The following is a 137,528-nucleotide window of genomic DNA, read 5'->3' on the forward strand; positions in this document are numbered from 1 at the left end:
ACAGGCTTCATATGATTGGGGACAGGCTGTGTGGGGTTGGGGACACGTTCCATGGGTTGGGGACAGGCTGTGTGGTGTTGGGGACAGGTTCCATGGATTGGGGACAGGCTGTGAGGGGTTGGGGACAGGCTGTGTGGCATTGAGGACAGGCTCCATATGATTGGGGACAGGCTGTGTGGGGTTGGGGACAGGTCCCATGGTTTGGGGACAGACTGTGTGGGGTTGGGGACATGTTCCATGGGGTTGGGGACAGGCTGTGAGGGGTTGGGGACATGTTCCATGGGGTTGGGGACAGGCTGTGAGGGGTTGGGGACAGGCTGTGTGGGGCTGGGGACAGGCTGTGAGGGGTTGGGGACAGGCTGTGTGGGGCTGGGGACAGGTTCCATGGGTTGGGGACAGGCTGTGTGGGGTTGGGGACAGGCTGTGTGGCATTGAGGACAGGCTCCATATGATTTGGGACAAGATGTATGGGGCTGGGGACAGGCTGTGAGGGGTTGGGGACAGGCTCCATATGATTGAGGACAGGCTCCATATGATTGGGGACAGGCTATGGGGGGCTGGAGACATGTTCCATGTGGTTGAAGACAGGCTGTGTGGGGTTGGGGACAGGTTCCATGGGCTGGGGACAGGCACCACAGTGCTGGAGACACATTCCATATGGTTAAGGCAGGATCTGTGGAGTTAGGGTTGGGCATCATGGGGTTGGGGACATGCTGTGAGGGCTTGGGGACACGTTCCATGGGATTGGGGACAGACTGTGTGGGGCTGGGGACACGTTCCATGGGTTGGGGACAGGTTGTGTGGGGTTGGGGACAGGTTGTGTGGGGTTGGGGACACGTTCCATGGGTTGGGGACAGGTTGTGTGGGGTTGGGGACAGGTTGTGTGGGGTTGGGGACACGTTCCATGGGCTGGGGACAGGCACCACAGTGCTGGAGACACATTCCATGTGGTTAAGGCAGGGTTAGGGTTGGGCATCATGGGGTTGGGGACAGGCTGAGAGGGGTTGGGGACAGGCTCTGTGGGGTCCCAGTGGCCACCTCACCCTCCCACCCAGGGATCCCCAAGGTCACTATCCCCCTTTAGTGGTCCCCATGGCCACTCTCCCACTAGGGTATCCCTACACTCACCCCATGCCCAGGAGGTCCCAGTGGCCACCTCAGCTTCCAACATTGGGGTTCTCATGGCCACCCTCCCACTTGGTGGTCCCTGTGGCCACTCACCCACCCATTGCCACTCCATGCCCAGGAGGTCCCAGTGGCCACCTCACCCTCCAACTTGGTGGTCTCCATGGCCACCCTCCCACTTGAGTGTCCCTACACTCACCCAATGCCCAGGAGATCCCAGGGGCCACCTCACCTTCCAACTTGATGGTCCCCATGCCCACCATGCCCAGGAGACCCCAGTGACCACCAGCCCTCTTGATGTTCCCCATGGCCACCCTTCCACTTGATGGTCCCTGTGGCCACCCACCCACCCATTGCCACCCCATGCCCAGGAGATCCCAGTGGCCACCTCACCTTCCAACTTGGGAGTTCCCATGGCCACCAGCTCTCTTAGTGGTCCTCATGGCCACCCTCCCACATTGAATGTCCCTACAGTCACCCAATGCCCAGGAGATCCCAGTGGCCTCCTCACCTTCCAACTTGGTGGTCCCCATGGCCACCATGCCCAGGAGATCCCAGTGGCCACCAGCTCTCTTGGTGTTCCCCATGGCCACCCTCCCACTTGGGTGTCTCTACAGTCACCCCATGGCCAAGAGATCCCAGTGGCCACCAGCTCTCTTGGTGGTCCCCATGACCACCCTCCCACTTGGGGGTCCCTGTGGCCACCCACCCACCCATTCCACCCCATGCCCAGGAGTTCCCAGTGGACACCTCACCCTCCAACTTGGTGGTCTCCATGGCCACCCTCCCACTTGGGTGTCCCCACAGTCACCCCATGGCCAGGAGTTCCCAGTGGCCACCTCCCCTTCCAACTTGGTGGTCCCCATGGCCACCATGCCCAATAGATCCCAGTGGCCACCTCACCTTCCAACATGGAGGTTCTCATGGCCACCATGCCCAGGAGATCCCAGTGGCCACCAGCTCTCTTCCTGGTCCCCATGGCCACCCTCCCACATTGAGTGTCCCTACAGTCACCCCATGGCCAGGAGATCCCAGTGGCCACCAGCTCTCTTGGTGGTCCCCATGTCCACCCTCCCACTTGGGGGTCCCTGTGGCCACCCACCCACCCATTGCCACCCAATGCCCAGGAGGTCCCAGTGGCCACCTCACCCTCCAACTTGTTGTTCCCCATGGCCACCCTCCCACTTGGGTGTCCCTACAGTCACCCCATTGCCAGGAGGTCCCAGTGGCCACCTCACCTTCCAACTTGGTGGTCCCCATGGCCACCATGCCCAGGAGACCCCAGTGGCCACCAGCTCTCTTGGTGGTCCCACTGGCCACCCTCCCACATTGGTTGTCCCTACAGTCACCCCATGCCCAGGAGGTCCCAGTGGCCACCTCCCCTTCCAACTTGGTGGTCCCCATGCCCAGGAGACCCCAGTGGCCCCCAGCTCTCTTGGTGCTCCCCATGGCCACCCTCCCACTTGGGTGTCCCTACAGTCACCCCATTGCCAGGAGGTCCCAGTGGCCACCTCACCTTCCAACTTGGTGGTCCCCATGGCCACCATGCCCAGGAGACCCCAGTGGCCACCAGCTCTCTTGGTGGTCCCACTGGCCACCCTCCCACTTGGTTGTCCCTACAGTCACCCAATGCCCAGGAGGTCCCAGTGGCCACCTCCCCTTCCAACTTGGTGGTCCCCATGCCCACCATGCCCAGGAGACCCCAGTGGCCACCAGCTCTCTTGTTGTTCCCCATGGCCACCCTCCCACTTGGGGGTCCCTACACTCACCCCATGCCCAGGAGTTCCCAGTGGCCATCTCCCCTTCCAACTTGGTGGTCCCCATGGCCACCATGCCTAGGAGATCCCATGGCCACCAGCTCTCTTGATGTTTCCCATGGCCACCCTCCCACTTGGGTGTCTCTACAGTCACCCCATGGCCAAGAGATCCCAGTGGCCACCAGCTCTCTTGGTGGTCCCCATGACCACCCTCCCACTTGGGGGTCCCTGTGGCCACCCACCCACCCATTCCACCCCATGCCCAGGAGTTCCCAGTGGACACCTCACCCTCCAACTTGGTGGTCTCCATGGCCACCCTCCCACTTGGGTGTCCCCACAGTCACCCCATGGCCAGGAGTTCCCAGTGGCCACCTCCCCTTCCAACTTGGTGGTCCCCATGGCCACCATGCCCAATAGATCCCAGTGGCCACCTCACCTTCCAACATGGAGGTTCTCATGGCCACCATGCCCAGGAGATCCCAGTGGCCACCAGCTCTCTTCCTGGTCCCCATGGCCACCCTCCCACATTGAGTGTCCCTACAGTCACCCCATGGCCAGGAGATCCCAGTGGCCACCAGCTCTCTTGGTGGTCCCCATGTCCACCCTCCCACTTGGGGGTCCCTGTGGCCACCCACCCACCCATTGCCACCCAATGCCCAGGAGGTCCCAGTGGCCACCTCACCCTCCAACTTGTTGTTCCCCATGGCCACCCTCCCACTTGGGTGTCCCTACAGTCACCCCATTGCCAGGAGGTCCCAGTGGCCACCTCACCTTCCAACTTGGTGGTCCCCATGGCCACCATGCCCAGGAGACCCCAGTGGCCACCAGCTCTCTTGGTGGTCCCACTGGCCACCCTCCCACTTGGTTGTCCCTACAGTCACCCAATGCCCAGGAGGTCCCAGTGGCCACCTCCCCTTCCAACTTGGTGGTCCCCATGCCCACCATGCCCAGGAGACCCCAGTGGCCACCAGCTCTCTTGTTGTTCCCCATGGCCACCCTCCCACTTGGGGGTCCCTACACTCACCCCATGCCCAGGAGTTCCCAGTGGCCATCTCCCCTTCCAACTTGGTGGTCCCCATGGCCACCATGCCTAGGAGATCCCATGGCCACCAGCTCTCTTGATGTTTCCCATGGCCACCCTCCCACTTGGGTGTCTCTACAGTCACCCCATGGCCAAGAGATCCCAGTGGCCACCAGCTCTCTTGGTGGTCCCCATGTCCACCCTCCCACTTGGGGGTCCCTGTGGCCACCCACCCACCCATTGCCACCCCATGCCCAGGAGTTCCCAGTGGCCACCTCACCCTCCAACTTGTTGTTCCCCATGGCCACCCTCCCACTTGGGTGTCCCTACAGTCACCCCATGCCCAGGAGATCCCAGTGGCCACCTCACCCTCCAACTTGGTCCCCATGGCCACCATGCCTAGGAGATCCCATGGCCACCAGCTCTCTTGATATTTCCCATGGCCACCCTCCCACTTGGGTGTCCCTACAGTCACCCCATGGCCAAGAGATCCCAGTGGCCACCAGCTCTCTTGGTGGTCCCCATGACCACCCTCCCACTTGGGGTTCCCTGTGGCCACCCACCCACCCATTGCCACCCCATGCCCAGGAGATCCCAGTGGCCACCAGTTCTCTTGGTGTTCTCCATGGCCACCCTCCCACTTGGGGGTCCCTACACTCACCCCATGCCCAGTACTTCCCAGTGGCCACCTCACCTTCCAACTTGATGGTCCCCATGGCCACCATGCCCAATAGGTCCCAGTGGCCACCTCACCTTCCAACATGCAGGTTCTCATGGCCACCATGCCCAGGAGATCCCAGTGGCCTTCTCACCTTCCAACTTGATGGTCCCCATGGCCACCATGCCCAGGAGACCCCAGTGGCCACCAGCTCTCTTGGTGGTCCCCATGACCACCCTCCCACTTGGGGGTCCCTGTGGCCACCCACCCACCCATTGCCACCCCATGCCCAGGAGATCCCAGTGGCCACCTCACCCTCCAACTTGATGGTCCCCATGGCCACCATGCCCAGGAGACCCCAGTTGCCCCCAACTCTCTTGGTGCTCCCCATGTCCACCCTCCCACTGTCTTGTCCCTCCACTCACCCCATGCCCATGAGATCCCCCGGGGCTCCCTGTATCCCCCCTCCATGGCTTTGGGGGGCTGTTGGTGACCCCCCTTGGCCTGCAGTGCAGGATGGAGTGCCAGGACGTGCCAGCTGCCACCCTGTACGACGTGCTGCACGACACCGAGTACCGCAGCAAGTGGGACACCAACGTCATCGAGACCTTCGACATCGGCCGCCTCACCGTCAACTCCGACGTGGGCTACTATGCCTGTGAGAGAGGCAGAGGGAGGGGGCACTGGGAGGGGTTTGGGGGTGCTCCCAGGGTGGGGTGGGATGAGGGGGAGTTCCCAAGGGATGGGTTTGAACCTTGGGGTTCAGCATTTCGAGGTTTGGTGGTGGTTTGGGAGGGGTTTTGGGGAGTAGCTTGGGACCCCCATGGGTTTGGTTGTGCTGGGTGGGGGTCTGAGGGTTGTGTCACCTCACACACACACTGGTGCTGTCCCCAGGGAGGTGTCCCAAGCCCCTGAAGAACAGGGATGTCATCACCCTGCGCTCCTGGCTGCCCATGGGCAGTGACTACATCATCATGAACTACTCTGTCAAGCACCCGGTGAGTGCCCCCAATTCCCCTCCCCACAGTGGCCAATGGGGCTACCACAGCCAAGGTTGGGGTCACAGCAGCTCTGCCTGTGCCAGGGCTTTGCCTGTAGCCCACCATACCCTCAGCACCCTGCTATGTGTGTGTGTTTCACCCACAGAAGTACCCCCCAAGGAAGGACATGGTGAGGGCTGTCTCCATCCAGACCGGGTACCTGATCGAGGGCACGGGGCCCAAGAGCTGCACCATCACCTACCTGGCACAAGTGGACCCCAAAGGTGGGATGAAGGGGTGTCAGGGCTCACCCCCACAACCCCTTTCTCACCCCCTGGGATGGTCACTCTGTGCTCAGGGTCTGTTGTGGCAGCTTGGATTAACTGAGCTGGAGGTTTGGGGGAAGGGGCTTGGAGATGGGCAAAGGGGGCACCTGGGAGCGTGTGGGATGGAGCCAGAAGCAGATCAGGGACAGACATTTTGGGGCCATTTCTCTTGGGATGTTTGTTTCCAGGGAGTGGTTGGGAATGGGGTTAAATGCAGGTGGTGCCCAGTCACACCAGTGTGTTCCCCAGCTGGGTGCTGGGGCTGCTGGACGTGTGTCAGGGAGCTGGGGGAGGGATGGAGGGCACCTCAGTAACTCACAGGTAGCACCCAGCTGGGTGGGTGTGTGGGTGTGTGTGAGGGCAGGAGGGGCTGCAGAGGGCCCTGGGCAGGCTGCAGCCATGGGCACAGGGCAATGGGATGAGGCTGGACAAGGGCAAGGGCCAAATCCTGCCCTTGGGCCACCCCAAGGCCAGGCAGCTCCAGGCTGGGGCAGAGGGGCTGGGAACTGCTGCAGGGAAAGGGCCTGGGGGGGTTGGTGCCAGGGGCTGAGCAGGAGGCAGCAGCGTGCCCAGGGGGGCAAGAAGCAAAGGGCAGATCCAGCTCTGGGGTGGCAGCAGGGTGCAGGGCTGAGGGGAGCCAGGAGCAGCCTCTGCAGCTCCCTGCCAGGAGGGGAGGACTGGGCTCCAGCAGCTCCAGGGGCTTCCCCAACCCAAAGGCCTCTGTGAGTGTCTCTGATGGCTCAGGTGGGTGCCACAGGGCTGTGTGTGGTCACTTGAGTGCAGGCAGCCCCTGTGGCACCCCCACAGCCCCCAGTCAGAGCCCAATCACACACACAGCTCCTTCATCTGATGAGCCCCTCAGCAGCATTGTGCCCACTGCCTGCAGCTGGTGGGCTCTGGTTGGCTCAGGGCAGGGGTGGGATGCAGGGGGTGAGGGATGGGCACATCCCCAGCACAGGGGGCTCAGGGGTGGGATGCAGGGGGTGAGGGATGGGCACATCCCCAGCACAGGGGGCTCAGGGGTGGGATGCAGGGGGTGAGGGATGGGCACATCCCCAGCACAAGTGATAGATGAAGGAGAAGCAGCCTCAAGTCACCCCAGGGGAGGTTGAGGTTGGAGGGTCAGTCTCTGCTCCTGAGCTCCAAAACAAGAGGGAAGGGGCTGGAGTTGGAGCAAGAGGGCTGAAGGAGCAAGAGCCTGGAGACAGAGGCTGCAGGGTGAGGCTGGGGAAGGGGCTGGAGCACAAGGGGCTGAGGGAATGGGGGTGTTGAGGCTGGAGAAGAGGAGCCTGAGGGGACACAGCAGCACTCTCTGACACTCCCTCACAGCAGCCTGTGGCTGGGGGGGTCAGTCTCTGCTCCCAAGTAACAAGGGGAAAGGGGCTGGAGCTGCCCCAGGGGAGGCTGAGGCTGGAGCTGAGGCAGAACTGTGTCCCTGAGAGGGGTGTCAGCCCTGTGCCAGGCTGCCCAGGGAGCTGGGGCAGTGCCCAGCCCTGGAGGGATCCCAAAGCCCTGGGCTGAGGTGCTGAGGCTGTGGCTCAGTGCTGGCTGTGGCAGGGTGAGCTCAGGGCTGGGCTCCAGCAGCTCCAGGGGCTTCTCCAGCCTCACCCATTCCCTGGTTCTGTGTTTTCCCTGGTTCTGTGTTTTCCCTGCAGTTCTCAGTGGCTCATCAGCCCTTTGCTGGCTGTTGTGGCTTCATTCTGCTCAATCACATTGACTCTTGGCTTTAGTCAGTCACTTTTAGCTTCACTCAGCATCTTGTGCTCCTCAACTGAGGGAGCTGGGGGTGTTTAGGCTGGAGGAGGCTGAGAGGAGACAGGAGCACCCTAAAACTACCCAAAAGGAGGCTGTAGCAAGGTAGGAGTTGGTCTCTTCTCTCCAGGGAATGACAGACCAAGAGGAAAGGGGCTGGAGCTGCCCCAGGGGAGGTTGAGGCTGGAGCTGAGGCAGAACTGTTTCCCTGAGAGGGATGTCAGCCCCTGTGCCAGGCTGCCCAGGGAGCTGGGGCAGTGCCCAGCCCTGGAGGGATCCCAAAGCCCTGGGGTGAGGTGCTGAGGGCTGTGGCTCAGTGCTGGCTGTGGCAGGGGGAGCTCAGGGCTGGGCTCCAGCAGCTCCAGGGGCTTCTCCAACCTCAATGATTCCATGGTGGGGACCACACTGCTGTCCCCTGAGGCTCCTGCTCACCTCCCCAGCCAGTGCTGCTGCTCCCAGCCCATCTCTCATCCCTCCCTGCAGGTTCTCTGCCAAAGTGGGTGGTGAACAAATCCTCCCAGTTCCTGGCTCCCAAGGTGAGTCAACACATCAGGGGAGGGCTGCATGGCTGGCAGGAGCCTTTCCCTCCCTCACCCTCCTCCTCACCTTCCTCCCAGGCCATGAAGAAGATGTACAAGGCTTGCCTCAAGTACCCAGAGTGGAAGCTGAAGCACCAGCCCGAGTTCAAGCCGTGGCTGTTCCCGGAGCAGAGCCGGCTGCCCGCGCTGGCCCTGGCGGAGCTGTCGCTGCAGCACGCCGACTCGCTGGAGAACATCGACGAGAGCGCCCTGGCCGAGGCCAAGGAGGAGGCCAGCGATGAGGACAGTGTCAACTGACCCCCCCTGGAACCCCTGACACCCCCCTGACCCCCCCTGAGTGTGCCTGAGCCCCCTGGACCCCCCTGAAGCCCCCTGAGTGTGCCTGACCCCCCTGGACACCCCCTGGACACCCCCTGGACACCCCCTGGCCGAGGCCAAGGAGGAGGCCAGCGATGAGGACAGTGTCAACTGACCCCCCCTGGAACCCCCTGACACCCCCCTGACCCCCCCTGAGTGTGCCTGACCCCCCTGGACACCCCCTGGACACCCCCTGAGTGTGCCTGATGCCCCTGGACACCCCCTGGACACCCCCTGGACACCCCCTGGCTGAGGCTAAAGGGGAGGCCAGTGATGAGGACAGTGTCAACTGACCCCCCCTGGAACCCCCTGACACACCCCTGACCCCCCTGAATGTGCCTGAGCCCTCTGGACCCCCCTGACCCCCCCTGAGTGTGCCTGACTCCCCTGGACACACCTGACCCCCCCTGAAGCCCCCTGAATGTGCCTGATGCCCCTGAACACCCCCTGAACACCCCCTGGCTGAGGCTCAGGAGGATGCCAGTGATGAGGACAGTGTCAACGGACCCCCCTGGACCCCCTGACACCCCCCAAAAGCCCCCTGAATGTGCCTGAGCCCCCTGGACCTCCCTGACCCCCCCTGAATGTGCCTGATGCCCCTGGACACCCCCTGGACACCCCCTGAACACCCCCTGGCTGAGGCTAAAGGGGAGGCCAGCAACGAGAACAGTGTCAACTGACCCCCCCTGGAACCCCTTGACACCCCTCAAAGCCCCCTGAATGTGCCTGACTCCCCTGGACCCCCCTGAAGCCCCCTGAATGTGCCTGATGCCCCTGGACACCCCTTGGACACCCCCTGGCCAAGGCCAATAAGGAGGCCAGTGATGAAGACAGAATCAACTGACCCCCCCTGGAAGCCTCTGACACTCCCCAAAAGCCCCCTGAACCTGCCTGACCCCCCCGGACACCCCATGGACACCCCCTGGCTGAGGCTCAGGAGGAGGCCAGTGATGAGGACAGTGTCAACTGACCCCCCCTGGAACCCCTGACACACCCCAAAAGCCCTCTGAATGTGCCTGACCCTCCTGGACACCCCCTGAACACCCCCTGGCTGAGGCTAAAGGGGAGGCCAGTGATGAGGACAGTGTCAACTGACCCCCCCTGGAACCCCCTGAAGCCCCTTGAACATGCCTGACCCCCCTGGACACCCCTGACCCCCCCTGAAGCCCCCTGAATGTGCCTGACCCCCCCCTGGACCCCCTCTGAACACCCCCTGGCTGAGGCTCAGGAGGAGGCCAGTGATGAGGACAGTGTCAACTGACCCCCCCTGGAACCCCCTGACACCCCCCTGAACCTGCCTGAATGTGCCTGACTCCCCTGGAACCCCCTGAACCTGCCTGACCCCCTTGAACCCCCCCTGACCCCCCCTGAACGTGCCTGACCCCCCTGGACCCCCCTGAACCTGCCTGACTCCCCTGGACACCCCCTGAACACCCGCTGGCTGAGGCTAAAGAGGAGGCCAGCGATGAGGACAGTGTCAACTGACCCCCCCTGGAACCCCCTTACACCCCCCTGAAGCCCCCTCAATGTGCCTGAGCCCCCTGGACCTCCCTGACACCCCCTGAATGTGCCTGATGCCCCTGGACACCCCCTGGCTGAGGCTGAAGAGGAGGCCAGTGATGAGGACAGTGTCAACTGACCCCCCCTGGAACCCCCTGACACCCCCCTGAACCTGCCTGACGCCCCTGGACCCCCCTGACCCCCACTGAATGTGCCTGACCCCCCTGGAACCCCCCCTGAACATCCCCTGCCCGAGGCTCAGGAGGAGGCCAGTGACAAGGACAGCATCATCTGACCCCCCCCTGAGCCCCCCTGACCCCCTCTGATCCCCACTGAACACCCCCAGACCCCCTCAGGACTCTTTTGCCCCTGGACCCACCTCCCCAATCATCCCTCACCCCCCCCACTTATGATTTGGGGAGACTCCCCCCCACAAGACACACGCTGCTGTGACCCCCCCACGGGGGCAGTGGGACCATGGAGGGGTCTCCCCAGGCCAGTAGCTGCCCCCCCAAACCCAGGGGGTCTCAGGGGGCTCCTGGCACCTCCAGATGTACTGAGGGGGGGCTCCTGGCACCTCCAGATGTGCTATGGGGGGGGTCTCAGGGGGCTCTTGGTACCTCCAGATGTGCTGGGGGGGGTCTCAGGGGGCTCCTGACACCTCCAGATGTGCGGAGGGGGTCTCAGGGGGCTTCTTGCACCTTCAGATATGCTGACGGGGGGGTCTCAGGGGGCTCCTGGCACCTCCAGATGTGCTGGGGGGGGTCTCAGGGGGCTCCTGGCACTTCCAGATGTACTGAAGGGGGGGTCTCAGGGGGCTCCTGGCACCTCCAGATATGCTGGAGGGGTCTGAGGGGCCTCCTGGCACTTCCAGATGTGCTGAGGGGGGGTCTCAGGGGGCTCCTGGCACCTCCAGATGTGCTGGGGGAGGTCTCAGGTGGCTCCTGTCACTTCCACATGTGCTGGGGGGGGTCTCAGGGGGCTTCTGGCACCTCCAGATGTGCTGAGGGGGGGTCTCAGGAGGCTCCTGGCACCTCCAGATGTGCTGGGGGGGTCTCAGGGGGCTTCTTGCACCTTCAGATATGCTGACGGGGGGGTCTCAGGGGGCTCCTGGCACCTCCAGATGTGCTGGGGGGGGTCTCAGGGGGCTCCTGGCACTTCCAGATGTACTGAAGGGGGGGGTCTCAGGGGGCTCCTGGCACCTCCAGATATGCTGGAGGGGTCTGAGGGGCCTCCTGGCACTTCCAGATGTGCTGAGGGGGGGTCTCAGGGGGCTCCTGGCACCTCCAGATGTGCTGGGGGAGGTCTCAGGTGGCTCCTGTCACTTCCACATGTGCTGGGGGGGGTCTCAGGGGGCTTCTGGCACCTCCAGATGTGCTGAGGGGGGGTCTCAGGGGGCTCCTGGCACCTCCAGATATGCTGGGGGGGGGTCTCAGGGGACTCCTGGCACATCCAGATGTGCTGGGGGGGGTCTCAGGGGGCTCCTGGCACTTCCAGATGTACTGAAGGGGGGCTCCTGGCACATCCAGATGTGCTGGGGGGGGTCTCAGGGGGCTCCTGGCACCTCCAGATGTGCTGGGGGGCGTCTCAGGTGGCTCCTGTCACTTCCACATGTGCTGGGGGGGGTCTCAGGGGGCTTCTGGCACCTCCAGATGTGCTGAGGGGGGGTCTCAGGGGGCTCCTGGCACCTCCAGATGTACTGGGGGGGGTCTCAGGGTTCTCCTGGCACCTCCACATGTGCTCGGGGGGGGTCTCAGGGGGCTCCTGGCACCTCCAGATGTGCTGGGGGGGGTCTCAGGAGGCTCCTGGCACATCCAGATGTGCTGGGGGGGGGGTCTCAGGGGGCTCCTGGCACCTCCAGATGTGCTGGGGGGGGGTCTCAGGGGGCTTCTGGCACCTCCAGATGTGCTGAGGGGGGGTCTCAGGAGGCTCCTGGCACATCCAGATGTGCTGGGGGGGGGTCTCAGGGGGCTCCTGGCACCTCCACATGTGCTCGGGGGGGGTCTCAGGGGGCTCCTGGCACCTCCAGATGTGCTGGGGGGGGGTCTCAGGAGGCTCCTGGCACATCCAGATGTGCTGGGGGGGGGTCTCAGGGGGCTCCTGGCACATCCAGATGTGCTGGGGGGGGGGTCTCAGGGGGCTCCTGGCACCTCCAGATGTGCTGGGGGGGGGTCTCAGGGGGCTCCTGGCACCTCCAGATGTGCTGGGGGGGGTCTCAGGGGGCTCCTGGCACATCCAGATGTGCTGGGGGGGGGGTCTCAGGGGCATCCTGTCACTTCCAGGCATCTTGGGGGGCCTGGAATATATTTGGGGGTGTCCCTGGGGGGTGCTCCTGACCCTTCCAGATTATTTTGGGGGGGGTTGTCTCTGGGGGGCTTCTCCCCCCACCCCCTTTCCCAGCTGAAGGAGCCTGAGCTCAGTGTTTAACCCTTTCTGTGACAGAACCAGAGGCCTTGAAGGGGGGTTTTGGAGGTGGGGTGGCCCCGACCCCCCCCTTTTGGTTGGTTTTTGGGGGGAGGGGGGGTGTGGGGGGGGGGGAGGGGAGGAGGGAGATTTTGTACCTTGTTCTGGAGCTGATGATTTAGGAATAAAACAAACAAATGCAGCACTGAGGGGGGGGGGGGTTCTGTCCTGGATGGATCCCTGGGGGGTGTCCCCCCCACCCCAAAATGCTTTGGGGTGCTGGTAGGACCCCTCAGAGCTAAGACACCCCCTCCCCAAAACCCCCCTCTGGGAGGGGTGTCCCCAGTTTGGGGGGTGCACCCCCAGCCTTGCAGCTTTGCTCCAGGGCTCTGAGGAGGCTCCAAGGGCTGCACAAAAAGGGGGGGGGTGTAAAATTGGGGGGGTCCCAGAGGTGTGGGGATGAGGATTTGGGGGGGTTATGGGGGGGGGATTCTGCCATGGGTCCCCCCTCCAAGATGCTGCAGAGAAGGGACTTAAAAGGGAGGGGGGGGGACACACCCAGCCCCCACCCCAGAGCCACTGGGGATGAGCCAGGGCGGTGGGAGGATGCACTGGGGAGGAGGATGAGGATGGGGAGGGGGTGTAGCATCCCAGTTCAGCTCCAGTGAATCACAGTTCAGCCCCAGTGCATCCCAGTTCAGCTCCAGTGAATCACAGTTCAGCCCCAGTGCATCCCAGTTCAGCTCCAGTACACCACAGCTCTGTCCCAGTGCATCCCAGTTCAGCTCCAGTACACCACAGCTCTGTCCCAGTGCATCCCAGTTCAGCTCCAGTACATCCCAGTTCAGCCCCAGTGCATTCCAGTTCAGCTCCAGTACACCACAGCTCTGTCGCAGTGCATCCCAGTTCAGCTCCAGTGCATCCCAGTTCAGCTCCAGTACACCACAGCTCTGTCCCAGTGCATCCCAGTTCAGCTCCAGTACATCCCAGTTCAGCTCCAGTGCATCCCAGTTCAGCTCCAGTACACCACAGCTCTGTCCCAGTGCATCCCAGTTCAGCTCCAGTACATCCCAGTTCAGCTCCAGTGCATCCCAGTTCAGCTCCAGTACACCACAGCTCTGTCCCAGTGCATCCCAGTTCAGCTCCAGTACACCACAGCTCTGTCCCAGTACATCCCAGTTCAGCTCCAGTGCATCCCAGTTCAGCTCCAGTACACCACAGCTCTGTCCCAGTACATCCCAGTTCAGCTCCAGTACACCACAGTTCTATCCCAGTACATCCCAGTTCAGCTCCAGTGCATCCCAGTTCAGCTCCAGTACACCACAGTTCTATCCCAGTACATCCCAGTTCAGCTCCAGTGCATCCCAGTTCAGCTCCAGTGCATCCGAGTTAGCTTGGAGGAGTGTTCTAGGGAGGAAGATGAGGATGGGGGTGTACTGGGGGGATAATGGGGTGCAGGGAGCTTGGGGAGGATGCTCTGAGGAAGAGGAGGATGAGGGGGGTCCCCAGAGGAGGTGGGATGAAGGGAGCTTGGAGGGGATGCTGTGGGGAGGAAGATGAGGGGGGGGGGGGGGTGCGTCCTGGGGGGGGGGATGATGGGATGAAGGGAGCTTGAGGGGGATGCTCTGAGGAAGAGGAGGATGAGGGGGGGTCCCAGAGGTGGTGGGATGAAGGGAGCTTGGAGGTGGGGGAGTGCTCTGGGGAGGAAGATGAGGATGGGGAGGGGTTCTGGGGGAGGGAATGGGATGAAGGGAGCTTGGGGGGGATGCTCTGAGGAAGAGGAGGATGAGGGGGGTCCCCAGAGGAGGTGGGATGAAGGGAGCTTGGAGGTGGGGGTGGTGCTCTGGGGAGGAGGATGAGGATGGGGAGTTGGGGTCTGGGGGGAGGGAGGGGGTGTGGGGAGGAAGATGAGGATGGGGAGGGGTCTTGTGGGGGGCAATGGGGTGCAGAGAGCTTGAGGGGGATACTCTGAGGAAGAGGAAGATGAGGGGGTGTCTGGGGGGGGTGGGATGAAGGGAGCTTGGAGGAGTGTTCTAGGGAGGAAGATGAGGATGGGGGTGTACCGGGGGGATAATGGGGTGCAGGGAGCTTGGGGAGGATGCTCTGAGGAAGAGGAGGATGAGGGGGGTCCCCAGGGGTGGTTGGGATGAAGGGAGCCTCAGGGGATGCTCTGAGGAAGAGGAGGATGAGGGGGGTCCCCAGGGGTGGTGGGATGAAGGGAGCCTCAGGGGATGCTCTGAGGAAGAGGAGGATTGGGAGGAGGTTTTAGGGTGTGGGGAGGAAGATGAGGACGAGGGGTGGTCCCAGGGGTGATGGGATGAAGGGAGCTTGGGGAGGATGCTCTGAGGAAGAGGAGGATGAGGGGGGTCGCCAGGGGTGCAGGGATAGGGGGCGATGAGGGGAGGAAGATGAGGATGGGGGTGACCGGGGGGGATAATGGGGTGCAGGGAGCTTGGGGGGGATGCTCTGAGGAAGAGGAGGATGAGGGGGGATGAAGGGAGGAAGATGAGGATGGGGGTGACCAGGGGGGATAATGGGGTGCAGGGAGCTTGGGGGGGATGCTCTGAGGAAGAGGAGGATGAGGGGGGATGAAGGGAGGAAGATGAGGATGGGGGTGACCAGGGGGGATAATGGGGTGCAGGGAGCTTGGGGGGGATGCTCTGAGGAAGAGGAGGATGAGGGGGGATGAAGGGAGGAAGATGAGGATGGGGGTGACTGGGGGGGATAATGGGGTGCAGGGAGCTTGGGGGGGATGCTCTGAGGAAGAGGAGGATGAGGGGGGGTCCCAGGGGTGGTGGGGATGAAGGGAGCCTGAGGAAGAGGAGGGTTGGGAGGAGGATGTGGGGGTGTGGGGAGGAAGATGAGGATGGGGGGGTCCCAGTTGAGGGGGGAGTGGGGAGGAAGATGAGGATGGGGGGGGTCCCGGTAGGGAGTGGGGAGGAAGATGAGGATGAGGGGGGTCCCGGTAGGGGGTGGGGAGGAAGATGAGGATGGGGGGGGGTCCCGGTAGGGGTGGGATGGGGGGGATCCCGGGGGGGGTGGGATGAAGGGCGCGTGGGGAGGAAGATGAGGATGGGGGGGGTCCCGGGGGGGTGGGATGAAGGGCGCGTGGGGAGGAAGATGAGGATGGGGGGGGGTATCCTGGGGGGTCGTTGAGGTGCTCGGTTTGGGGTCCCCGAGGCACTGGGGGGCTGGGGGGGGGCAGGGGGATGCTCTGTATTGAACCCCAAAGGGGGGTGTTGTGGGGGGGCATCAGTGACCCCAAAGTGGGGGTGTTGCAGCCCCCCCTTAGCGGGGATGCTGCGGGGGGGTGACGTCAGTGATCCCCAAAAATGGGGGTGCTGTGGGGGGGGAATCTGTGCCCCCCAAAATGGGGGTGCTGAGAGTGGGGGGACATTGGTGCCCCCTAAATGGGGGTGCTGCAGGGGGGGGAAATCTGTGCCCCCCAAAATGGGGGTGCTGTGAGTGGTGGGACATTGGTGCCCCCCTAAATGTGGGTGCTCCGGAGAGGGGGTGACATTGATGCCCCCCTAAATGGGGGTGCTGAGAGTGAGAGGACATCAGTGCCCCCCCTAAACGGGGGTTCTGTGAGTGGGGGGAAATCTGTGCCCCCCCTAAATGGGGGTGCTGCAGGGGGGGGAAATTTGTGCCCCCCCTAAATGGGGGTGCTGCTGGGGGGAAATCTGTGCCCCCCCTAAATGGGGTATTGCAAACCCCTCCTAAATATGGGGGTGCTGTGGGTGAGGGGACATTGGTGCCCCCCTAAATGGGGATGCTGCAGGGGGGGGAAATCTGTGCCCCCCAAAATGGGAGTGCTGTGAGTGGGGGGACATTGATGCCCCCTAAATGGGGGTGCTGCACGGGGGGGAAATCTGTGCCCCCCAAAATGGGGGTGCTGTGAGTGGTGGGACATTGGTGCCCCCCTAAATGTGGGTGCTCCGGAGAGGGGGTGACATTGATGCCCCCCTAAATGGGGGTGCTGAGAGTGAGAGGACATCAGTGCCCCCCCTAAACGGGGGTTCTGTGAGTGGGGGGAAATCTGTGCCCCCCCTAAATGGGGGTGCTGCAGGGGGGGGAAATTTGTGCCCCCCCTAAATGGGGGTGCTGCTGGGGGGAAATCTGTGCCCCCCCTAAATGGGGTATTGCAAACCCCTCCTAAATATGGGGGTGCTGTGGGTGAGGGGACATCGGTGCCCCCCAAAATGGGGGTGCTGTGAGTGGGGGGACATCGGTGCCCCCCTAAATGTGGGTGCTCCGGGGAGGGGGTGACATCGATGCCCCCCTAAATGGGGGTGCTGAGAGTGAGAGGACATCAGTGCCCCCCCTAAATGGGGGTTCTGTGAGTGGGGGACATCGGTGCCCCCCCTAAATGGGGGTTCTGTGAGTGGGGGGACATCGGTGCCCCCCCTAAATGGGGGTGCTGCAGGGGGGGGGAAATCTGTGCCCCCCCTAAATGGGGTATTGCAAACCCCTCCTAAATATGGGGGTGCTGTGGGTGAGGGGACATCGGTGCCCCCCAAAATGGGGGTGCTGTGAGTGGGGGGACATCGGTGCCCCCCTAAATGTGGGTGCTCCGGGGAGGGGGTGACATTGATGCCCCCCTAAATGGGGGTGCTGTGAGTGGGGGGACATTGGTGCCCCCCTAAATGTGGGTGCTCCGGAGAGGGGGTGACATTGATGCCCCCCTAAATGGGGATGCTGCAGGGGGGGGAAATCTGTGCCCCCCAAAATGGGAGTGCTGTGAGTGGGGGGACATAGGTGCCCCCCTAAATGTGGGTGATGCAGGGGGCGTGTCATTAGTGACCCCCCCGAAATGGGAGTGCTGTAGGGAGGGCACATCGGTGCCCCCCCAAATAGGGGTATTGCAAACCCCCCTAAATATGGGGGTGCTGTGAATGGGGGAACATCGGTGCCCCCCCAAAATGGGGGTGCTGCAGGGGGGTGACATCGATGCCCCCCTAAATGGGGGTGCTGAGAGTGAGAGGACATCAGTGCCCCCCCTAAGTGGGGGTTCTGTGAGTGGGGGGACATCGGTGCCCCCCCTAAATGGGGGTGCTGCTGGGGGGGAAATCTGTGCCCCCCCTAAATGGGGTATTGCAAACCCCTCCTAAATATGGGGGTGCTGTGGGTGAGGGGACATCGGTGCCCCCCTAAATGGGGGTGCTCCGGAGAGGGGGTGACATTGATGCCCCCCTAAATGGGGGTGCTGTGAGTGGGGGGACATTGATGCCCCCTAAATGGGGGTGCTGCAGGGGGGGGAAATCTGTGCCCCCCAAAATGGGGGTGCTGTGAGTGGGGGGACATAGGTGCCCCCCTAAATGTGGGTGATGCAGGGGGCGTGTCATTAGTGACCCCCCCTAAATGGGGGTGCTGTAGGGAGGGCACATTGGTGCCCCCCTAAATGAGGGTATTGCAAGTGCCCCCTAAATATGGGGGTGCTGTGAGTGGGGGGACATCGGTGCCCCCCTAAATGTGGATGCTCTGGGGAGGGGGTGACATTGGTGGCCCCCTAAATGTGGGTGATGCAGGGGGCGTGTCATTAGTGACCCCCCCGAAATGGGGGTGCTGTAGGGAGGGGATATCGGTGCCCCCCCAAATAGGGGTATTGCAAACTCCCCCTAAATATGGGGGTGCTGTGAATGGGGGGTCATCGATGCCCCCCTAAATGTGGGTGCTCCCCATTGAGACGCGAGGGGGGGTGCACCCCCTGCCGCCCCCCCAGCCCCATCCCCCCCTGCCCGTGCCCCCCCCTCCCCCCCCCCAAAGGCCGCGGCCGCGCGTGGGAAAAAGGCCGAGGGGGGTGGGGGAGGGGCGGCCCGTTCCCCCCCCCCCGCAGCCGGCGCCGCTGTCAAAGGCGCTTTGTGCGGCCGGCACGTACCGCAGCTCCGTCCCAGTGCATCCCAGTTCAGCCCCAGTGCATCCCAGTTCAGCTCCAGTACACCACAGCTCTGTCCCAGTGCATCCCAGTTCAGCCCCAGTGCATCCCAGTTCAGCTCCAGTACACCACAGCTCTGTCCCAGTGCATCCCAGTTCAGCTCCAGTGCATCCCAGTTCAGCTCCAGTACACTGCAGCTCTGTCCCAGTGCATCCCAGTTCAGCTCCAGTGCATCCCAGTTCAGCTCCAGTACACCACAGCTCTGTCCCAGTGCATCAGAGTTCAGCTCCAGTACATCCCAGTTCAGCTCCAGTGCATCCCAGTTCAGCTCCAGTACACCACAGCTCTGTCCCAGTGCATCCCAGTTCAGCCCCAGTGCATCCCAGTTCAGCTCCAGTGCATCCCAGTTCAGCTCCAAAACACCACAGCTCTATCCCAGTACATCCCAGTTCAGCCCCAGTGCATCCCAGTTCAGCTCCAGTGCACCACAGCTCTATCCCAGTACATCCCAGTTCAACCCCAGTACCCCACCCCCATCCCCCCTGCCCCTGGTGCCCCCTTTGCTCATCCCCGGTGCCCCCCCACTGCCTCCCCGGTGCCCCCACTTCCCATCCCCCCTATCCCCGGTGCCCCCCTGTGCCCCCATCTCCCATCCCCGGTGCCCCCCAATGCCCCCACCTGCCACCCCCAGTGCCCCCCAGTGCCCCCGGCGCCCCCCTGTGCCCCCATCTCTCATCCCTGGTGCCCCCTCACTGACCCCGGTGCCCCCACCCCCCATCCCCGCTGCTCCCAGTGCCCCCACTGCCCATCCCCGCTGCCCCCCCGCTGCCTCTCCGGTGCCCCCCGTGCACCCACCCGCCAATCTCCGCTGTCCCCCACTGCCCCCTGTGCCCCCATCCCCATCCCCGGTGCCCCTCACTGCCCCCGTTGCACCCACCGCCCAACCCCGGTGCCCCCGGTGCCCCCGGTGCCCCCATCTCCCCACCCCCACTGCCCCCTCTGCCCTGATCTCCCATCCCCGCTGCTCCCGGTGCCCCCATCTCCCACTGTCCCCGTTGCTCCCACTGCCCTCATCTCCCATCCCCCTGCCCCCGGTGCCCCCATCTCCCACCCCTGCTGCCCCCGGTGCCCCCGGTGCCCCCATCTCCCACCCCCACTGTCCCGCGTACCCCCGCTGCCCCCATCTCCCGCTGCCCCCGGTGCCCCCTCTGCCCCAATCTCCCACTCCCGCTGCCCCCGCTGCCCCCACCTCTCATCCCCCCTGCCCCCGGTGCCCCCGATGCCCCCATCTCCGGTCCCCGGTGCCCCCATCTCCCACCGGTACCCCCATCTCCCACCTCCGGTGTCCCCATCTCCCACCCCCACTGCCCCCAGTGCCCCCATCTCCCACCCCCGCTGCCCCCGATGCCCCCGATGACCCCATCTCCCACCCCCACTGCCCCCGGTGCTCCCGGTGCCCCCATCTGCGGCTGTCCCCGGTGCCCCATCTCCCACCCCCACTGCCCCCGGTGCCCCCATCTCCCGCTGTCCCTGGTGCCCCCGTCTCCCACCGGTGCCCCCATCTCCCATCCCCACCGCCCCCGCTGCCTCCGGTGCCCCCATCTCCCGCTGTCCCCGGTGCCCCCGGTGGCCCCATCTCCCCACCCCCACTGCCCCCTCTGCCCCGATCTCCCACCCCCGCTGCCCCCGGTACCCCCACCCCCCCCTGCCCCCGCTGCCCCCGGTGCCCCCATCTCCCCCTGGTACCCCCATCTCCCACCCCCACTGCCCCCGGTGCCCCCATCTCCCACCCCCGCTGCCCCCGGTGCCCCCATCTCCCCCCGGTGCCCCCATCTCCCCCTGGTACCCCCATCTCCCACCCCCGCTGCCCCCGCTGCCCCCGGTGCCCCCATCTCCCGCCGGTGCCCCCTTCTCCCATCCCCACTGCCCCTGCTGCCCCCGGTGCCCCCATCTCCCACCCCCACTGCCCCTGCTGCCCCCGGTGCCCCCGGTGCCCCCATCTCCCACTCCCACTGCCCCTGCTGCCCCCGGTGCCCCCGGTGCCCCCATCTCCCCCCGGTGCCCCCATCTCCCACCCCCACTGCCCCTGCTGCCCCCGGTGCCCCCATCTCCCACCCCCACTGCCCCTGCTGCCCCCGGTGCCCCCGGTGCCCCCATCTCCCCCCGGTGCCCCCATCTCCCACCCCCACTGCCCCTGCTGCCCCCGGTGCCCCCATCTCCCACCCCCACTGCCCCTGCTGCCCCCGGTGCCCCCGGTGCCCCCATCTCCCACGCCCGCTGCCCCCCGCTGCCCCCCGTTGCGGGACTCTCCCGGTGCCACCGTGCGGGGCAGCGGGGCCGGTGGGAGGCTGCGGCCGGGCACTCGCGGGACTCTCCGGTGCCCCGTTCCCAGCTTTGTTTTCCCCGGTTCGCCGCGTCCCGATTCACGACCGAGACAACGGCGGCGGCCGCGGGGCCACCGGGAGCGGTGCCAGGGGAGCCCGGGCACGCGTCCGCCGTGGCCAAACCGATGCCGCCGCCGCCTTCCTCCCCCTCTTCTTCCTCCTCTTCCTCCTCCTCCTCCTCCACGCCTCGGCCCGTTGCGTCCGGAGCGGCTGGAACCGGGACGCGCTCGTCGCTTCGGCCTCCGGTAACCGGTGTCGGGTCCCCCGGGGCCATCGCGAGACGTTCCGGGGGGAGGGGAGGGGGTGAGGTCGCATTATCGGGGTCCCTGGCTCCGGGTAGAGGGCGGAGGGAGGGGGTACAGTGGTTATTTGCAGGGGGCACCCCCTAAAAAAGCCGTGGGAGGGACGGGGTGGGAGCACCGGGACCCCCACACCGGGGATCCCCCCGGGGTAACGGCAGCGGCGGCCACGGTGGAGGTGGGGGGAGCCCCCCAGAGAGCTGCCGGATGGTTTGGGGGTGCTCCCGGCTGTTTTCAGGGTGCTACCGGCTGGTTTGGGGGTGCTAATGACTGGTTTGGGGGTGCTCCTGGCTGTTTTCAGGGTGCTAACGACTGGTTTGGGGGTGCTCTGGTTGGTTTGGGGTGCTTCTGGCTGTTTTCAGGGTGCTACCGGCTGGTTTGGGGGTGCTCTGCTTGGTTTTGGGGTGCTTCTGGCTGTTTTCAGGGTGCTACCGGCTGGTTTGGGGGTGCTAACGACTGGTTTGGGGGTGCTCTCGGCTGTTTTCAGGGTGCTACCGGCTGGTTTGGGGGTGCTAACGACTGGTTTGGGGGTGCTCTCGGTTGTTCTCAGGGTGCTACCGGCTGGTTTGTGGGTGCTCTGGTTGGTTTTGGGGTGCTCCCGGCTGTTTTCAGGGTGCTACCGGCTGGTTTGGGGGTGCTCTGGTTGGTTTGGGGTGCTTCTGGCTGTTTTCAGGGTGCTACCGGCTGGTTTGGGGGTGCTGACGACTGGTTTGGGGGTGCTCCTGGCTGTTTTCAGGGTGCTAACGACTGGTTTGGGGGTGCTCTGGTTGGTTTGGGGTGCTTCTGGCTGTTTTCAGGGTGCTACCGGCTGGTTTGGGGGTGCTACCGACTGATTTGGAGGTGCTCCTGGCTGTTTTCAGGGTGCTACCGGCTGGTTTAGGGGTGCTCTGGTTGGTTTTGGGGTGCTTCTGGTTGTTTTTGGGGTGCTCCCGGATGGTTTGGGGGAGCTTTTGACTGCGTTGGGAGCCTCCCCTGGATGGTTTCGGGGTGCTCCCGGATGGTTTGGGGGTGCTACTGGACTGTTTAAGGGTCCTCTGGCTAATTTAGGGGTGCTCCTGGCTGTTTTCAGGGTGCTACCGGCTGGTTTGGGGGTGCTCTGCTTGGTTTTGGGGTACTTCTGGCTGTTTTTGGGGTGCTCCAGGATGGTTTTGGGGGTTCTGTGGCTGGTTTGGGGTGCTCCCGGATGGTTTGGGGGTGCTCCAGCTGCTTTGGAGTCCCCCCTGGATGGTATTGGGGTGCTACCAGCTGGTTTAGGGGTGCTCCCGGCTGGTTTTGGGCTGATCCCGGCTCTTTTGGGGGTGCTCTGGCTGGTTTTGGGGTGCTCTGGCTGCTTTGGGGGCCTCCCCTGGCTGGTTTTGGGGTGCTCCTGCATGGTTTGGGGGTGCTCCTGGCTGGTTTGAGGGTGCTCCTGGCTTGTTTGGGGGTGCTACCAGTTGTTTTTGGGGTGCTCCCGGTTGGTTTTGGGTTGCTCCAGCTTGTTTGGGGTGCTCTGACTGGTTTTGGGATGCTCTGGCTGGTTTTGGGGTGCTCTGACTGGTTTTGGGGTCCTCCCGGCTGGTTTTGGAGGGCGCTCCTGGCTGGCTTTGGGGGATGCTCCCGACTAGTTTTAGGGGTGCTCTCGATGGGTTTTGGGGGGCTCTCCTGGCTGGTTTTGTGGGGTGCTCCTGGTTGGTTTAGCGGGGTGCACCCGGCTGCTTTTGGGGTGCTCCCCTGGCTGGTTTTGGGGGGCTCCCCTGGCTGGTTTTGGGGGGCTCCCCTGGCTGGTTTGGGGATACTCCCAGAGGGATTTGGGGGTGATCCCGGCTGGTTTCGGGGTGCACCCGGCTGCTTTTGGGGGGCTCTCCCGCGTGTTTTGAGGGGTGCTCTCGGCTACTTTTTGGGGAGCGCTCCCTGCTGAATTTAGGGGTGCTCCTGGCTGGTTTTGGGGTGCTCCTGGCTGGTTTTGGGGTGCTCCTGGTTGGTTTAACAGGATGCACTCGACTGGTTTCGGGGTGCTCTCGGCTGCTTTTGGGGGCTCTCCTGGCTGGTTTGGGGGTGCTCCTGGCTGGTTTTGGGGGTGATCCTGGTTGTTTTTGGGCGATGCTCCCAACTAGTTTCAGGGGTGCTCCCGGCTGGTTTTGGGGGGCTCTTGGTTGCTTTTGGGGTGTTCTCCCTGCTGAATTTGGGGGGTGCTCCTGTATGGTTTTAGGGGGCTCTCCTGGCTGGTTTAGGGGTGCTCTTGGCTGCTTTTGGGGGGCTCTCCCGCGTGTTTTGAGGGGTGCTCTCGGCTACTTTTTGGGGAGCGCTCCCTACTGAATTTAGGGGTGCTCCTGGCTGGTTTTGGGGTGCTCCCGGATGGTTTTGAGGGGTGCTCCTGGTTGGTTTAACAGGATGCACTCGACTGGTTTCAGGGTGCTCTCGGCTGCTTTTGGGGGCTCTCCTGGCTGGTTTGGGGGCTCTCCTGGCTGGTTTGGGGGTGCTCCTGGCTGGTTTAACAGGATGCACTCGACTGGTTTCGGGGTGCTCTCGGCTGCTTTTGGGGGGCTCTTGGTTGCTTTTGGGGTGTTCTCCCTGCTGAATTTGGGGGGTGCTCCTGTCTGGTTTTAGGGGGCTCTCCTGGCTGGTTTAGGGGTGCTCTTTGCTGATTTTGGGGGCTCTCCTGGCTGGTTTGGGGGTGCTCCTGGCTGGTTTTGGGGGTGATCCTGGTTGTTTTTGGGGGATGCTCCCAACTAGTTTCAGGGGTGCTCCTGGCTGGTTTTGGGGGGCTCTTCTGACTGGTTTTGGGGTGCTCTTGGCTGCTTTTGGGGGAACTCTCCTAGCTGGTTTCGGGGTGCTCTCGGCTGCTTTTGGGGTGTTCTCCCTGCTGAATTTGGGGGGTGCTCCTGTCTGGTTTCAGGGGGCTCTCCTGGCTGGTTTTGGGGTGCATCCGGCTGCTTTTGGGGGTGCTCTCCTGGTTGTTTTCGGGGGACGCTCCCAACTAGTTTTAGGGGTGCTCCCGACTGGATTTGGGGGGCTCTCCTGACTGGTTTCGGGGTGCTCTTGGCTGCTTTTGGGGGGTGTTCCCGACTGGATTTGGGGTGTTCTCCCTGCTGAATTTGGGGGGTGCTCCCGGCTCGTTTTGGGGGGCTCCCCTGGCTGGTTTGGGGATACTCCCAGAGGGATTTGGGGGTGATCCCGGCTGGTTTCGGGGTGCACCCGGCTGCTTTTGGGGGGCTCTCCCGCGTGTTTTGAGGGGTGCTCTCGGCTGCTTTTTGGGGAGCGCTCCCTACTGAATTTAGGGGTGCTCCTGGCTGGTTTTGGGGTGCTCCCGGATGGTTTTGGGGTGCTCCTGGTTGGTTTAACAGGATGCACTCGACTGGTTTCGGGGTGCTCTCGGCTGCTTTTGGGGGCTCTCCTGGCTGGTTTGGGGGTGCTCCTGGCTGGTTTTGGGGGTGATCCTGGTTGTTTTTGGGGATGCTCCCAACTAGTTTCAGGGGTGCTCCCGGCTGGTTTTGGGGTGCTATTGGCTGCTTTTGGGGTGTTCTCCCTGCTGAATTTGGGGGGTGCTCCTGTCTGGTTTTAGGGGGCTCTCCTGGCTGGTTTAGGGGTGCTCTTGGCTGATTTTGGGGGGCTCTCCTGCCTGTTATCGGGGGACGCTCCACACTAGTTTTAGGGGTGCTCCCGACTGGATTTGGGGGGCGCATTCTCCTGGTTTTGAGGGATGTTCCCGTTGCTTTTGGGGTGCTCGCGGCTGCTTTTGGGGTGTTCTCCCTGCTGAATTTGGGGGGTGCTCCTGTCTGGTTTTAGGGGGCTCTCCTGGCTGGTTTAGGGGTGCTCTCGGCTACTTTTGGGGGACTCTCCTGCCTGGTATCGGGGGACGCTCCCAACTAGTTTTAGGGGTGCTCCCGACTGGATTTGGGGGGCTCTCCTGACTGGTTTCGGGGTGCTCTTGGCTGCTTTTGGGAGGTGTTCCCGACTGGATTTGGGGGGCACACTCAGCTGTTTTTGAGGGATGTTCCCGTTGCTTTTGGGGGTGCTCCCGGCTGCTTTTGGGGTGTTCTGCCCTCTTCCTCTCTGTATTGCTCTCGAGCTGCTCAGGCACCAGCAGGACATCAGATACCGGGATGGGGAGGGGGTTACATCACTCCATACCCCCCCCCCCCAAAAATCACCTCCAGTACCCGAGGAGCCAAACCCGCTGCATTTTGGGGGTGCTTTGGTGTAACCCCGCCGCATTTTGGGGCTACTTTGGCTTGTTTCGCTGCGGGGAGTTTCGCGGGTGGCCGGGAACCGGGAGCACGAAGCCGCCGGTGCCTGAGGCAGAAGCTGCCGGGGGGAGGTGGGGGTGGTCGGGGAAGGGGGGTGTGGGGTGCCCGGGGAAAGTGGGGTGCCCGGGGAAAGGGGGGGGTCGCAAACGTCACCCTGGAAGGGAAAACCAAACAGGCTTAAAGAGAATTTGGGGCTTTAGGGCGGCTGGGACAGGTTAAAAAGCATCGTCATGTCCCCCTCTGCTCCCCACCTTCCTCCTCCTCCTCTTCCTCCTCCCCCCATCACTTGGGGCACCCAGCGAGCAGCCGAGCTTGGGACACCCCAAATTTACAGCTGGTGGTGGGGGGGGGGGGGGCTGTTTTCTGGATTTAGCCCTTTTTTGGATGGATTTGTCCCTTTTTGGATGGATTTGTCCCTTTTTGGGACGATTTTACCCCTTTTTTGGACGAATTTGACCTTGTTTTAAATAGATTTACCCATTCTTTGCTGGTTTGGCCCCGTTTTTGGATGGATTTGCCCCTTTTCGGATGAATTTGGTCCTTTTTGGATGAATTTGTCCCTTTTTGGATGGATTTGATCCTTTTTGGGGCTGGGTTTGGTCCTTTTTTGCTAGATTTCCCCTCTTTTTGGTTGGATCTGCCCCCTTTTTGCTGGCTTTGACCCTTTTTTTGCCGATTTTGCCCCCTTTTTGCTCATTTTGACCCTTGTTTTCTGGATTTAGCCCATTTTTGGATGGATTTGTCCCTTTTCGGATGAATTTGCCCCCTTTTTGGATGAATTTGACCTTGTTTTAAATAGATTTACCCATTCTTTGCTGGTTTGGCCCCGGTTTTGGATGGAATTGCCCCTTTTTTGATGAATTTGTCCCTTTTTTAGATGGATTTGGCCCTTTTTGGATGAATTTGACCTTGTTTTCAATAGATTTACCCATTCTTTGCTAGTTTGGCCCCGTTTCTGGATGAATTTGGTCCTTTTTGGATGAATTTGGTCCTTTTTTGATGGGTTTGGTCCTTTTTGGGCTGGGTTTGGTCCTTTTTTGCTAGATTTCCCCCCTTTTTTGGTTGGATTTGCCCCCTTTTTGCTTTATTTGATCGTTTTTTTGCTCATTTTGCCCCCTTCTTGCCGATTTTGCCCCTTTTTTGCTCACTTTGACCGTTGTTTTCTGGATTTAGCCCTTTTTTGGATGGATTTGGCCCTTTTTGGGATGATTTTCGCCTATTTTTGGATGACTTTGACCTTGTTTTAAATAGATTTACCCATTCTTTGCTGGTTTGGCCCATTTTTGGATGGATTTGCCCCTTTTTTGGATCAATTTGTCCCTTTTTGGATGGATTTGGTCCTTTTTGGGGCTGGGTTTGGTCCTTTTTTGCTAGATTTTCCCCCCTTTTTCGGTTGGATTTGCCCCCTTTTTCCTGGGTTTGACCCTTTTTTTGCTGATTTTGCCCCTTTTTTGCTCATTTTGACCCTTGTTTTCTGGATTTAGCCCTTTTTTTGGGTGGATTTGCCCCTTTTTGGGATGATTTTGCCCTTTTTTTTGGATGAATTTGACCTTGTTTTAAATAGATTTACCCATTCTTTGCTGGCTTGGCCCCGGTTTTGGATGAATTTGCCCCTTTTTGGATGGATTTGCCCCCTTTTTTAGATCAATTTGTCCCTTTTTGGATGGATTTGTCCCTTTTTGGGATGGTTTTCGCCTATTTTTGCATGAATTTGACCTTGTTTTAAGTTGTTTTCCCCATTTTTTGCTGGTTTGGCCCCGTTTTTGGATGAATTTGCCCCCTTTTTGCTGGATTTGACCCTTTTTTTGCCGATTTTGCCCCTTTTTTCGCCCATTTCGCCCCTTTTTTGCTCATTTTGCCCCCTTCTTGCCCATTTTGCCCCTTTTTTTGCTCACTTTGACCGTTGTTTTCTGGATTTAGCCCTTTTTTGGATGGATTTGGCCCTTTTTGGGATGATTTTCGCCTATTTTTGGATGACTTTGACCTTGTTTTAAATAGATTTACCCATTCTTTGCTGGTTTGGCCCCTTTTTGGATGGATTTGCCCCTTTTTTGGATCAATTTGTCCCTTTTTGGATGGATTTGGTCCTTTTTGGGGCTGGGTTTGGTCCTTTTTTGATGGATTTCCCCCCTTTATTGGTTGGATTTGCCCCCTTTTTCCTGGGTTTGACCCTTTTTTTGCTGATTTTGCCCCTTTTTTGCTCATTTTGACCCTTGTTTTCTGGATTTAGCCCTTTTTTGGATGGATTTGTCCCTTTTTGGGATGATTTTCGCCTATTTTTGGATGACTTTGACCTTGTTTTAAATAGATTCACCCATTCTTTGCTGCTTTGGCCCCGTTTTTGGATGGATTTGTCCCTTTTTTGATGGATTTGATCCTTTTTGGAGCTGGGTTTGGTCATTTTTGCTAGATTCCCCCCTTTTTTGGTTGGATCTGCCCCCTTTTTGCTGGATTTGACCCATTTTTTGCCGATTTTGCCCCTTTTTTGCCCATTTTGACCCTTGTTTTCTGAATTTAGCCCTTTTTTGGGTGGATTTGCCCCTTTTTGGGATGATTTTGCCCCTTTTTTGGATGAATTTGACCTTGTTTTCAATAGATTTACCCATTCTTTGCTGGTTTGGCCCCGTTTTTAGATGAATTTGCCCCTTTTTGGATGGATTTAATCCTTTTATTGCTGGAATTGGTCCCTTTTTGGGAAGGATTTGCCCCTTTTTGCAGGATTTGCCCCCTTTTTTTGCTTCATTTTATCTTTTATTGATGAATTTGCCCCTTTGGAATGCATTTACCCTTCCTTTGCTGCTTTTGCACCTTTATTGGATGGATTTGCCCCTTTTTTTCCTGGGTTTGGCCTTGTTTGGGGTTTCTTTTTCCCTCTGGTCCCTCCATTCCCACCCCACACCTCTGTGCCCACCCAGCCCTCTATTCCTACCCCTCACCCAGCTTTGGGGGGCTCCCCTGGCTGGTTTTGGGGTGCTCCTGGCTGGTTTGGGGGTGCTCTGGCTGCTTTGGGGGCCTCTCCTGGCTGGTTTGGAGGTGCTCTTGGCTGGTTTTGGGTGCTCCTGCATGGTTTGGGGGTGCTCCTGGCTGGTTTGAGGATGCTCCTGGCTGGTTTGAGGATGCTCCTGGCTTGTTTTGGGGTGCTCTTGGCTGGTTTTGGAGTGCTCTGGCTGATTTGGGGATGCTCCATCTGGTTTTGGAGTGCTCTTGGCTGGTTTTGGGGTGCTCCTGCATGGTTTGGGGGTGCTCCTGACTGGTTTTGGGGTGCTCTGGCTGGTTTGGGGATGCTCCATCTGGTTTTGGGGTGCTCTTGGCTGGTTTTGGGGTGCTCCTGCATGGTTTGGGGGTGCTCCTGGCTGTTTTGAGGATGCTCCTGGCTTGTTTTGGGGTGCTCTTGGCTGGTTTTGGGGTGCTCTTGGCTTATTTAGGGTGCTCTTGGCTGGTTTTGGAGTGCTCTGGCTGATTTGGGGATGCTCCATCTGGTTTTGGGGTGCTCTTGGCTGGTTTTGGGGTGCTCCTGCATGATTTTGGGGTGCTCCTGGCTGGTTCGAGGATGCTCCTGGCTTGTTTGGGGGTGCTACCAGTTGGTTTAGGGGTGCTCCAGCTTGTTTGAGGTGATCTGACTGGTTTTGGGGTGCTCTGGTTGGTTTTGGGGTGGTCTGGTTGGTTTGGAGATGCTCCATCTGGTTTTGGGGTGCTCCAGCTGGTTTTGGGGTGCTCCTGCATGGTTTGGGGGTGCTCCTGGCTGGTTTGAGGCTGCTCCTGGCTTGTTTGGGGGTGCTACCAGCTGGTTTTGGGGTGCTCCGGCTGGTTTTGAGGTACTCCCGGCTGCTTTTGTGGGGTGCTCCTGGTTGGTATAGTGGGGTGCACCCGGCTGCTTTTGGGGGGCTCTCCTGGCTGGTTTGGGGGGATGCTCCCAACTAGTTTTAAGGGTGCTCTCAGCTGGTTTTTGGGGGGCTCTGTGCCCACCCCCCACCTCCGTGCCCACCCCTCACCTCCGTGCCCACCCCAGCTCTGTGCCCACCCAGCCCTCTAATCCTACCCCCCACCTCCGTGCCCACCCCTCACCTCCGTGCCCACCCCAGCTCCGTGCCCACCCCAGCTCTGTGCCCACCCAGCCCTCTAATCCTACCCCCCACCTCCGTGCCCACCCCTCACCTCCGTGCCCACCCCCCAGCTTCGTGCCCACCCAGCTCTCTATTCCTACCCCTCGCCTTACTGTGCCCACTCTTCACCTCTGTGCCCACCCCCCATCTCCATCCCCACCCCCCAGCTCCATCCCCACCCCTCACCTCCGTGCCCACCCAGCCCTCTATTCCTACCCCCCAGCTACATGCCCACCCCTCACCTCGGTGCCCGCCCCCCACCGCCATCCCCACCCCACACCTCTGTTCCCACCCAGCCCTCTATTCCTACACCTCACCTCCATTCCCACCTCCCAGCTCCATCCCCACCTCCCACCTCCGTGCCCACCCCTCACCTCTGTGCCCACCCCCCAGCTCCGTGTCCACCCCTCACCTCCGTGCCCACCCAGCCCTCTATTCCTACCCCTCCCCTCCATTCCTACCCCCCAGCTCCCTGCCCACCCCTCACCTCTGTGCCCACCCCCCAGCTCCGTGCCCACCCCCCACCTCCATCCTCACCCCCCAGCTCCATCCCCACCCCACACCTCTGTGCCCACTCAGCCCTCTATTCCTACCCCCCAGCTCCATGCCCACTCCTCACCTCTGTGCCCACCCCCCAGCTCCATCCCCACCCCTCACCTCCGTGCCTACTCAACCTCTATTCCTACCCCCCCAGCTCCGTGCCCACCCCTCACCTCCATTCCCACCCCCCAGCTCCATCCATACCCCTCACCTCTGTGCCCACCTCCCACCTCTGTGCCCACCCTTCACCTCCATTCCCACCCCCCAGCTCCATCCCCACCCCTCACCTCGGTGCCCACCCAACCCTCTATTCCTACTCCCCAGCTCCATGCCCACCCCTCACCTCTGTGCCCACTCCCCAGCTCCGTGCCCACCCCTCACCTCGGTGCCCACTCAACCTCTATTCCTACCCCCAGCTCCATCCCCACCCCACACCTCCGTGCCCATCCCACATCTCTGTGCCCACCCAGCCCTCTATTCCCACCCCTCACCTCGGTGCCCACCCCCCACCTCGGTGCCCACGCCCCAGCTCCGTGCCCACCTCTCACCTCGGTGCCCACCCCTCACCTCTGTGCCCATCCCCCAGCTCCGTGCCCACCCCTCACCTCCGTGCCCACCCCTCACCTCGGTGCCCGCCCCTCACCTCTGTGCCCACCCCCCAGTTCCGTGCCCACCCCTCACCTCGGTGCCCACCCCAGCTCCATGCCCACCTCTCACCTCTGTGCCCACCCCACACCTCTGTGCCCACCCAGCCCTCTATTCCTACCCCTCACCTCCGTGCCCACCCCCCAGCTCCGTGCCCACCTCCCATCTCCATGCCCACCCCTCACCTCGGTGCCCACCCCCCAGCTCCGTGCCCACCCTCCACCTCCATCCCCACCCACCCACCTCGGTGCCCACCCCACACCTCTGTGCCCACCCCCCAGCTCCGTGCCCACCCCTCACCTCGGTGCCCGCCCCTCACCTCTGTGCCCAACCCCCAGCTCCGTGCCCACGCTCCACCTCCATGCCCACCCCTCACCTCCATGCCCACCCCCCAGCTCCGTGCCCACCCCACACCTCTGTGCCCACCCCCCAGCTCCGTGCCCACCCCTCACCTCGGTGCCCACCCCCCAGCTCCGTGCCCACCCCTCACCTCGGTGCCCACCCCCCAGCTCCATGCCCACCCCTCACCTCTGTGCCCACCCCCCAGCTCCGTGCCCACCCCTCACCTCGGTGCCCACCCCTCACCTCTGTGCCCACCCCCCAGCTCCGTGCCCACCCCTCACCTCTGTGCCCAACCCCCAGCTCCGTGCCCACCCCTCACCTCGGTGCCCACCCCCCAGCTCCGTGCCCACCCCTCACCTCGGTGCCCACCCCCCAGCTCCGTGCCCACCCCTCACCTCGGTGCCCACCCCTCACCTCCGTGCCCACCCCACACCTCTGTGCCCACCCCCCAGCTCCGTGCCCACCCCTCACCTCTGTGCCCACCCCCCAGCTCCGTGCCCACCCCTCACCTCTGTGCCCACCCCCCAGCTCGGTGCCCACCCCCCAGCTCCGTGCCCACCCCTCACCTCGGTGCCCACCCCTCACCTCGGTGCCCACCCCCCAGCTCCGTGCCCACCCCTCACCTCGGTGCCCACCCCCCATCTCAGGCAGTTCCCACGCAGGACCGTGGGCGCGTGGGAACCCGCAGCATCCCGAGCGAGCCCCGGGGGAAGCTCCCAAACCCCCGCAGCTTCCAACCCGACCTCTTGGAGCCTTCAACCGCTGGGCACCAGCCAAACACTCCGCGGAAACCCTTTTTTCCCCCCCCCCCCCCCCCCCCCCCCAACCTTTCCATTCTGCTGACTCAGCAAGATCCAGCCCGATTCCCGCCCCGGGGGAAACACGATGGGTTTGAACAGGATTCGCGTGTTGGGCTCTGCTGGGAGATGCTGAAGATGAAAGAGCTTCCAAGGGGGCTGGTTTGGGTGGGAGGTGTGTGGGGTGAGGTGCCGGCTCGGGCTCGTCCCGGCTTCTTGCTTCTGCTGATTTTTGGGGGGGTTGTTTTGTGCTGCCTGAGCGTTCCCATGGGGTAGTTTCGGGTTTGAGGATGCGACGCTTTGGATTCCCGGCTCATTGCTCCAGGCAAGTGGGTGCTGAGCTCTTGGGTCCTGTGTCCCACCCCCCATCCAGGTCCCGGCTGAGGATCCGACCCTTCACTGAGGCACGAAGGGGGGAAAGAGGAGTCGGGGGGGGAGGTTGGATGGTTGATAAAGGGGGGGTGTGGTGGCTGATTTAACCCCCTTCCCACCCAGAGCCATCCCTGGGATGCAGGGGGTGAGGGATGGGCACATCCCCAGCACAGGGGGCTCAGGGTGGGATGCAGGGGGTGAGGGATGGGCACATCCCCAGCACAGGGGGCTCAGGGTGGGATGCAGGGGGTGAGGGATGGGCACATCCCCAGCACAGGGGGCTCAGGGGTGGGATGCAGGGGGTGAGGGATGGGCACATCCCCAGCACAGGGGGCTCAGGGGTGGGATGCAGGGGGTGAGGGATGGGCAAAGATGGGTGCCACAGGGCTGTGTGTGGTCACTTGAGTGCAGGCAGCCCCTGTGGCACCCCCACAGCCCCCAGTCAGAGCCCAATCACACACACAGCTCCTTCATCTGATGAGCCCCTCAGCAGCATTGTGCCCACTGCCTGCAGCTGGTGGCCTCTGGTTGGCTCAGGGCAGGGGTGGGATGCAGGGGGTGAGGGATGGGCACATCCCCAGCACAGGGGGCTCAGGGGTGGGATGCAGGGGGTGAGGGATGGGCACATCCCCAGCACAGGGGGCTCAGGGGTGGGATGCAGGGGGTGAGGGATGGGCACATCCCCAGCACAGGGGGCTCAGGGGTGGGATGCAGGGGGTGAGGGATGGGCACATCTCTCAGCACAGGGGGCTCGGGCTCCTGGTCTGTGCCAGCCAGGGCTGGGTGACCCTGGAGCAGCCCCTCAGGCAGGGCAACCGTAGTGCCAAGTGCTGGGGGAGCCTTAACTGGGGCAACTGGTGTGTGGTGGTGTGTGCCAGGGCTGCTGCTGGGTGATGCACCAGCAAGTAAAACCAGGGCAGAGGCTTTGGGATGAGCTGGGATCCAGTTTGGGACGGGAACTGGAGTGCAGGGTGACTCCTGGGGCTGGAGATGGCCAGAGCCAGGGTCCTGGTGGGGGGTGGTCCATGGGGGTCTCGGGGTGATGGGGACACGGCACCTACCTGCCCCTTCACTCCCTTCTCAGATGCAGCCCGGGCTGAGCTCCCCCGCGGTTTTCCCCTCCCCAGCGAGGCAGCTTTCCGGGGACCACCCTCCCCGCTTCTTCCTTCCTCTCTCTCACCCAAAGCCCTGCCCCATCCCGCCCTCCCCGAGCCATCACGCTCCGGCTTCCTCCTCCTCCTCCTCCTCCTCCTCCGCCGCGGCTGCCGCTGCCCTCGGGTACCCCGAGGCTGGAGGGGGAGGGTTTGGGGGTGTTTGCCCGAGGCTGGGGAAGCTCTTACAGCCGTTATTGCGACACATCCCTTCCCCCAGCTCATGCCCGGCCTCGGCTTTGCAGCAAGTTCCAGGGTGTTTGAGGAAGTTCTTTGGGGCTCTCACAGACCCGTCGGTGAAGCTCCGGGGAATTGGGCATCATCCCCCCCTGGCATCATCCCCCCTGGCATCATCCCCCCTGCATCATCCCTCCTGGCATCATCCCCCCGGGCATCATCCCCCCGGGCACCTCCTGCAGCTCAGCCAAGGTAACGCTGCTTTGCCGGCTTTAATTAGCTCTCCTCCATTAATGAGCCTCAAGGGGAAGGGTGTTGGGAGATTTACCCGGGGGGGGAGGGGGGGTCCCGCTGCTGGTTGCATCCCTCTGACCCTCGGTACCCTCCAAGGGAAGAGCTGGGAGGGCAACGAGGTTCTGCTGCTGGTGCCAAGGGGCAGCTCTGGCAGCAAAACCCAGCAGCTGAGCCCTGGGCAATGGGTTCCAGCTGGGGAAGGGGCTGGGGAGGGGCTGAGGGAATGGGGGATGCTCAGCCTGGAGAAAGGGAGCCTGAGGGGACACAGCAGCACTCTCTGACACTCCCTCACAGCAGCCTGTGCCTGGGGAGCTTGGTCTCTGCTCCTGAGCTCCAAGTGACAGGACAAGAGGGAAGGGGCTGGAGTTGCCCCAGGGGAGGTTGAGGTTGGAGGGTCAGTCTCTGCTCCTGAGCTCCAAAACAAGAGGGAAGGGGCTGGAGTTGGAGCAAGAGGGCTGAAGGAGCAAGAGCCTGGAGACAGAGGCTGCAGGGTGAGGCTGGGGAAGGGGCTGGAGCACAAGGGGCTGAGGGAATGGGGGTGTTGAGGCTGGAGAAGAGGAGCCTGAGGGGACACAGCAGCACTCTCTGACACTCCCTCACAGGGCAGGGTGGGGGAGTCGGTTTCTGCTCCCCAGGACAAGAAGAAATGGGCTCAAGTTGCCCCAGGGGAGGTTGAGGTTGGAGACTGGAGGGGGTCTGTCTCTGCTCCTGAGTTGCAAGACAAGAGGAAAGGGGCTGGAGTTGCCCCAGGGGAGGTTGAGGCTGGAGCTGAGGCAGAACTGTTTCCCTGAGAGGGGTGTCAGCCCTGTGCCAGGCTGCCCAGGGAGCTGGGGCAGTGCCCAGCCCTGCAGGGATCCCAAAGCCCTGGGGTGAGGTGCTGAGGCTGTGGCTCAGTGCTGGCTGTGGCAGGGGGAGCTCAGAGCTGGGCTCCAGCAGCTCCAGGGGCTTCTCCAACCCAAAGGCCTCTGTGAGTGTCTCTGATGGCTCAGGTGGGTGCCACAGGGCTGTGTGTGGTCACTTGAGTGCAGGCAGCCCCTGTGGCACCCCCACAGCCCCCAGTCAGAGCCCAATCACACACACAGCTCCTTCATCTCATGAGCCCCTCAGCAGCATTGTGCCCACTGCCTGCAGCTGGTGGCCTCTGGTTGGCTCAGGGCAGGGGTGGGATGCAGGGGGTGAGGGATGGGCACATCCCCAGCACAGGGGGCTCAGGGGTGGGATGCAGGGGGTGAGGGATGGGCACATCCCCTCAGCACAGGGGGCTCAGGGGCTCCTGGTCTGTGCCAGCCAGGGCTGGGTGACCCTGGAGCAGCCCCTCAGGCAGGGCAACCATGGTGCCAAGTGCTGGGGGAGCCTTAACTGGGGCAACTGGTGTGTGGTGGTTGTGTGCCAGGGCTGCTGCTGGGTGATGCACCAGCAAGTAAAACCAGGGCAGAGGCTTTGGGATGAGCTGGGATCCAGTTTGGGACGGGAACTGGTGTGCAGGGTGACTCCTGGGGCTGGGGCTGGAGCTGTGGGGCTGCAGATGGCCAGGGACAGGGTCCTGGGAGGCTCCTCAGTGCTGGCTGAGCCCTGGGAGCCTGGGGACAAAAAGCACCCAAAGGCCTTTGCAAGTTGGGAGCATCTGAGCTGGTGCTGGGGTGGCTGTGGGAGCCCCCCCAAAAAGCAGCCAACCCCCCTTGTTTGAGAGCTGAACCTCACTGCTGGGGGCAGTGGGGACTGAGCCCCCTCCCCAGCTCCCCTGAGGGCAGGGTGGGTTTGGGAGGGGGCTGCTGGCATGTGTTGGCACCCTGGCTGTGCCCTGCTCCTGGGGGGGTGCTTTTACCCCCTCTCACCTCTCTCCCAGCCTTTAAGGCTCTTACCAGGGGTTGCTTAATCCCAGGGAGGAATGCAGAGGGTCAGCAGGGGGAGGATTTAGGAGCTGAAGGAGATGGGGTGAGGGGAGCAGGGCTGGAGTGACCCTGTGTGTGCCCAGCCCCTGGCACCCCCAAATCCTCTGTGGGTGACCCTTTTGGGGGCTCTGCTGCAGGCTGGGAGCAGGGGGAAGCTCAGGGTGCTGCTCTTGCTGCCATGGTGAGCAACTGGCCCCAGTGGGGACCTGGAGTGCTGGTTGCTCCTTTCATGGCCACAAAGTGTGCCAGGGGAGGGGGCACCATGGGGCAGACCCTGCAGCAGTGCTGGGGGGCCCTGGAGGGGTGTGGGGGTGTCTGTGAGCATGGCAGGGGCTGCAGTGCCCATGTCTGGGGGTCTCTGTGTGCCCATGTCTTGGGATCTCTGTGTGCCCATGGCAGGGGGCTGCAGTGCCCATGTCTGGGAGTCTCTGTGCCCATGTCTGGGGGTCTCTGTGTGCCCATGTCTGGGGGTCTCTGTGTGCCCATGTCTTGGGATCTCTGTGTGCCCATGGCAGGGGGCTGCAGTGCCCATGTCTGGGGATCACTGTGTGAGCATGGCAGGGGGCTCTGTGCCCATGTCTGGGGGTCTCTGTGCCAATGTCTGGGGGTCTCTGTGTGAGCATGGCAGGGGCTGCAGTGCCCATGTCTGGGGGTCTCTGTGCCCATGTCTGGGGGTTTCTGTGTGCCCATGGCAGGGGCTGCAGTGCCCATGTCTGGGGGTTTCTGTGTGCCCATGGCAGGGGTCTCTGTGCCCATGTCTGGGGGTCTCTGTGTGCCCATGTCTGGGGGTGTCTGTGTGAGCATGGCAGGGATCTCTGTGCCCATGTCTGGGGGTCTCTGTGTGCCCATGTCTGGGGGTCTCTTTGTGAGCATGGCAGGGGGCTGCAGTGCCCATGTCTGGGGGTCTCTGTGTGCCCATGGCAGGGGTCTCTGTGCCCATGTCTGGGGGTCTCTGTGCCCATGTCAAGGGGTCTCTGTGTGCCCATGGCAGGGGTCTCTGTGTGCCCATGTCTGGGGTCTCTGTGCCCATGTCAAGGGGTCTCTGTGTGCCCATGTCAAGGGGTCTCTGTGTGCCCATGGCAGGGGTCTGTGTGCCCATGTCTGGGGGTCTCTGTGTGCCCATGGCAGGGGTCTCTGTGTGAGCATGGCAGGGGCTGCAGTGCCCATGTCTGGGAGTCTCTGTGCCCATGTCTGGGGGTCTCTGTGTGCCCATGTCTGGGGGTCTCTGTGTGCCCATGCCTGGGGGTTTCTGTGTGCCCATGGCAGGGGCTGCAGTGCCCATGTCTGGGGGTCTCTGTGTGCCCATGGCAGGGGTCTCTGTGTCCATGTCTGGGGGTCTCTGTGCCCATGTCTGGGGGTCTCTGTGTGCCCATGGCAGGGGTCTCTGTGTCCATGTCTGGGGGTCTCTGTGCCCATGTCTGGGGGTCTCTGTGTGCCCATGGCAGGGGCCTGCAGTGCCCATGTCTGGGGGTTTGCAGTGCCCATGTCTGGGGGTCTCTGTGTGAGCATGGCAGGGGTCTCTGTGCCCATGTCTGGGGGTCTCTGTGTGAGCATGGCAAGGGTCTCTGTGCCCATGTCTGGGGGTCTCTGTGTGCCCATGCCAGGGGTCTCTGTATGCCCATGCCAGGGGTCTCTGTGCCAGCTCAGTGCCAGGCTGAGGACCATCCTTCCTCTGCCACACTCTTTGCCCTTGTGAGAGCTGCCCTGTAACCACAGGCTCCATCCGGGGTGGGGGGGGTTTGGGGGGTGTGGGGAGGTGGCATCTGCCTGACTCACAGCAAGTGTGACTGTGACAGGGCCATTTCACGAGTGGCCTCGTTGGCAGCCCCAGGAAATGCTGCTGTGGGGCTCAGCAAAGCCTCCAGCCACAGCCCACACAAGAGCTGACCTCAGGGTTACCAGCCCTGCCTTGGGGGGTGGGCTTTGGGCAGCCAGGGGTGGCATGGGCAGCATGGCACATGTGCCAGGGTGGGTTAGGGGTGCTCTGCCACCCACTCACCCACCCAGGTGGGCTCTGGTGGAGCCCCAGCTTGGTGTCTGGGAGCTCAGGGTGCTGAGGGGGGCACATGGGCTCTGGGAGCAGGGCTGGGGGTCTGGCTGCCTGGGTCCCTCTGGCTGGCGGTCACTCAGGGAGCAGCCTTGGGGGATCCCCCTCACCCCCAAATGGTGCCCCTTGGCACCATCATTGCTCTGTGCCAGGGGCTTCTGCCAGCTCCTCACCCTGGGCTCCAGCTGGGGGGGATCCAATGTCCTGTCCCACCTCACACATCACCCCCCAACTCGGGGTGATGCCTAAAACAGGACCCTGCAGCACCCCCAAACCCTGCAGCCCCCTGGCTCTGGGGCAGTGCCAGTGCAGCACCCAGCTGCTGGGCACACAGGGGGCAAAGCCCCCTCCCCAAACCCACCCTATTCCATGGGTCAGGAGTAGTGCCAGTGCAGCACCCAGCTGCTGGGCACACAGAGGGCAAAGCCCCCTCCCCAAACCCACCCTGTTCCATTGCTCTGGGGCAGTGCCAGTGCAGCTGGGCACCCAGAGGGCAAAGCCCCCTCCCCAAACCCACCCTATTCCATGGGTCAGGAGTAGTGCCAGTGCAGCACCCAGCAGCTGGGCACCCAGAGGGCAAAGCCCCCTCCCCAAACCCCCCATCTCCCCAGGTCTGGGACAGTGCCAGTGCAGCACCCAGATGCTGGGCACCCAGAGGGCAAAGTCCCCTCCCCAAACCCTGCATCCCCTGTCTCTGGGGTTGTGCCAGTGCAGCACCCAGCTGCTGGGCACATAGAGGGCACAGCCCCCTCCCCAAACCCTGCAGCCCCCTGTCTCTGGGGTTGTGCCAGTGCAGCACCCAGCTGCTGGGCACACAGGGGGCAAAGCCCCCTCCCCAAATCCCCCCATCTCCCCGGGTCTGGGACAGTGCCAGTGCAGCTGGGCACTCAGAGGGCAAAGCCCCCTCCCCACACCCCCTCTCTCCCTGGCTCAGTGGCAATGCCAGTGCAGCACCCAGCTGCTGGGCACCCAGAGGGCAAAGCTCCCTCCCCAAACCCACCCTATTCCATGGGTCAGGAGTAGTACCAATGCAGCACCCAGCTGCTGGGCACATAGAGCGCACAGCCCGCTCCCCAAACCCCCCATCTCCCCGGGTCTGGGACAGTGCCAGTGCAGCACCCAGATGCTGGGCACCCAGAGGGCAAAGCCCCCTCCCCAAATCCCCCATCTTCCCAGGTCTGGGACAGTGCCAGTGCAGCACCCAGCTGCTGGGCACCCAGAGGGGAAAGCCCCCTCCCCAAACCCTGCAGCCCCTGTCCCTGGGGCATTGCCAGCACAGCACCCAGCTGCTGGGCACACAGAGGGCAAAGCCCCCTCCCCACACCCCCTCTCTCCCTGGCTCAGTGGCAATGCCAGTGCACCACCCAGCTGCTGGGCACCCAGAGAGCAAAGCCCCCTCCCCAAATCCCCCATCTCCCCTGGTCTGGGACAGTACCAGTGCAGCACCCAGCTGCTGGGCACCCAGAGGGCAAAGCCCCCTCCCCAAACCCACCCTATTCCATGGGTCAGGAGTAGTGCCAGTGTGGCACCCAGCAGCTGGGCACTCAGAGGGCAAAGCCCCCTCCCCAAACCCCCCATCTCCCCGGGTCTGGGACAGTGCCAGTGCAGCACCCAGATGCTGGGCACCCAGAGGGCAAAGCCCCCTCCCCAAACCCTGCAACCCCCTGTCTCTGGGGTTATGCCAGTGCAGCACCCAGCTGCTGGGCACTCAGAGGGCAAAGCCCCCTCCCCAAACCCACCCTATTCCATGGGTCAGGAGTAGTGCCAGTGCAGCACCCAGCTGCTGGGCACACAGAGGTCAAAGCCCCCTCCCCAAACCCTGCAATCCCCTGGCTCTGGGGTTGTGCCAGTGCAGCACCGAGCTGCTGGGCACCCCGAGGGCAAAGCCCCCTCCCCAAACCCTGCAGCCCCCTGGCTCTGGGGCAGTGCCAGCACAGCATCCAGCTGCTGGGCACACAGAGGGCAAAGCCCCCTCCCCAAACCCTGCAGCCCCCTGGCTCTGGGGTTGTGCCAGCACAGCACCCAGCTGCTGGGCACCCCGAGGGCAAAGCCCCCTCCCCAAACCCTGCAGCCCCCTGGCTCTGGGGCAGTGCCAGCACAGCATCCAGCTGCTGGGCACACAGAGGGCAAAGCCCCCTCCCCAAACCCTGCAGCCCCCTGGCTCTGGGGTTGTGCCAGCACAGCACCCAGCTGCTGGGCACACAGAGGGCAAAGCCCCCTCCCCAAACCCACCCTGTTCCATTGCTCTGGGACAGTGCCAGTGCAGCTGGGCACCCAGAGGGCAAAGCCCCCTCCCCAAACCCTGCAACCCCTGTCCCTAGGGCATTGCCAGCACAGCACCCAGCTTCTGGGCACACAGGGGGCAAAGCCCTCTCCCCAAACCCACCCTATTCCATGGGTCAGGAGTAGTGCCAGTGCAGCACCGAGCTGCTGGGCACGCAGAGGGCAAAGCCCCCTCCCCAAATTCCCCATGTCCCCAGGTCTGGGACAGTGCCAGTGCAGCTGGGCACCCAGAGGGCAAAGCCCCCTCCCCAAACCCTGCAACCCCTGTCCCTGGGACAGTGCCAGTGCAGCACCCAGCTGCTGGGCACCCAGAGGGCAAAGCCCCCTCCCCAAACCCACCCTATTCCATGGGTCAGGAGTAGTGCCAGTGCAGCACCCAGCTGCTGGGCACACAGGGGGCAAAGCCCCCTCCCCAAACCCTGCAACCCCCTGGCTCTGGGGTTGTGCCAGCACAGCACCCAGCTGCTGGGCATACAGAGGGCAAAGCCCCCTCCCCAAATCCCCCCATCTCCCCGGGTTTGGGACAGTGGCAGTGCAGCTGGGTACCCAGAGGGCAAAGCCCCCTCCCCAAACCCACCCTATTCCATGGGTAAGGCGTAGTGCCAGTGCAGCACCGAGCTGCTGGGCACCCAGAGGGCAAAGCCCCCTCCCCAAACCCCCCCCATCTCCCCGAGCACGTTGCTTTGGATGCTGCTGAGCCCAACCTCATCCCTTTTCCTCCCTCCGCAGGTGCTGACGCGGTGCTGAGCCCTTCCCGGGCCGCAGGGGATGCTCTGAGCGCTCCCTGGCGCTGCCAGGGGGGGGTCTCCGCCCTTATCCCCCCCCAGCATGGCAGAGGAGGGCGATGCCCTGCCCGTGAGCTCCTGGCTGGCCTCGCTGCACCTCGAGCAATACTCGGCGAGCTTCCAGCGCAGCGGGCTGCGGGCGGTGGGCGACTGCCGGGGGCTGGCGGAGCCGGGGCTGCGGCGCTTGGGCGTGTTGCTGCCCGGCCACCGGCGGCGCATCCTCCTGGCACTGCACAAAGCCTTCGCTGAGACCCCCCCGCTGCCCCCCTCCTCATCCTCATCCTCCTCCCTTCCTCCTCCTCCTCTTCCCGCAGCTCTAAAACCCATCCCCATGAAACGCCACATCTTCCACCGCAGCCCCCCGTCGGAGCCCCCCGAAGTGCCCGGGGGAGGGTCCCCGCCGCTGCTGGTGGCACAAGGGGGGGTTGGCATCGCTCAGCTGCCCCCTCCCATCCCACCCAGGGTGGGCTGCAGACCCCCCCTTCAGTTCTCCACGTCGTTAAGGGGTGGTAACCCCGAGCCCCTCCCCCTGCCCCAAACGTGCCCCCCCGATGAGCCCCCTGAGACCCCCCCGGCGAGACCCCCGCTGCCAGCCAAGAGGCACCAGCTGGAGGCCAAGTGCCAGTCCCTGAAGACCCCCCCGACGTGCAGCAGCCCCCCGGAGCTGCCCCCCAGGGCTGTGGCACACAGGAGGTAATGGGGGGGGTTGGGGATGGGGTTGGGGGGGGGTTGGGGTGGGGGTTTGGGGGGTGGGGACAAGGCGGTGGGGTCCCCAAGAGGGGCTTCTGGGGTGGGGGTGGGACACACGTGGTACCCACAGCTCCCTCCATCAGCCCCAGCTCATATTTGGGGGTACCCACAGCCCCCCCAGCCCATCTCTGGGGGTACCCCAAGCCCCCCAGTCCCAGCTCATCTCCTGGGACTCTCCAGCCCATATTTGGGGGTACCCCAAGCCCCCCAGGCCCAGCTCATCTCCTGGGACCCCCCAGCCCATCTCTGGGGTACCCACAGCCCCCCAGCCCCAGCTCATCTCCTGGGACACCCCCAGCCCATCTTTGGGGGTACCCATGGCCCCCTCAGCCCATCTCTGGGGGTACCCCAACCCCACCAGCCCCACTTCATCTCCTGTAGCCCCCAGCCCATCTCCTGGGGTACCCACAGCCCCCCAGCCCCAGCCCATCTCCTGGGACCCCCCAGCCCATCTCTGGGGGTAGGCCAACCCCACCAGCCCCAGCTCATCTCCTGGGACCCCCCCAGCCCAACTTTGGGGGTACCCACAGCCCCCCAGCCCCAGCCCATCTCCTGGGACCCCCCAGCCCATCTTTGGGGGTACCCACAGCCCCCCAGCCCCAGCCCATCTCCTGGGACCCCCCAGCCCATCTTCAGGGGTACCCCCAGCCCCCCAGCCCATCTCTGGGGGTAGGCCAACCCCACCAGCCCCAGCTCATCTCCTGGGACCCCCCCAGCCCATCTTTGGGGGTACCCACAGACCCCCAGCCCCAGCTCATCTCCTGGGACCCCCAGCCCATATTTGGGGGTACCCACAGCTCCCCCAGCCCCAGCTCATCTCCTGGGACCCCCCAGCCCATATTTGGGGGTACCCACAGCTCCCCCAGCCCCATCTCATCTCCTGGGACCCCCCAGCCCATATTTGGGGGTACCCACAGCTCCCCCAGCCCCAGCCCATCTCCTGGGACCCCTCAGCCCATATTTGGGGGTACCCACAGCCCCCCAATCCCAGTTCATCTCCTGGGGCCCCCAGCTCATTTCTGGGGGTACCTGTGGCCCCCCCCCTCAGCCCCAGCTCATCTTCAGGGGTACCCCCAGCCCCCCAGCCCATCTCTGGGGGTAGGCCAACCCCACCAGCCCCAGCTCATCTCCTGGGACCCCCCCCAGCCCATCTTTGGGGGTACCCACAGCCCCCCAACCCCAGCTCATCACCTGGGACCCCCCAGCCTATCTTTGGGGTACCCACAGCCCCCCAGCCCCAGCTCATCTCCTGGGACCCCCCCCAGCCTATATTTCGGGGTACCCACAGCCCCCCAGCCCCAGCTCATCTCCTGGGACCCCCCAGCCCATCTTTGGGGTACCCACAGCCCCCCAGCCCCAGCCCATCTCCTGGGACCCCCCAGCCCATCTTTGGGGGTACCCACAGCCCCCCAACCCCAGCTCATCTCCTGGGACCCCCCAGCCCATCTTTGGGGTACCCACAGCCCCCCAGCCCCAGCCCATCTCCTGGGACACCCCCAGCCCATATTTGGGGGTACCCATGGCCCCCTCAGCCCATCTCTGGGGGTACCCCAACCCCACCAGCCCCACTTCATCTCCTGTAGCCCCCCAGCCCATCTTTGGGGGTACCCACAGCTCCCAGCCCCAGCCCATCTCTTGGGGTACCCCCAGCCCCCCAGCTCCTCTCTGGGGGTACCTGTAGCACCCCCCCAGCCCCAGCCCATCTTCTGGGGTACCCCCAGCTCCCCAGCCCATATTTGGGGCACCCACAGCCGCCCAGCCCCAGCCCATCTCCTGGGACCCCCCAGCCCATCTTTGGGGGTAACCACAGCCCCCCAGCACATGTTTGGGGGTACCCACAGCCCCCCAGCCCCAGCCCACTCCTGGGACCCCCAGCCCATCTCCTGGGACCCCCCAGCCCATCTTTGGGGGTAACCACAGCCCCCCAGACCATATGGGGGGGTACCCACAGCTCCCAGCCCCAGCTCATCTCCTGGGACCCCCCCAGCCCATCTTTGGGGGTACCCACAGCTCCCAGCCCCAGCTCATCTCCTGGGACCCCCCCAGCCCATCTTTGGGGGTACCCACAGCTCCCAGCCCCAGCTCATCTCCTGGGGTACCCCCAGCCCCCCAGCTCATTTCTGGGGGTACCTGTAGCCCCCCCCTCAACCCCAGCCCATCTCCTGGGGTACCCCCAGCTCCCCAGCCCATATTTGGGGGTACCCACAGTCCCCCAACCCCAACCCATCTCCTGGGACCCCCCAGCCCATATTTGGGGGTACCCAAAGCCCCCCAGCCCCAGCCCATCTCCTGGGACTCCCCAGCCCATCTTTGGGGTACCCACAGCCCCCCACCCCCAGCTCATCTCCTGGGACCCCCAGCTCATATTTGGGGGTACCCACAGCCCCCCAGCCCCAGCTCATCTCCTGGGACCCCCAGCTCATTTCTGGGGGTACCTGTGGCCCCCCCTCAGCCCCAGCTCATCTTCTGGGGTACCCCCAGCCCCCCAGCCCATCTTTGGGGGCAGGCCAACCCCACCAGCCCCAGCTCATCTCCTGGGACCCCCCAGCCCATCTTTGGGGTACCCACAGCCCCCCAGCCCCAGCTCATCTCCTGGGACCCCCCCCAGCCCATATTTGGGGGTACCCACAGCCCCCCAGCCCCAGCTCATCTCCTGGGGTACCCCCAGCCCCCCAGCCCATCTCTGGGGGTACCCCAAGCCCCCCAGCCCCAGCTCATCTCCTGGGACCCCCAGCTCATATTTGGGGGTACCCACAGCCCCCCAGCCCCAGCTCATCTCCTGGGACCCCCAGCTCATATTTGGGGGTACCCACAGCCCCCCAGCCCCAGCTCATCTCCTGGGACCCCCAGCTCATATTTGGGGGTACCCATAGGCCCCCAGCCCCAGCCCATCTCCTGGGGTACCCCCAGCTCCCCAGCCCATATTTGGGGGTACCCACAGCCCTCCAACCCCAGCCCATCTCCTGGGACCCCCCCAGCCCATCTTTGGGGGACCCATAAGCCCCCAGCCCCCCTTGTGCTTTGCCCCCCACCCTGGCACCGATGGGTGGGTGAAGGGGGGTGGGCTGGCACCCATGGGGTGGGCACCCACTTGCCCCATGTCTCCCATGGGCTGTGGCTCATGGTGGCCACGGGGCAACCCTGGGGGGGGGGGGGAATATGTGTGGGACCCCCTCCCCACTCCCTCGTGCTTTGCCCCCCACCCTGGCACCCATGGGTGGGTGAGGGGGGTGGGCTGGCACCCATGGGGTGGGCACCCGCTTGCCCCATGTCTCCCATGGGCTGTGGCTCATGGTGGCCACGGGGCAACCTCTGGGGGGGGGGATATGTGTGAGAGACCCTCTCCCCCCTCCTCTTTGCTTTGCCCCCCACCCTGGCACCAATGGGTGGGTGAAGGGGGGTGGGCTGGCACCCATAGGGTGGGCACCCCCTTCTCCCATGGGCTGTGGCTCATGGTGGCCAAAGGGCAACCCCGGGGGGGGGGATGTGTGTGAGACCCCCTCCCCCCTCCCCATTTAGGGGGCTGTGCCCTGGGTGAGGTGGGCAACAACGACCCCCCTCCCTCGTGCTTTGCCCCCCACCCTGGCACCCATAAGTGGGCGAGGGGGGGTGGGCTGGCACCCATGGGGTGGGCACCCACTTGCCCCATGTCTCCCATGGGCTGTGGCTCATGGTGGCCACGGGGCAACCCCGGGGGGGGGGGATATGTGTGAGACCCCCTCCCCCCTCCTCCTTGCTTTGCCCCCCACCCTGGCACCCATGGGTGGGTGAAGGGGGGTGGGCTGGCACCCATGGGGTGGGCACCCCGCTTGCCCCATGTCTCCCATGGGCTGTGGCTCATGGTGGCCACGGGGCAACCTCTGGGGGGGGGGATATGTGTGAGAGACCCTCTCCCCCCTCCTCCTTGCTTTGCCCCCCACCCTGGCACCCATGGGTGGGTGAAGGGGGGTGGGCTGGCACCCATGGGGTGGGCACCCGCTTGCCCCATGTCTCCCACGGGCTGTGGCTCATGGTGGCCACGGGGCAACCTCTGGGGGGGGGGATATGTGTGAGAGACCCTCTCCCCCCTCCTCTTTGCTTTGCCCCCCACCCTGGCACCAATGGGTGGGTGAAGGGGGGTGGGCTGGCACCCATGGGGTGGGCACCCCCTTCTCCCATGGGCTGTGGCTCATGGTGGCCAAAGGGCAACCCCGGGGGGGGGATGTGTGTGAGACCCCCTCCCCCCTCCCCATTTAGGGGGCTGTGCCCTGGGTGAGGTGGGCAACAACGACCCCCCTCCCTCGTGCTTTGGCCCCCACCCTGGCACCCATAAGTGGGCGAGGGGGGGTGGGCTGGCACCCATGGGGTGGGCACCCACTTGCCCCATGTCTCCCATGGGCTGTGGCTCATGGTGGCCACGGGGCAACCCCTGGGGGGGGGATATGTGTGGGACCCCCTCCCCACTCCCTCGTGCTTTGCCCCCCACCCTGGCACCCATGGGTGGGTGAAGGGGGGTGGGCTGGCACCCATAGGGTGGGCACCCCCTTCTCCCATGGGCTGTGGCTCATGGTGGCCAAAGGGCAACCCCGGGGGGGGGATGTGTGTGAGACCCCCTCCCCCCTCCCCATTTAGGGGGCTGTGCCCTGGGTGAGGTGGGCAACAACGACCCCCCTCCCTCGTGCTTTGCCCCCCACCCTGGCACCCATAAGTGGGCGAGGGGGGGTGGGCTGGCACCCATGGGGTGGGCACCCACTTGCCCCATGTCTCCCATGGGCTGTGGCTCATGGTGGCCACGGGGCAACCCCGGGGGGGGGGATATGTGTGAGACCCCCTCCCCCCTCCTCCTTGCTTTGCCCCCCACCCTGGCACCCATGGGTGGGTGAAGGGGGGTGGGCTGGCACCCATGGGGTGGGCACCCGCTTGCCCCATGTCTCCCACGGGCTGTGGCTCATGGTGGCCACGGGGCAACCTCTGGGGGGGGGGGATATGTGTGAGAGACCCTCTCCCCCCTCCTCTTTGCTTTGCCCCCCACCCTGGCACCAATGGGTGGGTGAAGGGGGGTGGGCTGGCACCCATAGGGTGGGCACCCCCTTCTCCCATGGGCTGTGGCTCATGGTGGCCAAAGGGCAACCCCGGGGGGGGGATGTGTGTGAGACCCCCTCCCCCCTCCCCATTTAGGGGGCTGTGCCCTGGGTGAGGTGGGCAACAACGACCCCCCTCCCTCGTGCTTTGCCCCCCACCCTGGCACCCATAAGTGGGCGAGGGGGGGGTGGGCTGGCACCCATGGGGTGGGCACCCACTTGCCCCATGTCTCCCATGGGCTGTGGCTCATGGTGGCCACGGGGCAACCCCGGGGGGGGGGGATATGTGTGAGACCCCCTCCCCCCTCCTCCTTGCTTTGCCCCCCACCCTGGCACCCATGGGTGGGTGAAGGGGGGTGGGCTGGCACCCATGGGGTGGGCACCCGCTTGCCCCATGTCTCCCACGGGCTGTGGCTCATGGTGGCCACGGGGCAACCTCTGGGGGGGGGGATATGTGTGAGAGACCCTCTCCCCCCTCCTCTTTGCTTTGCCCCCCACCCTGGCACCAATGGGTGGGTGAAGGGGGGTGGGCTGGCACCCATGGGGTGGGCACCCCCTTCTCCCATGGGCTGTGGCTCATGGTGGCCAAAGGGCAACCCCGGGGGGGGGATGTGTGTGAGACCCCCTCCCCCCTCCCCATTTAGGGGGCTGTGCCCTGGGTGAGGTGGGCAACAACGACCCCCTCCCTCGTGCTTTGCCCCCCACCCTGGCACCCATAAGTGGGCGAGGGGGGGTGGGCTGGCACCCATGGGGTGGGCACCCACTTGCCCCATGTCTCCCATGGGCTGTGGCTCATGGTGGCCACGGGGCAACCCCTGGGGGAGGGATATGTGTGAGACCCCCTCCCCCCTCCTCCTTGCTTTGCCCCCCACCCTGGCACCAATGTGTGGGTGAGGGGGGGTGGGCTGGCACCCATGGGGTGGGCACCCACTTGCCCCATGGGCTCACGGTGGCCACTGGGGGGGGGGGGCTGAGTTGGGTGGGTTTTGGGGGGCATTGGGTGGGTTTTGGGGGGGCATTGGGTGGGTTTTGGGGGGGCGGCTGATACCCCACGGCCGCCCCCAGCCCCGCAGCCCCCGTGCCCAGCCCGGCGTGCCCAGGGCGAGTGGCCAGTGCCCCGGGCAGCGCGGTGGCCGCGGCTCAGGAAGTGTCGCCGGTGCCGGGGCGGTCGCGGCGCAGGAAGTGCCGTGGGGGGGGTGCGGGGACACGCGGACGGAGCCTGAGCACCGCGGCAGGATCGGGCCCCGAGGTAGGGGGTGGCACTCGGGGCACTGCCAACCCCCCCCCAACGCCGAGCCTCAGCACCCTGCTCAGCACCCTGCTCAGCACCCTGTTGCACCCTGCTCTGCACCCTGCTCAGCACCCTGCTGCACCCCCTCAGCACCCTGCTCAGCACCCTGCTCAGCACCCTGCTGCACCCCCTCAGCACCCTGCTCAGCACCCTGCTCAGCACCCTGCTGCACCCCCTCAGCACCCTGCTCTGCACCCTGCTCAGCACCCTGCTGCACCCCCTCAGCACCCTGCTCAGCACCCTGCTGCACCCTGCTCAGCACCCCGCTTGCTCCCACTGCTCCCAGCACCCTGCTCTGCACCCTGCTCAGCACCCTGCTCCACCCCCTCAGCACCCTGCTCAGCACCCTGCTGCAAACTGCTCAGCACCCTGCTTGCTCCCACTCCTCCCAGCACCCATGGGTGGCCTCAGCACCCTGCTCAGCACCCTGCTCAGCACCCCGCTTGCTCCCACTGGTCCCAGCACCCATGGGTGGCCTCAGCACCCTGCTCAGCACCCCACTCAGCACCCTGCTTGCTCCCACTTCTCTCAGGACCCATGGGTGGCCTCAGCACCCCCAGGGGTGGCCTCAGCACCCCGCTCAGCACCCTGCTCAGCACCCTGCTTGCTCCCACTACTCCCAGCACCCATGGGTGGCCTCAGCACCCTGCTGCAGCCCCCATCCCGTCCCAGCACCCATGAGTGCCCTCAGCATGCCACTCAGCACCCCGCTCAGCACCCTGCTTGCTCCCATTGCTCCCAGCACCCATTGGTGGCCTCAGCAACCCCCCTCAGCACCCTGCTCAGCACCGTGCTTGCTCCCACTGCTCCCGTCACCCCACTCAGCACCCTGCTCAGCACCCTGCTTGCTCCCACTGCTCCCAGCACCCAGATGTGGCCTCAGCACCCAAGGGTGGCCTCAGCACCCTGCTCAGCACCCTGCTCAGCACCCTGCTTGCTACCACTGTTCCCAGCACCCATGGGTCTTCTCAGCACCCTGCTCAGCACCCTGCTTGCTCCCACTGCCCCCAGCACACATGAGTGGCCTCAGCACCCTGCTCAGCACCCTGCTTGCTCCCACTGCCCCGAGCACCCAGAGGTGACCTCAGCACCCCTCTGAGCACCCTGCTTTCTCCCACTGCTCCCAGCACCCTGCTCAGCACCCTGCTCGCTCCCACTGCTCCCAGCACCCTGCTCAGCACCCTGCTCGCTCCCACTGCTCCCAGCACCCTGCTCAGCACCCTGCTCGCTCGCACTACTCCCAGCACCCAAGGGTGGCCTCAGCACCCCAGTTAGCACCCTGCTCAGCACCCTGCTCGGCACCCTGCTCAGCACCCTCCTTGCTCCCACTGCTCTCAGCACCCTGCTGTCCCTGGGGAAGTTTGGGAGGGTCACAGTGCCAAGGCTGCCAGGGGGGCTCTGGGGACCCCCAGGCTGTGGGTTCCTGTAGGGGATGGATGGGTTCAGCCCCTGGCCTGGCTTGGCATGAGGGTGCCATGTGCCAGGGGGCTCTGGGGTGCAGCTGGATGGGGCTCTGGACCCCCAGGGCCCCAGGGGGTGCTGGCCCCAAATAGCCCCCCCTCAAATGTGGGGAACTGGCCCTTGCCCACAGCTGGCTGATGCTTGCCCACGCCAGGGTGATGCTGGCCCATGCCAGGATGAAGCTTGCCTGTGCCAGGGAGCTGCTTGCCATGTCTGGCTGTTGCTTGCCCATGTGTGGGTAATGCTTGCCTAGGTTAGGATGATGTTTGCCCATGCCAGGGAGCTGCTTGCCATGTCTGAGGTGATGCTTGCCCATGCCAGGATGAAGCTTGCCTATGCCAGGGAGCTGCTTGCCATGTCTGGCTGTTGCTTGCCCATGTGTGGGTAATGCTTGCCTAGGTTAGGATGATGTTTGCCCATGCTAGGGAGCTGCTTGCCATGTCTGAGGTGATGCTTGCCCATGCCAGGATGATGCTTGCCCATGCCAGGGTGATGCTGGCCCATGCCAGGGAGCTGCTTGTCATGTCTGGGATAATGCTTGCCCATGTCAGGGTGATGCTTGCCCATGTGTGGGTGATGCTTGCCTGTGTTAGGATGAAGCTTGCCCATGCCAGGGAGCTGCTTGCCATGTCTGGGCTGATGTTTACCTGTGCCAGGGTGATGCTTGCCCACATCTGGCTGATGCTTGCCCATGTCTGGCTGATGCTTGTCCATGCCAGGGAGCTGCTTGCCATGTCTGGGCTGATGCTTGCCCACATCAGGCTGATGCTTGCCCACATCAGGCTGATGCTTGCCCATGTGTTGGTGATGCTTACCTGTGCCAGGGTGATGCTTGCCCACATCTGGCTGATGCTTGCCCATGTATGGGTGATGCTTGTCTATGTTAGGATGATGCTTGCCCACACCAGGGTGATGCTTGCCCATGCCAGGGTGATGCTGGCCCACATCAGGCTGATGCTTGCCCATGTCTGGCTGATGCTTGCCCATGCCAGGGAGCTGCTTGCCATGTCTTGGTGATGCTTGCCCATGCCAGGGTGATGCTTGCCCACATCAGGCTGGTGCTTGCCCATGTCTGGCTGATGCTTGCCCACATCTGGCTGATGCTTGCCTATGTTAGGATGATGCTGGCCCATGCCAGGGAGCTGCTTGCCATGTCTGGGGTGATGCTTACGTGTGCCAGGGTGATGCTTGCCCATGCCAGGGAGCTGCTTGCCCATGCTAGGGTGATGCTTGCCCACATCAGAGTGAAGCTTGCCCATGCCAGGGTGACACCTACCCATGCCAGGGTGATGCTTGCCCATGACAGGGAGCTGCTTGCCATGTCTGGGGTGATGCTTGCCCATGTCTAGCTGTTGCTTGCCCACAGCTGGCTGATGCTGGCCTGTGCCAGGGAGCTGCTTGCCATGTCTGGCTGTTGCTTGCCCATGTGTGGGTAATGCTTGCCTAGGTTAGGATGATGTTTGCCCATGCCAGGGAGCTGCTTGCCATGTCTGGCTGTTGCTTGCCCATGTGTGGGTAATGCTTGCCTAGTTTAGGATGATGTTTGCCCATGCCAGGGTGATGCTTGTCCATGTCTGGATGTTGCTTGCCCATGCCAGGATGATGTTTGCCCACATCAGACTGATGCTTGTCCATGCCAGGGAGCTGCTTGCCATGTCTGGGGTGATGCTTGCCCATGTCTAGCTGTTGCTTGCCCACAGCTGGCTGATGCTGGCCTGTGCCAGGGAGTTGCTTGCCATGTCTGGCTGTTGCTTGCCCATGTATGGGTAATGCTTGCCCATGTTAGGATAGTGGTTGCCCACATCAGGGTGGTGCTTGCCCATGTGTGGCTGAAGCTTGCCCGTGCCAGGGAGCTGCTTGTCATGTCTGGGTGATGCTTGCCCATGCCAGGGTGATGCTTGCCCACATCTGACTGATGCTTGCCCATGTCTGGCTGATGCTTGCCCATGCCAGGGAGCTGCTTGCCATGTCTGGGGTGATGCTTGCCCATGCCAGGGTGACTCTTGCCCATGCCAGAGTGACACTTGCCCATGCCAGAGTGACACTTGCCCATGCCAGGGTGATGCTTGCCACGTCTGGCTGATGCTTGCCCATGCCAGAGAGCTGCTTGCCATGTGTGGGGTGATGCTTGCCCATGCCAGAGAGCTGCTTGCCCATGCCAGGGTGAAGCTTGCCCACATTAGGCTGTTGTTCGCCTGTGTTGAGCTGCCACTTGCCCACATTGGGCTGACCCTTACTGTGTGCCAGCTCCTGCCTGGCTCAAGCCCTGGTAGCCCCAGCTCTGGGGCTTTAGGAGCCCCTCAGTAGCCCCCCTGGGTTTTTTGAGGTGCCACCCCCCAGCTCCCCTTGTTTCCTCTCAGCATAGGGGTTGGGGGGCTCAGGGGGTGGCCCCCTCCCCACTGCCCCCCAGAGCTGGGGCTGTGAGCCCTGGGGGGTGCCCTGGCAGTGGGGGGTTGAGCATCAGGGAGGGGATTTTGGAGCACTGGGGTGTTGAGGTGGGGGGGTGCAAACAGTTCCAAACCCTCTTGAGGTGCCCCCAACACCTTGGGCAGCAAATGGGACAGGTGATGGGGGACCTTCAGCTTGCTGCTGACCCCAGGGCTCACCCTTTGCTCTGGGGAGGGGGCACCCAGCACTCTGGGTGCCCATGCACATGCAGTCACTAGCCAAAGGGCTTTGTGGCTTGCCCACTGAGTCCCCTGGGTGCCAGCAAACCCCTGCCTGGTGCTGCTGGGGGATGCTGCTGGTGCCCTGGGCTTGCTGCCCACCCTTCCCCTACCCACCCTGCCCTCCCCCTGCCCACGCTTCCCTCATCTCTGGATGCTTGTGGCTGGTTCCCATGGTAATAGCTGCTGAGAAATGAGGTCAGTCTGCCCCAGCTCTGAGCCAGAGCTGCTCTGGGAGAGAAGTTTCCTCTCCTCAGCTCACCCTGAGCTCAGGGTAAAAGCTCTGGCCCAGCAGCCACAAGGGTCAGAAGCCCCCCAAAGCCTTGGGGAGGGTGAGTGGCCATCCCCAGGGAGCCCAGGCTGCAGGGGGATGCTGAGCCCTGTGCAGTGTGGCCATGGGGGTGATGCCATGGGGCATACTGGGGGATGGTGGGATGGGTCCTGCTGCACTGGGAGGGGGAGAAGAGGCTGGAGCTGGGAGCAGGTTGGCTCTGTGCCTGCCCTTCCCCTGCCCTTTCCCTGCCTCCAGCCCTGGGCCAGCAGCTCCCTGGTGTTTTTATACCCTAAAGAGACATCCTTTATGTTTCCTGCCCTTGCAAACACCAGCAGAGCCTATTTATTGCCCAGCTTGGCAGGAGGCAAGTGGTAGGGGGGGATGGGGGGATGCTGAGCCCAGCTGCCTCAGGGCTCTGTGGCCAAGAAGAGCATCCTTGAGGGGGGTCCCACTCCAACCCTGACCATGCTTTTGAGGCTGGGGGTACACTGTGCTGCTCTGGGAAGCCAGGAGAAGCCCAAAGCTCCATTGCCAGCAGCTCTCCTGCTGCACCAACCCCACCATGAGGGACTCCCCCCTCTCTCCACGTGCAGCCACTGGTGTTTAGACTGGAGGAGAAAAACCAAACCAGCCACCCCAGAGGTGATCTGGGCTTGTGGTGGCCTTGGGAGCTTGATAAGGAACCTGAAGGCACGATGGGGAAGTGAGGCTGGAGGCCAGCAGCAGGATAAACAGGGCAAAGGGGAAGCCTCTGCTGGGGGAAACTGGCTGGAGCTGCTCTGGGGGATGAAGGCTGCTGGGTTTGGGGTGTTTGAGCCCTTTATGGGGGTGTGAGGGAGGTTGGGGGGGGGTTGCTGGGTACCCCCTGCCCTCCTCTGCTGGCTGGGAGAGCAGGGGGGGAAGGTTGGCAGGGAGGGCTGGGGTGGGGGGAAAGCAGCACTTGCTCCTCTCTCCCACAGCATCTCTGCCAAAGAGGAGGAGCCCAACCCTGAGAGAGCAGCTGAGAGCCCCCCAGCCCCACAAAGCCCCCCAGCAAAGCCACTGGAGCTGCCCTCCAAGGGCAACCTGCCCTTTGTGCCTGAGTTTGGTGAGTAGTGGGGGGGGTGTGTGTGTGATGGGGATCCCTGAGGCTTCCCCTACCCCAAATCTGCCCTTGGGGGGTGGCTGGATGGGGCTGGTGGCACCTCACCAGCATCTGATCCGTGGGAGGGGCTGAGGGAATGGGGGTGCTGAGCCTGGAGAAGAGGAGCCTGAGGGGACACAGCAGCACTCTCTGACACTCCCTCACAGCAGCCTGTGCCTGGGGAGGTTGGTCTCTGCTCCTGAGCTCCAAGTGACAGGACAAGAGGGAAGGGGCTGGAGTTGCCCCAGGGGAGGTTGAGGTTGGAGGGTCAGTCTCTGCTCCTGAGCTCCAAAACAAGAGGGAAGGGGCTGGAGTTGGAGCAAGAGGGCTGAAGGAGCAAGAGCCTGGAGACAGAGGCTGCAGGGTGAGGCTGGGGAAGGGGCTGGAGCACAAGGGGCTGAGGGAATGGGGGTGTTGAGGCTGGAGAAGAGGAGCCTGAGGGGACACAGCAGCACTCTCTGACACTCCCTCACAGCAGCCTGTGGCTCAAGGTCTCTTCTCCCCAGTAACAAGTGACAGGATGAGCAGAACCAGCCTGGAGCTGCCCCAGGGGATGGGCACATCCCCAGCACAGGGGGCTCAGGGTGGGATGCAGGGGGTGAGGGATGGGCACATCCCCAGCACAGGGGGCTCAGGGGTGGGATGCAGGGGGTGAGGGATGGGCACATCCCCAGCACAACTGACACAACAAGAGAAAACAGCTTCAAGTCACCCCAGGGGAGGTTGAGGCTGGAGCTGAGGCAGAACTGTTTCCCTGAGAGGGGTGTCAGCCCCTGTGCCAGGCTGCCCAGGGAGCTGGGGCAGTGCCCAGCCCTGGAGGGATCCCAAAGCCCTGGGGTGAGGTGCTGAGGGCTGTGGCTCAGTGCTGGCTGTGGCAGGGGGAGCTCAGGGCTGGGCTCCAGCAGCTCCAGGGGCTTCTCCAGCCCAACTGATCTCTGATTCCTCCTCCATCATCTGGCCCTTTGCCCTGCCCAGGTTCCCCCCTTCCTCCTCCATCCCCCTCCTGGCTTCCTGGGCTGGGGATTTGGGAGCATCCCCACTCTGGGGGAGAGCAAAGGGTGTGACAGAGACCACAGCAAACCACAGAGGGGAAAATAACCCCCTGCAGGGTGTGAAATGCCTGTCCCTGAGCATGACCCAGCCCTGGAGGGTGCTGCTGTAGCAACAAGATGCAGCTGCTGCTGCTGCTGGGACCCCTGAGCCCAAGATGCTGAGCTGGGGACCCGAGTTAAGGGTGAGGCTGTGGTGTGAGGGCATCCCCCTGCTCAGGGGCTGCTGCCCTGGCACAGCAACAACAGCTTTATCTGCCCCTGGCTTTAATAGCTCAGATGCAGCCTGAATGGCTGTGTGGAGAGGAAGAGGAAGGGCAAAGCTCTGCAGGGAGCTGGGTGCCAGGAGCCATCCTGCTTGAGCTGGAGGCTGAGAGAGGCCATGGACAGAGAGGTTGTGCTGCTGTCTGGGGGGTGTGGGGAGCAAAGTTCCACCACTGAGCCCTCAGCACCTCACCCCAGGGCTTTGGGATCCCTCCAGGGCTGGGCACTGCCCCAGCTCCCTGGGCAGCCTGGCACAGGGGCTGACACCCCTCTCAGGGACACAGTTCTGCCTCAGCTCCAGCCTCAACCTCCCCTGGGGTGACTTGAGGCTGCTTCTTCTTGTTGTGTCACTTGTGCTGGGGCAGTGCCCATCCCTCACCCCCTGCATCCCACCCCTGAGCCCCCTGTGCTGGGGATGTGCCCATCCCTCACCCCCTGCATCCCACCCCTGAGCCCCCTGTGCTGGGGATGTGCCCATCCCTCACCCCCTGCATCCCACCCCTGAGCCCCCTGTGCTGGGGATGTGCCCATCCCTCACCCCCTGCATCCCACCCCTGAGCCCCCTGTGCTGGGGATGTGCCCATCCCTCACCCCCTGCATCCCACCCCTGAGCCCCCTGTGCTGGGGATGTGCCCATCCCTCACCCCCTGCATCCCACCCCTGCCCTGAGCCAACCAGAGGCCACCAGCTGCAGGCAGTGGGCACAATGCTGCTGAGGGGCTCATCAGATGAAGGAGCTGTGTGTGTGATTGGGCTCTGACTGGGGGCTGTGGGGGTGCCACAGGGGCTGCCTGCACTCAAGTGACCACACACAGCCCTGTGGCACCCACCTGAGCCATCAGAGACACTCACAGAGGCCTTTGGGTTGGGGAAGCCCCTGGAGCTGCTGGAGCCCAGCCCTCCCCTCCTGGCAGGGAGCTGCAGAGGCTGCTCCTGGCTCCCCTCAGCCCTGCACCCTGCTGCCACCCCAGAGCTGGATCTGCCCTTTGCTTCTTGCCCCCCTGGGCACGCTGCTGCCTCCTGCTCAGCCCCTGGCACCAACCCCCCCAGGCCCTTTCCCTGCAGCAGTTCCCAGCCCCTCTGCCCCAGCCTGGAGCTGCCTGGGGCATGATTTTGGGGCTGTTCCCTCCCAAGTCCCTCCCAGCAGCACCAAGAGGGTTCAGGCCAGGGCTGGCATTTGCTGCCAGTGGGACTTTGCCCCTCTCCACTCTCCAGGACAAGCTCCCTTCCTTCCTTGTCACACTCTCAGCAGCTGTTTGCCAAAGGCCAGGGGGAATCCCAATGTGTGGCACCTTCCCTGCTGGGCTCCAGCCCTGGCACAGCCTCATGGTGCTGGGGACAGCCAAGGGGGTGCCAGGGGGGTGCCAAGGGGGTGCCAGGGGGGTGCCAGCACCCTCCAACATCTCCCCAGCCTGTTGCATGTGCTTTTACAGATGACTCTGACTACGAGGACTCTGCCTGGGAGGGGGAATTAGCCAGAGCCAGGGCAGAGATGGCCACTGAGGTGAGTCCCAGCATGGGGCTGGGTGTTGGATGGGCAGCAGGGAGGTTGGGGAGGGATTGGGGGGTGACCTCAAGCTCCTTTGGAGATGCCAGTTGGAGGAGCATCACCCCTGAGGGCCTGGAGCCACCCCCCAGCTCAGCCTCATGCTGGGAAAGGGATGTGATGTGGGTGCCTCCAAGCCCAAACCTGACACTGCCTGGGGCCTGGGTGAGCCAAGGACCAGCAGATAAACAGCTCTGACAGCTTGCTCTTCTGCCCAGACCTGCTTGGCCACCTTGCACTTGGCAGCCTGGGGCTGTGGCCACCCACCCACCCCCCCCAGCAGCCCCAAGGCAAGGAGGGGGAAATGCAGGAGGCTCAGGTTGGAACACAGCAAGTGCCCCAGGCACAGAGGGGTTGGGAACAAGCTGCTCCTCCCTCCTGTTCCTCTCCTGTGCCCCTTGCACAGGGCTGCAGGGCATGGGCACCCCCAGGCACCCTGAGCACTCCCAGAGCTGGGAACTGGGGCTGGTTGTACTCAGCATCTTCATCATTGACCTGGGTGAGGGCACAGAGGGAGCTTCAGCAAGTTCCCTGCTGGCACCACACTGGGAGGAGTGGATGATGCCCCAGAGGCTGAGCTGCCAGTGAGGGAGCTGTGGGCAGGCTGAGAGTTGGGCACAGAGGAAGGTGCTGAGGTTCCCCAAGGGCAAGGGCAGAGTCCTGCAGCTGGGGAGGAACCAGCCCCTGCAGCAGCACAGGCTGGGGGTGAGCTGCTGGAGAGCAGCTCTGGGACAGGGAGCTGGCACTGCTGGGGGGCAGCAACTGCCCATGAGCAGCAGCGTGGGCTGGTGGGCAAGAAGCCAATGGCAGCCTGGGGGCATGAAGAGAGTGTGGGCAGCAGGGCCAGGGAGGTTGTGCTGCCCCTGTGCTCTGCCCCAGCTGCAGTGGGGAGGCCACATCTGCAGTGCTGTGGCCAGGGCTGGGCTGCCCAGCTGCAGAGAGACAGGGAAGTGCTGCAGAGAGGCCAGTGCAGGGCTGCCAAGGTGCTGAGGGGCTGCAACATGTGTGTGAGGAGGAAAGGCTGCAGCCCTGGGGCTGCTCAGCCTGGGGAACAGAAGCCTGAGCTCAGGGGCACCTCAGCAACACTCACAAGCACCTAAAGGCTCCTGCAAGGTGCTGAAAGGCTCAGGAGCAAGTGCTTTGGTGCTGAGGGGAGGGAGCCCTGGCCCAGGCTGCCCAGGGAGGGTGTGGAGGCTCCTGCTCAGGAGGTTCCCAACCCCCCCTGGACACGTTCCTGTGCCCCCTGAGCCAGGGGCAGCTGCTGGAGCAGGGGCTGGGGCTGCAGCAGCTCTGCAGGGCTCTGCCAGCCCCAGCACTCATGGTTGTGTGTTCCTTTACATCCTGAGCCCTGTTTGTCTCCATCCCCTGCCCCCAGCCCCCCCAGGGGGATGCAGAGCCTGTGCCAGCCCAGCCACACTCCAGTCTCAGCAGCCTGTGCAGTGAGGACGAGCTGCTGGAGGATCAGGACGATGCTGCCCCAGCCAAGTAGGAGCCCGTGTGCCCCACACCCATGTGCCCTCTGCAGGGCCCCTGTGCCCCTTCCCTGGGCTGGATTTTGGTGCCCCTGTGTCACTTCCCTGGTTGGATTTGGGGCTGTGACCCTTTGGGTGTCCCCATCCTCCTTCCCTGGTTGGATTTGGGGCTGTGACCCCAGGAGTGCCCCTTGGTCCCTTCCCTGAGCTGGATTTGGGGCTGAGACTCTTTGACTGCCTCTTTGTCCCTTCCCTGGGCTGAATTTGGGGCTGAGACTCTTTGGGTGCCCCTTTCCTGGTTGGATTTGTTGCTGTGACCCTTTGGGTCCCCTGTGTCCCTTCCCTGGGCTGGATCAGGGGCTGTGACCCTGGGGGTGCCCCCATCCCCCTCACTTGGGCTTAATTTGGGGCTGTGACCCTTTGGATCTCCCTTTATCCCTACTCTGGGCTGAATTTGGGGGCTGAGACCCTCTGGGTGCCCCTTTCCTGGTTGGATCTGGGGCTGTGACCCTCTGGGTGCCCCTTTGTCCCTTCCCTGGTTGGATTTGGGGCTGTGACCCTGGGGGTGCCCCCATCCCCCTCACTTGGGCTGAATTTGGGGCTGAGACCTTCTGGCTGCCCCTTTCCTGGTCAGATTTGGGGCTGTGACCCCAGGAGTGCCCCTGTGTCCCTTCCCTGGGCTGGATTTAGGGCTGAGACCCTTTGGGTGTCCATGTGTCCCTTCCCTGGGCTGGGTTTGGGTGCTCTGTGTCCCTTCCCTGGGCTGGATCTGGGGCTGTGACCCTCTGGGTGTCCCTTTGTCCCTTCCCTGGGCTGGATTTGGGGCTGTGACCCCAGGAGTGCCCCCATCCCCCTCACTTGGGCTTAATTTGGGGCTGAGACCCTTTGGATGCCCCTGTGTCCCTTCTTTGGGCTGGATTTGGGTGCCCTTTGTCCCTTCCCTGGGCTGGATTTGGGGCTGAGACCCTTTGGGTCTCCCTGTGTCCCTTCTTTGGGCTGGATTTGGGTTCCCCTTGTCCTTGCTCTGGGCTGGATTTGGGGCTGAGACCCTCTGGGTGCCCTTTTCCTGGGCTGGATTTGGGGCTGAGACCCTTTGGATCTCCCTGTGTCCCTTCCCTGGGCTGGATTTAGGTTCCCTTTGTCCCTGCTATGGGCTGGATTTGGGGCTGAAACCCTTTGTTTGCCCCTTTCCTGGTTGGATTTGGGGCTGTGACCCCAGGAGTGCCCCTGTGTCCCTTCCCTGGGCTGGATTTGGGGCTGAAACCCTTTGGGTGTCCCCATCCTCCTTCCCTGAGCTGAATTTGGGGCTGTGACTCTTTGGGTGCCCCTTTCCTGACTGGATTTGGGGCTGAGACCCTTTGGATGCCCCTGTGTCCCATCTCTGGGCTGGATTTGGGGCTGAGACCCTCTGGATGCTCCTTCCTTGGGCTGGATTTGGGGCTGAGACCCTTTGAGTGCCCCTTATCCCAGCTGGATTTGGGGCTGTGACCCTTTGGGTCTCCCTATGTCCCTTCCCTGGGCTGAATTTGGGGCTGAGACTCTTTGGGTCCCCTTTGTCCCTTCCCTGGGCTGGATTTGGGGCTGAGACCCTCTGGATGCCCCTTTCCTGACTGGATCTGGGGCTGAGACCCTTTGGATGCCCCTGTGTCCCATCTCTGGGCTGGATTTGGGGCTGAGACCCTCTGGATGCTCCTTCCTTGGGCTGGATTTGGGGCTGAGACCCTTTGGGTCTCCCTATGTCCCTTCCCTGGGCTGGATTTGGGGCTGAGACCCTCTGGATGCCCCTTTCCCCTTCCCTGAGCTTACTGATGCCCCAGGAGCTGGGAGGGTCACACCAAGCCCCCAAGAGCAAAGCCACCCCCATCCCCCCCCTTCACCCCTCACTCCCATCCCCAGCAGCCTGGGGGAAGGACACAGGGAGGCTGGAGCAGGGAGGTGGGGGCTGTCCCTCACCCTCCCTCGCCCTGGCACCCAGCAGCTTTTAACCCCCTCCCCCTTGGCTCCTCGTGCCCAGCAGTGCCAGTGGCTGGAGGGACACAGCCATGGAGGGCACAGTGCCCACCCTGCTCTCCCCCACCATCAAAGTGGGCTGGTTGGACAAGAACCCACCCCAGGGGTGAGTGATGTGCTGGGGGATGGGAGATGGGCCAGGGAAGGGGGTGTTTGGGTGGGCAAGGGAGACAGGGTGTTTGGGTGGGCAGAGGAGGGAGTGTTTGGGTGGGCAAGGGGGTGTTTGGGTGGGCAGAGGAGGGTGTGTCTGGGCTGGTAGGGGGTGGTTTGGGTGGGCAGAGGGTGTTTGGGTGAGCAGGGGAGTGTTTGGATGGGCAAAGGAGGGGATGTTTGGGCTGGCAGGGGGGTGTTTGGGTGGGTAGGGGGGTGTCTGGGCTGGCAGGGGGGTGTTTGGGTGGGCAGAGGAGGGGGTGTCTGGGCTGGCAGGGGGATGTCTGGGCTGGCAGGGGGTGTTTGGGTGGGCAAGGGGGTGTTTGGGCTGGCAGAGGGTGTTTGGGTGGGCAGGGGGGTGTTTGGGCTGGCAGGGGGGTGTTTGGGCTGGTGGGGGGCTGGTTTGGGTGGGCAGAGGGGTGTTTGGACTGGCAGGGGAGTGTTTGGGCTGGTAGGGGGGTGTTTGGATGGGCAGGGGGTGTTTGGGCTGGCAGGGGGTGTTTGGGTGGGCAGAGGAGGGGGTGTTTGGACTGGCAGGGGAGTGTTTGGGCTGGTAGGGGGGTGTTTGGATGGGCAGGGGGGTGTTTGGGTGGGCAGAGGAGGGAGTGTCTGGGCTGGTAGGGGGTGTTTGGGTGGGCAGGGGGTGTTTGGGCTGACAGGGAGTGTTTGGGTGGGCAGAGGAGGGGGTGTTTGGGCTGGCAGGGGGTATTTGGGTGGGCAGAGGGGTGTTTGGGTGGGCAAGGGGGTGTTTGGGTGAGCAGGGGAGTGTTTGGGTGGGCAGAGGAGGGAGTGTCTGGGCTGGTAGGGGGTGTTTGGGTGGGCAGGGGGTGTTTGGGCTGGCAGGGGGTGTTTGGATGGGCAGAGGGGTGTTTGGGTGGGCAAGGGAGTGTTTGGATGAGTAGGGGGGTGTTTGGGTGGGCAGAGGAGGGGGTGTTTGGGCTGGCAGGGGGGTGTTTGGGCTGGTAGGGGGGTGTTTGGGCTGGTAGGGGGGTGGTTTGGGTGGGCAGAGGGGTGTTTGGACTGGCAGGGGAGTGTTTGGGCTGGTAGGGGGATGTTTGGGTGGGCAGAGGGGTGTTTGGGTGGGCAGAGGAGGGGGTGTCTGGGCTGGCATGGGGGTGGTTTGGGTGGGTAGGGGATGTTTGGGCTGGCATTTGGGTGTTTGGGTGGGCAGAGGGGGGGGTGTCTGGGCTGGTAGGGGGTGGTTTGGGTGGGCAGGGTGTGTTTGGGCTGGGAAGGGGGTGTTTGGGTGGACAGGGGGTGTTTGGGCTGGCAGGGGGGTGTTTGGGTGGGCAGAGGAGGGGGTGTTTGGGTGGGCAGGGGGTGTCTGGGCTGGCAGGGGGTGTTTGGGTGGGCAGGGGGTGTTTGGGCTGGCAGGGGGGTGTCTGGGCTGGCAGGGGGTGTTTGGGCTGGCAGAGGGTGTTTGGGTGGGCAGGGGGTGTTTGGGCTGGCAGGGGGGTGTTTGGATGGGCAGAGGAGGGGGTGTTTGGGTGAGAAGGGGGGTGTTTGGATGGGCAGAGGAGGGGGTGTTTGGGCTGGCAGGGGGGTGTTTGGGTGGACAGGGGGTGTTTGGGTGAGAAGGGGGGTGTTTGGGTGGGCAGAGGAGGGGGTGTTTGGGCTGGCACCCCCAATGGCATGGCCACCCCAGGTCCTGTGCTGCTGGCCCATGGGAGGAGGGGGCTGTGGGCAGTGCCCCCAGGATGCCAACCCTGGCCTGGGCTTGTGCTGCCAGACTGAAACTGTGGGAGCTGCTGGGGCTTCAGGGCAGGGGAGCACAGGGAGCACCGAGCACAGCAAGCCACTGAGCCCAGTAAGCCCAGTAAGCCCAGTGAGCACAGCAAGCCCAGTAAGCACAGTGAGCACAGCAAGCCCAGTAAGCCCAGTAAGCACAGTAAGCACAGTGAGCACAGGGAGCCCAGTAAGCCCAGTGAGCCCAGTAAGCACAGGGAGCCCAGTAAGCACAGTAAGTACAGTGAGCACGACAAGCCCCCAGTAAGCCCAGTAAAGCCAGTGAGCCCAGTAAGCCCAGTAAGCCCAGTGAGCCCAGTAAGCACAGGGAGCCCAGTAAGCACAGTAAGCACAGTGAGCACAGGGAGCCCAGTAAGCCCAGTGAGCCCAGTAAGCACAGGGAGCCCAGTAAGCACAGTAAGTACAGTGAGCACGACAAGCCCCCAGTAAGCCCAGTAAAGCCAGTGAGCCCAGTAAGCCCAGTAAGCCCAGTAAGCCCAGTAAGCCCAGTGAGCCCAGTAAGCACAGGGAGCCCAGTAAGCACAGTAAGCACAGTGAGCACAGCAAGCCCCCAGTAAGCACAGTGAGCACAGTGAGCCCAGTAAACCCAGCAAGCCCAGTGAGCACAGGGAGCCCAGTGAGCCCAGTAAGCACAGCAAGCCCAGTAAATCTAGTGAGCACAGGGAGCCCAGTAAGGCAAGTGAGCCCAGTAAGCCCAGCAAGCTCAGGGAGTCCAGCAAGCCCAGTGAACCTAGCAAGCCCAGTGAACACAGGGAGCCCAGTAAAGCCAGTGAGCCCAGTAAGCACAGCAAGCCCAGTAAACCCTCTGAGCCCAGTAAGCACAGCAAGCCCAGTAAATCCAGTGAGCCCAGTAAGCACAGCAAGCCCAGTAAACCCTCTGAGCCCAGTAAGCACAGCAAGCCCAGTAAGCCCAGTGAGCCCAGTAAGCCCAGTAAGCACAGCAAGCCCAGTAAGCCCAGTAAATCCAGTGAGCCCAGTAAGCACAGCAAGCCCAGTAAATCCAGTGAGCCCAGTAAGCACAGCAAGCCCAGTAAGCACAGCAAGCACAGCAAGCCTAGTAAATCCAATGAGCCCAGTGAGCCCAGTAAGCCCAGTAAGCCCAGTAAGCCCAATGAGCCCAGTAAGCACAGCAAGCCCAGTGAGCCCAGTAAGCACAGCAAGCCCAGTAAATCCAGTGAGCCCAGTGAGCCCAGTGAGCCCAGTGAGCCCAGTGATCCCTGGCACGTGTGCCCTGCCTCGAAGCCTCACCAGCTCGTGTGTCCTGGGCAAACAGAGCTTTGGGAGGGGTTAGAGGCAAGCCCCTTATCCCAGCTCTGTGGTTGAACTGGGACCAGTTCCCCATGGCCCCTCCCAGTCACACCAGGGCTGGGACAGGGCTGGGATCGATGCTCTTGGCAACTGGGGCGTGAAGGAGCAGAGTCAGCCCGAGCTCAAGGGCACTGCACAGCCCAGAGCTGCTGTGGGGAGGGGACTGGGGGGGAACCCAGCACCCTGCAGCACCCCAAAACCCCCTGTGAGACCCTTGGGGGGGGCACCACATCCCTTCCAAAGGCTCCCTCTGGTCCCATCCCAGGTCCTACATCTACCAGAAGCGCTGGGTGAAGCTGGATGGAGACTACCTGAGCTACTATGAGAGTGAGAAGGTGAGTGGGGAGAGGGAGGGGATGAAGGGCTGGGGGTGAGGGAGGTGGTGGAGGAGCTGCTCCACATCCCTCTGGGCATCCCAGGGGAGATGGCCAAGGGCAGCCTGGCTGGGCTCAGCCCTGGGGTGGCAGCAGGGTGAAGGGATTGGTGATGCCCCTGTGCTCAGTGCTGCTGCAACACACACAGAGGCTGCAGCAGAGCTGGGGAAGGGGCTGGAGCACAAGGGGCTGGGGAGGGGCTGAGGGAATGGGGTGTTGAGCCTGGAGAAGAGGAGGCTGAGGGCAGCCAGCAGCACTCTCTGACACTCCCTCACAGCAGCCTGTGCCTGGGGAGCTTGGTCTCTGCTCCTGAGCTCCAAGTGACAGGACAAGAGGGGAGGGGCTGGAGTTGCCCCAGGGGAGGTTGAGGCTGGAGCTGAGGCAGAACTGTTTCCCTGAGAGGGGTGTCAGCCCCTGTGCCAGGCTGCCCAGGGAGCTGGGGCAGTGCCCAGCCCTGCAGGGATCCCAAAGCCCTGGGTGAGGTGCTGAGGCTGTGGCTCAGTGCTGGCTGTGGCAGGGGGAGCTCAGGGCTGGGCTCCAGCAGCTCCAGAGGCTTCTCCAGCCCAAAGGCCTCTGTGAGTGTCTCTGATGGCTCAGGTGGGTGCCACAGGGCTGTGTGTGGTCACTTGAGTGCAGGCAGCCCCTGTGGCACCCCCACAGCCCCCAGTCAGAGCCCAGTCACACACACAGCTCCTTCATCTCATGAGCCCCTCAGCAGCATTGTGCCCACTGCCTGCAGCTGGTGGCCTCTGGTTGGCTCAGGGCAGGGGTGGGATGCAGGGGGTGAGGGATGGGCACATCCCCAGCACAGGGGGCTCAGGGGTGGGATGCAGGGGGTGAGGGATGGGCACATCCCCAGCACAGGGGGCTCAGGGGTGGGATGCAGGGGGTGAGGGATGGGCACATCCCCAGCACAGGGGGCTCAGGGGTGGGATGCAGGGGGTGAGGGATGGGCACATCCCCAGCACAGGGGGCTCAGGGGTGGGATGCAGGGGGTGAGGGATGGGCACATCCCCAGCACAAGTGATAGATCAAGAAGAAGCAGCCTCAAGTCACCCCAGGGGAGGTTGAGGCTGGAGCTGAGGCAGAACTGTTTCCCTCAGAGGGGTGTCAGCCCTGTGCCAGGCTGCCCAGGGAGCTGGGGCAGTGCCCAGCCCTGGAGGGATCCCAGAGCCCTGGGGTGAGGTGCTGAGGGCTCAGTGGTGGAACTTTGCTCCCCACACCCCCTAGACAGCAGCACAACCTCTCTGTCCATGGCCTCTCTCAGCCTCCAGCTCAAGCAGGACGGCTCCTGGCACCCAGCTCCCTGCAGAGCTTTGCCCTTCCTCTTCCTCTCCACACAGCCATTCAGGCTGCATCTGAGCTATTAAACACAGGAGCAGATAAAGCTGTTGTTGCTGTGCCAGGGCAGCAGCCCCTGAGCAGGGGGATGCCCTCACACCACAGCCTCACCCTTAACTCGGGTCCCCAGCTCAGCATCTTGGGCTCAGGGGTCCCAGCAGCAGCAGCAGCTGCATCTTGTTGCTACAGCAGCACCCTCCAGGGCTGGGTCATGCTCAGGGACAGGCATTTCACACCCTGCAGGGGGTTATTTTCCCCTCTGTGGTTTGCTGTGGTCTCTGTCACACCCTTTGCTCTCCCCCAGAGTGAGGATGCTCCCAAATCCCCAGCCCAGAAAGCCAGGAGGGGGCTGGAGGAGGAAGGGGGGAACCTGGGCAGGGCAAAGGGCCAGATGATGGAGGAGGAATCAGAGATCAGTTGGGCTGGAGAAGCCCCTGAAGCTGCTGGAGCCCAGCCCTGAGCTCACCCTGCCACAGCCAGCACTGAGCCACAGCCCTCAGCACCTCACCCCAGGGCTTTGGGATCCCTCCAGGGCTGGGCACTGCCCCAGCTCCCTGGGCAGCCTGGCACAGGGCTGACACCCCTCTCAGGGACACAGTTCTGCCTCAGCTCCAGCCTCAACCTCCCCTGGGGCAGCTCCAGCCCCTTTCCCCTTGTTACTTGGGAGCAGAGACTGACCCCCCCAGGCACAGGCTGCTGTGAGGGAGTGTCAGAGAGTGCTGCTGTGTCCCCTCAGGCTCCTCTTCTCCAGCCTCAACACCCCCATTCCCTCAGCCCCTTGTGCTCCAGCCCCTTCCCCAGCCTCACCCTGCAGCCTCTGTCTCCAGGCTCTTGCTCCTTCAGCCCTCTTGCTCCAACTCCAGCCCCCTCCCTCTTGTTTTGGAGCTCAGGAGCAGAGACTGACCCTCCAACCTCAACCTCCCCTGGGGCAACTCCAGCCCCTTCCCTCTTGTCCTGTCACTTGGAGCTCAGGCTCCTGGCACCCAGCTCCCTGCAGAGCTTTGCCCTTCCTCTTACTCTCCACACAGCCATTCAGGCTGCACCTCAGCTATTAATCACAGGGGCAGATAAAGCTGTTGTTGCTGTGCCAGGGCAGCCCTGCAGGGATCCCACAGCCCAGGAGCTGCTGTGCTGTCCCTCAGCCACGTCCACATTGGACTCCAACCCAAAGCACGTTGTGACACCATCCTCACAACCTCTTGCCACCAAGCCCATGCCCACCCTCTGCCCCCAAAGCCATGGTGCTGAGCTGTGTGTGTCTCTCCCTGCTCCCAGGACACCTACTCCAAACGTTTCATCCCTGTCTCCTCCATCTGCCACGTCTCCAGCGTCGGTGAGCACAAGTTCGAGGTGATCACCACCAAGCGCAACTTCGTGTTCCGAGCCGAGAGTGATGGTGAGAGAGAACCAAGGGGGGAAACTCCCTGCTCCTGCCTACTCCTTTGCCTCCAAAGAGGAGCCTCGTGGCTTTCTGAGCCTGGCCTGACCCTCCTCCCACAGCTGAGCGCAAGGAGTGGATGAGGATGCTGCAGCAGGTCGCTGAGGAGCAGAGGAGCAGAGATCCTGGCAGGACATCGCTGGCTTCAGCTCAGCCAGTGGACAAGAGTGGCTTCCTGGAGCTCAGGGGCTTCAAACACAAGCTCTTTGTGGCTGTGGCTGGGGACAGAGTTTTCCTCTACAAGAATGCAGAGGTGGGTGGCTGGGGAAGCTCCTGAGGGTGGGTGGGGGAAGGGGATGGTGGGGCAATTGGAATGGGGATGGCTCAGAGCCTGCAGGCTGCAGCCTCTCAGGGCTGTTGCAGCCTCTCAGGGCTGTTGCAGCCTCTCAGGGGTGTTGCAGCCTCTCAGGGGTGTTGCAGCCAGAGTTTGCAGCACCCCTTGTGCCCCCAGGGCTGGGAAAGGGGGCACAGGGACCTCCAGCTGCTGGCAATGTGGTGGGCAGCACTGGCATCATCTAACTGTCCTGGGAGGGCATGAAGAGAGTGTGGGCAGCGAGGCCAGGGAGGGTCTGATCCCCTTGAGTGGGCAGGCTGAGGGTTGGGCACAGAGGAAGGTGCTGAGGTTCCCCAAGGTGCTGAGGTGCTCAGGGGCTTCAAACACAAGCTCTTTGTGGCTGTGGCTGGGGACAGAGTTTTCCTCTACGAGAATGCAGAGGTGGGTGGCTGGGGGAGCTCCTGAGGGTGGGTGAGGGAAGGGGATGGTGGGGCAATTGGAATGGGGATGGCTCAGAGCCTACAGGCTGCAGCCTCTCAGGGCTGTTGCAGCCTCTCAGGGGTGTTGCAGCCTCTCAGGGCTGTTGCAGCCTCCCAGGGGTGTTGCAGCCTCTCAGGAGTGTTGCAGCCTCTCAGGGGTGTTGCAGCCTCTCAGGAGTGTTGCAGCCTCTCAGGAGTGTTGCAGCCTCTCAGGGGTGTTGCAGCCTCTCAGGGGTGTTGCAGCCTCTCAGGGGTGTTGCAGCCTCTCAGGAGTGTTGCAGCCTCTCAGGGCTGTTGCAGCCTCCCAGGGGTGTTGCAGCCTCTCAGGGCTGTTGCAGCCTCTCAGGAGTGTTGCAGCCTCTCAGGGCTGTTGCAGCCTCCCAGGGGTGTTGCAGCCTCTCAGGGCTGTTGCAGCCTCTCAGGAGTGTTGCAGCCTCTCAGGGGTGTTGCAGCCTCTCAGGGCTGTTGCAGCCAGAGCTTGCAGCACCCCTTGTGCCCCCAGGGCTGGGAAAGGGGGCACAGGGACCTCCAGCTGCTGGCAATGGGGTGGGCAGCACTGGCATCATCCAGATGTCCTGGGAGGGCATGAAGAGAGTGTGGGCAGCAAGGCCAGGGAGGGTCTGATCCCCTTGAGTGGGCAGGCTGAGGGTTGGGCACAGAGGAAGGTGCTGAGGTTCCCCCAAGGGCAAGGGCAGAGTCCTGCAGCTGGGGAGGAACCAGCCCCTGCAGCAGCACAGGCTGGGGGTGAGCTGCTGGAGAGCAGCTCTGGGACAGGGAGCTGGCACTGCTGGGGGGCAGCAACTGCCCAAGTGCTGCAGAGAGGCCAGTGCAGGGCTGCCAAGGTGCTGAGGGGCTGCAACATGTGTGTGAGGAGGAAAGGCTGCAGCCCTGGGGCTGCTCAGCCTGGGGAACAGAAGCCTGAGCTCAGGGGCACCTCAGCAACACTCACAAGCACCTAAAGGCTCCTGCAAGGTGCTGAAAGGCTCAGGAGCAAGTGCTTTGGTGCTGAGGGGAGGGAGCCCTGGCCCAGGCTGCCCAGGGAGGGTGTGGAGGCTCCTTCTCTGAGGTTCCCAACCCCCCCTGGACACGTTCCTGTGCCCCCTGAGCCAGGGGCAGCTGCTGGAGCAGGGGCTGGGGCTGCAGCAGCTCTGCAGGGTTCTTCCAGCCCCCACCATTGGGTGATTTGGGGTTCCTGTCCCTCCTCCCTGCCCTCCCTCTCCCCTCCAGGATTACCAGCTGGGCATTGGCATCACCTACATCGAGATGAACGTGGGCAATGTGAAGGAGGTGGATCGCCGGGGCTTTGACCTCACCACTCCCTACAGGCTGTTCAGGTGAGTCCTGGCAGGGCAAGAGGGGGGTACCCACCCCAAAACCCACCCCCCTTGAGCCATGCCCTCCCTCACCTCCCCATCCCTTCCCCTCCCTGGCAGCTTCTGTGCAGACTCAGAGCAGGAGAAGGAGGAGTGGGTGGCAGCCATGCAGCAAGCCATCGCTGGGGCTCTCTCCAACTCAGAGGTGGCTGAGAGGATCTGGGCTGTGGAGTCCAACTGCTTCTGTGCTGACTGTGGCTCCCCCAGGCCTGAGTGGGCCTCCATCAACCTCTGTGTGGTCATCTGCAAGAGATGTGCAGGTAGCTGTGTGCTGAAGGGTGCAAAGGAGCCTCAGGGGTGCTGAGGTGGGTGAGGGACCTCGAGGTCTGGGCATCTCAGTTCAAGGGCAGGGAGCTGCTGCAGAGAGCTCAGGGCAAGGCCACTGGTTGGGGTTTGGGTTGGGAAGTGGTTCCACCTCTCCTCCCTGGGAAAGCTGAGGTGTTTTTTCCCCCAGGGACTGCAGTATTAGATGATGCAGCCCTTCCTGGGCCAGCCCAGCCTGCCCTCAGCATCCCTCACCCTCCACATCCACTGAGTGCTGTTCTGCTCCAGTACCAGGCAGCAAGACGAGGCAAACAGAAGGTGTATGGACCAGAAAACCCCTTTAAAACTCACCCCTTTGTTAGTAATTAGCAGCTGGGCTGGTGCAGAAGGGAAAGAAGCCTCCTGCCTTCTCCAGCACCTTCCCAGAGCTGCCTTCCTTGACCCCACAGCTCCCTTATGGACTGGGGAGTGGTTCCACCTCTCCTCCCTGGGCAAGCTGAGGTGTTTTCCCCCAGGCACTGCAGTGTTAGATGATGCTCTGAGTCTCTCACCTGCTTTGCACAGGCCATGCCCATCCCAATGACACTCAGGCTGATGAGCTCGGGCTCTCTGTGCTTGGATGGCACCGTTCCCTTTCCTAAAGGCCAATTTGCTTGGCTGTCCCATGACCTGCAAATTGGATGGGTAGGATCAATAGCTGTGATTCCAGGAAGGTCTGGCTGCTGCAGAGTGCCCAGAGGGGACAGCACATCCCCAGAGCAGGAGCTGAGGTTGAAAGGTGGCTGGAGACAGAGGCTGAATGTGCAGAGGGTTGTTCTTGCAGCCCTGAGTCCCTCCTGTGCATGGAGCTGGGTCACAGCCTGAAACAGGGCCAGGCTTTGGGAGCACCAGCTCGTGCCAGTGGGACATGACAGCCTGTTCCACCTCAGCCCAGCCATCCCCAGAGCTGGGGAAATGGTTCTTCTCACAAAGCCAGCAGGGCTGGGTGTGAGGAGGATGGAGCCAGGCTGGGCCCCTCAGTTCAAGGACAGGGAGCTGCTGGAGAGAGCTCAGGGCAGGGCCACAGAGGTGATGGAGTGGAGCATCTGCCTTGTGATGGGAGGCTGAGGGAGCTGGGGCTCTGCAGCTTGGAGCAGCCTGAGGGCTGAGCTCAGTCATGCTACAGACACATCAAGGTGGGTGTGAGGAGGCTGGAGCCAGGCTGTGCTCAGGGATGGGCAGTGACAGGACAAGGGGCAACAAGCTGGGACAGAAGAGGTTCCAAAGCAACACAAGGACAAACTCCTTCCCTGCTGAGGTGAGGGAGCACTGGCAGGGGCTGCCCAGATGGGCTGTGGAGGCTCCTTCTCTGCAGCCATCCCAACCCCAGCTGGATGAGTCCCTGTGTGCCCTGCTCTAGGTGCTGCTGCTCTGGCAGGGGGTTGCACTGGATGAGCTTTGCAGGTCCCTTCCAGCCCTTGAGATCTGTGATTGCTTAAGGAACACACAGATCCCTGAGTGCTGGGGCTGGCAGGGCCCTGCAGAGCTGCTGCAGCCCCAGCCCCTGCTCCAGCAGCTGCCCCTGGCTCAGGGGCACAGGAACGTGTCCAGCTGGGGTTGGGAACCTCCTGAGCAGGAGCCTCCACACCCTCCCTGGGCAGCCTGGGCCAGGGCTCCCTGCCCTCAGCACCAAAGCACTTGCTCCTGAGCCTTTCAGCACCTTGCAGGAGCCTTTAGGTGCTTGTGAGTGTTGCTGAGGTGCCCCTGAGCTCAGGCTTCTGTTCCCCAGGCTGAGCAGCCCCAGGGCTGCAGCCTTTCCCCATCAGAAGTGTTCTGAACCAAGCTGCTGTCACAGGTGAGGGAGCACTGGCAGGGGCTGCCCAGATGGGCTGTGGAGGCTCCTTCTCTGCAGCCATCCCAACCCCAGCTGGATGAGTCCCTGTGTGCCCTGCTCTAGGTGCTGCTGCTCTGGCAGGGGGCTGCACTGGATGAGCTCTGCAGGTCCCTTCCAGCCCTTGAGACTCTGTGTTTCTGTGAGGGAAGGGCTCTCAGTGGTGTCACCTCTGGGAGGGAAGGTGTCTCAGTGGTGTCACCCTCAGGGGAGCACCGAGGGCTGGGCTCTGGCATCACCAAGGTTCGCAGCCTGAAGATGGATGGGAAGGTGTGGACAGAGGAGCTGATCCAGGTCTGTGGGGGGGGACACACTGTGTCCATGGCAAACCCACTGCAGGCTGGAGCCTGATCTCAAGCCCCTCAGGGTGCTTTGCTTGGGGTCTGGGAAGCCCAGCAGCCCTCCAGCCTCATCCCTGTGGGCTGTGGTCAGCTGGCACAGTGGTCAGGGGGGGCTGTGCGGATGGTGTGAGGGGCTTTGGGGATGGTATGAGGGGCCGTTGGGATGGTGTGGGGCACTGGGGAGGGTGTGGGGCTGTGGGGATGGTGTGGGGTGGCCCATTCCCTATCCCATTCCCCAGCCCATTCCCCAGCCCATTCCCTGTCCCATTCCCCAGCCCAGATTCTAGCCCAGTCACTAGCCCATTCCTTAGCCCACTCCCTATCCCATTCCCCAGCCTATTCCCCATCCCATTCCCTATCCCATTCCCCAGCCCATTCCCCAAATCATTCCCTATCCCATTCCCCATTCCCCATCCCATTCCCCATCCCATTCCTCAGCCCATTCCCATCCCATTCCCCATTCTGTTCCCCAGCCCATTCCCCATCCCATTCCCCATCCCATTCCCTATCCCATTCCCCAGCCCATTCCCCAGATCATTCCCTATCCCATTCCCCATTCCCCATCCCAGTCCCCATCCCATTCCCTATCCCTTTCCCTATCCCATTCCCCATTCCCCATCCCAGTCCCCATCCCATTCCCTATCCCTTTCCCTATCCCATTCCCTATCCCTTTCCCCATCCCATTCCCTATCCCATTCCCCATCCCATTCCCCATCCCATTCCCCAGTCCCCATCCCATTCCCTATCCCATTCCCCATCCCATTCCCCATCCCATTCCCCAGTCCCCATCCCAGTCCCTATCCCATTCCCATCCCATTCCCCATCCATTCCCCAGCCCAGCCCCGCTCAGTGCTGCCACCTCCCATCCCGTCCCCTCCATCCCCCCATCCCCGACCCCCCAAACGCTTCCAGCCTCCCCCTTCCCCCTCCCTGCCCTGCCCCCTCCCTGCCCCCCCAGCCCCTCCGTGCCCCCCCAGCCCCTCCGTGCCCCCCAGCCCCTCCCTGCACCCCCCAACCCCTCTCTGCCCCCTCCCAGCCCCTCCGTGCCCCCCCAGCCCCTCCGTGCCCCCCCAGCCCCTCCCTGCACCCCCCCAGCCCCTCCCTGCCCCCTCCCAGCCCCTCCCTGCCCCCCCAGCCCCTCCGTGCCCCCCCAGCCCCTCCGTGCCCCCCAGCCCCTCCCTGCACCCCCCAACCCCTCTCTGCCCCCTCCCAGCCCCTCCGTGCCCCCCCAGCCCCTCCGTGCCCCCCCAGCCCCTCCATGCCCCCCCCAGCCCCTCCCTGCCCCCTCCCAGCCCCTCCATGCCCCCCCCAGCCCCTCCCTGCACCCCCAGCCCCTCCGTGCCCCCCCAGCCCCTCCATGCCCCCCCCAGCCCCTCCCTGCCCCCTCCCAGCCCCTCCATGCCCCCCCCAGCCCCTCCCTGCCCCCCCCAGCCCCTCCGTGCCCCCCCAGCCCCTCCCTGCCCCCCAGCCCCTCCGTGCCCCCCCAGCCCCTCCACGCCCCCCAGCCCCTCTGGGGGCACCCCCCCAGCCCCTCCATGCCCCCCCAGCCCCTCCGTGCACCCCCCCAGTCCCTCCCTGCCCCCTGCCCTGCCCCTCCCTGCACCCCCCCAGTCCCTCCCTGCCCCCCAGCCCCTCCGTGCCCCCCCAGCCCCTCCCTGCACCCCCCCAGCCCCTCCCTGCCCCCTCCCAGCCCCTCCACGCCCCCCAGCCCCTCCCTGCCCCCCCAGCCCCTCCGTGCCCCCCCAGTCCCTCCGTGCCCCCCCAGCCCCTCCCTGCACCCCCAGTCCCTCCCTGCACCCCCCCAGCCCCTCTATGCCCCCCCAGCCCCTCCATGTCCCCCCAGCCCCTCTGGGGGCGCCCCCTCCTCTCCCCAGCCGCTCCCTACCTGAGCGCCCCCAGACCCCCAAAACCCCTTTCAACCCCCCTCCCGGAGCCTCTGAGCCCCCCCCCAGCCACTGCCCAGCTCAGAAGCCGAGGGAAGGGGGTCAGAGAGGGGGGTCTCAGCCCTGTGTCCCTGCAGAGGTGGCTGCAGCCTCCCCCCATCCCTCCCCATCCCCAAGCTGCCCCTTTGGGGGTCACCCACCCCCAGGCAAAGCCCTTTGCTCCCAAACCTCTCCATCCTCCGCTTGCTGCAGCTGTTCCAGCAGCTGGGGAACGCTGCTGCCAACCGCTTCTGGGCTGCCAACGTGCCCCCCAGCGAAGCCATCGGCCCCGGCAGCTCCAGCCGGGACAGGAGGCGGTTCCTGCTCGCCAAGTACCGCCAGGGCAAGTACCGGCGCTACCACCCGCTGTTCGGCAACCAGGACGAGCTCGACAGGGTCGGTGAAGCCCCAGCACGGGCTGTCTGGGGGAGTCAGGGCTCAGCCTGGGTGCAGGATGGAGCTGGGGGGTCCTCAGGTTGTTTGGGGGCATGGGAGAGACAGTGTGGGTGCAGGATGGAGCTGGGGGGGCTCCCAGTCTCCCACCTCACCCCATTGCATCCTGAGCCAAAGCCTGGGGCTACACCCCAGTTTGGGGGTCCCTGAGGTTGTTTTGCAGAGTGAGGGCTCAGCCTGGGTGCAGGATGGAGCTGGGGGGTGCTGAGGTTGTTTGGGGAGTCAGGGCTCAGCCTGGGTGCAGGATGGAGCTAAGGGGTGCTGAGGTTGTTTTGGGGAGTCAGGGCTCAGTCTGGGTGCAGGATGGAGATGGAGGGTCCTGAGGTTGTTTTGGGGAGTCAGGGCTCAGTCTGGGTGCAGGATGGAGCTGGGGGGTGCTGAGGTTGTTTTGGGGAGTCAGGGCTCAGCCTGGGTGCAGGATGGAGCTGGGGGGTGCTGAGGTTGTTTTGGGGAGTCAGGGCTCAGTGTGGGTGCAGGATGGAGCTGGAGGCTGATGAGGTTGTTTGGGGGCATGGGAGAGACTCAATGTGGGTGCAGGATGGAGCTGGGGGGTCCTGAGGTTGTTTTGGGGAGTCAGGGCTCAGTCTGGGTGCAGGATGGAGCTGGGGGGTCCTGAGGTTTTTTTGGGGAGTCAGGGCTCAGCCTGGGTGCAGGATGGAGCTGGGGGAGCTACCAGTCTCCCATCTCGCCCCCATTGCACCCTGAGCTGCAGCCTGGGGCTAGACCCCAGTTTGGGGGTCCTGAGGCTGTTTTGGGGAGTCAGGGCTCAGCCTGGGTGCAGGATGGAGATGGGGGGTGCTCAGGTTGTTTTGGGGAGTCAGGGCTCAGTCTGGGTGCAGGATGGAGCTGGGGGGTGCTGAGGTTGTTTGGGGGCATGGGAGAGACTCAATGTGGGTGCAGGATGGAGCTGGGGGGTGCTCAGGTTGTTTTGGGGAGTCAGGGCTCAGTGTGGGTGCAGGATGGAGCTGGGGGGGCTCCCAGTCTCCCACCTCACCCCATTGCATCCTGAGCCAAAGCCTGGGGCTAGATACTAGTTTGGGGGTCCTGAGGTTGTTTTGGGGAGTCAGGGCTCAGTCTGGGTGCAGGATGGAGCTGGGGGGTGCTGAGGTTGTTTTGGGGAGTCAGGGCTCAGCCTGGGTGCAGGATGGAGCTGGGGGGTGCTGAGGTTGTTTTGGGGAGTCAGGGCTCAGTCTGGGTGCAGGATGGAGCTGGGGGGTGCTGAGGTTGTTTTGGGGAGTCAGGGCTCAGTCTGGGTGCAGGATGGAGATGGAGGGTCCTGAGGTTGTTTTGGGGAGTCAGGGCTCAGTCTGGGTGCAGGATGGAGATGGAGGGTCCTGAGGTTGTTTTGGGGAGTCAGGGCTCAGCCTGGGTGCAGGATGGAGCTGGGGGGTGCTGAGGTTGTTTTGGGGAGTCAGGGCTCAGCCTGGGTGCAGGATGGAGCTAAGGGGTGCTGAGGTTGTTTTGGGGAGTCAGGGCTCAGCCTGGGTGCAGGATGGAGCTAAGGGGTGCTGAGGTTGTTTTGGGGAGTCAGGGCTCAGCCTGGGTGCAGGATGGAGATGGGGGGTGCTGAGGTTGTTTTGGGGAGTCAGGGCTCAGCCTGGGTGCAGGATGGAGCTGGGGGGTGCTGAGGTTGTTTTGGGGAGTCAGGGCTCAGTCTGGGTGCAGGATGGAGATGGAGGGTCCTGAGGTTGTTTTGGGGAGTCAGGGCTCAGTCTGGGTGCAGGATGGAGATGGAGGGTCCTGAGGTTGTTTTGGGGAGTCAGGGCTCAGCCTGGGTGCAGGATGGAGCTGGGGGGTGCTGAGGTTGTTTTGGGGAGTCAGGGCTCAGCCTGGGTGCAGGATGGAGCTAAGGGGTGCTGAGGTTGTTTTGGGGAGTCAGGGCTCAGCCTGGGTGCAGGATGGAGCTAAGGGGTGCTGAGGTTGTTTTGGGGAGTCAGGGCTCAGCCTGGGTGCAGGATGGAGCTAAGGGGTGCTGAGGTTGTTTTGGGGAGTCAGGGCTCAGCCTGGGTGCAGGATGGAGCTGGGGGGTGCTGAGGTTGTTTTGGGGAGTCAGGGCTCAGCCTGGGTGCAGGATGGAGCTGGGGGAGCTCCCAGTCTCCCACCTCACCCCATCACGCACCCTGTGTCTCCCCACTATGCACCCTGAGCCAAAACCTGGGACCAGAGATCAGCTTGGGTGTGTCTTGAGGCTCAGCTGCAGGATCGGTGCCTTTAGGCTCCTGCCTAACCCTGGCAACAGCATCTCAGGACCCCCAAAGGCACAGCACCATGCCAGCACCCCTATACCCCAGCTCAGCTGCAGAATTGTTGCCTTTAAGCCCAGCTGCAGGCTTAATGCATTTAGGCTCCTGCCCAAGCCTAGCAACCCCACCGTGGGACCCCCAGAGGCACAGCACCGTGCCAGCACCCCTATAGCCCAGCTCAGCTGCAGGATCGGTGCCTTTAAGCTCAGCTGCAGGATTAGTGCCTTTAGGCTCCTTCCAAACCCTAGCAATCCCACCTAGGGACCCCCAGAGGCACAGCACCGTGCCAGCACCCCTATAGCCCAGCTCAGCTGCAGGATTGGTGTCTTGAGGCTCCTTCCCAACCCTGGCAACCCCACCTTGGGATCTCCAGAGGCACAGCACCATGCCAGCATCACTATAGCCCAGCTCAGCTGCAGGATCAGTGCCTCTAAGCTCAGCTGCAGGATCGGTGCCTTTAATCTCCTGCCCAGTCCCGACAACCCCACCGTGGGACCCCCAGAGGCACAGCACCGTGCCAGCACCCCTATAGCCCAGCTCAGCTGCAGGATCGGTGCCTTTAAGCTCAGCTGCAGGATCAGTGCCTTTAGTCTCTGCCCAGCCCTGGCAACAGCATCTCAGGACCCCCAGAGGCACAGCACCGTGCCAGCACCCCTATACCCCAGCTCAGCTGCAGGATCAGTGCCTTTAAGCTCAGCTGCAGGATCAGTGCCTTTAAGCTCAGCTGCAGGATCGATACCTTTAAGCTCAGCTGCAGGATCGATACCTTTAGGCTCAGCTGCAGGATTGCTGCCTTTAAGCTCAGCTGCAGGATCAGTGCCTTTAAGCTCAGCTGCAGGATTGGTGCCTTTAGCTCAGCTGCAGGATCGATACCTTTAAGCTCAGCTGCAGGATCGGTGCCTTTAAGCTCAGCTGCAGGATCAGTGCCTTTAAGCTCAGCTGCAGGATCGATACCTTTAAGCTCAGCTGCAGGATCGATGCCTTTAAGCTCAGCTGCAGGATCGTTGCCTTTAGGCTCAGCTACAGGATCGATACCTTTAAGCTCAGCTGCAGGATGAGTGCCTTTAAGCTCAGCTGCAGGATCGATACCTTTAAGCTCAGCTGCAGGATCGTTGCCTTTAGTCTCAGCTGCAGGATCAGTGCCTTTAAGCTCAGCTGCAGGATCGATACCTTTAAGCTCAGCTGCAGGATCAGTGCCTTTAGGCTCAGCTGCAGGATCAGTGCCTTTAAGCTCAGCTGCAGGATCGATACCTTTAAGCTCAGCTGCAGGATCGATACCTTTAAGCTCAGCTGCAGGATCGTTGCCTTTAAGCTCAGCTGCAGGATCGTTGCCTTTAGGCTCAGCTGCAGGATCAGTGCCTTTAAGCTCAGCTGCAGGATCAGTGCCTGTAGCCTCTGCCCAGCCCTGGCAACAGCATCTCAGGACCCCCAGAGGCACAGCACCGTGCCAGCACCCCTATACCCCACCTCAGCTGCAGGATCAGTGCCTTTAAGCTCAGCTGCAGGATCAGTGCCTTTAAGCTCAGCTGCAGGATCGATGCCTTTAAGCTCAGCTGCAGGATCGTTGCCTTTAGGCTCAGCTACAGGATCGATACCTTTAAGCTCAGCTGCAGGATGAGTGCCTTTAAGCTCAGCTGCAGGATCGATACCTTTAAGCTCAGCTGCAGGATCGGTGCCTTTAGGCTCAGCTGCAGGATCGATACCTTTAAGCTCAGCTGCAGGATCGGTGCCTTTAAGCTCAGCTGCAGGATCGATACCTTTAGGCTCAGCTGCAGGATCGGTGCCTTTAAGCTCAGCTGCAGGATCAGTGCCTTTAGCCTCTGCCCAGCCCCCAGCCCCATCTCCCCTCCCCCTCCGGCCGCCCGGGAATCCACATGTGGGTTTGTTTGTTTTCGTGCCGGGCCGGGCCGATGACTTCACTCCGGGCTCCTTCGGGGACTCGTTCGCCTCCAGCTCCAAACTTCTCTCCCCTCCCTTTTCCCACCCTCCTTTGTCCTGCCCAGACGGGGACGGGAGGGACGGGAGGGGGGGTCCAGGGAAGGAGGAGGAGGAGGAGGAGCGCCAGAGGGACGCTTGTTTCTTCTCCTCGGAGCCTTCATCCCTCGGGTGGGGTTTATTTTCCCGCAGGCTCTGTGCGTGGCCGTCACCACGAGTGACCTGGCAGAGACCCAGGCTCTGCTGTTCTGCGGGGCCGCCGTGGGCTGTGCCACCGGGGACCCCGAGTGCCCGTCGCCGCTGGCCCTGGCACGGAGGAGCGGCCAGAGGCTGCAGATGGAGTTCCTGCACCACAACAGAACCTCGGGTAAGAGATGGCTCCTTGGAAACACCCCCCGAGGGCTTCAACCGGCCCCTAAGGGCTTAAACCACGCCCAGAAGAGCTTAAACCACCCCTAATGGTTTAAACAATCCCCCCAAGGGCTTAAACCAGCCCCCCGAGGGTTTAAACCGCCCCCCCGAGGGTTTAAATCGGCCACTAAGGGTTTAAACCAGCTCCTAAGGGCTTAAACCAGCCCCCCGAGGGTTTAAATCGGCCACTAAGGGCCTAAACCACGCCCAGAAGAGCTTAAACCACCCCTAATGGTTTAAACAATCCCCCCAAGGGCTTAAACCAGCCCTCCGAGGGTTTAAACCAGCCCCTAAGTGCTTAAACCAGCCCCCCGAGGGTTTAAATCGGCCCCTAAGGGCTTAAACCAACCCCTAAGGATTTAAACTGGCCCCTAAGGGCTTTAACCAGCCCCCCGAGGGTTTAAATCGGCAACTAAGGGCTTAAACCAGCCCCCCGAGGGCTTAAACCGGTCCCTAAGGGGTTAAACCACGCCCAGAAGGGCTTAAACCACACCCTAAGGGCTTAAACCAGCCCCCCGAGGGTTTAACTCGGCCCCTAAGGGGTTCAAGCAGGCCCCCCGAGGGGTTAAACCGGCCCCTAAGGGTTTAAACTGGCCCCTAAGGGCTTAAACCAGCCCCCCGAGGGTTTAACTCGGCCCCTAAGGGTTTAAACCACGCCCAGAAGGGCTTAAACCACCCCCTAAGGGTTTAAACAATCCCCCCAAGGGCTTAAACCAGCCCCCCGAGGGTTTAACTCGGCCCCTAAGGGTTTAACTCGGCCCCTAAGGGCTTAAACCAGCCCCCCGAGGGTTTAAACCGGCCCTCAAGGGCTTAAACCAGCCCCCCGAGGGCTTAAACCGGCCACTAAGGGTTTAAACCAGCCCCTGAGGGTTTAAATCGGCCACTAAGGGCTTAAATCAGCCCCCCAAGGGCTTAAACCACCCCCTAAGGGTTTAAACCACCCCTGATGGTTTAAACAGTCCCCCCAAGGGCTTAAAGCAGCCCCCCGAAGGTTTAAACCACACCCAGGAGGGCTTAAACCACCCCCTAAGGGTTTAAACCATCCCCTAGTGGTTTAAACAATCCCCCCAAGGGCTTAAAGCAGCCCCCCGAGGGTTTAAACCACGCCCAGGAGGGCTTAAACCACCCCCTAAGGGTTTAAACCATCCCCTAAGACCTTAAACCGGCTCCCTGAGGGCTTAAACCGCCCCCCCCCCCCGCCCCTGAGGGTTTAAAACACCCTTTAAGGGCTTAAACAATCCCTTTAGTTTTTAAGCCATCCCCCGTGTGTTTAAACCACGCCCAGGAGGGCTTAAACCACCCCAAGCATTTAAACCACCCCTAAGGGTTTAAACCAGCCCCTAAGGGCTTAAACCAGCCCCTAAGGGTTTAAACCACTCTCTAAGGGCTAAGTCCTCGGTGGCCAAATCCCCCCCCTCAGTGGCCAAATCCCACCCTCGATGTCAAATCCCCCCCTGGGTGGCCAAATCCCATCCTCAGTGGCCAAAACCCTCCCTCGATGCCAAATCCCTCCCTCGGTGGCCAAATCCCTCCCTTGGTGGCCAAATCCCTCCCTTGGTGGCCAAATCTCTCCCTTGGTGGCCAAAACCCTGGTGTGGGGTGTGGGATTGGGGTGTGAGATGTGGGATTTGGGGTGTAGAATGTGGTGTATGGGATTGGGGTGTGGGATTGGGGTGTGGGATGTGGGGTGTGGGATTGGGAAGTGGGATGGGGGATTGGGGTGTGGGATTGGGGTGTGGGGTGTGGGATTGAGGTGTGGGATGTGGGGTGTGGGATTGGGGTGTGGGATTGGGGTGTGGGGTGTGGGATTGAGATGTGGGGTGTGGGATTGGGGTGTGGGGTGTGGGATGTGGGATTGAGATGTGGGGTGTGGGGTGTGGGATTGGGGTGTGGGATGTGGGGAGTGGGATTGGGGTGTGGGATGTGGGGAGTGGGATTGGGGTGTGGGGTGTGGGATTGAGGTGTGGGATGTGGGGTGTGGGATTGGGGTGTGGGGTGTGGGATTGGGGTGTGGGGTGTGGGATTGGGGTGTGGGGTGTGGGATTGAGGTGTGGGATGTGGGGTGTGGGATTGGGATGTAGGATGTGGGGTGTGTGATTAGGGAGTGGGATTGGGGTGTGGGATGTGGGGTGTGGGATTAAGATATGGGAGGTGGGGTGTAGGATATGGGGTGTGGTATGTGGGATTGGGGTGTGGAGTGTGGGGTGTGGGATTGGGGTGTGGCATTGGGATTGGGATGTGGGATGTGGGATTGAGATGTGGGGTGTGGGATGTGGGGTGGGGATGTGGGGTGTGGGATTGGGGTGTGGGGTGTGGGATGTGGGATGTGGGGTGTGGGGTGTGGGATTGGGGTGTGGGGTGTGGGATTGGGATGTGGGATTGGGGTGTGGGGTGTGGGGTGTGGGATTGGGGTGTGGGGTGTGGGGTGTGGGATTGAGGTGTGGGATGTGGGGTGTGGGATTGGGGTGTGGGGTGTGGGATTGAGGTGTGGGATGTGGGGTGTGGGATTGGGGTGTGGGGTGTGGGATGTGGGATTGGGGTGTGGGATGTGGGGTGTGGGATTGGGGTGTGGGGTGTGGGATTGGGATGTGGGGTGTGGGATTGGGGTGTGGGATGTGGGGTGTGGGATTGGGATGTAGGATGTGGGGTGTGTGATTAGGGAGTGGGATTGGGGTGTGGGATGTGGGGTGTGGGATTAAGATATGGGAGGTGGGGTGTAGGATATGGGGTGTGGTATGTGGGATTGGGGTGTGGAGTGTGGGGTGTGGGATTGGGGTGTGGCATTGGGATTGGGATGTGGGGTGTGGGATGTGGGATTGAGATGTGGGGTGTGGGATGTGGGGTGGGGATGTGGGGTGTGGGATTGGGGTGTGGGGTGTGGGATGTGGGATTGAGATGTGGGGTGTGGAGTGTGGGGTGTGGGAATGGGATCTGGGATGGGGATGTGGGGTGTGGGCTTGGGATGTGGAGAGTGGGGTGTGGGATGTGGAGAGTGGGGTGTGGGATGTGGAGAGTGGGGTGTGGTGTGTGGGATTGGGGTGTGGGGTGTGGGATTGGGGTGTGAGATGTAGGATTGGGGTGTGGGGTGTGGGATTGAGGTGTGGGGTGTGGGGTGTGGGATTGGGATGTGGGATGTGGGATTGAGGTGTGGGGTGTGAGATGTGGGATTGGGGTGTGGGGTGTGAGATGTGGGATTGGGGTGTGGGGTGTGGGATTGGGGTGTGGGATTGGGGTGTGAGGTGTGGGATTGGGGTGTGAGGTGTGGGATTGGGGTGTGGGATTGGGGTGTGGGGTGTGGGATTGAGGTGTGGGGTGTGAGATGTGGGATTGGGGTGTGGGGTGTGAGATGTGGGATTGGGGTGTGGGATTGGGGTGTGGGGTGTGGGGTGTGGGGTGTGGGATTGGGGTGTGGGGTGTGAGATGTGGGATTGGGGTGTGGGGTGTGGGATTGGGGTGTGGGGTGTGGGGTGTGGGATTGGGGTGTGGGGTGTGAGATGTGGGATTGGGGTGTGGGATGTGGGGTGTGGGATTGGGGTTTGGGATATGGGGTGTGAGATTGGGGTGTGGGATATGGGGTGTGGGATTGGGGTGTGGGATGTGGGGTGTGGGATTGGGATGTGGGATATGGGGTGTGGGATTGGGGTGTGGGATATGGGGTGTGGGATTGGGGTGTGGGATGTGGGGTGTGGGGTGTGGGATTGGGGTGTGGGATGTGGGATTGGGGTGTGGGATGTGGGGTGTGGGGTGTGGGATTGGGGTGTGGGGTGTGGGATTGGGGTGTGGGATGTGGGGAGTGGGATTGGGATGTGGGATATGGGGTGTGGGATTGGGGTGTGGGATATGGGGTGTGGGATTGGGGTGTGGGATGTGGGGTGTGGGGTGTGGGATTGGGGTGTGGGATGTGGGATTGGGGTGTGGGATGTGGGGTGTGGGGTGTGGGATTGGGGTGTGGGGTGTGGGATTGGGGTGTGGGATGTGGGGAGTGGGATTGGGATGTGGGGTGTGGGATATGGGGTGTGAGATTGGGGTGTGGGATGTGGGAATGGGATGTGGGGTGTGGGGTGTGGGATTGGGGTGTGGGATGTGGGGATTGGGATTGGGGTTTGGGATATGGGGTGTGAGATTGGGGTGTGGGATATGGGGTGTGGGATTGGTGTGGGGGATGTGGGGTGTGGGATTGGGATGTGGGATATGGGGTGTGGGATTGGGATGTGGGGTTTGGGATGGGGATGTGGGATTGGGGGTGTGGGATGTAGGATGTGGGGTGCAGGCTGTGAAATGTGGGGCATGGGATGTGGGATTGGGGTGTGGGATGTGATGTGGGCTGTAGGATGTGGGATTGGGATGTGGGATTGGGGTGTGGGGTGTGGGATGTAGGGTGGGATGCAGGATGTGGGATGTGGGATGTGGGATGTGGGATGGGATGTGGGATGGGATGTGGGGTATGGGATGTAGGATTAGATGTGGGATGTGAGACACGGGTGTGTGATGCGGGATGTGATGTGGGATGCAGGATGTGGGATGGAGAGTGGGCTGTAGGATGTAGGATATGGGATGTGAGATGTGAGATATGGGATGTGGGATGCAGGATGTAGAATATGGGATGAGGGATACAAGATTCAGGATGTGGGATGGGATATGGGATGTGGGATGGGATGTGGGATATGAGATGGTATGTGGGCTGTGGGATGGGATGTGGGATGTGGGATGGGATATGGGATGTGGGATGGGATGTGGGCTGTGGGATGGGATGTGGGATATGAGATGGTATGTGGGCTGTGGGATGGGATATGGGATGTGGGATGGGATGTGGGCTGTAGGATGGTATGTGGGATATGAGATGGTATGTGGGCTGTGGGATGGGATATGGGATGTGGGATGGGATGTGGGCTGTAGGATGGGATGTGGGATGTGGGATGGGATGTGGGCTGTAGGATGGGATGTGGACTGTAGGATGGGATGTGGGATATGAGATGGTATGTGGGCTGTGGGATGGGATATGGGATGTGGGATGGGATGTGGGCTGTAGGATGGGATGTGGGATGGGATATGGGATGTGGGATATGAGATGGTATGTGGGCTGTGGGATGGGATATGGGATGTGGGATGGGATGTGGGCTGTAGGATGGGATGTGGGATATGAGATGGTATGTGGGCTGTGGGATGGGATGTGGGATGTGGGATGGGATGTGGGCTGTAGGATGGGATGTGGGATATGAGATGGTATGTGGGCTGTGGGATGGGATATGGGATGTGGGATGGGATGTGGCCTGTCGATGGGATGTAGGATGGGATGTGGGATGTGGGATGGGATGTGGGCTGTAGGATGGGATGTGGACTGTAGGATGGGATGTGGGATATGAGATGGTATGTGGGCTGTGGGATGGGATATGGGATGTGGGATGGGATGTGGGCTGTAGGATGGGATGTGGACTGTAGGATGGGATGTGGGATATGAGATGGTATGTGGGCTGTGGGATGGGATGTGGGCTGTGGGATGGGATGTGGGATATGAGATGGTATGTGGGATATGAGATGGTATGTGGGATATGAGATGGTATGTGGGCTGTGGGATGGGATATGGGATGTGGGATGGGATGTGGGATGTAGGATGGGATGTGGGCTGTAGGATGGGATGTGGGATATGAGATGGGATGTGGGATATGAGATGGTATGTGGGCTGTGGGATGGGATATGGGATGTGGGATGGGATGTGGCCTGTCGATGGGATGTGGGATGGGATGTGGGATGTGGGATGGGATGTGGGCTGTAGGATGGGATGTGGGATATGAGATGGTATGTGGGCTGTGGGATGGGATATGGGATGTGGGATGGGATGTGGGCTGTAGGATGGGATGTTGGATGTAGGATGGGATGTGGGCTGTAGGATGGGCTGTGGGATGTAGGATTGGCTATGGGATGGGATGTGGGCTATGGGATGGGATGTGGGCTGTAGGATGGGATGTGGGATGGGATGTGGGCTGTGGGATGGGATGTGGGCTATGGGATGGGATGTGGGATATGGGATGGGATGTGGGCTGGGCTGTGGGACATGAGACGATGCAGGGTGTAGGACACAAGCTGAGTGCAGTGGGATGTGGGCAGTGCCCTCACCACAGATCAGCCTCACTCCACGTAGGGGCTGCTGCCTCGTGCCCCAGCTGGGCTGTGGGGGGAACGTGGGGGGCTCTTTTGGGGGCTTCAGCTTGTGCAGGGGGGTAGTTGTGGCTGATCTCTCCATCACCCTGACACTGTCACCCCCTTTTTTGCAGAGGCTCCACGCCTGGAGGTGGGGGGCAGTGAGGAGAAGCCCTACTCAGTGCCCCTGCCCTCTGTCACCCACCATGGCTTCCTCTACAAAACCCCCTCCATGGCCAAGCCCGTCAGCGAGCGCAAGGGCCAGGAAGGTGAGTGAGGGCTGGGAAGCAGCATCAGTCACACACAGAATCACTTGGGTTGGGAAACAACTGGAGCTGCTGGAGCCCAGCCCTGAGCTCACCCTGCCACAGCCAGCACTGAGCCACAGCCTCAGCAGCTCAGCCCCAGGGCTTTGGGATCCCTCCAGGGCTGGGCACTGCCCCAGCTCCCTGGGCAGCCTGGCACAGGGGCTGACACCCCTCTCAGGGAAACAGTTCTGCCTCAGCTCCAGCCTCAGCCTCCCCTGGGGCAGCTCCAGGCTGGTTCTGCTCATCCTGTCACTTGTTACTTGGGAGAAGAGACCTTGAGCCACAGGCTGCTGTGAGGGAGTGTCAGAGAGTGCTGCTGTGTCCCCTCAGGCTCCTCTTCTCCAGCCTCAACACCCCCATTCCCTCAGCCCCTTGTGCTCCAGCCCCTTCCCCAGCCTCACCCTGCAGCCTCTGTCTCCAGGCTCTTGCTCCTTCAGCCCTCTTGCTCCAACTCCAGCCCCTTCCCTCTTGTTTTGGAGCTCAGGAGCAGAGACTGACCCTCCAACCTCAACCTCCCCTGGGCCAACTCCAGCCCCTTCCCTCTTGTCCTGTCACTTGGAGCTCGGGAGCAGAGACCAACCTCCCCAGGCACAGGCTGCTGTGAGGGAGTGTCAGAGAGTGCTGCTGTGTCCCCTCAGGCTCCTCTTCTCCAGCCTCAACACCCCCATTCCCTCAGCCCCTTGTGCTCCAGCCCCTTCCCCAGCCTCACCCTGCAGCCTCTGTCTCCAGGCTCTTGCTCCTTCAGCCCTCTTGCTCCAACTCCAGCCCCTTCCCTCTTGTTTTGGAGCTCAGGAGCAGAGACTGACCCTCCAACCTCAACCTCCCCTGGGGTGACTTGAGGCTGCTTCTTCTTGATCTATCACTTGTGCTGGGGATGTGCCCATCCCTCACCCCCTGCATCCCACCCCTGAGCCCCCTGTGCTGGGGATGTGCCCATCCCTCACCCCCTGCATCCCACCCCTGAGCCCCCTGTGCTGGGGATGTGCCCATCCCTCACCCCCTGCATCCCACCCCTGCCCTGAGCCAACCAGAGGCCACCAGCTGCAGGCAGTGGGCACAATGCTGCTGAGGGGCTCATGAGATGAAGGAGCTGTGTGTGTGGTTGGGCTCTGACTGGGGGCTGTGGGGGTGCCACAGGGGCTGCCTGCACTCAAGTGACCACACACAGCCCTGTGGCACCCACCTGAGCCATCAGAGACACTCACAGAGTCCTTTGGGTTGGGGAAGCCCCTGGAGCTGCTGGAGCCCAGCCCTGAGCTCCTGGCAGGGAGCTGCAGAGGCTGCTCCTGGCTCCCCTCAGCCCTGCACCCTGCTGCCACCCCAGGGCTGGATCTGCCCTTTGCTTCTTGCCCCCCTGGGCACGCTGCTGCCTCCTGCTCAGCCCCTGGCACCAACCCCCCCAGGCCCTTTCCCTGCAGCAGTTCCCAGCCCCTCTGCCCCAGCCTGGAGCTGCCTGGCCTTGGGGTGGCCCAAGGGCAGGATTTGGCCCTTGCCCTTGTCCAGCCTCATGCCATTGCCCTGTGCCCATGGCTCCAGCCTGCCCAGAGCCCTCTGCAGCCCCTTCATCCCCAGGCACTATCCTACAAGCTGCAACCAAAGCAGAGCCCTCCCACGAAGCTGGAGAGGGCACCACATGCCATGAGCACGTCAGGTCTCAGCCCACAGCCTCACACCAAGGGAACTGACCCAGCCATCGTGCCCCAGTTGCCCCCCAGCTCCAGCTCCTACCACACTGGGTCACAGAGACAGCCACAGAGCCCTTTGGGTTGGGGAAGCCCCTGGAGCTGCTGAAGCCCAGCCCTGAGCTCCTGTCAGGGAGCTGCAGAGGCTGCTCCTGGCTCCCCTCAGCCCTGCACCCTGCTGCCACCCCAGGGCTGGATCTGCCCTTTGCTTCTTGCCCCCCTGGGCACGCTGCTGCCTCCTGCTCAGCCCCTGGCACCAACCCCCCCAGGCCCTTTCCCTGCAGCAGTTCCCAGCCCCTCTGCCCCAGCCTGGAGCTGCCTGGCCTTGGGGTGGCCCAAGGGCAGGATTTGGCCCTTGCCCTTGTTCAGCCTCATGCCATTGCCCTGTGCCCATGGCTCCAGCCTGCCCAGAGCCCTCTGCAGCCCCTTCATCCCCAGGCACTATCCTACAAGCTGCAACCAAAGCAGAGCCCTCCCACGAAGCTGGAGAGGGCACCACATGCCATGAGCACGTCAGGTCTCAGCCCACAGCCTCACACCAAGGGAACTGACCCAGCCATCGTGCCCCAGTTGCCCCCCAGCTCCAGCTCCTACCACACTGGGTCACAGAGACAGCCACAGAGCCCTTTGGGTTGGGGAAGCCCCTGGAGCTGCTGGAGCCCAGCCCTCCCCTCTTGTCAGGGAGCTGCAGAGGCTGCTCCTGGCTCCCCTCAGCCCTGCACCCTGCTGCCACCCCAGGGCTGAGCCCTACCAGGCTGCCCTTGCTCCCCTGTGGCAGCAGAGGGGTGCAGGGGGTGGTTTGGGGGGCTGAAGGGCAGGCCTGTGTGCTGCCCCTGCAGAGTTCAGCCGCCGCTGGTGCTCGCTGCACGACGGGCTCCTCAGCTACTACGACAGCGACCGCAACTCCGTCCCCAACGGCGAGATCCGTGTGCAGGACATGGTGTGTCTCGTGAGCCACCCACCCCATGCCCATGGGTAAGGCTGCACACAGCCCCCTGTGCTGCCCCACAGACCCCTCAGCCACCACCCCGCTGCCCCACGGGCTCAGGCACTGGCTGCTGGGCTCTGGGGGGGGAATGGCCATGGTCTGGCTGGCTTTGCTGGGCTTGGTGTAAAGCATCACTAAGCTCTTTGGGAGCCCCCTGCAAAGCTTCTGGAGCCCCTTTGCAGCCTCTTTGTAACCCCTTTGTAGCCCCCTTTGTAGCCCCTTTGCAGCCCCTGTGACCCCTCTCCAACCCCTTTGTAACCCCTTTGTAAGCTCTTTGCAGCCCCTTTGTAACCCCCCTGCAAACCCTCTGGAACCCCTTTGTAACCCCTTTGTAACCCCTTTGCAGCCCCTTTGCAGCCCCCTTTATACCCCATTTGCAGCCCCTGTGACCCCTCTCCAACCCCTTTGTAACCCCTTTGTAAGCTCTTTACAGCCCCTTTGTAACCCCCCTGCAAACTCTCTGCAACCCCTTTGCAGCCTCTTTGCAGGTCCATTTGTAACCCCTTGCAGCTTCTTTGTAGCCTCCTTTGTACCCCATTTGCAGCCCCCTGTGACCCCTGTCCAACCCCTTTGTAACCCCTTTGTAAGCTCTTTGCAGGCCCTTTGTAACCCCCCTGCAAACCCTCTGCAGCCCCTTTGTAACCCCTTTGTTACCCCCTTTCCAACCCCTTTGCAACCTCTCTGCAGCCCCTTTGTAACCCCTTTGTTACCCCCTTTCCAACCCCTTTGCAACCTCTCTGCAGCCACTTTTACCCCCTTTGCAACCTTTATGGAGCCCCTTTGTAACCCCTTTGTAGCCCCTTTGTAACCTCTCTGCAGCCCCTGTGTAGCCCCTTTGTAACCCCTTTGTTACCCCCTTTGTAACCTCTCTACAGCCCCTTTGCAACCTTTCTGCAGCCCCTTTGCAGCCCCTTTGTAACCCCTTTGTTAGCCCCTTCCAACCCCTTTGTAACCCCTTTGCAGCCCCTTTGCAACCTCTCTGCAGCCCCTTTGCAGCCCCTTTGTAACCTTTATACAGCCCCTTTGTAACCCCTGTGCAGCCCCTTTGTAACCTCTCTGCAGCTCCTGTGTAGCCCCTTTGTAACCCTGTTACCCCCTTTCCAACCCCCTTGCAGCCTCTCTCCAACCCCTTTGCAGCCCCTTTTAACCCCTTTGTTACCCCCTTTCTAACCCCTTTGCACCCTCTCTGCAGCCCCTTTGCAGCCCCTTTTAACCCCTTTGTTACCCTCTTTCCAACCCCTTTGCAACCTCTCTGCAGCCCCTTTGTAATCCCTTTGCAGCCCCTTTGTAACCCCTTTGTTACCTCCTTTCCAACCCCTTTGTAACCTCTCTGCAGCCTCTTTGCAACCTCTCTGCAGCCACTTTTAACCCCTTTGCAATCTTTAGGCAGCCCCTTTGCAGCCCCTTTGCAACCTCTCTGCAGCCCCTGTGTAGCCCCTTTGTAACCCCTTTGTTACTCCATTTGGAACCCCTCTCCAACCCCTTTACAGCCCCTTTTAACCTCTTTGTAACTCCTTTCCAACCTCTTTGCAACCTTTCTGCAGCCCCTTTTTAACCCCTTTGCAACCTTTCTGCAGCCCCTTTGTAACCTCTCTGCAGCCCCTTTGCAGCCCCTTTGTAACCCCTTTGTTACCCCCTTTGGAACCCCTCTCTAACCCCTTTGCACCCCTTTTTAACCCCTCAGTAACCCCTTTGCAGCCCCTTTGTAACCTCCCTGCAGCTCCTGTGTAGCCCCTTTGTAACCCCTTTGTTACCCCCTTTCCAACCCCCTTGCAGCCTCTCTGCAGCCCCTTTGCAGCCCATTTTAACCCCTTTGGAACCTCTCTCCAATCCCTTTGCAGCCCCTTTGTTACCCCCTTTCCAACCTCTTTGCATCCTCTCTGCAGCCCCTTTTAACCCCTTTGCAACCTTTATGCAGCCCCTTTGCAACCTCTCTGCAGCCCCTGTGTAGCCCCTTTATAACCCCTTTGTTACCCCATTTGGAACCCCTCTCTAACCCCTTTACAGCCCCTTTTAACCCCATTGGAACCCCTCTCCAACCCCTTTGCACCCCTTTTTAACCCCTTAGTAACCCCTTTGCAGCCACTTTGTAACCTCCCTGCAGCTCCTGTGTAGCCCCTTTGTAACCCCTTTGTTACCCCCTTTCTAACCCCTTTGCAACCTCTCTGCAGCCCCTTTGCAACCCCTTTGCAACCTTTATGCAGCCCCTTTGTAACCTCTTTGCAGCCCCTTTGCAACCTCCCTGCAGCTCCTGTGTAGCCCCTTTGTAACCCCTTTGTTACCCCCTTTGCAACCCCCTTGCAGCCTCTCTGCAGCCTCTTTACAGCCCCTTTTAACCCCATTGGAACCCCTCTCCAACCCCTTTGCAGCCCCTTTGTAACCCCTTTGTTACCTCCTTTCCAACCCCTTTGCAACCTCTCTGCAGCCCCTTTGTAACCTCTCTGCAGCCCATGTGTAGCCCCTTTGTAACCCCTTTGTTACCCCCTTTCCAACCCCTTTGGAACCCCCTTTGGAACCCCTCTCCAACACCTTTGCACCCCTTTTTAACCCCTTAGTAACCCCTTTGCACCCCCTTTGTAACCTCCCTGCAGCTTCTGTGTAGCCCCTTTGTAACCCCTTTGTTACCCCCTTTCCAACCCCCTTGCAGCCTCTCTGGAGCCCATTTTAACCTCTTTGTTACCCCCTTTCCAACCCCTTTGCAGCCCCTTTGTAACCCCTTTGTTATCCCCTTTCCAACCCCTCTGCAGCCCCTTTGCAACCTCTCTGCAGCCCCTTTGCAGCCCCTTTGTTACCCCTCTCTAACCCCTTTGCAACCTTTATGCAGCCCCTTTGTAACCCCTGTGTAGCCCCTTTGCAACCTCTCTGCAGCCCCTGTGTAACCCCTTTGTTACCCCCTCTGGAACCCCTCTCCAACCCCTTTGCACCCCTTTTTAACCCCTTACCAACCCCTTTGCATCCCCTCTTCTCCCATCTCCCTGCAGCGCACCGACCAACCCCAAACCCCCTGCTGCCAAGCTTGGGGGTGTTTCCTAACCCACACAACCCCCCTCAACCTTCACCCTCCTCCCCTTTCCCCTCCCTCCCACAGCTTTGAGAGCACCTTTGAGATCTACATCGAGTCAGAGAGGCTCTACCTCTTCGGGCTGGAGAGTGCTGCTGCTGCTCGCCAGTGGCTCAAGTCCCTGGCCAAGGTGAGCTGGTGCTGGGCTGGTGCCACCCACCAAAGGGACCCTCAAGCAAGCTCCTGATGCCATCTCCCACTCTCCCTTCCTCAGGCTTTCATCCATCCCAATGCTGAGGAGCTCCTGAGCTTGGATTTTGAGCGTGTGGGCCGTTTGGACTACAAGGGAGGCCTCAACCTGGAGCAGCCCAGGGAGGGTTGGTTTGCTCTGGCTGGCTCTGAGCTGCATCTCTGCAGCCAGGATGGGCAGAGGCAGGAGCCTCTCCAGCTTCGCAAGCTCCAGGAGCTCTGTGGGTACCCCCCTGGGGATATTGGGGAGGGAGGGGTGTCCTCCTAAATCCTAGCCCCCTAAATCTCAGCCTTCTTCCAAATCCTGGCCCCTCCAATCCTCCCAGGTTTGGAATGGGGAGGCTTGGTGGGTGTTGCACAGCCCCCTGTGTTGGGGATGTGCCCATCCCTCACCCCCTGCATCCCACCCCTGAGCCCCCTGTGCTGGGGATGTGCCCATCCCTCACCCCCTGCATCCCACCCCTGAGCCCCCTGTGCTGGGGATGTGACCATCCCTCACCCCCTGCATCCCACCCCTGAGCCCCCTGTGCTGGGGATGTGCCCATCCCTCACCCCCTGCATCCCACCCCTGAGCCCCCTGTGCTGGGGATGTGCCCATCCCTCACCCCCTGCATCCCACCCCTGAGCCCCCTGTGCTGGGGATGTGCCCATCCCTCACCCCCTGCATCCCACCCCTGAGCCCCCTGTGCTGGGGATGTGCCCATCCCTCACCCCCTGCATCCCACCCCTGAGCCCCCTGTGCTGGGGATGTGCCCATCCCTCACCCCCTGCATCCCACCCCTGAGCCCCCTGTGCTGGGGATGTGCCCATCCCTCACCCCCTGCATCCCACCCCTCAGCCCCCTGTGCTGGGGATGTGCCCATCCCTCACCCCCTGCATCCCACCCCTGAGCCCCCTGTGCTGGGGATGTGCCCATCCCTCACCCCCTGCATCCCACCCCTGCCCTGAGCCAAGCAGAGGCCACCAGCTGCAGGCAGTGGGCACAATGCTGCTGAGGGGCTCATGAGATGAAGGACCTGTGTGTGTGATTGGGCTCTGACTGGGGGCTGTGGGGGTGTCCCAGGAGGTTCCAAGGATGGAATCAGAGTCCTTTGGGTTGGGAAAGCTGCTGGAGCCCAACATGACTCTGCTGCCATCCCCATTCCTCAGGATCCACCTGCAGCCTCAGCACAAAGACTGTGTGGCCAGCAAAGGTGTTGCCAAGTCCCTTCTGCCCTTGAGAGGCCAGGCTGAAGGGACAGGGGGTGCAAGTGCTGAGCCAGCTGAGCTCCTCCAGCAAGGACAGAGCTGGTTGTCCATGATGCTGCCACTTGTGTGAGGTGCTTTGGGAAAGGAGAGGAAGGAAAACAGCCCCCCAGATGTTTCTGTCAGTGCTGTGTGTGTCCCCACAGTTCAGCCTTTGCCAGAGCTGTAGGAGCAGAGAATCCTTTGGGTTGGAGAAGCCCCTGGAGCTGCTGGAGCCCAGCCCTGAGCTCCCCCTGCCACAGCCAGCACTGAGCCACAGCCCTCAGCACCTCAGCCCAGGGCTTTGGGATCCCTCCAGGGCTGGGCACTGCCCCAGCTCCCTGGGCAGCCTGGCACAGGGGCTGACACCCCTCTCAGGGACACAGTTCTGCCTCAGCTCCAGCCTCAGCCTCCCCTGGGGCAGCTCCAGCCCCTTTCCCTATGGTTTGGATCCATTGGCACAGCTCCCCACGGTGTGTGGGACATGTTCAGGGGGGTGATGAACTCTCTCCCTTCTCTTCCAGCCATCCAGGGAGACCCTGAGGTGCTGGTGCTGGTGGAGAGGCGAAGGTAAGCCCAGAGGGACTGGGGGAGGGAGTGGGTCAGACCCTCCAGCAAACCACCCCTCCATACCCTGAGGGTCCATCCCCAGCACCTTGGGGGTGGTCTGAAGGGATAACTCACCCCCCTCCTGATGCTGAGGCCATCTGTGCCCACAGGACTCTGTACATCCAAGGGGAGAGGAGGTTGGATTTCCTAGGTTGGGTCCAGGCCATCCAAAAAGCTGCCAGCAGCTCTGGGGACACCCTGTCAGAGCAGCAGCTGACCGAGGCTGACGTGCCACTGCTGGTGGATCGCTGCATCGACTACATCACCCAGTGTGGTAGGAGCTGGGGGGCAACTGGGGGCAACTGGGGCACGATGGCTGGGTCAGTTCCCTTGGTGTGAGACTGTGGGCTGAGACCTGACGTGCTCATGGCATGTGGTGCCCTCTCCAGCTTCATGGGAGGGCTCTGCTTTGGTTGCAGCTTGTAGGATAGTGCCTGGGGATGAAGGGGCTGCAGAGGGCCCTGGGCAGGCTGGAGCCATGGGCACAGGGCAATGGCATGAGGCTGAACAAGGGCAAGGGCCAAATCCTGCCCTTGGGCCACCCCAAGGCCAGGCAGCTCCAGGCTGGGGCAGAGGGGCTGGGAACTGCTGCAGGGAAAGGGCCTGGGGGGGTTGGTGCCAGGGGCTGAGCAGGAGGCAGCAGCGTGCCCAGGGGGGCAAGAAGCAAAGGGCAGCCTGGCTGGGCTCAGCTCTGGGGTGGCAGCAGGGTGAAGGGATTGATGATGCCCTGTGCTCAGTGCTGGGGAGGCCTCACTTCAAAGCCTGTGCTCAGTGCTGGGCCCCTCAGTGCAAGACACACAGAGGCAGCAGCAGAGCTGGGGAAGGGGCTGGAGCACAAGGGGCTGGGGAGGGGCTGAGGGAATGGGGGTGTTGAGGCTGGAGAAGAGGAGCCTGAGGGGACACAGCAGCACTCTCTGACACTCCCTCACAGCAGCCTGTGGCTCAAGGTCTCTTCTCCCAAGTAACAAGTGACAGGATGAGCAGAACCAGCCTGGAGCTGCCCCAGGGGAGGTTGAGGCTGGAGCTGAGGCAGAACTGTTTCCCTGAGAGGGGTGTCAGCCCCTGTGCCAGGCTGCCCAGGGAGCTGGGGCAGTGCCCAGCCCTGGGGGGATCCCAAAGCCCTGGGGTGAGGTGCTGAGGGCTGTGGCTCAGTGCTGGCTGTGGCAGGGGGAGCTCAGGGCTGGGCTCCCAACCTATTCATCAGCAGAGTGTGCAGTTGAGGGCTTCAGAGGCCTCCATACCCCCCATGCAGCTTCAGAAGGGTCTCCTCTCCCCTCCATCCCTTCCCCAGGGCTGACATCTGAGGGCATCTACCGCAAGAGTGGGCAGAACTCCAAGACCACGAGGCTGCTGGAGCTGCTGCGCCGGGACGCCCGCAGCGTGCACCTCAAGGAGGGGCAGCACCACGTGGACGACGTTGCCAACACCCTCAAACGCTTCTTCCGTGACCTGGGTGATGGGCTCTTCACTGCCAAGTGGGGGCAGGACTGGCTGCAGGTCACAGGTGAGCCCTGGGGGGTTGCTAAAGGGGTTTGGGGTGGCATGGAGAGGAAGGGGGGTCTCCCCAAGGCTGTGCTGTGGCACCCGGCTCTGTGTGTGGTGTGGGGGGCTGGAGGGGTGGATGGGGGGTTGAGTGAGCCCATGTTGAGCCTGGGTATGCCTGGGGAATGGCTGGGGCTGAGAGAGGGCAGAGAGATAGGTACCCACCACCCCTTTGCCCCACAACTCCCCTCTGCCCTTTGCTTCTGGATCCAGCCCCTGAACACATGGGATGGACGTAGCCAGTGTCACAACAGCCAAGAGCCAGGGCACTGAGGAGCTGGGATGTGCTCCCCTGGGATGCTCCAGTCCCTGAGAGCTGGGATGCTCCAGCCCTGGGATGCTCCAGTCCCTCAGAGCTGGGATGTGCTCCCCTGGGATGCTCCAGGCCCTCAGAGCTGGGGTGTGCTCCCCTGGGATGCTCCAGTCCCTCAGAGCTGGGGTGTGCTCCCCTGGGATGCTTCATTCCTCCAGAGCTGGGATGTGCTCCCCTGGGATGCTCCAGCCCTGGGATGCTCCAGTCCCTGAGAGCTGGGATGTGCTCCCCTGGGATGCTCCAGGCCCTCAGAGCTGGGATGTGCTCCCCTGGGATGCTCCAGGCCCTCAGAGATGGGATGTGCTGGCCCTGGGATGCTCCAGGCCCTCAGAGCTGGGATGTGCTCCCCTGGGATGCTCCAGGCCCTCAGAGCTGGGATGTGCTCCCCTGGGATGCTCCAGGCCCTCAGAGATGGGATGTGCTGGCCCTGGGATGCTCCAGCCCTGGGATGCTCCATTCCCACAGAGCTGGGATGCTCCAGTCCCTCAGAGCTGGAATGTGCTGGCCCTGGGATGCTCCAGTCCCTCAGAGCTGGAATGTGCTGGCCCTGGGATGATCCAGACCCTCAGAGCTGGGATGTGCTCCCCTGGGATGCTCCAGCCCTGGGATGCTCCAGTCCCTGAGAGCTGGGATGTGCTCCCCTGGGATGCTCCAGGCCCTCAGAGCTGGGATGTGCTGGCCCTGGGATGCTCCAGCCCTGGGATGCTCCAGTCCCTCAGAGCTGGGATGTGCTCCAGCCCTGGGATGCTCCAGTCCCTCAGAGCTGGGATGTGCTGGCCCTGGGATGCTCCAGCCATGGGATGCTCCAGTCCCTCAGCTGGGATGTGCTGCCCTGGGATGCTCCAGGCCCTCAGAGCTGGGATGTTCCAGCCCTGGGATGCTCCAGTTCCTCTGAACTGGGATGTGCTGGCCCTGGGATGCTCCAGTCCCTCAGAGCTGGGATGTGCTGGCCCTGGGATGCTCCAGCCATGGGATGCTCCAGTCCCTCAGAGCTGGGATGTGCTCCCCTGGGATGCTCCAGTCCCTCAGAGCTGGGATGTGCTCCCCTGGGATGCTCCAGTCCCTCAGAGCTGGGATGTGCTCCCCTGGGATGCTTCAGGCCCTCAGAGATGGGATGTGCTGGCCCTGGGATGCTCCAGCCCTGGGATGCTCCAGTCCCTCAGAGCTGGAATGTGCTGGCCCTGGGATGATCCAGACCCTCAGAGCTGGGATGTGCTCCCCTGGGATGCTCCAGCCCTGGGATGCTCCAGTCCCTGAGAGCTGGGATGTGCTGGCCCTGGGATGCTCCAGGCCCTGAGAGCTGGGATGTGCTGGCCCTGGGATGCTCCAGCCCTGGGATGCTGCAGTCCCACAGAGCTAGGTTGTGCTGGCCCCAGGATACTCCAGCCCTGATGTGCTCCAGCCCCATGGAGGTGGGATACTCGAGCCCCAGAGATCTGGGATGCTCTGGCCCTCAGATGCTTCAGCTCCTTGGAGCTGGGAAGTCTGGACACTTGGATCTGGCCTCATGGATCTTAGAAGATTCAGCCCCATGGATTTGGGAAGCTCCAGCCCCATGGATCTGGGATGGTCTGGGCCCTTGGAGCTGGGAAACTCTGGCCCCATAGATCTGAGAAGGTCCAGCCCCATGGATTTCGGAAGCTCCAGCCCCATGGATCTGGGATGGTCTGGGCCCTTGGAGCTGGGATGCTCCAGCCCCATGGATGTGGGTTGCTCTGGGCCCTTGGATCTGTGAAGCTCCAGTCCCATAGATCTGTGAAGCTCCAGCCCCATGGATCTGGGATGGTCTGGGCCCTTGGAGCTGGGATGCTCCAGCCCCATGGATGTGGGTTGCTCTGGGCACTTGGATCTGTGAAGCTCCAGTCCCATAGATCTGTGAAGCTCCAGCCCCATGGATCTGGGATGCTCTGACCCCATAGATCTGGGAAGCTCCACTCCAATGAATCTGGGAAGCTCCAGCCCCATGGATGTGGGTTGCTCTGGGCACTTGGAGCTGGGATGCTCCAGCCCCATAGATGTGGGATGCTCGAGCCCCATGGATCTGTGAAGCTCCAGCCCCATGGATGTGGGTTGCTCTGGGCCCTTGGATCTGTGAAGCTCCAGCCCCATGGATCTGTGAAGCTCCAGCCCCATGGATGTGGATTGCTCTGGGCCCTTGGACCAGGGAAGCTCCAGCCCCATGGATCTGTGAAGCTTCAGCCCCATGGATGTGGATTGCTCTGGTCCCTTGGACCAGGGAAGCTCCAGCCCCATGGATCTGGGATGCTCTTGGCCCTTGAACCAGGGAAGCTCCAGCCCCATGGATCTGGGAAGCTCCAGCCCCATCAGTGTGGGATGCTCTTGTCCCTCGGACCAGGGAAGCTCCAGCCCCATGGATCTGGGATGCTCTGGGCCCATGGATTTGGGAAGGTCCAACCCCATGGATGTGGGATGCTCTGGGCACTTGGATCTGGAAAGCTCCAGCCCCATGGATTTGGGAAGGTCCAACCCCATGGATGTGGGATGCTCCAGCCCCATGGATCTGTGAAGCTCCAGCCCCATGGATCTGTGAAGCTCCAGCCCCATGGATCTGGGATGCTCTTGGCCCTGGACCAGGGAAACTCCAGCCCCATGGATCTGGGAAGCTCCAGCCCCATCAGTGTGGGATGCTCTGGGCTCTTGGACCATGGAAGCTCCAGCCCCATGGATGTGGGATGCTCTGGGTCCTTGGACCAGGGAAGCTCCAGCCCCATGGATGTGGGTTGCTCTGGGTCCTTGGACCAGGGAAGCTCCAGCCCCATGGATCTGGGATGCTCTGGGTCCTTGGACCAGGGAAGTTCCAGCCCCATGGATGTGGGATGCTCTGGGCTGTGGCCCAGAGAAGCTCCAGTCCCATGGATTTGGGAAGGTCCAGCCCCATGGTTGTGGGTTGTTCTGGGCACTTGGAGCTCGAAGCTCCAGCCCCATGGATATGGGATGCTCTGGGCACTTGGATTTGGGAAGGTCCAGCCCCATGGATGTGGGCTGCTCCAGCCCCATAGATCTGAGAAGCTCCAGCCCCATGGATCTGGGATGCTCTTGGCCCTTGGACCAGGGAAGCTCCAGTCCCATGGATGTGGGATGCTCTGGACCCTTGGACCAGGGAAGCTCCAGCCCCATGGATCTGGGCTGCTCTGGGTCCTTGGACCAGGGATGCTCCAGCCCCATGGATCTGGGATGCTCTGGGCCATTGGACCAGGGAAGCTCCAGCCCCATGGATCTGGGCTGCTTCAGCCCCGTGGTGTACCAGGAGGTTCCAAGGTGGGGTCTGAGGACAGGATGGTGATTCTCAATCCCACTTTCACACCCCACCAACACTCATCCCCTGCCCTGTGCCTGTCTCCCAGCGCTGGAGGACGAGGAGGCGAAGGTCAGCGAGTACCGGCGGCTCCTGGCCACGCTGCCCACCGTCAACAGGGCAACGCTCAAGGCTCTCATCAACCACCTCTTCAGGTATGGCACAGCCCCAAAGCCCCCACAAAGCCCCTCTGGGTCATTGGGGCCACCAAGGTGATGGAGGGAGTGGAGCATCTTGTGATGAAAGCACAAAGTGGAGCGTCTTGTGGTCTGCCTTGTGATGGGAGGCTGAGGGAGCTGGGGCTCTGCAGCTTGGAGAGACCTGGGGTGAGCTCAGTCGTGCTACAAACACATCAAGGTGGGTGTGAGGAGGCTGGAGCCAGGCTGTGCTCAGGGATGGCCAGTGACAGGACAAGGGGCAACAAGATGGGACAGAAGAGGTTCCAAAGCAACACAAGGACAAACTCCTTCCCTGCTGAGGTGAGGGAGCACTGGCAGGGGCTGCCCAGATGGGCTGTGGAGGCTCCTTCTCTGCAGCCATCCCAACCCCAGCTGGATGAGTCCCTGTGTGCCCTGCTCTAGGTGCTGCTGCTCTGGCAGGGGGTTGCACTGGATGAGCTTTGCAGGTCCCTTCCAGCCCTTTGAGATCCTGTGCTTCCAGCCTCATGGAGAGGTTGTGGAGCAGAGAACCCTCATCCCAAGCAGGGGAAGCAAGGTTTAGGGTCAAGCTATGGCCAAAACCTGAGCATCACATCCTGATGGGGGGTGTGTGTGTGTGTGTGTGGGGTTTCTTGGGGTTCCTCACAGGGTGCAGCTCTTCTCTGGGGAGAACCAGATGAACACACACAACTTGGCCATTGTCTTTGGGCCCACACTCTTCCAGACAGATGGGAAGGACTACAAGGCTGGCCGGGTGGTGGAGGACCTCATCAGCCACTACGTGGAGGTCTTTAATGTAGGTGTCTCCTGCAGCCTCACACCTCTGAGGGAGAGGTTTCCAGGGGCTGGGGAGGTGGGAGGAGGATGAGGAGGATGAAGCTGGGGCTGCTGTGCCCTGTAGATGTCTTGTTTTGGAGATGGGAGGGTGGGCTGTGTCCCTGCAGACCTTGGAGAACCCCTCCGTGCCCACCTCGTGCCAGGGGAGTGGGTTCTCCTGGTGACCTGCAGTGGATGTTAAGGGTGGTGTGGGCATGTGTGAGGGCTCCTGTGCTCCTCTTCCTCGGCAGGTCAATGACCAGGAGATGAAGAAACAGCAGGATGAGATCATGGCCATCATGAAGATGCGGGAGGCAGCGTCTAGTGGGACTCAGGTGGGTCCTGGCAATGGGGAGCTTCCTGGGATGAGGGACCTTCCTGGGATGAGACCTTCTTGAGATAGGGGACCTTCCTGGGATGAGGAACCTTCCTGGGATAAGGGACCTTCCTGGGATAAGGGACCTTCCTAGGATGGGAGACCTTCCTGGCAATGGGGACCTTCTGGGTTGAGGAACCTTCCTGGGATGAGGAACCTTCCTGTGATGGAAGACTTTCATGAGATGAGGGACCTTCCTGGGATGAGGGACCTTCCTGAGACTAGGGACCTTCTGGGATGAGAGACCTTCCTGGGATGGGAGACCTTCCTGGAATGAGGAACCTTCCTGGGCATGGAAGATCTTCTTGGGATGAGAGACCTTCCTGGGATGAGAGACCTTCCTGGGATGGGGGACCTTCCTGAGATGAGGAACCTTCCTAGGATGAGAGACCTTCTTGAGATAGGGGACCTTCCTGGGATGAGGGACCTTCCTGGGAATGGGGACCTTCTGGGTTGAGGAACCTTCCCGGGTTGAGGAACCTTCCTGGGATGAGGGACCTTCTGGGATAAGAGACCTTCTTGAGATAGGAGACCTTCCTGGGATGAGGAACCTTCCTGTGATGGAAGACCTTCATGAGATGAGGGACCTTTCTGGGATGAGGGACCTTCCTGAGATAGGGGACCTTCTGGGATGGGAGAACTTCCTGGGATAAGGGACCTTCTTGAGATAGGGGACCTTCCTAGGATGAGGAACCTTCCTGGGCATGGAAGATTTTCTTGGGATAAGGGACATTCCTGGGATGGGGACCTTCCTGGGTGAGAGACCTTCCTGGGAATGGAAGACCTTCCTGGGATGAGAGACCTTCCTGGGATGAGAGACCTTCCTGGGATAAGGGACCTTCCTGGGATGAGGAACCTTCCTAGGATGAGAGTCCTCCTTGAGATAGGGGAATTCCTGGATGAGAGACCTTCCTGGGATGAGGAACCTTCCTGGGATGGGAGACCTTCTAGAGATAGGGGACCTTCCTGTGATGGGGAATCTTCTGGGATGAGGAACCTTCCTGGGATAAGGATCCTTCCTCTTTGCTTGGGTACATCAGCATCAGTTCCAGCATCTTGTGGAGGTGCCCCAGGCAGGGGAGGTGTCCATGGATCTGGGGTGCTCTGGGCCCTTGGATCTGGGGTGCTCCAGCCCCATGGACCAGGGATGCTCCAGCCCCATGGAGCTGGGAAGCTCCAGCCCCATCAGTGTGGGATGCTCCAGGTCCTTGGAGCTGGGAAGCTCTGACCCCATAGATCTGGGAAGGTCCAGCCCCATGGATGTGGGATGCTCTGGGCCCTTGGACCAGGGATGCTCCAGCCCCATGGATGTGGGATGCTCTGGGCCCTTGGACCAGGGATGCTCCAGCCCCATGGATGTGGGATGCTCTGGGCCCTTGGACCAGGGATGCTCCAGCCCCATGGCTGTGAGATGCTCTGGGCCCTTGTATCAGAGAAGCTCCATCCCCATGGATGTGGGATGCTCTGGGCCCTTGGATCAGGGAAGCTCCATCCCCATGGATGTGGGATGCTCTGGGCCCTTGGATCAGGGAAGCTCCATCCCCATGGATGTGGGATGCTCTGGGCCCTTGGATCAGAGAAGCTCCAGCCCCATGGATGTGGGATGCTCTGGGCCCTTGGACCAGGGATGCTCCAGCCCCATGGATGTGGGATGCTCTGGGCCCTTGGATCAGAGAAGCTCCAGCCCAGGGCAGGATGTAGCCCATGGCTGGCAAGCTGATGGTTGTTGCCCTCCAGCAAGCTGGGGACTTCATCTGCACTGTCTACCTGGAGGAGAAGAAAACAGAGACAGAGCAGCATGTGAAGGTGAGTGAGGGGTGCAGAGGGGACAGAAACCCCCCCAGTTGTGTGCCCAAAGCTGTGGGGCTGGTGGCACAGGGACATGAGCTGGCAGGAGGGTTTAGACTGATGGGAGACCTATCCCTTCCCTCCACCCATCCCTCCTAGATCCCAGCCACCATGACAGCTGAGGAGCTCACCTTCGAGATCCTGGACAGGAGGAAGATCCTGATGAAGGAGAAGGACTATTGGAGCTGCTTTGAAGTGAATGAGAGGGAGGAGGCAGGTGGGTGAGGGTGTGAGGGGGCAGAATGGGGATGGGGAGGGAGATGGGGATTGGAGATGGGGATTGGGGTGAAGATGGAGATGGAGATGGGATTGGGGATGGGGATGGTAATGGAGATAGAGCTGGAGATGGTGACTGGGATGGAGATGGTGACTGGAGATGGGGATTGGGATGGAAATGGTGAGTGGGGATGGAAATGGGGACTGGGATGGACATGGAGGAGATGGATGGAGATGGGGGTTGTATGGAGCTGGGGATGGGGATGGAGATAGAGAAGGAGATGAAGATGAGGATGGAGATGGGGATTGGAGATAGGGATTGGGATGGAGATGGGGATTGGGATGGGATGGTGACCAGGATGGGGATGGAGAAGGAGAAGGAGATGAAGATGAGGATGGAGATGGGGATTGGGATGGGAATGGGGATGGAGATGGAAATGGAGATGGAATTAGGGATAGAGGTGAGAATGGAGATAGGGATGGAGATGGTGACTGGAGTTGGGGATTGAGATGAGGATGAGGATGGAAATGATGAGTGGAGATGGAAATGGGGACTAGGATGGACATGGAGAAGTTGGATGGAGGTGGGGATGAGGATGAGAATAGAGAGAAAATGAGATGAAGATGAGGATGGAAATGGGGATTGGGATGGAAATGATGAGTGGGGATGTAAATGGGGACTGGGATGGACATGGAGAAGTTGGATGGAGGTGGGGATGAGGATGAGAATAGAGAGAAAAGGAGATGAAGATGAGGATGGAAATGGGGATTGGGATGGAAATGATGAGTGGGGATGTAAATGGGGACTGGGATGGACATGGAGGAGATGGGTGGAGATGGGGGTTGGATGGAGCTGGGGATGGGGCTGGAGATGGAGAAGGAGATGAAGATGAGGATGGAGGTGGGGATTGGAGATAGGGATTGGGATGGAGATGGGGATTGGGATGGGAATGGAGATGGAAATGGAGATGGAATTAGGGATAGAGGTGAGAATGGAGATAGGGATGGAGATGGTGACTGGAGTTGGGGATTGAGATGAGGATGAGGATGGAAATGATGAGTGGGGATGTAAATGGGGACTGGGATGGACATGGAGGAGATGGGTGGAGATGGGGATGGAGATGGTGACTGGAGATGGAGATTGGGATGGAGATGATGAGTGGGGATGGAAATGGGGACTGGGATGGACATGGAGGAGATGGATGGAGATGGAGATGAGGATGGGAATGGAGATGGGGATGGAGATAGGGAAGGAGATGAAGATGAGGATGGAGATGGGGATTGGGGTGGAGATGGGGATGGGGATGGGAATGGTATTAGGGACAGAGGTGGGAATGGAGATAGGGATGGAGATGGTGACTGGAGTTGGGGATTGAGATGAGAATGGAAATGATGAATGGGGATGGATGGAGATGGGAGTTGGATGGGGCTGGAGATGGGGATGGAGATAGAGAAGGAGATGAAGATGAGGATGGAGATGGTGACTGGAGATGGGGATTGGGATGGAGATGGGGATGGAAATGAAGATGAAAATGATGAGTGGAGATGGAAATGGGGATTGGGGAGGAGATGGATGGAGATGGGGATGAGGATGGGATATAGAGAGAAGGAGATGAAGATGAGGATGGAGATGGGGATTGGAGATGGGGATTGGGGTGGAGATGGGGATTGGGATGGAGATGGAAGTGGAGTTAGAGATGGAGATGGTGACTGGAGTTGGGGATTGGGATAGAAATGATGGCTGGAGATGGAAATGGGGACTGGGATGGACATGGAGGAGATGGATGGAGATGGGGGTTGGATGGGAATGGGCATGGGAATAGAGATAGAGAAGGAGATGAAGATGAGGATGCAGATGGGGATTGGGATGGAGATGGAAGTGGAGTTAGAGATGGAGATGGTGACTGGAGTTGGAGATTGGGATGGAAATGATGAGTGGAGATGGAAATGGGGAGTGGGATGGACATGGAGGAGATGGATGGAGATGGGGGTTGGATGGGGCTGGAGATGGTGACTGGAGATGAGGATGAAGTTGGTGACTGGAGATGGGGATAGGTAGGGGTGGGGATGGGAATCAGGATGGGGATAGAGGTGGGGTGAGGCTGGGACTGGGGCTGAGGATGGATTGTGGTGGTGATGGAGACGAGGGTCAAGTTGGTAACTGAAGATGGGGATGTGGGTGGGGATGGAGATGGATGAGGAGGGAGAAGCCTGGCATGGGGATGGGCAGGGTGCTGAGCCTGGCAGCCTCTGGGCATCAGCAGGAGCCTCTGCTGAGATGTTTCATTCCTCACCATCCCCAAGCTGTGATGCTCAGGCTCCCCTCTGCATAGGATGGGTGCTGCTTCCTCACCTCTGCAAGCCCTGTGCCCAGCCAAGCTCCACCCAGCCCTTTAAAAAACAGGGATCAAGCTGGGGAGGGGCTAAAATTACCCAGAAATGGATCAGGATTAGTGTGGCAACAAGACATTGAGGGGCTGGAGCACAAGGGGCTGGGGAGGGGCTGAGGGAATGGGGGTGCTGAGCCTGGAGAAGAGGAGCCTGAGGGGACACAGCAGCACTCTCTGACACTCCCTCACAGCAGCCTGTGCCTGGGGAGGTTGGTCTCTGCTCCTGAGCTCCAAGTGACAGGACAAGAGGGAAGGGGCTGGAGTTGGCCCAGAGGAGGTTGAGGTTGGAGGGTCAGTCTCTGCTCCTGAGCTCCAAAACAAGAGGGAAGGGGCTGGAGTTGGAGCAAGAGGGCTGAAGGAGCAAGAGCCTGGAGACAGAGGCTGCAGGGTGAGGCTGGGGAAGGGGCTGGAGCACAAGGGGCTGAGGGAATGGGAGTGTTGAGGCTGGAGAAGAGGAGCCTGAGGGGACACAGCAGCACTCTCTGACACTCCCTCACAGCAGCCTGTGGCTCAAGGTCTCTTCTCCCAAGTAACAAGTGACAGGATGAGCAGAACCAGCCTGGAGCTGCCCCAGGGGATGGGCACATCCCCAGCACAGGGGGCTCAGGGGTGGGATGCAGGGGGTGAGGGATGGGCACATCCCCAGCACAGGGGGCTCAGGGGTGGGATGCAGGGGGTGAGAGATGGACACATCCCCCCAGCACAAGTGACACAACAAGGAGAAGCAGCCTCAGGTTGCCCCAGGGGAGGTTGAGGCTGGAGCTGAGGCAGAACTGTGTCCCTGAGAGGGGTGTCAGCCCTGTGCCAGGCTGCCCAGGGAGCTGGGGCAGTGCCCAGCCCTGGAGGGATCCCAAAGCCCTGGGGTGAGGTGCTGAGGGCTGTGGCTCAGTGCTGGCTGTGGCAGGGTGAGCTCAGGGCTGGGCTCCAGCAGCTTTTCCAACCCAAACAAGGGCTGGGACTGTGTGGAATGTTCAGCTGTGAACTCTTACTCAATCCTGCCTCGCCCTGGGGGGAGCTGGGGAGGGCTGAATTCCCTCTCTGCATACTTTGGCTGCTGGCAGGGTTTCAGAACACCCACAAGCCACAGGTGATGGTTGCTTTGGCTCCTTCCCATCTCCACCAGCCCCCCCCTGCACATGTGCCATGGGCCAAGTGCCACCTTGCAGGGTGCCAGCCACTCCCTGGGTGCCAGCTCAGCCCCTGCTTGTCCCCACAGAGCGGCCCCTGCACTACTCTGAGAAGGTGCTGCCCATTTTGCACAGCCTGGGCACCGACAGCTACCTGGTGGTGAAGAAGCAGATGGCCATGGAGAACATGCTCATCTACCTGGGTGAGGGGGTGGCAGAGGAGGGAGGGGGTGGGATGGGATGGGGTGGGAATGGGGAAGGGATGGGGTGGGATAGGATGAGATGGGGTGGGATGGGATGGGGTGGGAATGGGGAAGGGATGGGGTGGGATAGGATGGGATGGGGTGGGATGGGGTGGAATGGGGTGGGAATGGGGAAGGGATGGGGTGGGACAGGATGGGATGAGGTGGGATGGGATGGGGTGAGATGGGATGGGAATGGGAAAAGGATAGGGGTTGGACAGGATGGGATGGGATGGGATGGGATGGGGTAGGATGGAGTGAGATGGGATGGGATGGGAATGGCAAAGGGATAGGAGTGGGACAGTGTGGGGTGGGGTGGGGTGAGATGGGGTGAGATGGGATGGGGTGAGATGGGATGGGAATGGGAAAAGGATAGGGGTCGGACAGGATGGGATGGGGTGGGAATGGGGAAGGGATAGGGGTGGGATAGGATGGGATGGGGTGGGATGAGATGGGATGGGATGGGATGGGTTAGGGTGGGGTGGGATGGGAATGGGAAAGGGATAGGAGTGGGACAGGGTGGGATGGGATGGGGTGGGATGGGATGGGATGGGATGGGATGGGATGGGGTGGGTTAGGGTGGGATGGGTTAGAGTGGGGTGGGATGGGAATGGGAAAGGGATAGGAGTGGGACAGGGTGGGATGGGATGGGGTGGGGTGAGATGGGATGGGGTGGGACAGGATGAGATGGGGTCTGATGGGGTTGGATGGGATGAGATGGGAATGGGAAAGAGATGGGATGGGACAGGATGGGATGGGGTGGGATGGGGTGAGATGGGATGGGAATGGGATAGGAGTGGGACAGGGTGGGATGGGGTAGGATGGGATGAGATGGGAATGGGAAAGGGATAGGGATGGGATGGGATGGGATGGAATGGGATAGGGTTGGATGGGATGGGATGGGAATGGGAAAGGGATAGGGGTGGGACAGGATGGGATGGGGTGGGATGGGATGGGATGGGATAGAGTGGGATGAAATGGGATGGGATGGGAGTGGGATGAAATGGGATGGGATGGAAATGGGATGGGATGGGATGGGATGGGATGGGATGGGATGGGATGGGGAGGGATGGGGAGAGATGGGATGGGGTGGAATGGGATGGGATGGAAAAGGATGAGATGGAGATGGGAATGGGATGGGATGAGGATGGGTTGGGATGGGATGGGATGGAGATGGGATGAAATGGGATGAAATGGGATGAGGCAGCAGCAGATGCCAGTGCCAGATGTGCAGGATGCCCCTTGTCCCACCAATCCCACCCTGCAGCAAACCCCAAAGGCCCCAGCCATGCCATGCCTCAGCCAGCCATGGCAGCCCAGGGACTGGCGGCCCCTGAGCCAGGCTGGTGGCCAGGACCTGGCACCGGGGCCCTGGGGGCGAAGGGGAGGCGGCTCTGGCTGCAGCCCACGGCCCTGCTGGGGGGCTCTGAGCTGCTGGGGGGCTGCAGCCAGCAGGGTGGGCGACTGCAAGCACGGCATGGTGAGGTTCAGGGAGGACAGGAGCGTGCTGGGGCTGGGCCTGAGCAGCAGCTTCCACGAGCGCTACGTCATCCTGAGCCACAGCTGCCTGCGCCTCTACAGGGACGTGCGGGTGAGCCCTGCCCCAGGCAGCCCCAGCCTCTGCTGCCTCCTGTGCCTCAGCCTCTGCTCCAACAGCCTCTGCTGCCTCCTCTGCTCCCTCAGCCTCTGCTCCCTCAGCCTCTGCCCCAACAGCTTCTGCTCCAACAGCCTCTGCTCCAACAGCCTCTGCTCCAAAAATAGCCTCTGCTCCAACAGCCACTGCTCCCTCAGCCTCTGCTGCCTCCTCTGCTCCCTCAGCCTCTGCTGCCTCAACCTCTGCTCCAACAGCCTCTGCTCCCTCAGCCTCTGCTCCAACAGCCTGTGCTGCCTCCTCTCCCTCAGCCTCTGCCCCCTCAGGCTCTGCTCCAACAGCCTCTGCCTGCTCAGCCTCTGCTGCCTCCTGTGCCTCAGCCTCTGCTCCCTCAGCCTCTGCTGTAACAGCCTCTGCTCCAACAACAGCCTCTGCTCCAACAGCCTCTGCTCCCTCAGCCTCTGCTGCCTCAGCCTCTGCTGCAACAACAGCCTCTGCTCCAACAGCCTCTGCTCCAAAAATAGCCTCTGCTCCAACAGCCTCTGCTGCAACAGCCTCTTCTCCAACAGCCTCTGCTGCCTCAGCCTCTGCTGCCTCCTCTGCTCCCTCAGCCTCTGCTCCAACAGCCTCTGCTGCCTCCTCTGCTCCAACAGCCTCTGCTCCAACAACAGCCTCTGCCCCCTCAGCCTCTGCTGCCTCCTCTGCCTCAGCCTCTGGCCTCTCAGGCTCTGCTCCAACAACAGCCTCTGCCCCCTTGTCTTCTGTTCGTTCCCTCAGCCTCCTCTCTCTCAGCCTCCTCTCTCTCAGCCTCTGCTCCAGCAGCTTCTGTTCCAACAGCCTCTTGTCCCTCCACTCCATTCTCAGCCTCTGCTCCCTCAGCCTCCTCTCCCTCCTCTGCCTCCACTTTCTCCACCAAAACCCCCCTTTTCCCCTCAGAACTCCCCCAGACCCCCCCTGTGCTGTGGTGGGGACAGGGACTCCGGCCACTGCCCATCAGGGGGCTGCCACAGGTGCCCCCATGTCTAGTGCCAGGCTCTTGAGACCCCAGGACAAGGTGTGAGGAGCTTGGCACAAGCCTCTTGCCTCCCCTCCCTCTGTGACCAGGGGTGATGGGCACCAGCCCCTTCCCCAGCAGCATCTCCCAGCAGGGAGAGGCCTCCAGGGGGTGGGATGGGTGGCAAAGGGGGTGGGGTGACCCTGCAGCCCCCAACCTGGGGCTGTGCCCTCTGTGCCCACAGAGCCACAAGCCAGAGAAGGAGTGGCCTGTCAGCAACCTGAGGGTCTATCTCGGGGTTAAGAAGAAGCTTCGGCCCCCCACGTGGTGAGTGGGGATGGGGGGTGTGGGGTGGGCACAGGGGTGGGCACAGGGACAGGGGGGAGATGGGGTGGAGATGGAGGTGGGGATGGGGTGGGATGGGCACAGAGATGGGGATGGGATGGCATGGGATGGAGATGGAGATGGGGATGGGATGGGATGGGATGGGATGGGATGGGATGGGATAGGATGGGGTGGGGTGGGGATGGAGATGGGATGGGATGGGGTGGGGATGAGATGGGGATGGAGATGGGATGGGATAGGGATGGAGATTGGCATGGGATGGGATGGGATGGAATGGAATGGGGATAGAGATGGGGATGGGATGGAGATGGGGATAGAGATTGGGATGGGATGGGATGGGATGGGATGGGATGGGATGGGATGGGATGGGATGGGATGGGATAGGATGGGGTGGGGTGGGATGGGGTGGGGTGAGAATGGAGGTGGGATGGGGATGGGGATGGGGATGGGGATGGGATGGGGATGGGATGGGGATGGGATGGGGATGGAGATGGAGATGTGATGGGGATGGGGTGGGAATGGGGATGGATTTGGGATGGAGATGTGATGGGGATGGGGTGGGGATGAGATGGGGATGGAGATGGGTTGGGATAGGGATGGAGATTGGCATGGGATGGAATGGAATGGAATGGAATGGAATGGGGATAGAGATGGGGATGGGATGGAGATGGGGATGGGTTGAAATGGGATAGAGATGGGAATGGGATGGGGATGGGTTGGGGATGGGATAGGAATGGGATGGGGATGGAGATGGGATTGGAATGGAGATGGAATGGGGATGGGATGGGATGGAATAGGATGGGGATGGAGATGGATATGGAGATGGGATGGAGATGGAGATGGGATAGGGATGAGATGAGGATGGGGATGAGATGGGGATGTGGATGGGATTGGGATTGGGATGAGGATGGAATGGGATGGAATGAGATGGGGATGGAGATGGGATGGGGATAGAGATGGAATGGGATGGGGTGGGGATGGGGATGGGGACAGGGACAGGGTGGAGATGGAATAGGGATGGAGATGGAAGTGGGGATGGGGATGGGACAGTGACTGGGATGGGGAGAGGGATGGGGATGGAGATGGGACCTGGGGTGAGGGATGGGATGGAGGTGGAGATGGAGAGTGGAGTGGGAATGGACATGAGCATGGGATGGTGACTGGGATGAGGATGAGGATAGGGACAAGGTGAGGGATGAGATGGAGATGGGATGGAGGTGATGATGGAGATGGGATGGGGACAGGGATGGGATGGAGATGGAGGTGGGGATGGAGATGAGGCCAGGGATGGGGATGAGCATGAGATGGTGACTGGGATGAGGATGAGGGACAGGGTGAGGGATGGAATGGAGGTGGGGATGGGGATGAGGCTGGAGACAGGGCTGAGAATGGGACTGGAGATGAAGATGGGGACAGGGCTGAGGGTGAGGACAGGGATGGAATGGGGACAGGGCTGCAGATAGAGATGGGCAGAGGAACATGGATGAGGATGAGGATGGAATGGAGATGGGGATGGGGACAGGGACAGAGAGATGGGGCCAGGACTGGGGCTGGGGCCAGGGCCAGTTTTGGCTCCTGGGACACGTGTCCTGCTGGCTGTGCCTCCTGCCAGCAGATGTCAGGGCAGCCTCACAGGATGCATTGTAGCGTGTGTGTGAGTGTGCAAGAGCATAGGGGTGTGTGTCAGTGGCTGGTGTGTGTCAGTGGGTGAGTGTGCATGTGTGTGAGTGTGCATGTGTATGTGTGTGCATGTGGGTGAGTATGCACATGAGTGTGTATGTGTGCACATGAGTGTGCATGTGGGTGAGTGTGTGTGTGCACGTGAGTGTGCATGTGGGTGAGTATGTGTGTGTGCCTGTGTGTGAGAGTGCATGTGGGTGTGTGCATGTGGGTGAGTGTGTGTGTGTGAGTGTGTGCATGTGGGTGAGTGTGTGTGTGCACATGAGTGTGGATGTGGGTGAGTGTGCACATGAGTATGCATGTGTGAGTGTGCATGTGGGTGAGTGTGCATCTGGATGAGTGTGCATTTGGGTGAGTGTGCGTGTGCAAGTGTGTGTGCATGTGGTGAGTATGTGTGTGTGTCTGTGTGTGAGTGTGCACATGAGCGTGCATGTGGGTGAGTGTGTGTGTGCACGTGAGTGTGCATGTGGGTGAGTATGTGTGTGTGCCTGTGTGTGAGAGTGCATGTGGGTGTGCATGTGGGTGAGAGTGCATGTGGGTGTGTGTGTGTGTGCACGTGAGTGTGTGCATGTGGGTGAGTGTGTGTGTGCACATGAGTGTGGATGTGGGTGAGTGTGCACATGAGTGTGCATGTGTGAGTGTGCATGTGGGTGAGTGTGCATTTGGGTGAGTGTGCGTGTGCAAGTGTGTGTGCATGTGGTGAGTATGTGTGTGTGTCTGTGTGTGAGTGTGCACATGAGCGTGCATGTGGGTGAGTGTGTGTGTGCACGTGAGTGTGCATGTGGGTGAGTATGTGTGTGTGCCTGTGTGTGAGAGTGCATGTGGGTGTGCATGTGGGTGAGAGTGCATGTGGGTGTGTGTGTGTGTGCACGTGAGTGTGTGCATGTGGGTGAGTGTGTGTGTGCACATGAGTGTGGATGTGGGTGAGTGTGCACATGAGTGTGCATGTGTGAGTGTGCATGTGGGTGAGTGTGCATGTGGGTGAGTGTGCTTGTGCAAGTGAGTGTGCATGTGGTGAGTATGTGTGTGTGCCTGTGTGTGAGTGTGCACATGAGTGTGCATGTGGGTGAGTGTGTGTGTGTGTGCATGTGAGTGTGCATGTGGGTGAGTATGTGTGTGTGCCTGTGTGTGAGAGTGCATGTGGGTGTGCATGTGGGTGAGTGTGCATGTGGGGGTGTGTGTGTGTGCACGTGAGTGTGTGCATGTGGGTGAGTGTGCTTGTGCAAGTGAGTGTGCATGTGGTGAGTATGTGTGTGTGCCTGTGTGTGAGAGTGCATGTGGGTGTGCATGTGGGTGAGTGTGTGTGTGTTCCTGTGTGTGTGTGTGCACGTGAGTGTGCATCTGGGTGTGTGTGCATGTGGATTAGTGTGCACATGAGTGTGCACATGAGTGTACATGTGGGTGAGTGTGCATGTCTGTATGAGTGTGCATGTGGGTGAGTGTGGATGTGTGTGTGTACATGTGAGTGTGCATGTGAGTGAGTATGCACATGAGTGTGCATGTGTATGTGTGCACATGAGTGTGCATGTGGGTGAGTTTGCATGTGTGTGTGCACACAAGTGTGCATGTGGGTGGGTGTGCATGTGGGTGGGTGTGCATGTGGGTGAGTGTGCATGTGGGTGTGTGCATGTGAGTGAGTGTGCATGTGGGTGAGTGTGCATGTGGGTGAGTGTGCATGTGTGTTTGTACATGTGGGTGCATGTGGGTGTGTGCATGTGAGTGAATGTGCATGTGGGTGAGTGTGCATGTGTGTGTGCATGTGTGTGTGCACATGAGTGAGCATGTGTGTGGCTGTGCATATGTGTGTGCATGTAGGTGAGTGTGCATATGTGTGTGTGTGCACATGAGTGTGCACATATGTGTGCATGTCTGTCAGCACTTGTGCACAGATGCAAGTGTGTGTGTGTGTGTGCACATGTGTGTGAGTTTGCACACATGTGTGTCAGCATGTCTGCATGTGTGTGTGTGAGTCTGCAGAGGTATGTGCATGTGTGTCAGCACGTGTGCTCACATATGAGTGTGTGCATGAGTGTGTGTGCATGTGGGTGAGTGTGCACATGTGTGTGTGAGCACTTGTGCACACGTGTGTTGTGTGTCTGTGCATGCATGTGGATGTGTGCAGCTACATGTCAACCTATGTGTGCAGGAGGCTGCACATGCATGTGCACAGCTGCATGTTTGTGAGTGTGCAGGAGTGGGAATGTCTGTGTGTGCACGTGAGCACATGTGCTGAGCTGTGCAGAGGCTTCAAATGCACGTGCTCAGGGTGCAGGAGATGGAGAGTTGCAGGGGTGGGAGGTTGCAGGGACAGGGGGTTGCAGCTTTGAAGGTGTTTGCAGGGACAGGGGGTTGCAGGGCCAGGGGGCTGCAGCTTTGAGGGGTTTGCAGGGATAAATGTTGCAGGGTATAGGAGGTTGCAGCTTTGAAGGTGTTTGCAGGGACAGGAGGTTGCAGGGGCAGCGAGTTGTAGCTTTGAGAGTGTTTGCAGGGACAGGGAGTTGCAGCTTTGAGGGTGTTTGCAGGGACAAGAGGTTGCAGGGGCAGAGAGTTGTAGCTTTGAGAGTGTTTGCAGGGACAGGGGGCTGCAGGGACAGGGAGTTGCAGCTTTGAGAGTGTTTGCAGGGACAGGGCTTGCAGCTTTGAGGGTGTTTGCAGGGACAGGGGATTGCAGCTTTGAGGGTGTTTGCAGGGACAGGGGGCTGCAGGGACAGGGAGTTGCAGCTTTGAGGGTTTTTGCAGGGACAGGGCTTGCAGCTTTGAGGGGGTGGCAGGGACAGGGGATTGCAGCTTTGAGGGTGTTTGCAGGGACAGGGGGCTGCAGGGACAGGGAGTTGCAGCTTTGAGGGTGTTTGCAGGGACAGGGGTCTGCAGGGACAGGGAGTTGCAGCTTTGAGGGTGTTTGCAGGGACAGGAGGTTGCAGGGGCAGGGAGTTGCAGCTTTGAGAGTGTTTGCAGGGACAGGGCTTGCAGCTTTGAGGGGGTGGTAGGGACAGGGGATTGCAGCTTTGAGGGTGTTTGCAGGGACAGAGGTTGCAGGGATAGGGGGCTGCAGCTTTGAGGGTGTTTGCAGTGACAGGGAGTTGCAGCTTTGAGGAGGTGGCAGGGACAGGGGGTTGCAGGGACAGGGGTTGCAGCTTTGGAGGTGTTTGCAGGGCCAGAGGTTGCAGGGCCAGGGGGCTGCAGCTTTGAGGGGTTTGCAGGGATAAATGTTGCAGGGTATAGGAGGTTGCAGCTTTGAAGGTGTTTGCAGGGACAGGGGGTTGCAGGGGCAGGGAGTTGTAGCTTTGAGAGTGTTTGCAGGGACAGGGAGTTGCAGCTTTGAGGGTGTTTGCAGGGACAGGGGGCTGCAGGGACAGGGAGTTGCAGCTTTGAATGTGTTTGCAGGGTCAGGGCTTGCAGCTTTGAGGGGGTGGCAGGGACAGGGGATTGCAGCTTTGAGGGTGTTTGCAGGGACAGGGCTTGCAGCTTTGAGGGGGTGGCAGGGACAGGGAGTTACAGCTTTGAGGGTGTTTGCAGGGACAGGGCTTGCAGCTTTGAGGGGGTGGCAGGGACAGGGGATTGCAGCTTTGAGGGTGTTTGCAGGGACAGAGGTTGCAGGGATAGGGGGCTGCAGCTTTGAAGGTGTTTGCAGGGACAGGGGGTTGCAGGAACAGGGGGTTGCAGCTTTGAGGGTGTTTGCAGGGACAGGGAGTTGCAGCTTTGAGGAGGTGGCAGGGACAGAGGTTGCAGGGACAGGGGGCTGCAGCTTTGAGGGGTTTGCAGGGATAAAGGTTGCAGGGACAGGAGGTTGCAGCTTTGAGGGTGTTTCCAGGGATAGGAGGTTGCAGGGATGAGGTGCTGCAGGGATGGAGAGGTGAAGGGATGAGGGGCTGCAGGGATGGAGAGGTGAAGGGATGAGGTGTTGCAGGGATGGAGAGGTGAAGGGATGAGGTGCTGCAGGGATGGAGAGGTGAAGGGATGAGGTGTTGCAGGGAGGGAGAGTTGCAGGGATGGGAGTTTGCAGCTTTGATTTGCAGGGATGGAGGGTTGCAGGGGTGAGAGGCTGCAGGGACAGGGGGTTGCAGTTTGAGGGGTTTGCAGGGACAGGTTTTGCAGGGGTGAGGAGGGCTTCAGTGGCAGGGAGTTGCAGGGATGGGGGGCTGCAGGGATGGGGAGGTGGAGAGCTGGGGAGCTGCAAGAACAAAGGGCTGCAGGGCCAGGCTGAGGCATTTGCAGGGTTGAGGGGTGCAGGAGCAGAGCTTGGGGCTGGGACAGGGCAGCCTGAGCCCTCCACTTCACTTTTCTGCCTCCCCTCTTCCAGTTGGGGCTTTACAGTCTTCTATGAGAACGAGAAGCATGAGAAGCAGCAGTGGTAAGGGCTGGACAGGGGACACAGCTCTGGCCTGGGACACACACACACACACGCTGCCAGGGGGGGTGGAGATGGGAGGTTTGGGTGGGCAGAAGCTGGCTGGGTGCCCACAGCCTCACTCAGGACACCAGTGGGGACTGTGGCTGTCACCTGTGTCCTCCCTGTGCCACTGACACCGTGTCCCTGCAGGTACCTGTGCTGTGATACCCAGGCTGACCTGCGGGAGTGGTTTGCCACCTTCCTCCATGTGCAGGTAGGGAATGGGGCAGAGCACCCTGGGCTCACAGCCTGGGGGGACACTTGGCTGGTGGCAACCCTTTGAGGTAGCCAAACATCCCTAAACATAGAAGCCTTAAATGCTGGGGGTGTGCAGGACCATGCAGAGCTGCTGCAGCCCCAGCCCCTGCTCCAGCAGCTGCCCCTGGCTCAGGGGGCACAGGAACGTGTCCAGCTGGGGTTGGGAACCTCCTGAGCAGGAGCCTCCACACCCTCCCTGGGCAGCCTGGGCCAGGGCTCCCTCCCCTCAGCACCAAAGGACTTGCTCCTCCTGGGCCAGGGGCACTTGCTGTGTACCTAAAGGCTCCTGCAAGGTGCTGAAAGGCTCAGGAGGTGCCACTTGGGTGTGTGGTGGCCAGTGGCAGGCCAAGGGGGAAGGGGCAGAGGCTGGGACACAGCAAGTGCCCCTGGCCCAGGAGGAGCAAGTGCTTTGGTGCTGAGGGGAGGGAGCCCTGGCCCAGGCTGCCCAGGGAGGGTGTGGAGGCTCCTGCTCAGGAGCATCACCTCTTAGGTGAGTGTTGCTGAGGTGCCCCTGAGCTCAGGCTTCTGTTCCCCAGGCTGAGCAGCCCCAGGGCTGCAGCCTTTCCTCCTCACACACATGTTGCAGCCCCTCAGCACCTTGGCAGCCCTGCACTGGCCTCTCTGCAGCACTTCCCTGTCTCTCTGCAGCTGGGCAGCCCAGCCCTGGCCACAGCACTGCAGATGTGGCCTCCCCACTGCAGCTGGGGCAGAGCACAGGGGCAGCACAACCTCCCTCAACCTGCTGCCCACACTCTCTTCATGCCCCCAGGCTGCCATTGGCTTCTTGCCCACCAGCCCACGCTGCTGCTCATGGGCAGTTGCTGCCCCCCAGCAGTGCCAGCTCCCTGTCCCAGAGCTGCTCTCCAGCAGCTCACCCCCAGCCTGTGCTGCTGCAGGGGCTGGTTCCTCCCCAGCTGCAGGACTCTGCCCTTGCCCTTGGGGAACCTCAGCACCTTCCTCTGTGCCCAACTCTCAGCCTGCCCACAGCTCCCTCACTGGCAGCTCAGCCTCTGCTGCACCAACCAGTGCTCCCAGTTTGATACCAGCAGGGAACATCAGGGCAGAGCAGAGGTCTGTGGGTGGCCAAGGACCAAAAAGCCAGCTCACAGACCTCCTGCAGCCCCTGTCCCTGCTGTCCCCAGCATGGAGGAGCCCTGTGGCCCTCGGAGGACTCCAGGGTGCGTGTGTCCCGCTGGCAGCAGGACTCCAGGCTGGGGAACATCTCCCTCATCCCTCTGAGGGGCAACGAGAGCGAGATGAGGAACAGTGTGGCTGCTTTTGCTACTGACCCACTGACTGTGAGTGCTGGGGCTTGGGGGGAGGCTTCTGCAGGGGCTGCATCTGCTCTGCATCACGCCATCAGGGGCTGGGCACAAAGCTGGGACTGGCCTCCAAAGCTGGGCTTGAGTCCTCAAGCTGAGCCTTGGACCTAAACCTGATGCTGGGCCCCAGACTTGATCCTAGACCTAAACCTGAACTGATCCTAGTCTCCAGAACTGATGCTGGCCCCCAAACCTGATCCTGGCCCCTAAACCTGATCCTGGTCTCCAGAACTGATGCTGGCCCCCAAACCTGATCCTGGGTCCCAGAAGTGATGCTGGTCTCTAAACCTGATGCTGGACTCCAAAGCTGATCCTGGCCCCCAAACCTGACTGATCCTGGTCTCCAGAACTGATCCTGGTCCCCAAACCTGATCCTGGCCCCTAAACCTGATCCTGGCCCCCAAACCTGATCCTAGGTCCAAACCTGATCCTGGGTCCCAGAAGTGATGCTGGGCTCCAAACCTGATCCTAGACCCAAACCTGAACTGATCCTGGGCCCCAAACATCATCCTGGACCCCAAACCTGAACCTGGATCACAAACCTGATGCTGGGCCCCAGAACTGATCCTGGCCCCCACACCTGAACCTGGGTCCCAGAACTGATCCTGGTCTCCAAACCTGGTCCTGGGTCCCAGAAGTGATGCTGGTCTCTAAACCTGATGCTGGGCTCCAAAGCTGATCCTGGCCCCCAAACCTGACTGATCCTGGTCTCCAGAACTGATCCTGGGCCCCAAACATCATCCAGGACCCCAAACCTGATGCTGGACCCCAAACCTGAACCTGGATCCCAAACCTGATCCTAAGTCCAAACCTGAACCTGGGTCCCAGAACTGATCCTGGCCCCCAAACCTGATGCTGGACCCCAGGACTGATCCTGGTCTCCAGAACTGATCCTGGCCCCCAAACCTGACTGATCCTGGTCTCCAGAACTGATCTTTGTCCCCAAACCTGATGCTGGACCCCAAACCTGATCCTAAGTCCAAACCTGAACCTGGGTCCCAAAACTGATCTTGGTCTCCAGAACTGATCCTGGGTCCCAAACATCATCCTGGACCCCAAACTTGATCCTGGACCCCAAACCTGATCCTGGGTCCCAGAACTGATCCTGGCCCCCAAACCTGATCCTGATCTCCAAACCTGATCCTGGGTCCCAGAAGTGATGCTGGTCTCTAAATCTGATGCTGGTCCCCAAACCTGATGCTGGTCCCCAAACCTGAACCTGGATCCCAAACCTGATGCTGGGCCCCAAAACTGATCCTGATCTCCAGAACTGATCTTTGCCCCCAAACCTGATGCTGGCCCCTAAGCTGATCCTAAGTCCAAACCTGAACCTGGGTCCCAGAACTGATCCTGGCCCCCAAACCTGATCCTGGTCCTAAACCTGATTCTGGTCCCAAACCTGACCTGCAGATCTGATCCTGGTTCCCAGAACCTGGTTCAGGTTCCCCAGACTCATCCTGATCCTCAGGTTTGGTCCCCAGAACCTGGTTCAGGTTCCCCAAACATGAACCTGAGCCCCAGAACTGATCCTGATCTCCAAACCTGATCCTGGACCCCAAACTTGAGCCTGGGCTCAAACCTGAACCTTGGCCCCAAACCTGATCCTGGTCCCAAACCTGACCCTGGTCCCCAAAACCTGATCCTGGTCCTAAACCTGATCCTGGTCCTAAACCTTATCCTGGTCCCAAACCTGATCCTGGTCCCAAACTTGACCCTGGTCCCCAAAACCTGACCCTGGTTCCAAACCTGATCCTGGTCCTAAACATGATCCTGGTCCCAAACCTGACCTGCAGATCTGATCGTGGTTCCCAGAACCTGGTTCAGGTTCCCCAAACTCATCCTGATCCTCAAACTTGGTCCCCAAAACCTGCTCCTGGTCCCTAAACCTTCTCCTGATCTCCAAAACCTGGTCCCTAAAACCTGCTCCTGGTCCCTAAACCTGATCCTGGTCCTAAACATGCTCCTGGTCCCCAAACCTCATCCTGGTCCCTAAACCTGGTTCTGGTCCCCAAATCTGATCCTGCTCCACAGAACCTGGTTCAGGTTCCCCAAACTCATCTTGGTCCTCAAACCTTGTCCCCAAAACCTGCTCCTGGTCCCTAAACCTGCTCCTGATCTCCAAAACCTGATCCCCAAAACCTGCTCCTGGTCTGCAAATCTGCTCCCGGTCCCCAGAACCTGGTTCAGGTCCCTAAAACTTGATCCTGGTCCCCAAAGCTGAGCTTGGGGGTGTCCCTGCTGCCATTCCTGGGTGCCAGCATCAGCCTCTGGTCACCCCAGCCAGAGCTGCTGGGGGGTGGCTGATGCTTGGGGTGCTCTGTGTGACATCAGGCTCCCTGGGTGGTCCCTTGGGGTGTGATGCAAGAGGAGGAGATGCTCTCCCAGGCTTTTCATGGCTCTCTAACTGTGTCCTGGTCACAAATCAGCCCCCAGTCCCCTCCTCCTGTGTGTGTGTGTGTGACACTCATCCTGCCCAGGGGCTGTCACACACAGGGCTTGGCTATGGGGATGATGGTGCCACTGCTGGGACACCTCTGGGGGGACATCCCTTGGGGGACATCCCTGAGGGGACATCCCTGCTGGGACACCCCTGGGGGACATCCCTTGGGGACATCCTTGCTGGGACATCCCTGTCCCCTGGGGGGACATCCCTGAGGAACACCCCTGGGGGATATCTCTGGTGGGACACCCCTGAAGGACATCCCTGGGGGAACACCCATGCTGGGACATCCCTTGGGGACATCCCTGAGGGGACATCCCTGAGAGGACACCCCTGTTGGGACACCCCTTGGGGGACATCTCTGATGGGATATCCCTGCTGGGACATCCCTGGGGGACACCCCTGTTGGGACATCCCTGGGGGACGTCCTTTGGGGACATCCCTGTTGGGACATCCCTGAGGGACATCCCTTGGGAGACATCTCTGCTGGGATATCCCTGGGGGACATCCCTTGGGGGACATCCCTGTTGGGACACCCCTGGGGGACATCTCTGGGCGATATCTCTGGTGGGACACCCCTGCTGGGACATCCCTGGGGGGACACATATGCTGGGACATCCCTTGGGGGACATCCCTGGTGGGACACCCCTGAGGGATACCTCTGTTGGGACACTCCTGGGGGACATCCCTTGGGGACATCCCTGTTGGGACATCCCTGCTGAGACACCCCTGGGGGACATCCCTGAAGGGACATCCATGGGGGACATCTCTGCTGGGACACCCCTGGGGGACATCCCTTGGGGACATCCCTGAGGGGACACCCCTGCTGGGACATCCCTGTTGGGACATCCCTGAGGGGACACCCCTGGAGAACATCCCTGGGGGATTTCTCTGGTGGGATACCCCTGCTGGGACATCCCTGTTGGGACATTCCTCGGGGGACACCCCTGGAGAACAGCCCTGGGGAATATCTCTGGTGGGATACCCCTGTTGGGACACCCCTGAGGGACATCCCTGGGGGAACACCCATGCTGGGACATCCCTTGGGGACATCCCTGCTGTGACATCTCTGGGGAACATCCCTGGGGGATATTTCTAGTGGGACGTCCCTGCTGGGACACCCCTGGGGGACACCCCTGGGGGACATCCCTGAGGGGACATCCCTAGGGGACACCTCTGCTGGGACACCCCTGGGGAGCATCCCTTGGGGGACATCTCTGGGGGGACATCCCTTCTGGGACACCCCTGTTGGGACATCCCTGAGGGGACATCCCTGGGGGACATCCCTGTTGGGACATCCCTGGGAGGACACCCATGCTGGGACATCCCTGAGGGGACATCCCTGGGGGACATCCCTGTTGGGACATCCCTGCTGGGATACCCCTAGGGGACACCTCTGCTGGGACACCCCTGGGGAGCATCCCTTGGGGGACATCTCTGGTGGGACACCCCTGCTGGGACACCCCTGTTGGGACATCCCTGGGGGGACACCCATCCTGGGACATCCCTGGGGGACATCCCTGCTGGGACACCCCTGCTGGGACACCTCTGCTGCGACATCCCTGTTGGGACATCCCTGGGGGGACACTCCTGGGGGACATTCCTTGGGGGACATCCCTGAGGGGACATCCCTTGGGGGGCATCTCTGGTGGGACATCCCTGTTGGGACGTCCCTGGGGGGACACTCATCCTGGGACATCCCTTGAGGGACATCCCTGAGGGGACATCCCTGAGGGGACATTCCTGGGTGATATCTCTGGTGGGACACCCCTATTGAGACATCCCTGCTGTGACATCCCTGCTGGAACACCCCTGAGGGACATCCCTGGGGGACACCCCTTGAAGGACATCCCTGTTGGGCCACTCCTGCTGTGACACCCCTGTTGGGCCACTCCTGCTGGGGACACCCCTGGGGGACACCCCTCAGGCCCATTGTTGCTGTTTCAAACCTGATGGCTGGGATCCATCCCCCAGACATGCCCCAAGGGCAGGGAGCAGCATCCTCTGGGTGCCCCCATCTCATCCTCACCCCTTGGCACTGGCTCTGCCCCAGAATCCCCTCCTTGGGCTCAGGTTTAGAACAGGGGGGGCAGTGGGTTGTGCTTTGTGGGCAGCATCTGCCATCCCCCACCTTGGGCTGTAGTAAGGGGGTCTCTGCACCCCAAGGGCTGTGGGTGAGCCAGGGAGCAGCCTCACAGGAGTCAGCCCCTCAGCCTGGGCACAGCATGGATGGGGTGGCTGTCACCTCAGTGTCCCCTCAGAGGGGCTCTGGGGTTCCCCCCACCCATCCCCATCCCCTGGGGATAAGGAGGGGGATTAACTGGGGACTCCCCCTCTATCTGTGCTCTATCCCCAGCTCCTGAGGAATGCCTGAGCTGGAAGCCTGACACACAGGGTGAGTTCCCTCCTCTCCTTCCCAACTGGGAGGGACTGGAAGGGGCAGCCCCCTCTCTCCCCTTCCCTCACCCTCTGCTCTCCCTTGTGCCTCAGGTTCAACCAGGAAGGAGCAGGGTCCCACCCCAGCCCTGGGGAAGAGGTGGGGAGGGGTCCCACCAACCACCTCTGGACCTTTTCATCCTCCAGTGACTCCACTCCACAGGGCAACCACGAAAGGGGGGAGGAGATGCCAACGAGGCCACCCAGCAACTGGCAGAGCTGGTCTTGGCAGCCAGGGCAGGGTGCCCACCCCCTCCAGGGCAATGCCAACCTGCACCAGGCTCCAGCACAGAGGCACAGCCTCAGGGAGTGTCCTGGCACAGGAGGGGAGGCTTTTGCTTCTCCTCTTCCTCCCTCTATCTTCAAGTCCCTCTCTATTCAAAGGACAATGTAGGGGAGAGCAGCTCATGCCCTGGTGCTGCTGGGGAGGGGGTGCCCCATCCCTGGGGTCCCCCCCAAATCTGTGTCAGGGAAGGCATCCAGAGCTTCTACATCCCCCCTTCCTCCCCCAGATTGCTGGGGGGTGCCTGTGGCCACTGTGCCCCCTGTCCCCTGGCTGCAAGGGCATGGTTTGGGGTGACAGGAGGTGCCCCCTCATCCCACCTCTTGGTGATATTAAAGGGTTTGGGGACATGGTGTTGGGTCTGTGGTGGCTGAGTGGTGAGTGGCTTTGAGGTCCCCAGCACTGGTGGCTTCTTGCTTGCTGGGGAGATGGGGAGCAGCTGAGGGGGGTGTTGGGAGGGTGGGTTGGGGGGTCTCTGCTCACCCCTCACAGCTCTGTGCTGGTTGTGGTCAAACACACCCCATGCTCCAGCCCTGCTCACACCCAGGGGTGAGCCCACCCTAAACACACAGCCAAAGGCACCCTACAACCATGGCCAAGACAACTCTACACCCACAGCCAGATCCACCCCAAACTCACAGCCAAATCCATTCAAAGCCATGGCCAAGTCCATCCGAAATCTATGGCCAAGTCCATCCTAAACCCACAGGCAAATCCACCCTGAACTGGACAAATCCATCCTAAAGCCATGGGCAAATCCATCCTAAACCCATGGGCAAATCCATCCTAAACCCATGGCCAGATCCATCCGAAACCCACAGCCAGATCCATCCTAAACCCACAGGCAAATCCACCCTGAACAGGACAAATCCATCCTAAAACCATGGACAAATCCACCCTAAATCCATGGCCAAGTCTACCCTAAACTCACAGCCAAATCCACCCTAAATCCACAGACAAATCCACCCCAAACCCTTGGCCAAATCCATCCTAAACCCATGGCCATGTCCATCCTAAACCCACAGCCAAATCCACCTTAAACTGGACAAATCCACCCTAAAGCCATGGCCAAATCCACCCTAAAGCCACAGACAAATCCACCCCAATCCCTTGGCCAAATCCATCCTAAACCCATGGGCAAGTCCATCCTAAACCCATGGCCAGATCCACTCTAACCCCTGAGCCAAATCCACCCTGAACTGGACAAATCCACCCTAAACCCTGAGCCAAATCCATCCCAAACTCCTGGGCATATCCATCCCAAACCCAAAGCCAAATCTACCCTTAGCCCATGGGCAAGTCCATCCTAAATCCATGGCCAGATCCATCCTAAATCCACAGCCAAATCCACCTTAAACTGGACAAAGCCATCCTAAAGTCATGGGCAAATCCATCCTAAATCCATGGCCAAGTCTACCCTAAACCCACAGCCAAGTACACCTTAAACTGGACAAATCCATCCTAAATCCATGGCCAAATCCACCCTAAACCCTCAGACAAATCCATCCTAAACTCCTGAGCAAATCCACCCTGAACTGGCCAAATCCATCCTAAACCCTGAGCCAAATCCATCCTAAATACCTGAGCAAATCCATCCCAAACCCAAAGTCAAATCTGCCCTTAGCCCATGGGCAAGTCCATCCTAAACCCATGGCCAGATCCACCCTAAACCCACAGCCAAATCCACCCTGAACTGGACAAATCCATCCTAAAGTCATGGCCAAATCCATCCTAAATCCATGGCCAAGTCCATCCTAAACCCACAGCCAAATCTACCCTTAGCCCATGGGCAAGTCCATCCTAAACCCATGGCCAGATCCACTCTAACCCCTCAGCCAAATCCACCCTAAACTGGACAAATCCATCCTAAACCCTCAGCCAAATCCATCCCAAACTCCTGGGCAAATCCATTCCCAAACCCAAAGCCAAATCTAGCAGGTCCATCCTAAATCCATGGACAGATCTACCCTAAACCCACAGCCAAATCCACCCTGAACTGGACAAACCCATCCTAAATCCATGGCCAAATCCACCCTAAACTGGACAAATCCACCCTAAACCCTCAGACAAATCCATCCTAAGCCCACAGCAAATTCCACTAAACACACAGCCAAATCCATCCTAAAGCCATGGTCAAATCTACCCCAAACTCACAGCCAAATCCACCCTAAAGCCACAGACAAATCCACCCCAAACCCTTGGCCAAGTCCATCCTAAACCCATGGGCAAGTCCATCCTAAAGCCTCAGCCAAATCCATCCCAAACCCACAGCCAAATCCACCTTAAACTGGACAAATCCATCCTAAAGCCTCAGCCAAATCCATCCTAAGCTCACAGCCAAATCCACCCTAAACTGGCCAAATCCATCCTAAACCCTGAGCCAAATCCATCCCAAACACAAAGCCAAATCTACTCTTAGCCCATGGGCAGGTCAATCCTAAACCCATGGCCATATCTACCCTAAACTCACAGCCAAATCCACCCTAAATCCACAGACAAATCCACCCCAAACCCTTGGCCAAATCCATCCTAAACCCATGGGCAAGTCCATCCTAAACCCATGGCCAGATCCACTCTAACCCCTGAGCCAAATCCACCCTAAACTGGCCAAATCCACCCTAAACTCTGAGCCAAATCCACCCTAAACTGGCCAAATCCACCCTAAACCCTCAGCCAAATCCATCCTAAACTCCTGGGCAAATCCATCCCAAACCCAAAGCCAAATCTACCCTTAGCCCATGGGCAAGTCCATCCTAAACCCATGGACAAATCCATCCTAAACCCACAGCCACATCCACCCTAAACCCTCAGACGAATCCATCCTAAAGCCATGACCAAGTCTACCCCAAACTCACAGCCAAATCCACCCTAAATCCACAGACAAATCCACCCCAATCCCTTGGCCAAGTCCATCCTAAACCCATGGCCAGATCCACTCTAACCCCTGAGCCAAATCCACCCTAAACTGGACAAATCCACCCTAAACCCAGAGCCAAATCCATCCCAAACTCCTGGGCAAATCCATCCCAAACCCAAAGCCAAATCCTAAATCCATTCTAAATCCATGGTCAAATCCACCCTAAACCCACAGTCAAATCCACCCTAAACTGGACAAATCCACCCTAAACCCTCAGACAAATCCATCCTAAGCCCACAGCAAATTCCACTAAACACACAGCCAAATCCATCCTAAAGCCACAGACAAATCCACCCCAAACCCTTGGCCAAATCCATCCTAAACCCATGGCCAGATCCACTCTAAACCGTCAGACAAATCCATCCCAAACTCCTCTGCAAATCCATCCCAAACCCAAAGCCAAATCTACCCTTAGCCCATGGGCAAATCCATCCTAAACCCATGGCCAGATCTACCCTAAACCCACAGCCAAATCCACCTTAAACTGGACAAATCGATCCTAAAGCCATGGCCAAATTCATCCCAAACCCAAAGCCAAATCTACCCTTAGCCCATGGGCAAGTCCATCCTAAATCCATGGCCAGATCCATCCTAAACCCACAGCCAAATCCACCCTGAACTGGACAAACCCATCCTAAAGTCATGGGCAAATCCATCCTAAATCCATGGCCAAGTGTACCCCAAACTCACAGCCAAATCCACCCTAAATCCACAGACAAATGCACCACAAACCCTTGGTCAAATCCATCCTAAACCCATGGCCAAGTCCATCCTAAATCCATGGCCAGATCTACCCTAAACCCACAGCCAAATCCACCCTGAACTGGACAAATCCACCCTAAATCCATGGCTAAATCCATCCTAAAGCCTCAGCCAAATCCATCCTAAGCTCACAGCCAAATCCACCCTAAACTGGACAAATCCATCCTAAACCCACAGCCAAATCCAACCCAAAGCCAAATCTACCCTTAGCTCATGGGCAAGTCCATCCTAAATCCATGGCCAGATCCATCCTAAACCCACAGCCAAATCCACCCTGAACTGGACAAACCCATCCTAAATCCATGGTGAAATCCACCCTAAATCCATGGTCAAGTCTACCCCAAACTCACAGCCAAATCCACCCTAAATCCACAGACAAATCCACCCTGAACTGGACAAATCCATCCTAAAGTCATGGCCAAGTCCATCCTAAATCCATGGCCAAGTCCATCCTAAATCCATGGCCAGATCTACCTTAATCCCACAGCCAAGTCCACCTTAAACTGGACAAATCCATCCTAAATCCATGGCCAAATCCACCCTGAACCCACAGCCAAATCCACCCTAAATCCACAGACAAATCCACCCCAAACCCTTGGTCAAATCCATCCTAAACCCATGGCCAAGTCCATCCTAAACCCATGGCCAGATCCATCCTAAACCCTCAGCCAAATCCATCCTAAATCCATGGCCAGATCCACCCTAAACCCACAGTTAAATCCACCCTAAACTGGACAAATCCACCCTAAAGCCATGGCCAATGTCACTCCAGTCTTCAAAAAGGGCAGGACAAGGATGAGCCAGGGAGCTCCAGGCTGGTCAGTCTCAGCTCCATCCCTGGAAAGGTGATGGAACAGCTCATCCTGGATGTTGTCACTGAACACATGAAGGAGAAGATGGTTATCAGGGGAGTCAACATGGATTCACCAAGGGGAAATCCTGTGTGAGCAGCCTGATGCCTTCTGTGAGTGCAGAACCAGCTGGGAGATGAGGGGAGAGCAGCAGATGGCATCTGCTTTGACTTCAGCAAGGCTTTGGACACTGTCTGCCACAACACCCTCATCAGAGAGCTCAGGCAGTGTGGCTGGATGAGTGGAGGTGAGGTGGATGGAGAGCTGCTGAGTGACAGAGCCCAGAGGCTGGGATCAATGGCACAGAGTGGAGCTGGAGGCCTGTGGCCAGTGGAGTTGCACAGGGATGGGTTCTGGGGCCAGTCTGGTTCAGCATCTTCATCAAGCACCTGGGTGAGGGCACAGAGGGACCCTCAGCAAGTTCCCTGCTGGCACCACACTGGGAGCACTGGCTGATTGCCCAGAGGCTGAGCTGCCAGTGAGGGAGCTGTGGGCAGGCTGAGAGTTGGGCACAGAGGAAGGTGCTGAGGTTCCCCAAGGGCAAGGGCAGAGTCCTGCAGCTGGGGAGGAACCAGCCCCTGCAGTGGGTGAGTGTCAGGAGCTTGGGGCAGCACTTGTTGTATCCAGCAACAGGACAAGGGGTGATGGGATGAAGCTGCAACACAAACAGTTCCATTGAGACACAAGGACAAACTCTTTCCCTGTGAGGTGAGGGAGCCCTGGCCCAGGCTGCCCAGGGAGGGTGTGGAGGCTCCTTCCTTGGAGCTCTTCAAGACCCCCCTGGACACGTTCCTGTGTGACCTGATCTAGGTGGGAGCTGCTCCTGCAGGGGGTTGCACTGGCTGAGCTCTGAAGGTCCCTTCCAACCCCCACCATTCTATGACTCTATACAGGGATGGAGGGATACAGGGGTACAGGAATGGAGAGATGGAGGGATGGAAGGATGTGGAGACACAGGGATGAAGGGATACAGGAATTCAGGGGCATAGGGAATGTAGGGATGCAGGAACACAGTGATGCAGGGATGTGAGGACTCAGGGATGTAGGGATGCAGGGGCATAGGGATGTGGGGGTACAGGGGTGTGGGGTGCAAGGATGAAAGACTTGGGATGCAGTGATGGAGAAATGCAGGGATGCAGGGATGGAGAGATGCAGGGATGCAGGGATGGAGAGATGCAGGGATGGAGGAATGCAGGGATACAGAGATGCAGGCCTGCAGGGACAGGGGGATGTAGGGGTGTGGGGGTACAGGGGTGTGGGGTCCAAGGATGAAGGGCTGTTGGGATGCAGGGATACAAGGGTGGAGGTTTGCAGTGAGGGAGGGCTGCAGGGCTGGAGAGATAGAAGGATGCAGGGATGGAGAGATACAGGGATGGAGAGATAGAGGCATGCAGGGACACAGGGATGTAGGGGTGTAGGGGTACAGGGGTGTGGGGAGCAAGGATGAAGGGCTGTTGGGATGCAGGGATAGAAGGATGGAGGGATGCAGTGGTGCAGGGATGGAGAGATACAGGGATGCAGGGATGTGGGGATATAGGGATGCAGGGATGTAGGGATACAGAGATGCAGGGACACAGGGATGGAGGGGTGCAGAGATGTGGGGAGCAAGGATGAAGGGCTATTGGGGTGCAGGGATAGAAGGATGGAGGCTTGCAGTGAGGGAGGGCTGCAGGGCTGGAGAGATGCAGGGTGCAGGGATAGGGGGATGCAGGGATGGAGGGATACAAGGATGCAGGGATACAGAGATGCAGGCATGCCGGGACACAGGGATGTAGGGGTGTAGGGGTACAGGGGTGTGGGGTGCAAGGATGAAGGGCTGTTGGGATGCAGGGATAGAAGGATGGAGGCTTGCAGCAAAGGAGGGCTGCAGGGCTGCAGGGATGGAGAGATGCAGGGATGAGAGATACAGGGATGCAGGGATAGAGGGATGCAGGGATATAGAGATTCAAGCATACAAGGACACAGATGTAGGGGTGTAGGGGTACAGGGGTGTGGGGAGCAAGGATGAAGGGCTGTTGGGATGCAGGGATAGAAGGATGGAGGGCTGCAGTGGTGCAGGGATGGAGAGATACAGGGATGCAGGGATGTGGGGATATAGGGATGCAGGGATACAGAGATGCAGGGACACAGGGATGGAGGGGTACAGGGGTGTGGGGTGCAAGGATGAAGGGCTGTTGGGGTGCAGAGATACAAGGATGGAGGCTTGCAGTGAGGGAGGGCTGCAGGGCTGCAGGAATGGAGAGATGCAGGGATGCAGTGATGTGGGGTTAAAGGGATGGAGGGATGCAGGGATGCAGTGATGTGGGGGATGCAGGGATGCAGTGATGTGGGGGATGCAGGGAGGCAGTGATGTGGGGTTAAAGGGATGGAGGGATGCAGGGATGCAGAGATGCAGGGACACAGGGATGTAGGGGTACAGGGGTGTGGGGTCCAAGGATGAAGGGCTGCTGGGATGCAGGGATAGAAGGATGGAGGGCTGCAGTGAGGGAGGGCTGCAGGGAGCTGGGTGTGCAGTGGGAGGCAGCAGGGTACCAGAGCATCACCGGCAGCACCTTCCCCTCCCCCCTGCGCCGAGCTGCCGGGGTGAATGTGTCCCGCCGCCCCCCCCGGGCCGGGTGTGTGTGTATTGGGGGGTGTTTGGGGGGGGAGGGAGGCGGGCGCTGAGTCACGCGTGGGAGGGAGCTGTCAGGCACGGCGGGGGCTGCTGCAAGCGCTCAGATGGGGATGGAGGGGAGACAACCGCATCCCATCACCCCCCCCACAGCCTCCCCCACCCCACAAACGGCCCCTTCGGCGTGTGCCCGCGGCCACTGGGCAGTGGGTGCTGGGGAGAGGGGAAAGACCCGGGTCGGTGCCGGCTCCAGGACTCTGCTCCCTCTCTGCTGTGCTGCCCGTGCCCAGGGTGCTGAGGGAAGAGTCCTGCAGGGGGAGGGAGAGGCTGCCTGGAACCCGGGATGAGCCATGAAATGCCAGCAGGGCTGGAGTGGTCCAAATGGTCCCTTTCTCCTTCCCTTCCCTTCCCTTCCCTTCCCTTCCCTTCCCTTCCCTTCCCTTCCCTTCCCTTCCCTTCCCTTCCCTTCCCTTCCCTTCCCTTCCCTTCCCTTCCCTTCCCTTCCCTTCCCTTCCCTTCCCTTCCCTTCCCTTCCCCCTGCCTGCAACACATGCTCAGTGCCTGCAACGTGGGCACAGTCTGCATCATGTGCTCAGCATGTGCAACACGTGCTCAGTGCCTGCCACACGTGCTCAGCATCTGCAACGTGTTTGGTGTGATGCATGTTCAGTGTCTGCAACGTGCTCAGCATCTGCACTGAATGCTTGGTGGCTGCAATGTGTTCTTGGTGGCTGCAATGCATGTTTGGTGCAGGCAGCTTGTGTTCAGTGCATGCAATGCATGCTCAGCCTCTGCAACTCATGTTCAGTGCATGCAACGCATGCTCAGCACCTGCAACACTTGTTCAATGCATGCAATGCATGCTAAACATCTGCCACATGTTTTCTGTGCATGCAATGCATGCTCAGTGTCTGCAATGCATGCTCAGCCTCTGCAACACTTGTTCAGTGCATGCAATGCATGCTCAGTGTCTGCAACTCATGTTCAGTGCATGCAATGCATGCTCAGCCTCTGCAACTCATGTTCAGTGCATGCATTACATGCTCAGGGTCTGCAACACTTGTTCAGTGCATGCAATGCATGTTCAGGGTCTGCAACATGTGTTCAGTGCATGCAATGCATGCTCAGCATCTGCAACACTTGTTCAGTGCGTGCAGTGCATGCCCAGTGTCTGCAATGCATGCTCAGCACCTGCAACACGTGTTCAGTGCATGCAATGTGAGCCCAGTGTCTGCAATGCTCTCAGTGCCTGCAATCCCTGTGCAGTGCCTGTGATCCACAGCCAGTGCATGCAATGCATGCTCGGTGTCTGCAACACATCCATGCAACATGCTGTGCCTGCAACCTGTTCTTAGTGTCTGCAACGTGGTCAGTGCATGAAGTGTATGTTCAGTGCATGCAGCCTCTTCTTAGTGGCTGCAACACACTTGGTGCATGCAACATGCTGTGTCTGCAATGCTTGTCCAAGGCATGCAATGCATGCTCAGGGTCTGCAACATGTTCTTAGTGCATGCAGCACATGTTCCATGCATGCAACGTCTTCTCAGTGTTTGCAACACGTGCTCAAGGTCTGCAACATGCTCAGTGTCTGCAGCGGGTTCAGTGCCTGCAACATGTTTGGTGCATGCAACATGCTGTGCCTGCAACCTCTTCTCAGTGTCTGCAACACATGTTCAGTGCTTGTGATGCATGTCCAGTGCATGCAAGGTGTGCCCAGTGTCTGCAACACGTTCAGTGCATGCAGCATGCACAGTGTCTGCAACACTCTCAGTGTCAGCAACCCCTGTGCAGTGCATGAGACATGTCCACTGCATGCAAGGTGAGCCCAGTGCATGCAACATGTTCTCAGTGTCTGCAATGCATGTTCAGTGCATGCAATGCATGCTCAGTGCATGCAAGCTGTGCCCCCTGCTCACACTCACACTCTCAGGGCATGTTGGGGCTCTCACACACATGAGAATTGGGGTTCTCTTCAGTGGGGTTCCTGGGAGGCCCCTTGGCAGCAGCAGCCCCACTGCTGCATGCAGCTGCACCTGCTCAGCCCCAGCCCCACTGCTGCATGTGCTCAGCCTCAGCCCTGTTGCTGTAATGAGCTGCATGTGCTCAGCCTCAGCTGGCCCCACATGTGCTGAGCTGCCTGTGTTCAACCCTTGACCCACAGCTGCAGTGAGCTGCTGCATTCTCAGCCCCATCTGGCCCCACATGTGCTGAGCTGGTGCATTGTCAACCTCAGCCCCACAGCTGCAGTGAGTGGTGCATTCTCAGCCCCATCTGGCCTCACTGTTGTGCTGAGCTGCCTGTGCTCAGCCCTAGACCCACTGCTGCAGTGAGCTGCTGCATTGTCAGCCCCATCTGGCCCCACATGTGCTGAGCTGCCTGTGCTCAGCCCTAGACCCACTGCTGCAGTGAGCTGCTGCATTGTCAGCCTCAGCCCCACTGCTGCAGTGAGTTTGGTGCATTCTCAGCCCCATCTGGCCCCACATGTGCTGAGCTGCTGCATTCTCAGCCTCAGCCCCACTGCTGCAGTGAGTTTGGTGCATTCTCAGCCCCATCTGGCCCCACATGTGCTGAGCTGCTGCATTCTCAGCCTCAGCCCCACAGCTGCAGTGAGTTTGGTGCATTCTCAGCCTCAGCCCCACAGCTGCAGTGAGTTTGGTGCATTCTCAGCCTCAGCCCCACAGCTGCACTGAGTTTGGTGCATTCTCAGCCCCATCTGGCCCCACATGTGCTGAGCTGCCCGTGCTCAGCCCCACACAGCCCCGTGCCCGATGGAATCACACCCCGGAGCCCCTTCACGGCAGGGCCATGGCTGCAGCCCCCTCCCTTCCCCTCCCCTCTGTCTCTAGCCCCCGCGTGCCGGCTGATTAATTAGCGACTCATTAACAACCAACTTAATCAAGCCCCGACGCCGGGGGCTTTGCAGCACGCCACGGGGACTCCTCAGCCCTCAGCAGCCGCCGCCTGCAGCCCCGCTCTCCCCTGTGCCAGGGAGCCCTTGGCACGGGGCAGAGCCGGTGCCCATCCTGCCCTCGCCCGGGATCCGGAGGTGCCAAGTGCGTGGAGCAGGGAGGTGCCAGGCAAGAGGCAGCAGCGAGGTGGCACGGAGCAGATGCCAGGGGTTTGGGTGCTCGTGAGGGCTCATCTCCTTGCACAGGGGGGAAACTGAGGCACGGCGCCGGGGCTCAGCGCCCTGTGCCAGCCTAAACCCTCCTGTGCCAGCCTAAACCCTCCTGAAACGGCCCCAACCGTCTCCCACCAGCCCTGGGCTGGCAATGCCAGGGCTAAAGGACATGCTGCTTGCCCTGGGTGCTGCTTGCCCTGGGTGCTGCCTGCTCTGGGTGCTGCCTGCACAGGTTGCATCCCACCCAAAGTGCTGCCTGCTATTGGTGCTGTTGTTCATGGGGTGCTGCCTCCCCTGGGTGCTGCCTCCCCTGGGTGCTGCTTTCCCTGGGTGCTGCTATTCCTGATTGCATCCCACCCAAAGTGCTCCCTGCCCTGGGTGCTGCCATTCCTGGGTGCTGCCTGCACAGGTTGCATCCCACCCAAGGTGCTGCTATACCTGGGGTGCTGCCATTCCTGGGGTGCTGCCTGCCCTGGGTGCTGCTGTTCCTGCTTGCATCCCACCCAAAGTGTTACCTGCCCTGGGTGCTGCCATTCCTGGGTGCTGCCATTCCTGGGTGCTGCCTGCTCTGGGTGCTCCCTGCACAGGTTGCATCCCACTAAAGGTGCTGCCTGCTCTTGGTGCTGCCATTCCTGGGTGCTGCCATTGCTGGGTGCTGCCATTGCTGGGTGCTGCCATTGCTGGGTGCTCCCTGCCCTGGGTGGTCCCTGCTCTTGGTGCTGCTGTTCCTGGGGTGCTGCCTGCTTTGGGTGCAGCTATTCCTGATTGCATCCCACCCAAACTGTTACCTGCCCTGGGTGCTGCCTGCTCTGGGTGCTCCCTGCCCTGGGTGCTGCCATTCCTGGGTGCTCCCTGAACAAGTTGCATCCCACCCAAGGTGCTGCCTGCTCTTGGTGCTGCTGTTCATGGGGTGCTGCTTGCCCTGGGTGCTGCCATTCCTGGGTGATGCCTGCACAGGTTACATCCCACCCAAGGTGCTGTCTGCTCTGGGTGCTGTCTGCTCTGGTGCTGTTGCTCGTGGGTGCTGCCATTCTTGAGTGCTGCCATTCCTGGGTGCTCTCTACTCTGGGTGCAGCTATTCCTGATTGCATCCCACCCAAAGTGTTATCTGCCCTGGGTGCTGCCATTCCTGGGTGATGCCTGCACAGGTTGCATCCCACCCAAGGTGCTCCCTGCCCTGGGTGCTGCCTGCCCTGGGTGCTGCCTGCCCTGGGTGATGCTTGCCCTGGGTGCTGCCTGCCCTGGGTGATGCTTGCCCTGGGTGCTGCCTGCCCTGGGTGCTGCCTGCCCTGGGTGATGCTTGCCCTGGGTGCTGCCTGCCCTGGGTGCTCCCTGCCCTGGGTGCTGCCATTCCTGGGGTGTTGCCTGCCCTGGGTGCTGCCTGCACAGGTTGCATCCCACCCAAGGTGCTCCCTGCCCTGGGTGCTGCCTGCCCTGGGTGATGCTTGCCCTGGGTGCTGCCTGCCCTGGGTGCTGCCATTCCTGGGGTGCTGCCTGCCCTGGGTGCTGCCTGCACAGGTTGCATCCCACCCAAGGTGCTGCTATACCTGGGGTGCTGCCATTCCTGGGGTGCTGCCTGCCCTGGGTGCTGCTGTTCCTGCTTGCATCCCACCCAAAGTGTTACCTGCTCTGGGTGCTGCCATTCCTGGGTGCTGCCTGCTCTGGGTGCTGCCATTCCTGGGTGCTGCCTGCTCTGGGTACTCCCTGCACAGGTTGCATCCCACCCAAGGTACTGCCTGCTCTTGGTGCTGTTGTTCATGGGTGCTGCCTCCCCTGGGTGCTGCCATTCCTGGGGTGCTGCCACTCCTTGGGTGCTGCTATTCCTGATTGCACTCCACCCAAAGTGTCACCTGCCCTGGGTGCTGGCTGCCCTGGGTGCTGCTTTCCCTGGGTGCTCCCTGCCCTGGGTGCTGCTATTCTTGATTGCATCCCACCCAAAGTGTCACCTGCCCTGGGTGCTGCAATTCCTGGGTGCTCCCTGCACAGGTTAGATCTCACCCAAAGTGCTGCCTGCTCTTGGTGCTGCTGTTCATGGGGTGCTGCCATTCCTGGGTGCTCCCTGCACAGGTTAGATCTCACCCAAAGTGCTGCCTGCTCTTGGTGCTGCTGTTCATGGGGTGCTGCCATTCCTGGGTGCTCCCTGCACAGGTTGCATCCTACCCAAGGTGCTGCTTGCTCTGGGTGCTGCCATTGCTGGGTGCTCCCTGCCCTGGGTGGTCCCTGCTCTTGGTGCTGCTGTTCCTGGGGTGCTGCCTGCCTTGGGTGCAGCTATTCCTGATTGCATCCCACCCAAGGTGCTACCTGCCCTGGGTGCTGCTGTGCATGGGGTGCTGCCATTCCTGGGGTGCTGCCTGCCCTGGGTGCTGCTGTTCATGGGGTGCTGCCATTCCTGGGGTGCTGCCTGCCCTGGGTGCTGCCTGCCCTGGGTGCTGCTGTGCATGGGGTGCTGCCATTCCTGGGGTGCTGCCTGCCCTGGGTGCTGCTGTTCATGGGGTGCTGACATTCCTGGGGTGCTGCCTGCCCTGGGTGCTGCCTGCCCTGGGTGCTGCTGTTCATGGGGTGCTGCCATTCCTGGGGTGCTGCCTGCCCTGGGTGCTGCTGTTCATGGGGTGCTGCCATTCCTGGGGTGCTGCCTGCCCTGGGTGCTGCTGTTCATGGGGTGCTGCCATTCCTGGGGTGCTGCCTGCTCTTGGTGCTGCTGTTCATGGGGTGCTGCCATTCCTGGGGTGCTGCCTGCCCTGGGTGCTGCTGTTCATGGGGTGCTGCCATTCCTGGGGTGCTGCCTGCCCTGGGTGCTGCTGTTCATGGGGTGCTGCCATTCCTGGGGTGCTGCCTGCTCTTGGTGCTGCTGTTCATGGGGTGCTGCCATTCCTGGGGTGCTGCCTGCCCTGGGTGCTGCTGTTCATGGGGTGCTGCCATTCCTGGGTGCTGCCTGCTCTGGGTGCTGCTGTGCATGGGGTGTTGCCATTCCTGGGGTGCTGCCTGCCCTGGGTGCTGCTGTTCATGGGGTGCTGCCATTCCTGGGTGCTTCCCCTGCAGCCCCTTGCAGCACAGCACCAAGTCCACCAGCCTCAGAGGCCCCTGGGCAGTGCCAGGACAGGGGATGTGGCTTCCTTCACCCAGCCAAAAGCTGCTGCCCTTTGCTTACCCCCACCTCAGTACCCCCCAAAACACCCTCCTCACTGTCTGACAGCCCCCCCCCCAGCACCCCCACAGCTCCCAGCTCCTCTCCCTCTGCACCCAACACCCCCAGCAGCTCAGCCCCTGCCCTGTGGCTTTTCCTCCCCTCTCCCTGGTAATGAACTCTGCAGATTATCAGCTGCCAGCTTTAATGGAGCCACACTCCAGCAGCCTTGAAAACACCCATTATTCCATCAACAGCCCACATTAAACCTGTCACTGACTCTTTTCAGCCTCTCACAGGCTTTTTTTCTCCCCCCCCCTCCACCCCAAACCTTTCTTTCCCTTCCTGTTTTTCCCCAATCCTGTGTTTTTGCATCCCAGGATGGGGCTGGTTCCCAGCTTGGGATCCTGTGGCCAAGGGATAACACAGGGATGGGTTCTGGGGCCAGTCTGGTTCAACATCTTCATCATTGACCTGGGTGAGGGCACAGAGGGACCCTCAGCAAGTTCCCTGCTGGCACCACACTGGGAGCACTGGCTGATTGCCCAGAGGCTGAGCTGCCAGGGAGGGAGCTGTGGGCAGGCTGAGAGTTGGGCACAGAGGAAGGTGCTGAGGTTCCCCAAGGGCAAGGGCAGAGTCCTGCAGCTGGGAGGAACCAGCCCCTGCAGCAGCACAGGCTGGGGGTGAGCTGCTGGAGAGCAGCTCTGGGACAGGGAGCTGGCACTGCTGGGGGGCAGCAACTGCCCATGAGCAGCAGCGTGGGCTGGTGGGAAAGAAGCCAATGGCAGCCTGGGGGCATGAAGAGAGTGTGGGCAGCAGGTTGAGGGAGGTTGTGCCGCCCCTGTGCTCTGCCCCAGCTGCAGTGGGGAGGCCACATCTGCAGTGCTGTGGCCAGGGCTGGGCTGCCCAGCTGCAGAGAGACAGGGAAGTGCTGCAGAGAGGCCAGTGCAGGGCTGCCAAGGTGCTGAGGGGCTGCAACATGTGTGTGAGGAGGAAAGGCTGCAGCCCTGGGGCTGCTCAGCCTGGGGAACAGAAGCCTGAGCTCAGGGGCACCTCAGCAACACTCACAAGCACCTAAAGGCTCCTGCAAGGTGCTGAAAGGCTCAGGAGGTGCCACTTGGGTGTGTGGTGGCCAGTGGCAGGACAAGGGGGAAGGGGCAGAGGCTGGGACACAGCAAGTGCCCCTGGCCCAGGAGGAGCAAGTGCTTTGGTGCTGAGGGGAGGGAGCCCTGGCCCAGGCTGCCCAGGGAGGGTGTGGAGGCTCCTTCTCTGAGGTTTCCAACCCCACTGGACAGGTTCCTGTGCCCCCTGAGCCAGGGGCAGCTGCTGGAGCAGGGGCTGGGGCTGCAGCAGCTCTGCAGGACCCTGCCAGCCCCAGCACTCAGGGCTTCTGGGGTTCTGTGGCTCCCCTCAGCACCCCTGGAAACCTTCAGCCCTGCTTTTCCCCACCCCAAGAAGCCCCAGAGCACGGTGGGGAGCTGGGCTGTCACCCAGAGGACACACAGTCACTGCCCTGGCTGTGGGGGCTGAGATGGGGCTGGAAAGGAGACTTTGGGAGCTCAGGGGATGCTCCTGGTGTTTTGGGGGTGATGATGGGTGGGGAGAAAGCAGGTTCCCCAAAGTTCAACCTGTGCCAGGCTGCCCAGGGAGCTGGGGCAGTGCCCAGCCCTGGAGGGATCCCAAAGCCCTGGGGTGAGGTGCTGAGGGCTGTGGCTCAGTGCTGGCTGTGGCAGGGTGAGCTCAGGGCTGGGCTCCAGCAGCTTCAGGGGCTTCTCCAACCCAAAGGATTCCATGATTCTAAGCACACAAGCCACAGTTGGCTGCAGGCTCAGCCCAGGAGCACAGCAAGGCAATAAGTTGCTCTATAGGTGTGTGTCCCTGGCCCTGCTGCCCACACTCTCTTCATGCCCCCAGGCTGCCATTGGCTTCTTGCCCACCAGCCCACGCTGCTGCTCATGGGCAGTTGCTGCCCCCCAGCAGTGCCAGCTCCCTGTCCCAGAGCTGCTCTCCAGCAGCTCACCCCCCAGCCTGTGCTGCTGCAGGGGCTGGTTCCTCCCCAGCTGCAGGACTCTGCCCTTGCCCTTGGGGAACCTCAGCACCTTCCTCTGTGCCCAACTCTCAGCCTGCCCACAGCTCCCTCACTGGCAGCTCAGCCTCTGCTGCACCAACCAGTGCTCCCAGTGTCTCCTTCTCTTTCACATCCCCATGAGGTGTCTGTTGCCCCTCACACCCACACTCAGCCCACAGCCCCCCCTGTTCTGCCCTCACCCTGCAGGAGCCAGGAGAGGTGGGATGCCCCCCATCCCATGGGACCTCCAGCACCCAACCTGCCTCCACAGCCCTTTCTTGGCTCAACATTGATTCAGTTCCTTCAATTCCCTTTACTTTTCTTCCCAAGCAGTGAGTGGGTGGCTGCTGGGGAGGGAGGAGGAGAGCAGAAGGGAGCACAGAGATGGAGAAAAGGCTTCCAGCAGTGAGGCTTTTCCCTTGCCACATCCTTTCATCCTCTTAAAACCCTCCAAGGGCTTCTGCTCACCCTTCCCCATCAGCAAGAGCCCTTCCCCAGGCTGGATGCAAACAGAGCTGCCAACCTTGGAGCCACATGAGCAGGGACAGTGGGTGTTATTTGCAGCAGGTTGCAACAAATCCTTTCCCATCCTGAGCTCATTTCATGGGTGGGTAAAGTGAGAGCAGAGGGATGTGCTGATCCTGTGTGCCTGGGCACCTCTTAGTGACATCATGGAATGGTGGGAGCTGGAAGAGCCCTGCAGAGCTGCTGCAGCCCCAGCCCCTGCTCCAGCAGCTGCCCCTGGCTCAGGGGGCACAGGAACGTGTCCAGCTGGGGTTGGAAACCTCCTGAGCAGGAGCCTCCACACCCTCCCTGGGCAGCCTGGGCCAGGGCTCCCTCCCCTCACCACCAAAGCACTTGCTCCTGAGCCTTTCAGCACCTTGCAGGAGCCTTTAGGTGCTTGTGAGTGTTGCTGAGGTGCCCCTGAGCTCAGGCTTCTGTTCCCCAGGCTGAGCAGCCCCAGGGCTGCAGCCTTTCCTCCTCACACACATGCTGCAGCCCCTCAGCACCTTGGCAGCCCTGCACTGGCCTCTCTGCAGCACTTCCCTGTCTCTCTGCAGCTGGGCAGCCCAGCCCTGGCCACAGCACTGCAGATGTGGCCTCCCCCACTGCAGCTGGGGCAGAGCACAGGGGCAGCACAAGCTCCCTGGCCCTGCTGCCCACACTCTGCTCATGCCATTGGCTTCTTGCCCATGAGCAGGAGGGTGGCTGAAGGGAGCTGCAGCATCCCTGGAGCATCCCTGCCTGGGCTGAGGCTCAGCTCTGTGAGGAAGGGGCTCTCTGCTCCCTTAGCATCTCCCCAGGTGGGTACCAACCTTGGGGCTGTGGGGCAGCAGAGCTGGCACCAGTGCTTGAGGGTGATGGAGTCTCCAGGAGCTGCAGCACCAAGCAGAGGTGGGAAGGTTTGTCAGGGGTGGGCTCTGAAGCCCTGTGTGAGGTGGCACATGGGACTGGCAGCTGCTGGCCCAGCCACAGGCTGCCAGGGCTCACCAGTAGCCATGGCAACCTCCCAGTGGGATGCTGACACCAATCAATGGCCAATTTCAAGTGATTCTCCTCCAAGAGCTCTTGGACACACGTGTGTGAGCCAGCCCACACTGGAATTGGTACCTGGGGGTAGGTCTGAGCCTCATTTGAGGTCTGAAGGGGCTGCTGGATGTGAAACAGGGTGAGGTTGGTCCTTGTGCACGTGTGTGTTGGTGTAAGAGACCAGCAGGAGCAGGGTAGGGATTGTCCCCTTGTGCTGAGCCCTGGGGAGGCTGCAGCTGCAGGGCTGTGTCAGTGCTGAGCCCCTCACCCACTGCCACAGGGACACTGAGGGGCTGCAGCGTGGCCACATACACAAGAGGAAAGGGGCTGGAGCTGCCCCAGGGGAGGTTGAGGCTGGAGCTGAGGCAGAACTGTTTCCCTGAGAGGGGTGTCAGCCCTGTGCCAGGCTGCCCAGGGAGCTGGGGCAGTGCCCAGCCCTGGAGGGATCCCAAAGCCCTGGGGTGAGGTGCTGAGGGCTGGGGCTCAGTGCTGGCTGTGGCAGGGGGAGCTCAGGGCTGGGCTCCAGGGGCTTCTCCAGCCTCAGTGATTCTGTGCTCCTCTGATCTCCCTGGCTCAGCACTGGCCAAGGGCACTGGGTGAAGTCCTTGGTGTGATGGAGCTAGTGGGTCCCTGTCACATCCCTCCTGACACATGTGGTGGGACAGAAGCTGTGGGGGAAGAGGCTCAGGGATGCTTCACCAAGCTCTGACCATGCCAGGGGGCTCTGGGACCAGCCACAGCCTA

The 137,528-nt window shown here is 61.3% G+C and overlaps 2 protein-coding genes across 5 annotated transcripts in view; both read left to right on the forward strand.

Annotated features, from left to right (window-relative positions):
- Nucleotides 1–11,355, forward strand: part of LOC104555625 (uncharacterized) — a 20,211-nt gene extending 8,856 nt beyond the window's left edge. Inside the window, 5 exon segments of the mRNA XM_062020315.1 lie at nt 5,072–5,219; nt 5,456–5,559; nt 5,708–5,825; nt 8,103–8,155; nt 8,237–11,355. Coding sequence (XP_061876299.1) covers nt 5,072–5,219; nt 5,456–5,559; nt 5,708–5,825; nt 8,103–8,155; nt 8,237–8,455 — 642 coding nt within the window. The 3' untranslated portion in view covers nt 8,456–11,355.
- Nucleotides 11,356–33,283: 21,928 nt separating this feature from the next.
- On the forward strand, nt 33,284–120,153 carry ARAP1 (ArfGAP with RhoGAP domain, ankyrin repeat and PH domain 1). Of its 4 annotated transcripts, none has more exons than XM_061990146.1 (34): nt 33,285–33,581; nt 40,575–41,323; nt 53,092–53,219; nt 56,002–56,072; nt 57,490–57,599; nt 59,601–59,702; nt 63,066–63,135; nt 65,791–65,911; nt 66,016–66,206; nt 67,934–68,040; nt 68,140–68,339; nt 70,422–70,507; nt 72,690–72,872; nt 77,300–77,474; nt 83,791–83,925; nt 86,486–86,621; nt 89,723–89,825; nt 89,910–90,105; nt 91,633–91,678; nt 91,828–91,991; nt 93,009–93,221; nt 96,938–97,043; nt 97,695–97,842; nt 98,114–98,197; nt 99,976–100,044; nt 100,186–100,303; nt 103,909–104,022; nt 105,510–105,652; nt 106,891–106,973; nt 112,972–113,022; nt 113,212–113,275; nt 114,462–114,617; nt 119,438–119,476; nt 119,572–120,153. In XM_061990146.1, exons 2-33 carry the CDS (start codon nt 40,674–40,676, stop codon nt 119,453–119,455), a joined length of 4,341 nt encoding a protein of 1,446 aa, XP_061846130.1. In that variant the 5' UTR covers nt 33,285–33,581; nt 40,575–40,673; the 3' UTR covers nt 119,456–119,476; nt 119,572–120,153. The 4 variants fall into 4 exon arrangements, with proteins under 4 accessions (XP_061846148.1, XP_061846130.1, XP_061846141.1 ...); XM_061990157.1 differs by having other exon boundaries at nt 59,604–59,702; XM_061990164.1 differs by lacking the exon at nt 114,462–114,617 and having other exon boundaries at nt 33,284–33,581.
- The last annotated feature ends 17,375 nt before the right edge of the window (nt 120,154–137,528 follow it).

This window comes from Colius striatus, chromosome 1, assembly GCF_028858725.1.
Source record: "Colius striatus isolate bColStr4 chromosome 1, bColStr4.1.hap1, whole genome shotgun sequence".
Lineage (NCBI taxonomy): Eukaryota > Metazoa > Chordata > Aves > Coliiformes > Coliidae > Colius > Colius striatus.

Excerpts from the sequence above, each read along its gene's own strand:
- ARAP1 (XM_061990146.1), top strand. The coding sequence starts at position 40,674 with ATGGCAGAGGAGGGCGATGCCCTGCCCGTGAGCTCCTGGCTGGCCTCG. Across the intron at positions 63,136-65,790 it reads GCTACTATGAGAGTGAGAAG|GACACCTACTCCAAACGTTT; the intron begins GTGAGTGGGGAG and ends CCCTGCTCCCAG. Across the intron at positions 89,826-89,909 it reads GGCTCAAGTCCCTGGCCAAG|GCTTTCATCCATCCCAATGC; the intron begins GTGAGCTGGTGC and ends TCCCTTCCTCAG.